Source organism: Salvelinus sp. IW2-2015, linkage group LG22 (genome assembly GCF_002910315.2).
Source record: "Salvelinus sp. IW2-2015 linkage group LG22, ASM291031v2, whole genome shotgun sequence".
In the NCBI taxonomy this organism is placed as follows: domain Eukaryota; kingdom Metazoa; phylum Chordata; class Actinopteri; order Salmoniformes; family Salmonidae; genus Salvelinus; species Salvelinus sp. IW2-2015.
This window is the reverse complement of record NC_036862.1, coordinates 9,015,920-9,146,515: the sequence shown is the minus strand read 5'-3', so window position 1 is coordinate 9,146,515 and position 130,596 is coordinate 9,015,920. Positions and strand designations below refer to the sequence as shown.

General features: G+C 42.6%; 10 protein-coding genes, 1 long non-coding RNA gene and 1 pseudogene across 17 annotated transcripts in view; 9 read left to right on the top strand and 3 right to left on the bottom strand.

The window, feature by feature from the left end:
* The first annotated feature begins 12,077 nt into the window (after positions 1 to 12,077).
* LOC111982799 (5'-3' exonuclease PLD3-like) lies at positions 12,078 to 25,434 on the top strand. 4 transcript variants are annotated; one of them, XM_024014399.2, is made up of 12 exons: positions 12,078 to 12,179; positions 16,991 to 17,088; positions 17,179 to 17,229; positions 21,568 to 21,725; positions 21,937 to 22,117; positions 22,213 to 22,330; positions 22,476 to 22,603; positions 22,896 to 23,096; positions 23,263 to 23,402; positions 23,777 to 23,942; positions 24,052 to 24,151; positions 24,317 to 25,434. In XM_024014399.2, exons 2-12 carry the CDS (start codon positions 17,062 to 17,064, stop codon positions 24,502 to 24,504), a joined length of 1,458 nt encoding a protein of 485 aa, XP_023870167.1. In that variant the 5' UTR covers positions 12,078 to 12,179; positions 16,991 to 17,061; the 3' UTR covers positions 24,505 to 25,434. The 4 variants fall into 4 exon arrangements, with proteins under 4 accessions (XP_023870167.1, XP_023870168.1, XP_023870165.1 ...); XM_024014400.2 differs by lacking the exon at positions 12,078 to 12,179 and adding an exon at positions 12,908 to 13,061; XM_024014397.2 differs by lacking the exon at positions 12,078 to 12,179 and adding an exon at positions 13,069 to 13,353.
* On the bottom strand, positions 25,428 to 28,029 carry LOC111982796 (homeodomain-interacting protein kinase 4). Its single transcript, XM_024014391.2, has 3 exons — positions 27,494 to 28,029; positions 26,010 to 27,315; positions 25,428 to 25,873 (listed from the first exon to the last, which is right to left on the bottom strand). The coding sequence occupies exons 1-3, from the start codon at positions 28,027 to 28,029 to the stop codon at positions 25,718 to 25,720; spliced, it is 1,998 nt and encodes a 665-aa protein (XP_023870159.1). The 3' UTR covers positions 25,428 to 25,717.
* Positions 28,030 to 28,546: 517 nt separating this feature from the next.
* Positions 28,547 to 32,227, top strand: LOC111982810 (uncharacterized). Its single transcript, XR_002879807.2, has 3 exons — positions 28,547 to 28,858; positions 31,160 to 31,277; positions 31,527 to 32,227. It is a non-coding gene; the product is annotated as an uncharacterized lncRNA (long non-coding RNA).
* A 5,663-nt stretch (positions 32,228 to 37,890) lies between these two features.
* LOC111949722 (neuroblast differentiation-associated protein AHNAK-like) lies at positions 37,891 to 56,170 on the top strand. The gene is given in 8 exon segments (XM_023967073.3): positions 37,891 to 38,105; positions 49,537 to 49,592; positions 49,712 to 49,819; positions 50,865 to 50,987; positions 51,419 to 51,575; positions 52,045 to 52,238; positions 52,352 to 55,441; positions 55,443 to 56,170. Coding segments are annotated over 8 exon segments (3,852 nt in total). The 5' UTR covers positions 37,891 to 38,047; the 3' UTR covers positions 55,509 to 56,170.
* Positions 56,171 to 57,279: 1,109 nt separating this feature from the next.
* On the top strand, positions 57,280 to 59,429 carry LOC111949721 (neuroblast differentiation-associated protein AHNAK-like). The gene is made up of 2 exons (XM_070434018.1): positions 57,280 to 59,042; positions 59,359 to 59,429. Exons 1-2 carry the CDS (start codon positions 57,293 to 57,295, stop codon positions 59,427 to 59,429), a joined length of 1,821 nt encoding a protein of 606 aa, XP_070290119.1. The 5' UTR covers positions 57,280 to 57,292.
* A 49-nt stretch (positions 59,430 to 59,478) lies between these two features.
* On the top strand, positions 59,479 to 60,699 carry LOC139022799 (neuroblast differentiation-associated protein AHNAK-like; annotated as a pseudogene).
* A 719-nt stretch (positions 60,700 to 61,418) lies between these two features.
* Positions 61,419 to 64,767, top strand: LOC111982795 (neuroblast differentiation-associated protein AHNAK). The gene has a single exon (XM_024014390.2). The coding sequence runs from the start codon at positions 61,641 to 61,643 to the stop codon at positions 63,885 to 63,887; it is 2,247 nt and encodes a 748-aa protein (XP_023870158.1). The 5' UTR covers positions 61,419 to 61,640; the 3' UTR covers positions 63,888 to 64,767.
* Positions 64,768 to 67,609: 2,842 nt separating this feature from the next.
* Positions 67,610 to 74,681, top strand: LOC111982791 (uncharacterized). Of its 3 annotated transcripts, none has more exons than XM_024014384.2 (6): positions 67,630 to 68,030; positions 69,024 to 71,441; positions 72,288 to 72,487; positions 72,610 to 72,734; positions 73,206 to 73,320; positions 73,613 to 74,681. In XM_024014384.2, exons 2-6 carry the CDS (start codon positions 69,248 to 69,250, stop codon positions 73,739 to 73,741), a joined length of 2,763 nt encoding a protein of 920 aa, XP_023870152.1. In that variant the 5' UTR covers positions 67,630 to 68,030; positions 69,024 to 69,247; the 3' UTR covers positions 73,742 to 74,681. The 3 variants fall into 3 exon arrangements, with proteins under 3 accessions (XP_023870153.1, XP_023870152.1, XP_023870151.1); XM_024014383.2 differs by having other exon boundaries at positions 67,630 to 68,334; XM_024014385.2 differs by lacking the exons at positions 73,206 to 73,320; positions 73,613 to 74,681 and adding an exon at positions 72,958 to 73,166 and having other exon boundaries at positions 67,610 to 68,334.
* Positions 74,682 to 75,829: 1,148 nt separating this feature from the next.
* On the top strand, positions 75,830 to 91,744 carry kcnk6 (potassium channel, subfamily K, member 6). The gene is made up of 3 exons (XM_024014382.2): positions 75,830 to 76,700; positions 87,807 to 88,202; positions 90,492 to 91,744. The coding sequence occupies exons 1-3, from the start codon at positions 76,385 to 76,387 to the stop codon at positions 90,722 to 90,724; spliced, it is 945 nt and encodes a 314-aa protein (XP_023870150.1). The 5' UTR covers positions 75,830 to 76,384; the 3' UTR covers positions 90,725 to 91,744.
* Positions 91,745 to 94,572: 2,828 nt separating this feature from the next.
* On the bottom strand, positions 94,573 to 100,972 carry LOC111982789 (SERTA domain-containing protein 3-like). 2 transcript variants are annotated; one of them, XM_024014381.2, is made up of 2 exons: positions 99,780 to 100,972; positions 94,573 to 99,590 (listed from the first exon to the last, which is right to left on the bottom strand). In XM_024014381.2, exon 2 carries the CDS (start codon positions 99,534 to 99,536, stop codon positions 98,745 to 98,747), a length of 792 nt encoding a protein of 263 aa, XP_023870149.1. In that variant the 5' UTR covers positions 99,537 to 99,590; positions 99,780 to 100,972; the 3' UTR covers positions 94,573 to 98,744. The 2 variants fall into 2 exon arrangements, with proteins under 2 accessions (XP_023870149.1, XP_023870148.1); XM_024014380.2 differs by having other exon boundaries at positions 94,573 to 99,559.
* Positions 100,973 to 101,758: 786 nt separating this feature from the next.
* Positions 101,759 to 106,245, bottom strand: LOC111982788 (flavin reductase (NADPH)). Its single transcript, XM_024014379.2, has 5 exons — positions 106,069 to 106,245; positions 103,373 to 103,534; positions 102,962 to 103,051; positions 102,724 to 102,855; positions 101,759 to 102,385 (listed from the first exon to the last, which is right to left on the bottom strand). Exons 1-5 carry the CDS (start codon positions 106,151 to 106,153, stop codon positions 102,231 to 102,233), a joined length of 624 nt encoding a protein of 207 aa, XP_023870147.1. The 5' UTR covers positions 106,154 to 106,245; the 3' UTR covers positions 101,759 to 102,230.
* A 1,557-nt stretch (positions 106,246 to 107,802) lies between these two features.
* Positions 107,803 to 130,596, top strand: part of LOC111949720 (spectrin beta chain, non-erythrocytic 4-like) — a 61,443-nt gene continuing 38,649 nt past the window's right edge. The window contains 13 exon segments of the mRNA XM_070433958.1: positions 107,803 to 108,151; positions 119,067 to 119,240; positions 119,865 to 120,016; positions 120,495 to 120,668; positions 124,495 to 124,586; positions 124,752 to 124,832; positions 124,924 to 125,039; positions 125,273 to 125,385; positions 127,258 to 127,445; positions 128,605 to 128,722; positions 128,933 to 129,091; positions 129,387 to 129,689; positions 129,940 to 130,090. Coding sequence (XP_070290059.1) covers positions 119,090 to 119,240; positions 119,865 to 120,016; positions 120,495 to 120,668; positions 124,495 to 124,586; positions 124,752 to 124,832; positions 124,924 to 125,039; positions 125,273 to 125,385; positions 127,258 to 127,445; positions 128,605 to 128,722; positions 128,933 to 129,091; positions 129,387 to 129,689; positions 129,940 to 130,090 — 1,798 coding nt within the window. The 5' untranslated portion in view covers positions 107,803 to 108,151; positions 119,067 to 119,089.

The following is a 130,596-nucleotide window of genomic DNA, read 5'->3' as shown; positions in this document are numbered from 1 at the left end:
CACACACACACACACACACACACACACACACACACACACACACACACACACAGGTATGTATGCCTCTCTGACATAATGGGAAGGCTGTCAAGATTTGTGAAGGGTGCTGTGTAACAAGACAATGGCTCAGCAGGGACCATCAGGGAGAAACAATGTGCATTGTGGGAAGGATGCCCCTAAAGATGAAGTAAATCCATTGTGACCTCAACCGCGTGACCCCCGATCTCCACATCTGGGTTACCCCAGTTTTTTTGCTGTATGTATGGGAGTTATCAATATATTTTGAACATTTTCAGACAGCGAGATGAATCATCATAAAAAAAAAATGAGTGCACTAAAATTACAAAAAGTTAACTCGAGTTAACTAATTAACTGTGACAGCCGTAGTTCGTACCAAAACTCAATTTTAAAGGCTGTGTTCCAAATAGCACCCTATTCCCTATATAGTGCACCAAATAGGGAATACRGGGCCATTTTGGGACGTACACAGAGTGCCTATGATAAAGGGAGTAGGACAAAGATAAGAGATGAGTAAAGAACAAAGTGTGACCCCCAAAAGGGGAAGACATTATTCATTCAGACTATTTCCCCTCTTCTGCATTGGAGTGGTACTGTGAGGAGTATTCAGGAGGGTCTGACTGCTCTCTGGCCATATAGAATGTGCTCTTCATTGCATTCGAACCCAGTTTACGGTTGTGAGACTGTTTCGACCGGTGAGTGTGATTTAACCACGTCATCTATAAACAGTAAACGGTAGTGAGAGTTGGAGGTTACACTAGACCAAGATGTGTGCCAAGCAAATAATAGCACAAACAATAAAGACATTATGATTACCATCACCTTTAATGATAGCAGCTCCATTCAGAGAGTACACACAGACTGTTGAAAGTGTAATTGGCAGGGTTTTATCAGTATGATTTCCATGTTATGTCCCCTTGTTATGGTGCCTTAATTAGAATACACAGGAAAGCAATCCATTAAGTGTTTGGTCTCCAATAATGTCAACTTGTGAGATCCAAAACTGAAGCAGGTAGAAGCAGGTATTGTAGCATAAATGAAACACCCTTTAACCTTTTACTGCAGTGGGCTACATCAGAGTCACACAGAGGGATTCTTGATAGTCTTGAACAAATCTACTTTGAGACAAAGGTATTCACCTCACACACATGGTTATGGGCTTAAAAAAAGAAGACACCTGTACCATGTCAGATATAGAGAAGAAATGTATTACATGTTGAGTTTGCATCGTATTACACTTTATATACATCCCATATAACAACACTGTTTGACATAGAAACAATGAATAAAAAAATGTAATAAAAAAAGTGTATTAAATATGAAATTATGAAAAATATGAATAGCATTCCACCCATGAGGCCACGAGGTCATTTGACTGCAGGACAGGGCTACGATCCATGAACTCAGTTCTGTAGATTATGTTAAACCTATGGCTCCATATTCAGACACAATTATTAATTGTACCGTAAATGACATGAGGAACTTGAAAGAAAATGCATCATTCAGTCATACAGCTCACTACTGATCCACGGACAGTTCATTTTCCTAGGCCAAATCAAAAACCGCAATGTAGTGGTTATGACCTGGCACTGGACAAAGGTCTGTAACAAAAGTTAATATAATAACAGTGGTTAATTTAATAAATGTAATAACTTTTAGATTTTTTAAATGTAATACAATTGGTTACGGACTCCTGACCAATTCTGCTATTTGGTGTGTTTTTTGCACTGATCTCAACTTTTTCCGTACATAATGTTTCCGCCATTGTTTCCTATACAGCTTCTGGATATCAGAAAGCGACCACTAACCTCGATTTGAATGAAGATTTCTACTTCAACGAGTCGGCGGCGCTGGACATACTGCTCACCCCGAACCAGGCCCTACACCCCGACACTCGGAATAGAAAGAGCGGGCACCCTGATGAAACTACGGCGGTAAATAAACCGCCTCCAACCTCTGTTCTATTGGCGAATGTACAATCACTGGAGAACAAACTGGACGAGCTCTGTTTGAGACTATCCTATCCACGGGACCTGAAGGACTGTAATATCCTATGGTTCTCGGAGTCGTGGCTGAACAAGGACATGGATAATATACATCTCGTTGGTTTTACTATGCATTGGCAGGACAGAACGGCAGCATCAGGTAAGCTCGAGGGGGGTGGTGTGTGTCTCTTTGTTAACAACAGCTGGTGCGCGATCTCTAATATTAAGGAAGTCTTTAGATTCTGTTTGTATGAGTTAGAATACCTCATGATAAGCTGTAGACCATTCTATTTACCAAGTTTTTTCATCTATATTTTCTGTAGCTGTCTATTTACCACCACTAACCGATGCTGGCACTAAGACCGCACTCTACACATTGTATAGGGCCATAAGCAAAGAAAAAAATGCTCACCCAGAGGCGGCGCTCCTAGTGGCAGGTGATTTCAATGCAGGAAAACTGCAATCTATTTTACCTAAATTGGTCGCGTAAGACTCCAACGCCATCACTAAGTTTGCCTACGACGCGACGATGGTGGTAGGCCTGATCACCTAATGACGAAGAGAGAGCCTATAGGGAGGAGGTCAGAGACCTGGCAGTGTGGTGCCACGACAAAATCCTCTCCCTCAACGTCAGCAAGACAAAGGAGCTGATTGTGGACCACAGGAAACGGAGGGCCGAGCACGCCCCCATTCACATCGACAGGGCTGTAGGGGAGCAGGTCGAGAGCTTCAARTTCCTCGGTGTCCACACAACTAAAGATCTATCATGGTCCAAACACACCAACACACTATATAAGAGGCCACAACAACACCTCTTCCCCCTCAGGAGGCTGAAAAGACTTGTCATGGGCCCTCAGATCCTAAAAAAGTTATATAGCTGCACCATTGACAGCATCTTGACTGGCTGCATCACTGCTTGGTATGGCATCTGCTTGGCATCTGACCTCAAGACGCAACAGCAGATAGTGCGTATGGCCCAGTACATCACTGGGGTCAAACTCCCTGCCATCCAAGACCTCTATACCAGGCGGTGTCAGAGGAAGGCCCTAAAAATGGTAAAAGACTCCAGCAGTTCTCTCTGCTACCGCATGTCAARCAGCACCGATGCACCAAGTCTGGAACCAACAGGACCTTAAACAGCTTCTACCCCCAAGCCATATGACTGCTAAATAGTGACTCATCGTGTTTTTATTATTACTTTTATTATTACAGGTTTTACTTTTCTATTATTTCTCTATTTTCTTTCTCTCTGCATTGTTGGGAAGGGACCATAAGTAAGCATTTCACTGTTAGTCCACACCTGTTTTTTATGAAGCATTTGACAAATACAATTTGATTTGATTATATAATGTAATAACTTGACAGTTAAAGGGGCATTCAGCAGTTGAAACAATAACAAAGCGAACTGCCACCCTTTTTTCGGTAAAAAACTCAGGGATGGGGCTAAAGAAATGTAACCACTCTCAAATGCATAGACAGAGCTATGGATTCAAGGACTGATCATCCATAATATCAAAATTATACTTCCAACCATGTTTTGAGGTTATACCATGTTTGTTTACATGTACTTTGTTGACAAAAATGTTAGTAAAACAGCGCATATTTGGGGTTCTGATGGGGTACGACAATTGAACTAACGCTTGAGGCATATATATAAGTTATAGTCTTGAAGAAACAATGAGTATATATACTTAATTTAAAAGTAACAAACTGAATGTAGCAACTGCAGAGTGCCAGTTTTAATGTAATAAAATGTTGAGCGGTTAACGTAATAACCTTTTTCCACTAAATGTAATAAGTTATTACATTAACCGATGGTTATTATATTGAGTAATAACTTTTTGGAYGAATAATGTAACAACAGTATAATAACATACCAAAATTTATGTTTTTATGTACAACTTCCCTCAATTTGATGCACATGCCTCCACCCACAGCCAATAATAACACAAACAAACTCATGCACATCATATGCACCCTTGTAGCAGTTTCGGGGCAAAGTGCCTTACTCATGGTCACCAAGGCAGTAGGAAATAGCACCTGAAAAGTGATGTAGGTGTGGTTAAACTTGTCTGAGACCTAAAGATTTGTGTAAGCTCCCTGAGCTAATGTCTACGCTTAAGCTTAGCTTGGCCTGCAGGAACTGCCAAAATAAAGGGACCGTTTTGAGTAAATTAGTCATCTGGTGGCTCTCTTATGGTGTGGAGTGCATTTTCTTGGCATCGTTTAGGTCCACTCAACCACTTAGAGGGCAAGGTAAACACCAATAAATGCACAGCCATTCTTAGGGGTCACCTTCAACCTATGGTGAAGCATTTCTATCCTGATGGGAGTGGTCTCTTCCAAGATGACAATGCCCACATCCACAGGGCACGAGTGGTCATTGAATGGTTTGATGAGCATAAAAACGATGTAAGCCATATGCCATGGCCGTCTCAGTCACCAGAGCTCGACCTAATTGAACACTTATGGGAGATTCTGAAGCGGATTCTGAGACAGCGTTTTCCACCACCATCAACCAAAACACCAAATTATGGAATTTCTCGTTTAAGATTGGTGTCGCAACCCTCCAATAGAGTTCCAGACACTTGTAGAATCTATATACGAAGGCGCATCGAAGCTGTTCTGGCTGCTCGTGGTAGCCCAACATCTTGGTGTTTCCTTTATTTTGTCAGTTACCTGTAGGTTAGAAACCAGTTTGTCCCATTGGGGGTGTGACCTAGATAGGTATCTGTGAGGAGGTGAAATGGGTGGTGGAGTGTCACATAGGTGGTTCTATAAGCCATGCTTGTGTGTTTAGAAACCTTTTTTGATACCTAAAGAGGTTAAAGTGGCAGGACAGTAACTGAACTATTGTGGCAGCAAGTAACTATTATCTTGCTGAACTATGGGGCGGCATGTAGCCTGGAGGGTAGAGGGGCTGGCCAACAACCGGATAATTGCTGGTATATAATCCTAGATGCCATCTCCTGCCATTGTGCCCTTGAGCAAGGCACAACCACATAAGTCTTCAGTTCTCACACAAGGTTACTTAACATGCAAGTTTGGTTCCCCAAACTACCAAACCACCTCTGTTATACTTTTGGACCCATCTGGGCAAAGACTGGATTCTAACCCAGGTTTCTAAATCCCAGTCTGCCACAAGGTTTCAAGCAAGGTTACTCGTCATGTAACCTACCGTAGCAGGTATAGAAAGACGCCATAGCAGAGTTCCAACCTCTGCTTTTCAGGGGCAACGGAAGTTAGGTTGAAAATACGGGCGTCGTCGCTGGTCTACTAGCCATCACCGATCCTTTTTCCTTTTCTGTTTGTTTTGTCTTTGGTTCTTTCACACCTGGTTTCATTTGCCTTMATTTCTGTGTGTATAACTACCCCTGTTGCCTGCCTAGGTTTGTGCGGGATTATTCGTGTGATGTTGCTCGTTGAGGTTGTGCCTATTTTGTTTTCACGTATTTATACTGAGTGTGTATAAATTTAGGAGCGTTGTTTTTTCCCTCCTTTCGTGAGTAACGTGTTTCTCTGTTGTCGAGGGCGTTTATTTTTGGTATTGTACCTTACCTGTATGTTTGTGGACTTGCCCATTAAATAACGCATCTCGGACATCTCTGCTCTCCTGCGCCTGACTCCTTCACCTACCTCTAAACGCAATCTTGTCACAAGCAGACCCATTCATTCTGTAAATTCTCTATTTTCTTTATAGCCCTGTCCAACTACCTCTTCGGTCTGCTGGAAAGCCCTTTCCTCTCCACTATTGATGGTGCCTGTAAAGCAGTGATGGTCTGGAATGTTTGCCGTTGATTGTTGAGTGCTAGGTCAGTCACCTGCCTGGTTGATGTGTTCTTTTAACAGCTGAAAACTCTCAAATGAACACAAGGTGAACATTCCCTCAACCTGGCCGAGAAAACTAAGAGTGAGAGTTTGGACGAGGATACATTGGGACGGCAAGGTGACATGGTGGAGGGTGAAGGATGGGGATTCCAAGCTTTTCTCCCAATTTGTCACGCACCTTATTGACAGGCCAAYGTTTGGAAATACTGGGTTTCTCCCGTTCTCCATTGACGGTTGGGGCCAAGGCACTTTCCATTTTCTTATGGACTTTAATCACATCACCAAAACAATGGAAGAGTTCAAAGCCTAACATTTAACAGTACTGGCAATATTTTCAGTTCTAAATAGAAGATTGAAATCACAAAGGAAGCACATCATTTAAGTAGCCTATCGAAGTAACTGCAATCTGCTTGGAGAGTTTAACAAAATACTAATCAACACGGTTTGTTGTGTATCAAAATGGATGAGTCAAACATTTCAATCTGTTAAAAAAAAAAACTTTTCCTATGTTAGGGGTTGGCTGCTAGCAGATTTGCAGTGTTGTGTCCAACATGAACTGATAAGGGCCTTTATATTTTTGTCAGTCCCCACACTGGCCCGGCTGCTGGCTCAGTGCCAACTGATAAGACCATCGCATACCACCTGTATTAATGATTGGTCAAGCCCGCCTTCTACTCCAGCAGTTACCAGAGAACACATGTCAGATTAGAAAAAAGTTTGACCCCTCTGTAAAATGGTAATTTTCGAACATCTACAGACAATATGATGACTGGAGCAAGGATTTCTTCTTAAATAGAACTCAACAATCATGAACAGCAACGCCTGAGACTTTCTGTTCTTACAGACGATCCAACCAAACCCAACATCAAAAGGAGTTCAACTCCAACCCCGCAGAGAAGCTGCATTGGAGTCCATAGCCTAAATCTAAAGAGGATATTCTAACAGGACAGTACACTCTAGCTCAGTTACTCAGACAGTTTTTGTTTGAAATGTAAAATTCCCACCTAATTATTAGACCTCCCTCTCATGTTTTATTTGCTAACCTATGTAGCGTCCATCCTACCTCTTCAGATTAACCTATTTCTCAAATTTCATATGGAAAGTGGTTCCAGCCCAAGACCGGCTCACTTCTACACCATGTTCCCTGTGTCTCAGTTTCGCCCCCAGTCCTGGCATTTGCACCGGGCGCTGACCCAGGGGCCGTCAGTCTGTGTGGATAAAATAAAGTGCTAGTTAATGAGTAGCCCGTGGCGCTGTGGCCTGCTGCTACACGTGTGGGGGCCAAGGACAGCGACAGATAAGGCCAGCCCAGCAGACATGGCCAGGGAGAAGAGGGAGGGAACCAACTGCAAACGGGCTTGTGTTGGTGACAATGGAAGCCACCTATTAGAAGGTATAGTTCATGTCATAATCATCCAACCATGTGATTCCTTATTCCATCTAGAGCTAATAGTTATCCCTGACTGTTGAGATATACTGTATTATGAGGGCCAGCCTGGGTGAGGTAGCCATTACTACTGGATTTTTCTGTCTGTGACCTCTGAACTCTCACCCAGTTGGCTAAATTCAGTCTACTTCCTGTTATTTCCTCATTTTTAAAGTACATTATCTAATATAATCACTGTGAATTTACACAACAAAAAGTGAACAACCGTCAATTCTCGGGTGGGCAAAACACAGAATCCCCAAAACTCTCAAAAAGCTTTACTAGAGTAGGTGTTATTACAAAGCCTTATGCAAGAGAAACAGGCACTTCACAATAAACCCTTGTAAGTCAAAGGGGTATTCGTTGTAATCTTCTATAAAGATGCTTACGCAAACACCTGTTGTCCAGGTGCCGGAAAGCTTGGAGCAACAACTATTGGGGATTTGTATTCATTTGGATCGATATTTCAGATACTCCTCTTTCCCCACCTCTTCCCGCTCACCGTCCTTGTTCGACCAGACTGGCTAATGAGTTACCTGGGATCTCTGCCCCATCCCACTCACCCCTACCTCACCTACCCCACCAGCTCCTAGTCACTCTACTCATCCCGTCCATTCCTCCCTTCCTCTCTGACCCCCACACCCCCATACCTCAGTCCATTATCTGCCAGCCTTCACCCGGGCGAACAAACTGTTCTATGTTCCCCTCTCGCTCCCCTCTCCCTTATACACGTCCCCAGGTCACCAGGTCCAAAAAAGAGAGGGCCAACAGAAAATTAACCCTATCCAGTGTAGGCTGCCAACCAGGTTATCTCTATGGCCAAAGACTACTGTCCTCTGAGAGATTGATGGCTCTACTCTATTTTCTAGCATAGGAATTGAACTTCGTTCTGGACTTTTGGATGTCACTTTGACTATAACTGATAATTGACATTTATAAAACATTGGTGTTGGGTTGTTGAAAAACTGGTACCTATATACAAAATTAAAGGCCGAAAAAAAGATTGAATATAATTTACGCTGCAGTTGTGCAAGTGTCCATCCAAGAGTGTCATTGTTATGGCCATAGCATAAGGCTAGGTGGGCCCAGAGCTTGTGTTTGAATAGGCGTGTCACCCAAGCTAATGGGTGCTAGCACTCCACCCAGTTTCACGCTCACAATGGCTACCAAGCCACAGGATTAGATCTGCACCGTTTCTTCTCCAAATCCTTAGACCGTGCAAATGGCTTTCTCAAGATCCGGGTAGCATTAACTGTGTGTGCGTGTTTGTGTGTGAGAGAGATAGAGCGAGAAAGAGAGAGAGAGTCCGGGTGGGTTGTTTATAAAGTCTCCCTTACATTGCCCTGTAGAAATGATGTGTGCACACCTTCAGAAGGAAATATAAATGTACACGGAGAGCTAACATTAATAATATGCACATCAATCTCTCCTGGCTCAAAGTAGAGGAGAGATTGGCTTCATCACTACTTGTACAGTATTTGTGAGAAGTATTGACAAATTGAATGAACCGAGCTGTCTGTTTAAACTACTAGCACACAGCTCAGACACCTATGCATACCCCACAAAGCATGTCACCAGAGGTCTCTTCACAGTCCCCAAGTCCAGAACAGACTATGGGAGACGTACAATAGTACATAGAGCCGTGACTACATGGAACTCCATTCCACATTAAGTAACTCATGCAAGCAGTAAACTCAGATTTAAAAAACAGATAAAACTACACCTTATGGAACAGTAGATATTGTGAAGAGACACACACACACACACAGGCAGAGACACACGCATACACACACACACATAATAACATATCCACTATACACACACGTATACATGTATTTTGTGTTGTAGATATGTGGTAGTAGAGTGGTGGCCTGAGGGCACACACTTAATGTATTGTGAAAAATGTTGTGAAATGTAATGTAATGTTTTTAATTGTATATAATTTGTTTTGTGACGTAATTTTTCCTTGGCAGCAGATAATTGGGATCCATATAAATAGAAAATAGTAATATTGAGTTTGAAAGGAGGACAAAAAGGTATTTTTAACAGCACACGTTACCATGGTAGAGAGAGAGGGTGTGTGTGTGTGTTTGAGAGAGAGAGAGAGAGATGGAGGGAGAGAGAGAAAGAATAGAAATAGAGCGAGAAAATAATTAATTAAAGGTTAAATAAATAAAACATGTTTTTTTAAAGAGAGAAAGCGACAGAGAGAGAGAGAGAGAGAGAGATCCTAATGATGATAAGAAAATATACCAGGTTGATGAAAAATAACAAATGAGTCAGTCAGTTTCTAAAGCCTCCCCTACATTGTCCTGTAGAAAATATTTGTTATCAAGAATGTACTGAGACAAACAATTACAGGTATGTTTGACTTGATGCGTCAAGAAAAGTGTCCTAAATTACATCAGCTACAACTTCAGGCACTGTCTGTACTCATTAACCAAAACAGGAACACTAACCAAAGGTATGAGTACTACAATGAGGCTCTGGTCAGGTGGTCACTGTGAGTCTGACATGATCTGCTGTATCACAGGCTGGCTAGGCAGTTCCAAACAGATCCAGGTGTGTTAGGCACAGATAAAAACATAATAAGTTAAACAAGAAAATGGGGAGAGAGAGGGGGAAAAGGTATAGGCTCCCTCGGCCAGGTGTGACGTCACATACAGGGAAAGGACATGCATGCAGGGGAAATTTCCCCCTACTGAGGGGAATTGCGTTAGCTTTTATAGCCTTATGCCAGCAAGTGGGGTCTGACTCACCCTGTCATAAAAAAAGTATGCGACAAGGGAAGTCTCCATGGTAACCCCCCTCCCCTCACCCATTTGCCACACTCACCTGTGCCTCTCACATTCATTAATTATCACTCAGTCTGGTGACATCACCTCTGATATTCTTGGTATTTGATGTCTGGGTTCTCCTGCCCTCTACGTATCAAACTCCATTTGACCCAATGGTTTGGAAATAAACATTAGTGAGAACTTGAATCTACACCTCAAGGGCCACAGATTGATAGTCATTCTCCTCCTACTCTGGAAAGAGAGCAAAAGTCAAGCCAAAAAGGCAAAGATGAGGACTATTTCACTGCTTATAGGTGCAACAATAGCTGCCCAGACACCAATCCTAGGCTTTTAATCACACAAAGTCAACATTGCCTTCAGAGTGTACTCGGTATGGTTTTCATGCTTTTCATTTGGCCTGGACAGTCATACTGCTCCCACAAACAAGCAAGCTAATTGAGCTAGCATGTGCAAAGAGCCTATTGTAATGGTGTACACATTGCAGAGACTACCTACATAAACCAGGTTACATGTATCACTGTGGAACCACCAAAAGGCTGGTTACACCAGCAACAAACCAGTGCAGCATGGGTGACAGGGCCTTCTCACATGTGGCCCCTCAGCTCTGGAATGCGCTACCTACAGATGTAAGGGAGGCAGCTTCAATTTATATGTAATTTTTTGTGTGACCCAACCAAATTCACACAGAAATCTGAGATATAGATCTACTTGAAAGCAAGTCACATAAGCGGTAGATCTGCTCTATGTGCGATATTTCTATGTTTAAATTCTTAAGTTTAGTTTTTGCTTACTTTCGGTTTGGTACACCAGCTACAAACAGCTGAAAATAAAGTCTTTTGGGTTATTGAAAATATATTTCACAACGGTTAGATGGTACAATGATTCTCCACACTACGCATTGCTTGTTTTGTCAGATAAACTGAAATTAGGCAAACTATTAGAAGTTTTACAACCAGGAAATGGCAAAGTGTATTTTGTATCAGTAGGTAATGGTTTGATGTATTGTGCTTGTTTTTTAATGTATAGTTGCAGAATTTTGTTTGTGTTTTGTTTTCTTCCTTATGCGCATTGAGAATGGGAAATGCACTTTATAAAATAAAAAAATGTTATTAATATTAAATTGATTGGAAACAATACACCTCAGGATTAATTTGTTACATCATTGTTCTGATTTGTAGGCTACAATTTGTTATCTGAAAATAAACATCCTTCTGGTCCTAATAGGCCTTCACTTGTGCAAGTTGTGTTATTTTAATGCCATGGGTCTGAATAACTGTACTGAAGGCCTACGAAATACATTCTTCCATCAGTAAGGAATTGGACAGGTAGGCTAAGCAGGTAAATCTCCCTTTACAACAGCAGGTGTTCGATATGGGTTAGGCTAGGCCCTAGGCTAGCCTACTTCGTAAAAAGTCTGTCTTTCTAACCTGGAGTGAGTCTGGTTTGCCGTTGGCTAAACAAATGTCAGGTCAACCCTTGAACGGGAAGTTATATCAGAATAGATAAGTATAGCTTTTGTTTCTAAGGTGGGATAATTGTCGAGGGGGGAGTCACCGGGTTTACATGAAAAGACACAGACACCTTCAAAACAGTAGGCACATTTTTTTGGTGCCCGTTTTGGTGCCAGTCTCTGGGCTGTCATTAAAAAAAATCCTAAATATTTGAATATAAGACTTTTAACATAATTTGGCATAATAAAATCTTAGATCTATTCTAAACTAATGATTAAAAACATTTTCATTCATAAGTTTGCGTTGCAGTCGAAGACATAACAAGGAATAACGCAAAGCAAGAAACAATAGGCTACATTATCAAACGTCACTTCCTTCAAATGCAAGCGATCATTATTTACTTATGCTTATTTATTTATAAATATATTTACTTTTTTATCGAACCATTCATAATTGGTCAGAGCACCATCGTGTATATGGACCATGTCCATACCTACAGAATAGTTCATAGAGAAAGTAGAATTTCTTGGCATGACGCGAGGAGTTATTTATCGTATCCTGGATGAGCGACAGTTTCAGAGGAGTTATTCACCTGATCGTATCCTGGATGAGCGACAGTTCCCGAGTGCCTCGCCCTTCAACGGCTGTTCCCTCCCTGGGGACGTAAAATAAAGTAAACAGTGTGTGTGTGCGTATGTGTGATGATGATGTAGATTGTTATTTTTTCCATTATAAGCATAAATATGCCTATTGTTTATGATCAACATGAATCTGAACAGAGTTGGGGGGCCTCTATCGGGTTTGTGACTAGGCTATGTGACAAAAATAAAAAGACCTGCGGACATGACACCTTTGTTGGAGGGACTTCACTACAAAAGGGACTTACCCATTCATTGTAGGCCTGAGCATCACCTGCTTTTGGCATCAGTCACAATATTTGTGGATTGTTACCATAATCAGTATAATAAGTTAAAATGAATAAACCCAATAGGATTTGTTATGATCTTACAGCGCCCTCAATTGGTTGTCAAACTACATGGCGAGTACAATGAGGGGCTTATGGTTTGATGTAGCCATAGAGTATGATAGAAGCCTCCAGTGGCCAAAAGGCCATCTTAGCATGAACAGCGCCATTGAAGGTCTTACACCATTTTTATTAATGCAGTCAACTAGGTGGGACTTTCAACTTCATTGGCTGATCCCTCTTGGTGACCCTGTTGGAGTCATGCCCAACTTGGTCATGAGGAGGGGTCAGCCAATCATGAAGAAGAAAATTGACTACTTCAAAATTTATATTGCCTCAATGGCGTTGCCCATCCTTACACAATACAAAAATTAGTCCTCTATCTATCTTTATGGATGTAGCCTCTGCGGAGCCTGTCGAGTCCCCGACATCGAGATGTACCGGTTTTCAGGGGAAATGGAAAGAGAGACTGTGACGCGACTTTTCCGCTTTTGGCGTTAACGTCCATCTTAACTCCTCCACATTTACTGGATTGGTTAAACCGTGCAGAAGACAACCTCGCCCGGCAGTTTTGCATCCTTGTCAAGACCAGTATGTAGGGCATATAGTTTCAGGCGTTAGATGCGATGCCTCACATATGACGTTGGGTTGGATTCTCATTGGTTGTTTAGACTTGGTCATATGACCACACGCTCGAGACGGCGTAGCCAATTTGTAAAGTATTTGCTCTGGTATTTTCTCATTCTGGCAATTGCATTTTGTTTATCTACATTTAGTTGTTAAAAACAGTAGCCTAATGTAACCGGTAAAAACATTAACGATAATTTACATTCGGTAATTTAATCCGTGAAAGATTTCACAAGGCCTGGCCGCATGATTTCAGGTATGGATATGAGTGTCTTGTTGTTTTGCTCGTTTATATAGCCTTTGATCATCTAGGCACGCTTCAAACATCGAAACCAGTGGTGGAAAAAGTACTCATTTGTCATACTTGAGTAAAAGTAAAGATACCTTAATATAAAATGACTCAAGTAAAAGTGAAAGTCACCCAGTAAAATACTACTTGAGTAAAAGTCTAAAAGTGTTTTGGTTTTAAATGTACTTAAGTATCAAAAGTAAATGGAACTTCAAAAATGTACTTAAGTATCAAAAGTAAAAGTATAAACCATTTCAAATTCAGTATATTAAGCAAACCAGACAGCACAATTATTATTATTATTATTTTTTTTTGACGGATAGCCAGGGGCACACCAACACTCAGACATAATTTACAAACGAAGCATTTGTGTTTAGTGAGTCCGCCAGATCAGAGGCATTAGGGATGACCAGGGATGTTCTCTTGATAAGTGTGTGAATTGGACCATTTTCCTGTCAAAATGTAATGAGTACTTTTGGGTGTCAGGGAAAATGTATGCAGTAAAAAGTACATTATTATCTTTATGGAATGTAGTAAAGTAAAAGTTGGCAAAAATATATTTAGTAAAGTACATATACCCCAAAAAACTACATAAGTAGTACATTAAATAATTTTTACTTAAGTATTTAATCCACTGGTTGCAACAATGTTATGGCTATAATGTAACCTCTCCAATACTCATGCAATATGATATCTACTTGATTGACAAGTTCAGCAAATAAAAACAGGAAATTGACTCATAGGCCTACACTGTGTATTCCACACAGAACACTTTCAATATGCATAGGCAATTGGTGGTTACGACGCTCAATTTACTGGCAAGGGAGAAAGAGGAACATAAACACAAAATCTGAAACAATATGGTTCATCAAGTCTTCATTTCACTATACCATGGACATGTGGAACTACGCATAACCGTGTTTGTCCATGACTTAATGCCAATTACCATGGGGCAAGCTCCAAATGTAGCCATCTTATCTTCCATAATGACATGGTCATTGAAGATAACCATTTAAGGGTAAAGTTTGAAAGAAGTAGCATTTTCTCTAATGCTGACTCACCTCATAAGCATGTTTCCTTGTATTTACCCTACAAATGTAGTTATTCTTACGAAGAGATAGACTAGGCCAGCCACAAGACATGTTTTGTGATGCTCCTTGTTGAATTTAGCACTAACAATATGCCATTTGTTTGACTAAAAGCACTTGTTATTTGTGTCTTTGAGAACCAGTCATTAGCAAAGCAAACAATGGTCAACATGATTCTATTAATGTTTTGCCTTTAAGTTCGTACAGCTTGATAGCCTATTCATAGTCACTAAAGCCCTGCCCTCAGTCGAGGCTTCCCACTCGTGACTTGCAGCTCTGAAGAAGCTAATTTAACTTCTCCTCAGAAACTGATATGTTTAAGCGTATCTAAGATGCTTCTGCTTTTCTGGAACATTTTGTCCAGAAATGGCGTATTATCTTATTGGAGTCATGAGCATAGGAAATGCGTAATACAAATTAAATGTCAAGCCACAAGATGTGCTCTGGAGTATCTCGTGCTGTTTGTCAAATGATACAGTGCATTATGAAAGTATTCAGGCCCCTTGATTTTTTCCCACATTTTGTTATGTTACAGCCTTATTCTAAAATTGATTAAATTAATTTATCTTCATCAATCTACACACAATACCCCATAATAACAAAGCAAAAACAGGTTTAGAAATTTTAGCAAATTTGTAAAAAATAATAATAAATGGAAATCACATTTTCATAAGTATTCAGACCCTTTACTCAGTACTTTGTTGAAGCAACTTTGGCAGCGGTTACAGCCTTGAGTCTTCTTGGGTATGATGCTACAAGCTTGGCACATCCTCTCAAGCTCTGTCAGGTTGGATGGGGAGCGTCGCTGTACAGCTATTTTCAGGTCTCTCCAGAGATGTTCGATTGGGTTCAAGTCAAGGCTCTGGCTGGGCCATCAAGGAAATTCAGAGACTTGTACTGAAGCCACTCCTGCGTTGTCTTGGCTGTGTGCTTAGCATTGTTGTCCTGTTGGAAGGTGAACCTTCACCCCAGTCTGAGGTCCTGAGCACTCTGGAGCAGGTTTTCATCAAGGATCTCTCTGTACTTTGCTCCGTTCATCTTTCCCTCGATCCTGACTAGTCGCACAGTCGCTGCCACTGAAAAACATCCCCACAGCATGATGCTGCATCCACCATGCTTCACTGTAGGGATGGTATTGGCCAGGTGATGAGCGGTGCCTAGTTTCCTCCAGAAGTGACGCTTGGCATTAAGGCCAAAGAGTTAAATCTTGGTTTCATCTGACCCGAGAATCTTGTTTCTCATGGTCAGAGTCCTTTAGGTGCCGTTTGGCAAACTCCAAGCGGGCTGTCATGTGCCTTTTACTGAGGAGTGTCTTCCGTCTGGCCAGGCTACCATAAAGGCCTGATTGGTGGAGTGCTGCAGAGACGGTTGTCCTTCTGGAAAGTTCTCCCATCTCCACAGAGGAACTCTAGAGCTCTGTCAGTGACCATCGGGTTCTTGGTCACCTCTCTGCCCAAGGCCCTTCTCCCCTGATTGCTCAGTTTGGCCGGGCGGCCAACTCTAGGAAGAGTCTTGGTGGTTCTAAACTTCTTCCATTTAAGAATGATGGAGGCCACTGTGTTCTTGGGGACCTTCATTGCTGCAGAAATGTTTTGGTACTCTTCCCAAATTCTGTGCTTCGACACAATCCTGTCTCAGAGCTCTAAGGACCATTCCTTCAACCTCATGGCTTGGTTTTTGCTCTGACATGCACTGTCAACTGTGGGACCTTATATAGACAGGTGTGTGCCTTTCCAAATCATGTCCAATCAATTGAATTTACCATGGGGGGGCTCCAATCAATTTGTAGAAACATTTCAAGGATGATCAATGGAAACAGGATGCACCTGAGCTCAATTTCTTGTCTCATAGCAAAGGGTCTGAATACTTACGTAAATAAGGTATTGCTGTTTTAAAACATATATAAATTAGCAGACATTTCTAAAAACCTGTTTTTGCTTTGTCGTTATGGGGTATTGTGTTTAGATACATTTTTTAAAATCCATTTTAGAATAAGACTGTAACTTAACAAAATGTGGAAAATTCGAGGGCTCTGAATACATTCCGCATGCACTGTATGTAAAGTGTGCACCATATAGGCCTGTGCATTATCTTGAACACCTGCCTGCAAACACTCCTGGCCTGTAGCTTTGACGTCAGTCATTCTTCTATAGTGTTAATGACACCTTGAACTTTCTTTATTATGAATAGGTCTTGACAGAATTGGGGGTGGGGGGGGAGGGGCAGAGGTAGTGTGGAGACGATGGTATGTCGTCGGTGGAATAACACTACTGACTGAGAGTACTGTATTCCACCATTCATTGTGATATAGGGGCTCAGTTAGTAAGGTCACTCATCAGGAACTATAGAAATACAGCTCAACATGTTTCCTGTCACTTCAACCACAAACAGCAAGGCACTTATCCCTAATTGCTCCTGTAAGTCACTCTGGATAAGAGCGTCTGCTAAATGACTAGAATGAAAAAATATAGCTTGGTCTTAAATTATTTGATGTCATTTTCTTCTGTTCTGTTTAGAGCCTTTCCGAGCTGCATTTTCTGATCAGAATCCTGAAGAACTTTGTCAAAAGAGACAATACTCTGTAACAATGATTTCTGATATTCCCTACGAGAAGGTAAGGTTTTTGTCAGTACTGTTGTCCATAAGTTTTGATGGAATTTTGTGTCTCAGTTTTCTAACTCCTTAATATCTTCTTCTGGCGCAGATGTGTAATGTGGAGTCGAGGAGAGAAGAGTCCTGCAGGAAAGCACAGATGGTATCCAATATTAATGATATTTACCAAGCAACCTAATGAAAATGGTGTAAAAAGATGATTAGTCAGTGGCCAAGGTTGTGAGTTAAAAGGGAATGTACCCTAAATACATTTTCATGTGTATTTCTAGTCAATCCACTACGTATATCATAATTTAGCATACGGTTGCATCATATCTATCGAAACACCCCGTCTGTCAAAAAGTTGCATTTAACATTTTACACTTCTATCCTACTCTTCTATGCCAGTGATTATTAGAAAGCAGCACAAATTATCTTCTGTGACCAATGTTTAATAGAGCCCTGCCTGAGCCTTACCCATGCCTGCAATGTTCAGGCCCTACCCTCCCCAGGCCAGATTGCTTCTGCCTGAAATAATAATTAACATCCATTAGCTTCTCCTCTCTCTATGTCACCCGCTCCCTGAGCACTGCTCATGATGGCTCTGCGTGTGTCTGAGTATCCATAGCAACGGCTCTGCTTAGGCTGCTCAATGATGAGACATGAGCGAGCACAGAGCATGGCTGTTAGCTGCTTTTCTTCACTCTAAACTCCGACAAAACTCAAGGAACATTATTATTTTCTGATGAGGTTGAAGCACTTATGACACCTACACATTGAACCAAGTTCAACCCACACACCGTCCATTCCACCCAGTTAGAGAGGGGAATCTTGGGAGTTGTAGGAATTGACTCAAACTGGCAATTGGGAACATCAAGACTGATCAGGACATTCAAAGCTAGATATCTACTCAGGGATAGTTTTGAAACTCAATTTTGTGTGTGAATGTGTCTACTAGGGACCACTGAAAACAACAACCACTGAATTACATGGGAAAAATAGTCCTTTAAACAGACAAACTCAAAGGGGACTCATGGTGATTTCGATCACTAATGGCGCCGGAGGAGATGGCTGCCGTTTTACGGGCTCCTGACCAATTGTGCTCTTGCGTGTGTTTTATTTTATGTTATTTGTAACTTATTTTGTACATAATGCTTCTGCCACTGTCTCTTATGACTGAAAATAACTTCTGGAAAAAAGGACAGCGATTACTCACCTCGTACTGGACAAATAGTTTTTTTTTTAATTTAACGAGTCGGAAATAAAGGATTTACTTCAGACAAGGACCAAATCCCTGTCATTCGCATGAAGAAGAGACGGGTATCGGGGACATAGGTCGGGGTGCCTTGTAAGGATCCGACGGCGAGTGGGTAATCCGCCTCTACCATCAGTCCTATTAGCCAATGTGTAATCATTGGATAATAAAATGTATGAGCTCCGATCAAGACTAACCTACCAACGAGACATTAAAAACTGTAATATCTTATGTTTCTCCCAGTCATGGCTAAACGACGACATGGATAACATACAGCTGGCTGGGTTTTCCATGTATCGGCAAGTTAGAACAGCTGCCTCCGGTAAGACAAGGGGTGGCAGTCTGTGTCTATTTGTAAATAACAGCTGGTGCACAAAATCTAATATGAAGGAAATCTCAAGGTTTTGCTCACCTGAGGTAGAGTATCTCATGATAAGTTGTAGACCACACTATTTACCAAGAGAGTTTTCATCTATATTTTTCGTAGCTGTCTATTTACCACCACAAACCGATGCTGGCACTAAGACTGCGCTCAATGAGCTGTATAAGGCCATAAGCAAAGAAGAAAATGATTGTCCAGAGGCAGAGCTCCTAGTGGCCAGAGACTTTAATACAGGCAAACTTAAATACATTTTACCTCATTTCTACCAGCATGTTACATGTGCAACCAGGTGGGAAAGAAAACTCTAGACCACCTTTACTCCACACACAGAGATGCGTACAAAGCTCGCCCTCCATTTGGCAAATCTGACCATACCTCTATCCTCCTGATACCTGCTTACAAGCAAAAACTAAAGCAGGAAGTACCAGTGACTCGCTCAATACGGAAGTGGTCAGATGAAGCAGATTCTAAGCTACAGGACTGTTTAGCTAGCACAGACTGGAATATGTTCCGGGATTCTTCTGATGGCATTGAGGAGTACACCACACCAGTCACTGGCTTCATCAATAAGTGCGACGACGTCATCCCCACAGTGACAGTACATACCCCAACTAGAAGCCATTGATTACAGGCAACATCCGCACTTAGCTAAAGGGTAGAGCTGCCGCCTTCAAGGAGCGGGACTTTAACCCGGAAGCTTATAAGAAATCCCCCTATGCCCTCCGACGAACCATAAAATTGGCAAAGTGTCAATACAGGAGTAAGATTTAATCCTACTACACCGGCTCCAACACTCGTCGGATGTGTCAGGGCTTGCAAACTATTACGAACTACAAAGGGAAGCACAGCCGCGAGCTGCCCAGTGACACGAGCCTACCAGACGAGCTAAATTACTTCTATGCTCGCTCCGAGGCAAGCAACACTGAAGCATGCATGAGAGCACCAGATGTTCCAGATGACTGTGTGATCACGCTCTCCGTAGCCGATGTGAGTAAGACCTTTAAACAGGTCAACATACACAAGGCCGCAGGGCCAGACAGATTACCAGGATGTGTACTCCGAGCATGCGCTGACCAACTGGCAAGTGTCTTCACTGACATTTTCAACCTGTGCCTGACCGAGTCTGTAATACCAACATGTTTCAAGCAGACCACCAAAGTCTCTGTGCCCAAGAACACCAAGGTAACCTGCCTAAATGACTACCAACTCGTAGCACTCATGTTTGTAGCCATGAAGTACTTTGAAAGGCTGGTCATGGCTCACATCAACACCATTATCCCAGAAATCCAAGACTCACTCCAATTTGCATACCGCCCCAACAGATCCACAGATGACGCAATCTCTTTTGCACTCCACACTGCCCTTTCTCACCTGGACAAAAGGAACACCTACGTGGGAATGCTATTCCTTGACTACAGCTCAGAGTTCAACACCAGAGTACCCTCAACGCTCATCAATAAGCTAAGGACCCTGGGACTAAAGACCTCACTCTGCAACTGGATCCTGGACTTCCTGACAGGCTTCCCCCAGGTGGTAAGGGTAGGTAACAACACATCTGCCATGCTGATCATCAACATGGGGAGAACCCCTGAGGGGTGCGTTCTCAGTCCCCTCCTGTACTCCCTATTCACCCATGAATGCATGGCCAAACATGACTCCAACAGCATCATTAAGTTTGCCGATGACACAACAGTGGTAGGCCTGATCACCGACAATGATGAGACAGCCTATAGGAAGGAGGTCAGAGACCTGGCAGTGTGGTGCCAGGATAACAACGTCTCCCACAATGTGATCAAGACAAAGGAGATGATCGTGGACTACAGGAAAAGGAGGGCCGAGCAGGCCCCCATTCTCAACGACTGCGCTGTAGTGGAGCAGGTTGAGAGCTTCAAGTTCCTTGGTGTCCACATCACCAACAAACTATCATGGTCCAAACACACCAAGGCAGTCGTGAAGAGGGCACGACAACGCCTATTCCCCCTCAGGAGATTAAAAAGATTTGGCATTGGTCCTCAGATCCTCAAAAAGTTACAGCTGCACCATCGAGAGCATCCTGACTGGTTGCATCACCGCCTAGTATGGCAACTGCTCGGCCTCTGACCGCAAGGCACTACATAGGGTAGTGCGTACGGCCCAGTACATCACTGGGGCCAAGCTTCCTGCCATCCAGGACCTCTATACCAGGTGGTGTCAGAGGAAGGCCCTAAAAATTGCCAAAGACTCCAGCCACCCTAGTCATAGACTGTTGCTCTTTGCTACCGCACAGCAAGCTGTACCGGAGCGTGAAGTCTATGTCCAAAAGGCTTCATAACAGCTTCTCGCACCAAGCCATAAGACTTCTGAACAGCTAATCAAATGGCTACCCGGACTATTTTTATTGACCCTCCCCCTCCCATTTTTACGCTGTTGCTACTCTCTCTTTATCTATGCATAGTCACTTTACCTTTACCTACATGTACATATTACCTTAATTACCTCCACGAACCTGTGCCCACGTTGACTCTGCACACGTTGACTCTGTATATACTGTTCTTTTATTGTTGCTCTTAAATATATATATATTTTTTCAAATGTATTATTTTTTAAATGTATATATATTTATTTATGTTTTACGTCATTTTATTTTAGTAAGTACTTTCTTAACGCTTATTTTTCTTAACTGCATTGTTGGTTAAGAGCTTGTAAGTAAGCATTTCACTGTAAGGTCTACTACACCTGTTGTAATTTGGTGCATGTGACAAATACAATTTTATTTGATTCTATTCAACCTCAGTTCCATAACCGTTATCTCATTCCTCTTTGGTCAGGATGGTCTGGTCAGGGTCACCTCTACATGACTATGCTCATGCCATCTCTGTGTGTAGTATTATAGGTGTCTGCTTGGTCTCACTGGGGTGGCCAGTCTGCTATTGGCTGCCGTGTTCCTCCAGACCCTGCTGCTTCCCATGGTTAACTCCTCCCCAAACAAGCCTGGCTTCAAGCTCCCACTTCCTCTCACTGACACCTGCACCGACCCCTGCAAGTGAGTGGGCCTCTGTACAATGTCTAATTTCCCACTGTTAGTGTGCTCACTGTAAACATCTTATTCTGCTCATTCATTCTCTATTATTCTGCAGCTTTAACTCATTTGTGGTTACGTGGTTAACCACCATTGTCATGTTTTGCAGAACAGGTGCTTTCATTAACTGTTCAAGGATTTAGTAAAACAATGATGCTTCCTTTTTCTCTTCCAGATTCGTTCTATTGGAGAGCATCCCAGAGGGGTTAGAGTTCAACTCTAGTGTCACCAACCCATCCATCTACCAGGCTTGGCTAAACCTGATTAGTGAGGCTCGCAGTAGCGTGGACATTGCGTCTTTCTATTGGACTCTCACCAACAAAGACACAGGCTCTCATGAGCCAACGGCGAATCAGGTGAGTGTGTTCTGTGATTGGCAGGCAATGCAATGCAGTTCTAACCTGTGGGCAGTTGTGGCTTATTTTAGTCTAAACAGTTGTTTCGTCTATAGGGTGAGGACGTCCTGAATAGGCTAGCTCTGGTGTCTGGGAAGCTCTCTGTCCGCATCGCTGTAAATACACCAACAGAGTCCCAACATCAGGAAGACCTCAATCTATTAGAAAGTTCTGGTAGGGGGTTCTCTGACCGTGCATTTATGTTTTCAATTCCGTTGAATTTGCAAAAGTTACTTTGACCCCAATCAAGCTGCTAACTACAGTAAGGAAGTATTAGTCTGTTTGCTTTTTGTGGTGATAATGGTAGCTAATTTTTTAGGTGCTGATGTAAGAGCCGTGAACATGCGGGATTTGACCACTGGAGTACTTCACACTAAGTTTTGGGTGGTGGACAAGAAGCACATCTACATTGGCAGTGCCAACATGGACTGGAGGTCCCTTACCCAGGTGAGTCTCCTCTGTCCCCTCACACTCAGCCTCACCCCCATATTATTTTTTCTTTTTTTTAAAGTTAACAATAAAAAAAAGCTGTTGTTCGAAAATGTAACTATATGAGTTCCATAAACCATTCGAAAAGTTATGCTTGTGGTTTTTTGGAGGATGTAATCATATTTCCTTGTTCTTTTAAAGTGTAAACATTATATCGCAAGTTTGCAGTGTCAGGGTATTGTCTAAAATGTACACATCAAGTGTTGGGAAAGTAGCTTTGATTAAGTCTGTCCTCTGTTGTCCTGTTTAGGTGAAGGAGCTGGGGGCTGTGGTGTACAACTGCAGCTGCTTGGCTGCAGACCTGGGGAAGATCTTCGAGGCCTACTGGTACCTTGGGCAAAAAGACACACCCATCCCGTCCCCTTGGCCCAGCAGTTTCAACACTCCTTACAATAAAGACGCACCCCTGCAGTTGCCACTCAACGGCACAGCCTCCCACGTGTATCTGACGGTAAGAATTGACTAAACGTGCACATTTTCAATAATCCAATAATTGGATCATATAATACAAATTGGACCGGTTTGTGAAGTCTGGTTAAGGAATTCTCCATGTTCCTTTTCTCTGGTCCTATGTTAGACATACTACTATACTTCATTTGACTGTGTTGTACCCTCAGAGTTCTCCACCATCTTTCTGTGCTGCCGGGAGGACCGGAGACCTGCAGTCTATTCTCAGTGTGATGGAGGACGCGCAGGAGTTTATCTATATCGCTGTCATGAACTACCTGCCCACCATGGAGTTCTCGCGACCCAAACGGTCAGCCTTCTATTTTAATGTATTAACCTCACCAAAGTTTACGATATGTATTCAGTGTATAATTAATAAAGCACACAAGGATAGAGCTCCCGAGTGGCGCAGCGGTCTAAGGCACTGCATCTCAGTGCCAGAGGCGTCACTACAGTCCCTAGTTTGAATTCAGGCTGTATCACATCCGGCCGTGATTGGGAGTCCCATAGAGCGGCGCACAATTGGCCCAGCGTCGGATGGGTTTGGCTGGGGTAGGCCGTCATTGTAAATAATAATTTGTTCTTAACTGACTTGCCTAGTTAAATAAAGATAACAATTTTCTACAAAAATAATCATTTGCCCATATGACTCTGGCCTAACCCTCTGTGTGGCGCCTTCTGCAGGTACTGGGCAGAAATTGACACTCAGATCAGACGTGTGGCATACGAGAAGCGGGTGAAGGTGCGTCTGCTCATCAGCTGTTGGGCCAGCACTTCACCTGTCATGATCCCCTTCCTGAAAGCCTTGGATTCAATGCAGAAACCCAAGGCCAAGCTGGATGTTCAGGTGGTGAGTAGGACCTCTCGCTACTCATGCACTTTACTTATCATCATTAATATGGTAAGGTCCTCCACAAGAGCAATTGTTAAATATTAAACTCTTCTTCACTGTTTTACAGAAACTCTTTGTTGTGCCAGCGAATCCCAAGCAGAAAGAAATCCCCTTTGCCAGGGTCAACCATAACAAGTACATGGTGACCGATAAGGTCGCCTACATAGGTGATTCTGCTCTCTCCTAGATAACATCATGCTACTGTATAATGCAAATCAACAATTTCTGATGTTAAAACCAGAGGTAACTTCTCAGACATCATGCGCAACCTACAAAATCAGATCCCATGCACTATAAAATGCAACGTTATTGTGTTTCCCATTGATCACCAGGTACCTCTAACTGGTCTGGAGACTATTTTGTGAACACTGCTGGATCGGCTTTGGTGGTGAACCAAACAGCTGCCCAGTCAGTGGAGCCTACGGTCCAGGCACAACTACAGGCCGTGTTCGAAAGGGACTGGGACTCCGCCTACAGCACCCCAATCCACCAGCACACCGACCTCAAAATGGTGTGTTAGATACAATACTACACTCTAGACCAGGGGTTCCCAACTCCAGTCCTGGAGTACCTCCCAATAGCACACATTTTTGTTGTAGCCTCTAGCAAATTTGGGGGGGATTCAACTCATTGTGGGCCTGATGACTAGTTGACAAGTTCAATCTGGTGTGCTTGTCTGGGGCTACAATACAAATGTCTACTGTTTGAGGTACTCGAGACTGGAGTTTGGAACCACCACTCTAGAATGTTACAGGGCCTGTGTCCTCCAAGCCAGCATGGGGAGGAATGGATTCTAATCAGCAGGTGTTTCTGGGATGATTTCTTAAATTGCAGCACCATTTTTTAATAATTGCAGGAGTAGCAGGAGATATGTACTGTAGCAGAAGATGGGTAAAACGATGCTGCCCTCTGCAGCGTCAATGGGCCTATCACATCAATGATCAAAAGACAAGCCTGTGTGTTAACAATAAGGCATTATCAACTTCAACTCTTTGGGAATAAATCCCAGTGAATCTCAGGGAGGTTGCTATATTACGTGTTGAATGTTTGGACTGATGTTTCTTGGCATGCTGGTTTGATCCTTTTATTCTTTATAATGTATGTTTGGTGTGTTGTGCCTCGTTCTTCTATGCAGCCTAGACTAGGTTTTTTAATTCAATCATTCTGAATCCTAGCTTTAAAACTAGTATGTTTCCCATAGAATTGTGCAGTAACTGATTTCGTGTGCAATTAAGTCCAGAATTTTTTTCTTCTGGAATTTGCACTGCGTGGCGTGTCTAATATGAGCAGTACAGTTGAGAATGTTATAGCAACTGTCAAAGTCCTGAAGTGTTTAAAAGCACTGCACTGTGTATTATTTGGCAAGCACTGTTACTGTACAATATTGATCACATTTTGTACACACTTCTTCCTTTGTGGTAATGCCCCTAATAAATTGAATTTAAACAGGTGTCTGTCATTTCATTTTTAGCAGTTGTATACACAAGTGTTTAGAATAAGTAAGTCTATCCTCCCTCTCTATCTTATTTCAGTACCATGAATAATGCATGCAGTCTTGCAAATTATACATGTATTTATCCACTGTGCAGTCAATACGAAACTCATAACCACAACATTTTCAGAGGGCTGTTTTAAAAAGCGGGTCTACTTGTCTATTCAGGCCTGCTTTTCATTGGCAGAGTGTCTGTTTGCTCTATTGAGGAGATCACGTTGACCCCCTCCCTCCAGGAGACTCAGTAGTGGAGGTATTGCTGCTGCGTATGGCTACAGCAGGCTGGGGGGCCGTAGCCCAGGTAGGAGGACACCTCTGGATCCGTGGTCCACGCCGGCCACCATTGGCCACAATGACAGGTGTAGCCTTCAGGTTCAAAATTGAGAAACTGGATCTCCTGTGGGAGAGTGGGACACCAAAATGGAAAATGACAAAAACGTTCCAGAATTGTAAACCCCACACCATTTATACAGTATTATGGTACTAATCTCTACTGACAATGATATTGTATCTCCAAAATGACATACTCTTACCTCCAAACCATAATCACAGGCTGCCTCCTTTGCCTCTGCCTGCTCCCTGGGCCCTGCAAGGTCCTGTTGGGTGGTGGAGTCCCTAGAAAAGAAACTGAAGCCTATGGGCTCACCTGCTTTGTCCACCTGGGGCACAGAGGTGTAGCTCAACCCGTGGGTAGGATCGGACCGCGAGGACCTGGCCACTGGCTGCCTCAGGCGCTGGCTCTCACACAGCCTGGTGATATAGGACATCATGGAGCCACTCTCTGGTTCCTCTCTGCTGGTGGAGCCTAAGTGATGACAGTCTAGCTCAGTCTCCTGGAAGGCAATGCTTTCACTTGGTTGGAGGCCAGCTTGGAGATCTGAAGGTATCACAGAGCTGGACGGATGGAAGGCACACTGGACGTCCTTGTCCGCCCATACCTCCATGGTGGTCTCCAGGCTGGCCTCATCTACAATGCATAGGCTCTCCATCAGGTCTTCAATCAGTGCTGTGGGGGACTGAGGCACACTGGGGACTGGGGTCTGCTGGGAGAGAACCCCATTGTTACCTTGTAAACCCTCTGAGGATGGTGGATAGCCCTCCCTGTGGTCATGGTGATTTTGAACCCGTGGACATGACTGGTGGGCCTCCTTCTCCCTGGGGTACAGGAACCGCTGGCCTCTCTCGGCATTCAGATGGTGAGACCTACAGCTGTCTCCCTCTGGAGCTGTATCCTGAATCAGGGCTTCACGGAGGGCCTGAGCGGACTTCTCATAGTAGCGGTGGAAGTCTGGGTACATGCGTAAGTGTTGCATGTTGATGAAAGGATGGTGTAAGGCTGCATTGGGTAGGATCCTCTGGTGGGAGTCCAAGGTTAACATCCGCTTGAGGAGCTGCACCATGCTCCGGCGGTCCTCAACTTCTGCTGCCATGTCTTCGTTGCGGAGCTCTGGGTCGTGCTCTGTGAAATCCATGGTCTCCAGCTGGTCCAGTGAGGAGAGGATGTACTTCCTCCGATCTGTCGATCCCAGCTGCTTCCACTGGGTACGGCCTTCTGTGCCTGAGGGGGGACGCCTCTTGTTGGGCTTGAGCTGCCATTTATTCTCTCCTCGACTGTTGGTGGTGAGCTTGAAGAAATTGTGAACCTTGCTGGCCATGTTGAGCAGATGGGCTTGCGGTAGTCCTTGCGTCTCGCAGATGTACCTCACTTGATCAAACTCTGAATCGCCGGGATACAGAGGCCATCCAAGGAACAACTCTGACATCACACAACCCAGGGACCACATGTCCACTTTCTCACAGAATGGAAGGCCCAGGAGAATTTCAGGAGACCTATAGAACCTGTGAGTTATTTGAAAAACAGGGTAAGAGCAAATTTAGGTACTTATTTTCTTTCCCAAATGTTTTGTTTGTGGAAGTGATCATGTTGGGTTCACACAGACACCATGCATTTGTTTTAATGATCACATTCACAAATACAAGACATCACAAAGCATGTGATGCAACATAAGCTCTCTACCTGGATTGGATGTATGGCTCCTTAACAAAATGCACTTCACTGAAAATACTTGCAGAACCAAAATCAATCAACTTTACGCTGAAAGGATGGCGACAATGATCCACGACCATTATATTTTCAGGTTTCAGATCAGCATGAATGATGGCGAGTTCCTTCAGTTTGGCTAGTGCTTTTATCATCTGACACGTGATGGTCCTGATGTTGCGGACCGCCATCGGCTTGAAAACATTCTCTTTCTGAAGCTGATACAGGTTCTTCTCCAATAGTTCAAAAACCAGGTAATGATTCGTTTGGTCACGGAAGGCCTCGTGAAATTGAACTATGTGGCTTGTCTTCAAATTATTCCGGGAAAGAGCACTTATAAGTTTTAATTCATTTTTTATCACTCGATTTCTGTGAACATCCATTTTCATAATTTTTACCGCCACTAATTCTCCGTCACTCCCTCTCCAGCATTTTGACACTTTCCCGAAGGTACCCTTTCCCACTACATCCAAAGTGTGGTAGACTTCAGTTTCAGAATATATATCTCTCATTATCTATTCTCAGCTTGCTTCCTGGTCTTTGTGGTGATTTTAATTTCAATTATAAACATATTGTCAATAGTTCTAAATCCATGGAACGTTCCCTGGGCGATGTAACAATTCTAAGCATTCTATTTCGAAAGTTTCATCAGAACTAAACTATTTGCAGAAGTTGCAATACCTTCACTTGTTAAATGACCGAGATTTTTAGAAAATCATCATTATCATCCTCATCCTCAATCATCATCGATTATATTAGTTGGCTAATACTGATAAGACTAAAAATTATAACAATATTCCTTATGATGATACATGATGAACAAATAATTATTACAGTATTATTAGTATTACATGTATTATTATTATGACAATAATGCATAGTCTAAATAAAGAAATATATTTGTTCACTGTTTTTGTTCCTGAAAAAAATGACTAGGCCTAGCGAATGCCTATATACAGTAGCCTATGCTTGTCTATATGCAAAATCCTTGAGACTACAATATAATTCTGATGTCAATGGCCTCCACCTAGCCAACCTTTTCCACATCATCAGAAGAAGGAGGGGCATCTATTATGTCAACAGTTACTTTGGGACCGGGCGAAAATTACGGTAAATAAGCCTATTTCAAAAACAGTTACTTTTGCCCTACAGTTTGTAGTTAAATATCGCAGTGGTTTATTGTTTTTCTTTTTAGGAGTGGTTGGTAGGCTATAGAATTGTGCAGCTTATGCTCTATCCACGACAATTGTCCCGTTATCTAATGATCCGGGCTTCCAAAGTTTTTACAGATTGAATTTCGAACTTCTAGATCAGCGCCAAATCAACCACCATAAAGCTGAGGTAGGAATACAAGTATTTCTGTTACAACTTTTATTTTATTGGTGATTTGGTAGCCTAAGTTTTTCACTAACCTTTTTGATCACACACACACATGTCTCAATGCGTGTGTGTTATAACGCGATTGTAGGCTTTCATATGAATGTATTAAATAATTCGAGATGTGACACTAATTTTAATTTATAAAATCCTTTTCGATTGAAACATATAGGCTACTACAGGGCTGAGTCTAAGGCAAATTATAGGATGTATGTGGTTTGCTTTGACTTCATTGTAGACTCAGCAATGCCCTGCCAAGGTGACTTTGGGGTAGCCTAACATTGGTGGACAAAACATGCGCAGAACCCGTGTTGGTGAATAGGGAACTACATGTAGTAATTTAACAACATTTTGGAAAAAAAGATAAGGGCTATATTCAATCTTATCGCAGAAGTATCGTTATATATAGCAAGCTCGATTGAAATTTAAAGGCAATGTTCATTTAGACTGCGTTCACCGTAAACACATATATCGGCTCAATCGGAAATTACCTTTAAATTTGAACCCGGATTTTACGCGAAACGGGATGAATCCAGCCCTTTCATGCCGTTGGCGGAACTCCCTTAGCCACGCCTTCGTGGGGGGTGGTAACAAGCTATCAAGTAGCTAGGTAGTGCTACATATCAACAGCCATTGTCAGCCAATCCAGTAGGGGTTGGAAGCTATGGTGAGCTTCGATTGGTCACTCACGTTGCGTTATCGCTGAAGGTTTTAATAAATTCAGCTTTCCCCGATTTTAGTCCCGTCCTGTTCAGCTCCCTCGCCCATGCTCTCAACCTTCCATTGAAAGGGAATGGCTTCCGATGTTTCACCGCGCGATGCCTCCTCCTGGTCTAAACTCACCGTTAGCGTCACTTCTTATTTATATCAACTGCTGATCAAACATGGCTAATCACTTTTAATCTCTGGAAATGCTTTCCTTGCGGGTCCAGTTTTAACACCAATATTATCTCTCAGTGGAGCAGCTAATGGGAATCTTAATACATACTAAATACTCCCAGAATCTTTTTTTCTCTCTGCATTTATCACTTTCACTTTTTTTAATGTCAAACCTCCTCCAGGTCACAACAAATCATACTTTCTTTACAAGTTCATTTAGGTTAATTTGAACCATTTCGTCATTCAGGTTACTGCCTTGGATGACTGCTCCCAGTGCCAAGAGTAGAGCATTGCAAATTATGGGCAGCTATTGTGTGCCGGACATTTTAGACCCCCAGAAAGAAAATCTGTATGTTTTTTCCTTTGCTAGTTTGATCAATTACCTAATTGGCCGTTCAGTATCTATGGATTCAGATACATTTGAATGTTAAACATTAGTTTTAGTCCGATTAGTAGAGTATATTGCAGTAGCAGTGTTTGAGCACTGGTGGGCAGCATTAATGCAGTTTCCATAGCTGTAGTGAGGTCACATGGCGTGCAGTGCTGCTTCACATTCTCATCAATCGCTCTAGGATACTAATCTCAGAGTCCTATCAGTCAGAATAAGGTATGCACTGGACTATGCCCATGATAAATGACAGTATGCACTGGACTCTGTAGTGAACACACATGTGCGTCACTCTCTATCACGATCAGATCGCAGAACAATTTCTGTAATGCCATGTCGTCAGGTGGAGAAGTATGCAAGCACAGCACAGAGTTTATTTTGGTTTCCCTGTGCCAGTGCCTCCACCCAGTGGGGAAGAGGAGGGAGGGTGGAGAGGTACTTGCCTACAGCCATGGTGGGCGATTGGTGGTGCTGTCCTCTATCAGGACAGGATGCCTCTCTGAATGTTCTGTGTTTACAGAGGAGCTGCTGCTCCGAGCACCACCCTGGAGCCGCCGCCCGCCCGCCAGCCCACCCTCCTCTCCCCTAATCACTCAGCCTACCCCCTACTTGCCTGCTCCCTGTCCCTTAGAGGGAGACAACTCTGCACTCTCCAACTTTCCCATCAAAATTGATATTGATTCTGTAGGGCTGAATACCTAACCATTGGTCTGGATGATGAAGATGTCATATGGCTTTTCCCTTTTCCTTTTCATATGGCCTGGAATGAGATCTCTATCTTAATTTATATCTAGCCATATTCAGTAACATGGCATTAAGAAACCAAGCTTGATCTCTCCTCTTGACATCAATGAATGATTGCGTGTCCCTCTCTCTGTAAAGTGTACTGAGGAGTTACTGGGCTGTAGTTTTTCACCCCATCTCTGTCTCTATTATTTTAGCTCTCGTTTGCGCTAAACTAAAGGATACTGATCCGCTCCGATCCTCTCCCTATCCAGATTCTTTAGGCTGGACCAGATGCAGACGAGGGGCATGCCTTTGCCGAGCTAGTGCCGCAGTCTGTGATGACTCCATCTGTGGTGTCTGGCTCCTCCGTGGGCAGCAGATGGCTTGAAGGTGGGTTCCTCTTCCACCGCGAGTTGGCTTCCCTCTATTCCAACCTACAGCCCAGGAACCGCATCTCTCTTCCAGTTACGTCAATTAGTTCCAGTTACACAGTTTCCAATCCACAACCTTAGACATGGTGGCTACATTTGGCCCCAGTTGATTTGGGTTGTAGCCACAATGGTTTCTTTCATTATTTGATGAACTTAGTTGTGTATTCTGCTTTGTGACTATCCAATGCCTGTTATCTCATAACTGTAGGACCAGTGGCTGGAGGATCGGCTAGCAAGCGATGGCAGACAGAAACACCATCAAAGCGAGGGATGGCATGGCACTGCAGAGGACCCGACACCAAAGCCCTGGTCTATTGACCAATCCTATCTAACACGATGACCAGCTCAATCCATTATTGAGATGAGTAGCTCAGCTAATAAAAGTCAAAACACTATTAACAATTAATCCAGTTCATAGCAGTGAAAATGTTTACATTATTTGTCATAAATAGATTGTTTTTGATCAGTTCTGGCACGTACAATATTAGTCATGATTATGGAAGTGCCAAAAGGTTAGTGCCATCAGGAATATGTATGACCCTTGGATTTGCTGCCAGGTTTATAATACACTGATTGTCACGTTCTGACCTTTATTTTCCTTTGTTTTTGTCTTTAGTTAGTATGGTCAGGGTGTGAGTTGGGGTGGGCAGTCTATGTTATGTGTTTCTATGTTGAGGTTTGTCATTTGGCCTGATATGGTTCTCAATCAGAGGCAGGTGTTTTGCATTGTCTCTGATTGGGAACCATATTAAGGTAGCCTGTTTTCACTGTTGGTTTGTAGGTGATTGTTCCTGTTCGTGCGTTCATGTGTTCTCTAGTTCAGGACTGTAGCTTCATTGGTTTTCGTTTGTTTATTGTTTTGTTCGTATTGAAGAAGTATTCTAATAAATATGGATACATACCACGCTGCGCTTTGGTCCTCCTCTCTTTCTACCGACGGAAGCCGTTACACTGATGTGGGAAATAAAGTACTGTTTTGACCCTGAACTTCTGTCCCTTGTCTCCTCGTGCTTTTGAATGATATCATCCAATTAGGATACTTCCTTTTAACCACTTCAAGTGTTATTGGATTGTCTGTTGGCAGTTATGAATGGTCAGCGGCAACACTCAGATTTGATCACATTAAGGGGAAAGTCTCATGACAGCAAATCAGGTAAGTGGTGGAGTGGACTCAAACTCACTTTGAAATTTGATACCACCAGCTGAAAGTGTCCGACCTAATCAAGTGTGGATTTAAAAACAATCTGCAATAGCCTTGTATTACTTCAAATTGATTCATTTTAGGGAGTAAAAAAAATGTTATTACAGAATATTGGTATGTTTTTTTTAACAAATGGTAATATACACAATTAGTGGATTCAGCTATTTCAGCCACACCCGTTGCTGACAGGTGTATAAAATCGAGCACACAGCCATGCAATTTTCATAGACAAATATTGGCAGTGGAATGCCCCGTACTGAAGAGCTCAGAGACTTTCAATGTGGCAGCGCCATAGGATGCCACCTTTCCAAAAGTCAGTTCGTCAAATTTCTTCCCTGCTAGAGCTGCCCCAGTCAACTGTAAGTTTAATGTGAAGTGAAAACATCTAGGAGCAACAACGGCTCAGCCGTGAAGTGGTAGGCTAAGTGGTAGCCCACACAAGCTCAACACTCACTACCAAGATCCAAACTGCTTCTTGTCAGCACAAGAACTGTTCGTCGAGAACTTCATGAAATGGGTTTCCATGGCCAAGCAGCCACACACAAGCCTAAGATCACCATGCGCAATGCCAAGCGTTGGCTGGAGTGGTGTAAACCTTGCTGCCATTGGACTCTGAAACAGTGGAAACGCGTTCTATGGAGTGATGAATCATGCTTCACCATCTGGTGAATCTGGGTTTGGCGGATGCCAGGAGAACGCTAAAGTTTGGTGGAAGAGAAATAATGGTCTGGGGCTTTTTAATGGTTCGGGCTAGGCCCCTTAGTTCCAGTGAAGGGAAAACTTAATGCTACAGCATACAATGACATTCTAGACAATTGCTGTGCTTTCAACTTTGTGGCAACAGTTTGGGGAATGCCCTTTCCTGTTTCAGCATGACAATGCCCCCATGCACAAAGCGAGGTCCATACAGAAATGGTTTGTCGAGATCGGTGTGGAAGAACTTGACTGGCCTGCATAGAGCCCTGACCTCAACCCCATCGAACACCATTGGGATGAATTGGAACGGCAACTGCGAGCCCGGCCTAATCACCCAACATCAGTGCCTGACCTCACTAATGCTCTTGTGGCTGAACGGAAGTCCCCGCAGCAATGTTCCACCATCTAGTGGAAAGCCTTCCCAGAAGAGGGGAGGCTGTATAGAAACAAAAGGGAGGACCAACTCCATATTAATGCCCATGATTTTGGAATGAGATTTCCGACGAGCAGGTGTCCACATACTTTTGATAAAATACTGTAGTTGCCCAACAAAATCTGAGCATCTCCAATCGTATGTCAGGATGTTCTATTCGGATGCTCAGCATCCTGAGTATATTATGTAACTTATAAGGTCCTGTGGGAAATGGCTCACATGATTATATTCTTCACAGCTCATTAGAAATAAAAGTACTGAGGTGTTTCCATCTGGTTGTTAGTGTCTTGAGTGGGTGTCTTTGGATGGAGAGCTGCTTTGTTTGTATTCCTGGACCCCTACTGGAGCTCTTTTCTCTCTGCCAGGGCAACTGCAGTCCTCTCAGCAAGGATGGATTAATCAGGTTTCCACCAACTTATGGTCATGGAATATTTGGAATAATGTGTGATGAATGTGCTTTTGTGCTTGTGTTTAAATGTTAAGCTCAGACTCAAAGTCTAAACCAGGGTTCCCTAACTGGCGGCCCGCGACACCTTTTTTGTCCCTCAAAAAAAACAATTCTGAACAAAAAATACAATAAATAGTATATATACAGTGCATTTGGAAAGTATTCAGACCCCTTGACTCTTCCACATTTTGTTACGTTACAGCCTTAATCTAAAAACAATTCCCTCAGCAATCTACACACAATACCCCATAATGACAAAGCAAAAACAGTTTTTTATAAATGTTTACAAATGTATATAAAAAAACACTGAAATATCACATTTACATAAGTATTCAGACCCTTTACTCAGTACTTTGTTGAAGCACCTTTGGCAGAGATTACAGACTCGAATCTCCTTTATGGTAGAGTGGCCGACAAAAGCCACTCCTCAGTAAAAGGCACATGACAGCCGCTTGGAGTTTGTCAAAAGGCACCCGAAAGACTCTCAGACCATGAGAAACAAGTTTCTCTGGTCTGATGAAACCAAGATTGAACTCTTTGGCCTAAATGCCAAGCTTCACGTCTGGAGGAAACCTGGCACCATTCCTACGATGAAGCATGGTGGTGGCAGCATCATGCTGTGGGGATGTTTTTCAGCGTCGGGGACTGGGAGACCAGGCAGGATCGAGGGAAAGATGAACTGAGCAAAGTACAGAGAGACTCTTGATGAAAACCTACTTCAGAGAAGAAAAAAAAACTTCCAACAGGACAACGACGCTAAGCACACAGCCAAAACAACGCAAGAGTGGCTTTGGGACATGTCTCTGAATGTCCCTCAGTGGCTCAGCCAGAGCCCAGACTTGAACCCGATCTAACATCTCTGGAGAGACCTGAAAATAGCTGTGCAACGACGCTCCCCATCCAACATGACAGAACTTGAGAGGATCTGCAGAGAAGAATGGGAGAAACTCCCCAAATACAGGTGTGCCAAGCTTGTAGCATCATACCCAAGAAGACTTGAGACTGTAATCGCTGCCACAGGTGCTTCAACAAGGTACTGAGTAAAGGGTCTGAATACTTACAGTACCAGTCAAAAGTTTGGAAACACCTACTCATTCCAGGGTTTTTCTTTATCTTTACTATTTTCTACATTGTAGAATAATAGTGAAGACATCAAAACTATGAAATAACACATGGAATAATGTAGTAACCAAAGAAGTGTAAAAAAAAATCTAAACATATTTTATATTTGAGATTCCTCAAAGTAGCCACCCTTTGCCTTGATGACAGCTTTGCAGACTCTTGGCATTCTCTCTACCAGCTTCATGAGGTAGTCACCTGGAATGCATTTCAATTAACAGGTGTACCTTGTTAAAAGTTCCTTCTTAATGCGTTTGAGCCAATCCGTTGTGTTGTGACAAGGAAGGGGTTGGATTACAGAAGAGAGCTCTAGTCCATATTATGGCAAGAACAGCTCAAATAAGCAAAGACAAACGACAGTCCATCATTACTGTAATGAAGGTCAGTCAATGCCGAACATTTCAAGAACTTTGAAAGTTTCTTCAAGTGCAGTCGCAAAAACCATCAAGCGCTATGACGAAATTGGCTCTCATGAGGACCGCCACAGGAAAGGAAGACCCAGAGTTAGCTCTGCTGCAGAGGATAAGTTCATTAGAAGTACCAGCCTCAGAAATTGCAGCCCAAATAAATGCTTCACAGAGTTCAAGTAATAGACAAATTTCAACATCAACTGTTCAGAGGAGACAGCGTAAATCAGGCCTTCATGGTCAAATTGCTGCAAAGAAACCACTACTAAAGGACACCAATAAGAAGAAGAGACTTGTTTGGGCCAAGAAACACGAGCAATGGACATTGCACCAGTGGAAATTTGTCCTTTGGTCTGATGAGTCCAAATTTGAGATTTTTGTTCCAACTGCTGTGTCTTTGTGAGATGCAGAGTAGGTGAACGGATGATCTCCGCATGTGTGGTTCCCACCATGAAGCATGGAGGAGGAGGTGGGATGGTGTGGGGGTGCTTTGCTGGTGACACTGTCGGTGATTGATTTAGAATTCAAGGCACACCTAACCAGCATGGCTACCACAGCATTCTGCAGCGATATGCTATCCCATCTGGTTTGCGCTTAGTGGGACTATCATTTGTTTTTCAACAGGACAATGACCCAACACACCTCCAGGCTGTGTAAGGGCTATTTGACCAAGAAGGAGAGTGATGGAGTGCTGCATCAGATGACCCGACCTCCACAATCACCCGAAATTGCCAAGAAACTGAAGATCTGCTACAACGCTGTGCACTGCTCCCTTCACAGAACAGCGCAAACTGGCTCTAACCAGAATAGAAGGAGGCGTGGGAGGCCCCAGTGCACAACTGAGCAAGAGGACAAGTCCATTAGAGTGTTTAGTTTGAGAAACAGACACCTCACAAGTCCTCAACTAGCAGCTTCATTAAATAGTGAAGAGGTGACTCTGGGATGCTGGTCTTCTAGGCAGAGTTCCTCTGTCCAGTGTCTGTGTTCTTTTGCCCATCTTAATCTTTTATTTTTATTGTCCAGTCTGAGATATGGCTTTTTCTTTGCAACTCTGCCTAGAAGACCATCAATTTCATGTTATTTTAATGGACAAAAAATGTGCTTTTCTTTCAAAAACAAGGGCATTTCTAAGTGACCCCAAACTTTTGAACGATACTGTATCGCCAGCAAAAAACACCAGCAAATCAGCTCGAAGTGATTTTATTTAGTATTCCCACGCAAAATAGAGAGATATATGTGACCATATACAAAAGTATGCAAGGTTTGAAATTATTATGTTTTAGTCAAATATTATATCTGTTTGGACTTCTTGCGGTCAATTTGCAGTCTACAAATGATTTGTGATTATTTTCGGGCCCGCTGACCATCCGCTCATGTAAACATCTGTCCACGGGTGAATCTAGTTGATGATCCTTGGTCCAAACCAAAGTAGAATAACTCAAACGGTGAATGTTGTGATGACATAGAATCAATGTGGAAAATGGATTGGATTTGAAAAAAGTCATCAACCTAAGGGAATTTAGTCTTCTTTTCACCAAGCTTTTAACCTAAATTCAATGACATTGTGCATTTTTTTGTTGATTTTACATTGAATTCACGTTAGTTGACAACTCAACCAAATATAAATTTAAAAAAGAAGTTGAACTGACGTCTGTGCCCAGTGGGTATGCTTCAGATGACTTACATGATCAACAATGTGCTCTGGTAGTACTTCATTGCATTGATAAGTACTCTCGCTTACACTTAAGTTATTACACTGTTTGGAATCAAGCTTGAAAAAGATTGTTGAGCTCTTTCCCCAAGTTCTCAAGTTGTCCCTCAGCCTCATAGCTCTGTTAGTAGTGGTAGTAGTGTGTGACTGACTGTACAGTATGATCATCTTACTACGATATCCGTTGGCCTGTTTACCACAGGCCAGGCAGGGGAATGTGTTTTTCTTTTGATTATATTGTGGCTGGTTTTGAGCTCTGTCTGACATGGTGTCCATTGACCAGTTAACACTAAGCCTGCTCACAAGGCCGTGTTGGGCCGGGGCTAAAGCCATCCCGCCACCGAACAAAAGAGCAGGGCTTTACCGAGGGGACACGCAAACTGCTGACTGTCAACTTGAGCTAATGCGGTCCCATTCTGTTCCGTCTCGGTCCTGTCGGCCTCCCTCTCTTCATCCATCCATCCATCCCTCCCTCCCTCTCTATCTATCCCTCTCTCTCTCTCTCTCTCTTTCCCAGCCTGGGACCCTCTTTCTACACGCTAGCCCAGAAACAGCCAGGTCTTCCACCAGCCTACTGACAGACAGAGTGCTAACCTTCAGATAATTATCTGTCCATCCAGTTGCACCCATCTCTCTTTTTTTGTTTGTTTGTTTTTCAGTGTGTCAAAGTGTGTTTGTGTGTGTGTGCTCTGTGGTTTTGTGTCTCTTTGGACCATGTGTGAGTGTCTGCGTGGGATATTCAGAGTCACCTGGACACCCTCTTCCAATGCAGGTCAGTAGGGATGGGGGACGAGTGATGGGATCTGCTGTTCATTAGCCTTGTTGTGGTTCCTAGTGATAGACATTGCTTTGTCGAGCTGCATTCAATAGATTCTGGAGACACAATATTGATGAGTAACAACATCATTGACTTATCTGTCTTGAATCAATCTATTGGCTAATCTAATCTAGTTTAATTGGGGAATCGTGTGTTCCAAAGTGTCTTTTATTTCACAGGAACAGTTTTTAATTAAGAAGAGACGCAGCTCAAATCAGTTCTTAGTTTAAACCATAGACTTGCTTCGATGCCATGCTACGAGGTAGCACTAGCAACCCTCCCACTCCAGTTGACCTCCCTGCTGAAACATGTCACAGACAAATTCCATCTCTCGCTCTTGTTATTTGTTAAAGAGTGGTTCCCCACCAAGTCCCTTGACTATAAATACACCTAGACGGAGGCCAGTCAAGGTGAAATGAAAGAGGATATGAGCATTGTTTAGCTGACAGTGTTGTTAAGTTAGTGTAACCTTATCTGGCAGACATTCCTGTGTTTATATGACGTCTGTGCTGGCTTATTTACTGAGATCTGTTCCTCTTTGAGTCTTCCTGAACACTTGGATGTGTTTGTCCTGGCCTGAGACAGGGATCCACAGTTGGAAGGGATCCAGTAGATATACATTTCATTCAAACTGTCTGGGTTTCTGCCCTCACAAAGTGCGGTATATATAGCTACCTTGAAGAAATGCTTTTCATCCCATCATCTACAGATGCTCGGCCTCTGTTTTTTGCAGTACGTACACGTACAGCGCACGCACACACACACACGCACGCACGCACACACACACACACACACACACACACACACACACACACACACACACACACACACACACACACACACACACACACACACACACAACACACAACAACAACACAACACACACACAACACACACCACACACACCACACACACACACACACACACACACACACACACACACACACACACTGTTAAAGACCAGACAGCCATCATGTGACCACATGTGACCAACCTCTGGAGTCACAACAACAGTCAGTCAATACTATGGGCTGCAGCTGTCCCCAGAGCACAGCCCATCCCAGATCCCAGTGGGGATGTTTTCCCCTGTAGCCCCCCGCAGCCAGCCTGCTCCAGTTTCCTGGCCCTGGCACAGCGAACCGCTGACATGAGGGGATTGCTGGGCCACTGGGACACTCTGTCCCGTGCCAAGCCAGCTGCCCACCTCACCTCACCCCCCAATGCTCCGAGCCCCCCTGTCTAAATCCTAGTTTTGTGTCAGCGGCGGAATGCAACAATGACAGCGTTAACACAATGCAAGCGGCTTGATCTCCCTGGCAGCCTTCAGTGGCAGGCTTGTGTCCCTGGCCAGGGCTCGATGGGACCACCTGTGCGGCTCACATGGGGGTCCAGCTGGCAGAATGGATGGTATTACTCCATGTCTATGCAGGCATGGTGGTTATGAACCACCACAGCACTCACTTTGACTACCTCAGCTCTGCAAGCAGGGCAGTTGATAACAGGCCATCAATACACACAGTACACTCAGTGTTAAGCTCACAACAACAGCTGCTCTCCCCAGAAGAGTCACACTTTCTCTAAATTAAGACCCCAGGCCTGTTCTTATTTTGATCTCGAGGGATAAAAATAGCCACACAACATTAGCTCCGCTATCCCAGATCTGAAGATTATTCCTTTTGTTATTCCTCCACTTTGTTTGACTCCTCAGGGAATTTAAACAATGTCACCAGCAGCCAGCCAGGCAGGTAGTTTACATGTCGCTGAAGAAGAGTGGTCTCCAGTCAATTTCTCAAATATGCAGCAGAAGAAAGCTCATGACAATCTGACTAAGTCCTGTCAAAGTTTTTGCCCCTTCCTCCTCCCCCCTATCTTGACAGTCCTGCCCCTCACCTTCCTAATATGGGGGCATCCCCTTGCCCTCGTCCAATCATTAGTCTTGTTACGTCCCACCTAGAGATGCCATGGGGCTTGTCCAGATTTCCCAACTGAGGTTTCAGTGAAGGGACAGGCTGGCTGGTAACAGGGTGATCAAGAGAGAGTGAGTGAGTGAGAGTTTGACAGAGAACAGTGTGTGATTTCAGATCTTCTACCAGGTGAATCTCTCACCTCTACCCAGGGAGGTAGCACACTGTGACAGCGGTATCAACCAGGTAGGATTAGTCTCAATCTCACTACAGTGGAATTGTCTTAGATCTGACTCATTGTGACTTCTTAGATCTGAGAGTTTGTGGACAGTACATGTGGAAGAGTGGGATTGTTTAGTTTATTTAATTTAATTTTTACAGGGACAGTGCACATTAATCAACGTTTCAGTAAAAGTGCCGGTTTTAGCCAGCTGGCTAATTTTCAACCGCAGTCCCTGGGCAGGTTATTAAAAACAATTACAATATAAACAATCATTGAACAGTGAGCACACGCAGAGCAACATAGGACAAGCAAGACATTGCATACAGACAGAACAACATAGGACAAGCAAGACGTAGCATACAGACAGAGCAACATAGAACAAAAAGCAGTTGCAGTGGGTAGGTGCGGTGGTACATGTATCTGAGGTTAGGATACTGGCAGGACTTTTTTAACCTCTTGTGTTATGGCTGTTCAACTGTTTGTACATAGTGCAGAATGAAATCAAGTTCACTGGTGGTAATATACTTTAGTCTTGTTCATGTCATATCTATTCATCTAGTTATCTGCATCGTTGTTTGAGAATGTTCTTTCCCCCCCATTATTTTATTAAAAACATTTGTCTAACTGTGTTGTGCAGCATAGACTGAAGTCTGGAGACTGCACATTGCTAGGTATTGATAACATAGCTATTATTTGTTGGATAAGTGCACAGGCCGTATAGAAGGACAAACGCCACTTGTATTGTTGATACCATACAATATGCTCAGCATGGTCGTTGTGGATTGCTGCTGTCTGCTGCTGTTCCTGCTTGCAAAGATTATTGATGAGGTAGTAGCAGCACGCGATTGTTTCAAACACAGCTGCAACCTGCCGGTCACAGGATCTGAGTGTTGCTCCCCAGCCCATTAGCTTGGTATGCCATGGCAAGTTGGGTAGAATGGTAAACCCGCTATGGTGGGCAAGACCCGCCCAGAGTTAAGGTTTGAATGACAGTAACAGGCATATAAGTATTATGTAGAAGTATCATCTAAAAGTTTTTTTCAAGTCATTTTTCCTCCCTCTGGTTCTCAGGCTAGTGACTGTTTGCCTTGGAAAAATGTGAATGTGTTGGTCATTTAAGAGATGTTAATGTGTGCGTTGGGAATCTTTTTATGTAGCTATTTAAAAACCATCTTAAGGTTTAAAAACCTTAAAAACGTTAAGGTAACATTTAAATCTATCTCAGCCAATGAATGTAACAACTTACATAGCTGCTTGTTAGAATGTTCGGTAACAACTCCTATCTGATTTTGAACTGTGTGTGTTCCCATAGCCCTCTCCTCCCTTTGATGGCATGTGTTGAATGTCTGTGTGTGTGATCCCCCTGCCATTCCTTTGAGGACTGGGGGGTCAAACGTGTTGATGGGATACCAGCACCATCCACGGGGGTGGGGGGGACAGTCTGCTCTGGAGTTATCGTCACTGCAGGGATCTGTTATGAATGTTGTTGATATACTATAGATAGATGTTTATGCCACTGCGTAGCGGAGTGTAATGCAAGCAGCTAACCCTCCCCAAATCCAGTCTGAAATAGGGAGACTGTATCTGACCCCCTACAATACTGTGGATTCAGACAAGCCAGAGCGTTATAGATATATCACAAGACTGATTTTTATGTAAATATGAGCGTTTATGGGAGTTTTTATTTACTGGGAAAGTGTAGGATACCAGGGTATAATATCACAGGAATCCTATTCTGTTTGAGCTGTAAGGTAGTGTGACAGAGTTAGTATGTGTCACGATCGTCTATGGGTGAGAGAGAGGACCAAGGCGCAGCGTGTGCAAAATACATTCTCCTTTATTTAGAGAAAGGAAAAAAACACGAAACGAACACTGATAACAAACTAAACAAAAAAACGACCGTGAAGCTAACGACGTAGGTGCATACACAAGCAACAAACGTTCAACATAGACAATTACCCACAAAACCCCAATGCCTATGACTGCCTTAAATATGGCTCTCAATCAGAGACAATGAACCACAGCTGSCTCTAATTGAGAACCAATCTAGGCAGCCATAGACATACAAACACCTAGACAAGACWCTGACCCATATACCATACAAAACCCCTAGACAATACAAAAACACATACATTCCCCATGTCACCCCCTGACCTAACTAAAATAATCAAGAAAACAAAGAATACTAAGGCCAGGGCGTGACAGTATGAATTAATGTGAATAAGAAAACTAATTATTACAGTTTCCTAGCGACAGGTTTCTTGAACAGTGGTGCGGGTCGGTAGTAGACGAGGAAGTAGCAGGGTCAAGAGGCGGTTGGGCGATTTGGAGGAAGCTGGGGAAACTCAGAAGGAAACACAGTTTGACACAGGGAAACTGCCATCAAAATACACAGATAAAAGCTGGATTTAAGATTAATGTCAGTGCTTTAAATACAGTTATTCATCACCCAACAGTGCTGTATTTGACATTATCATTGGAGAAGGAGGGTTGTTTGTGTCTTGGCCTCCTTGTTGAGTATTTATCTCACAAAATATATCAGTTTCCTGTTTATAAAGAGGCATTTCCTGTCCGCCTCAGGATGTGGCTCATTTTTCCATCTGAGCTTTCAAAGGACAAGAAGACCCTCTCTATCTCTAATCTTCAGTTCCTATAGTCCTCTTCAAAGACAGATCTCTGGATGAGGAGCCTTTATAAGTGTGACTGGCTAAAACAATCCCATATAATCCCATATTCAGTTCAATCCCATATTCAGTTCAATCTTAGTTTTGTGTAATCAGGTTGTGCATTAAATGATTCCACCTTACAATTCTGTGGAGTCTACAGACTCAGCAAAGACTCTAATGTCTGATTCATGTTCAGGGAGCACATGATGCTTTAGGAATCCAGGTTGGGTACTACTATGCTATGTCTCTCACCAGAGTCATACGACTGATTAACTCCATGTTTAGACCAGCTTCGAGTTCTTAGGAAACTATGCAGTATTTCATTTTTTTTATGTATTATTTCGTACATTGTTACCCCAGGAAATCTTAAGTCTTATTACATACAGCCAGGAAGAACTATTGGATATAAGAGCAATGTCAATTTACCAACATTACGACCAGGAATACGACTTTCCTGAAGCAGATCCTCTGTTCGGACCACGACCCAGGACAATGGATCTAATCCCAGTAGCCGACCCAAAATAACGGCACCGCAGAAGGGGCAGACGGATCGGCATCCTGGTCAGGCTTCGTAGACGTGCACATCACTCACCGCTCCCGAGTATAGTACTCGCCAACTACTCCAGTTTTCTTGACAACAAGGTAGACGAAATTCGAGCAAGAGTTCCCTTCCAGAGAGACATCAGAGACAGAAACATGGCTCTCTCGGGATATGTTGTCGGAATCGATTCATCCACCCGGCTTCTCCATGCATCGCACCGACAGAGATAAACACCTCTCTGGGAAGAGGAAGGGCGAGGGTGTATGCTTTATGATTAACAACTCATGGTGTAATCATAACAACATATAGGAACTCAAGTCCTTCTGCTCACCCGACCTAGAATTCCTTACAGTCAAATGTCGGCCATTTTACCTACCAAGAGAATTCTCATCAGTTATAGTCACAGCTGTGTACATTCCCTCTCAAGCGAACACCAAGACGGCCCTCAAGGTACTTCACTGGACTCTATGTAAACTGGAAACTATATATCCGGAGGCTACATTTATTGTAGCTGGGGATTTTAACAAAGCAAATTTGAGAACAAGGATTCCTAAATTCTATCAGCATATTGATTGCACGACACGCAGGGCTAATACTCTCAACCACTGCTACTCTAACTTCCGCGGTGCATACAAAGCCCTCCCCCGCCCTTCCTTCGGCAAATCCGACCACGACACCATCTTGCTCGTATCTTCTTATAGGCAGAAACTCAAACAGGATGTACCAGTGACTAGAACCATTCAACGCTGGTCTGACCAACCGGAAGCCACCCTTCAAGACTGTTTTGATCACGCGGACTGGAATATGTTCCGGTCAGCCTCAGAGAACAACATTGACCTATACGCTGACTCAGTGAGTGCGTTTATAAAGAAGTCACCCAATGTGACGATTAAAACCTACCCTAACCAGAAACCGTGGATGGATGGCGGCATTCGCGCAAAACTGAAAGTGCGATCCACCGCATTTAACCATGGAAAGAGGTCTGGAATTATGGCTGAACATAAACAGTGTAGTTATTCCCTCCACAAGGCAATCAAACAAGCAAAATATAGGGACAAGGTGGAGTCGCAATTCAACGGCTCTTACACGAGACGTATGTAGCAGGGTCTACAGGAAATCACGGACTACAAAAACAAAAACAGCCACGTCACGGACACCGACGTCACGTTTCCAGACAAACTAAACACCTTCTTCGTCAGCTTTGAGCATAATACAGTGCCACCGTCGCGGCTCGCAAACAAAGACTGCACCCTCCCCCTCTCCTTCTCCATGGCTGACATGAGTAAAACATTTAAACGTGTTAACCCTCACAATCCCTATCCCAGTCTGTTGTCCCCACATGCTTCAAGATGGCTAACATTGGTCCTGTACCCAAGAAGGCAAAGATAACTGAACTAAATGACTACCACCCCTTAGTCCTCACTTCTGTCATCATTGAGTGCTTCGAGAGGCTAGTCAAGGATCATATCACCGCCACCTTACCGGCCACCCTAGACCCACTTCAGTTTGCATACCGCCCCAACAGGTCCACAGATGACGCAATCGCCATCACACTGCACACTGCCCTATCCCATCTTGACAAAAATAATACCTATGTAAGAATGCTGTTCATTGACTACAGCTCAGCATTCAACACCATAGTACCCTCCAAGCGGCAACTGCACCGCCCTCAACCGCAAGGCTCTCCCGAGGGTGGTGTGGTCTGCACAACGCATCACCGGGGGCAAACTACCTGCCCTCCATGACACCTACAGCACCCAATGTCACAAGAATGTCACAAGTATTAGGTAGTTGTTGGGGAATTGTTAGATTACTTGTTAGATATTACTGCACTGTCGGAACTAGAAGCAAAAGCATTTCGCTATACTCGCATTAACAGCTGCTAACCATGTGTATGTGACCAATAACATTTGATTTGATGTATTCACAAGTCACACAGACACTGAAACCTGATTCTGTCCACATGCTGACCTATTTACAGTCCAAGGCAACTGTTAGTGAAGAATAGAATATACCACAATTAATTATAGATGTCTCTTGTTTCATAATGTACAGTTTTTAAATAGGATATTGTATCTGAGGTATATTTGTGAACCTTATAGGATAACAGTAGCACAGTTGGGTCCAAATTATTAGTTTAAAGCAGGAGTAGGCCATCATTTCGGCTCGAGGGTCACATTTCAAAATTCAGCGGAGGGCAGCGCAAATTTTTCTCTGGACCGATCTGTTCGTTAAAGCAATTTGCGGGCCAGAAAAAGCGCAGTTATTTGAAAACGTATAGTTCCATTATAATTTCTACATACTTTCTGTTTTGTGTTAGACGTTCAAACGTGTCCTGGAGTGTTTGTTTTTTTACCCCAAATAATCTGTATGGTTTAAAGTCTCTGACATTTCTGGGAATGCCAGCTATGCCGAGTAGGGCTTTCCCTTCATTGGCCTGATAAACAGGGAATTGACAACATCCAGCAGTTAAGATTGTGGAGTCTAACGTGGGTTTCTTTTGGACACAGTTGGGGGAATAGATTTTAGATTTTTTCACCACAACTCAAGCTGGCATAGGTCCCCTCTAGTAGAAGTAGTTCATCTTCGTGGGAAAGTAGAGATCAATAACTGACGAAAACAGATGGGGGTATTTGGTAACACTAAAATCTATATGTAGCAGTTTTAGGAGGTCTATTCATGAATCATAATGTGCCCCGGCATTGAACTGTTTGAATAAACAGTTTTTCAAATCCAATAGCTTTAGAATTAACTTTATCCCTGAGTTGTACACAAACTAACCACTTTTCTCTGTAAATCATGATGCTATTTGTTTTTGCACGTCAACTTATTACCGGAATATTATTGACAACAAAGGGTCCTTTCTCTTCACCCTGGGTCTCATGACACTCATTGAATTAGCACCAATCAGGTTAGCTTTCTCCACACAGCAGGTCTGTAGCTGCTAAGTGTGTGTCTTAATACTACATACTATGGCTGTACATATGGGGTAACTTGTGGTAGACTGTCAATGTGATGGTTACTGTAGATGACTCTCCAACGTTTTCAGTCCAAGGGAAATTATTATTTTTTGTAACTTTAGAGGATGCTCTTTTAGTTGCCTAGTTGCTAACCCAATTACTGTAACTTTCCAAATGATGGAGAAAACAAACACAATTTATCCTCTGCAGAATTCCATTAGTATTTGGCCATGGTGTCTAGATGACTAGCCAAATCAGTGTCCAAAGTGACTGACCTGAAAGCCCTTAGGATTCAACTGCTGAAAAATATATACAGAGCAAACAAGACACACAGCGCTTCCTATCAAAGCTATGTTTACTGTATGTGGGGACTTTTAAATATTCATAAGGTGAATATATTAGGCCCATTTCCTACTACATGGTAGTACACACGCTGTGTATTTGTTGGCACGCTGTGAGTGAAACAGCCTGGTCTACACTGCTGAAAGCATGTCCCTGAGACCTCTCTAGATCTGGTTGTTTGTTCTATTTGCTTGTAGTTCTTTGCCTTGAACAATACTCTTATTCAGAAAGACAATTCCAGTATCAAACACTACGATGGAAAAGGGTAGGTCTATGTGTTCCGTTGTGCAGAAACCTGACTTCATAACCACTCCACAGCATAGCCAAATAGAAACATATTCCAATTATAATTGAATTAGATATTGCTTAATTGGAGATTAGATAGCTCATATCACTTTCATTACTCTGGCGTTGTTGTTGTTGTTGCGCAATCCGCCAAAAACAAAGCCACACATCACAATATCCTATTCTTATCCCATTTCTAACTAGGGTCCTGACTGATACCCTGCTCAGACTGGGATCAGGCTGTTTGATGTAGGGAGAATGTTAGTGAACTGTCCTGTCCTTTCCCATTTCCTAGAAGCAAATAGCTGACCACCAAGTCAAGGTCTGTTACTTCATTACCAAATCTAATAGAGGAAAACCTAATCCTGTGAACCTGCTTGATGAATTAGGTGCAATGTCTCAATGTATAGGACCAATGCATTTAAAAAGACATTGAGAACATTGAGGATACCACATCTGACCGGCGAACATATCATGAGAACAGACGTACACAGACAGTACCGTGTCCTTCTCCAATGTTAATTCGAAACCTTTTCATTTACCACAGAACACCAATCCCATAATGCGAAATGAAACAGATGGGTTGCCAGATTGGAGGTTAGGTTGTTTTGCTGTGTTGGACTGTAGTCTGCAGGTCCCTCTAAGCTGACTGGAAGGGATCCAGTATAGATCAGTCAGTAGTAAGCCTGCAGATGTGGGTCAGAGAGAGCTGGATCTATATAAAGAAAGTGGTCTGACCTATGAGGAGCACTCACTGTGCAGTGCAGGGAGCACTCTGGGCCAGCTGCTTCTTTCACTCATACACATATTACGGTGGGGGGGGGGGGGGGGGGGGGGGGGGGGGGGGGGGGGGGGGGGGCAGAGGGGCAAGGTGTCTCTAAATAATTATAATTGAACCATTGTCAGGCACAGGAGATCGAACTTGGTATAAAACGGAGCAGTTTAATAAGTGCTCAAGAACTCAGAAAACCAAAATATACAAAATAATACAAGTGGGTACAAAACCTGCCGCACACCAGAACATATCTTGCACAAAGCTTACAAACAAACAATCACCGACAAGGACATGAGGGGGAACATAGGGTTAAATACACCACATATAATGAATGGGATTGGAACCAGATGTGATACAAGACAAGACAAAACCAAAGGAAAATGAAAAGAGGATCAACGATGGCTCGAAGGTCGGCGACTTCGACCGCCGAACGCCGCCCGAACAAGGAGAGGGACCAACTTCGGCGGAAGTCTTGACATATTCCAAATTAAACAAACCTCTGTGTCATGGTTTAAAAAATGACAATGTGAACAGTGCACTGTTTGGATGCTGGAATAATTTTAGAGTGGACAAACATGTGCAGGTAGCCTACTTTTGAAGTGATTTGTTTGACAATCAGATGAACACATGCTGAGTGGTTGTGTCCATGTGTTCATGCCACATTATAAGGTAATACAATTTGTACGCTAAATGACGTCTTTACAATTAGGCCCATCAAAAAGCTCATGTCAAGCTCATGCGCACATACAGTAGGAGGTCGCATGAAAAAAATAGAGACCTCCCCAAATGTCACGGTCTAATTTGAACTCTGCTTTACCTGGATATTATGGATACAAGCTCTAAGTATTTCATGTTTTTAAATCAGCTCAAAAGTTTGTTTAATTTAGCTATGTCGAGAAGTTACAGCCATTCAGTTATTTCTTGATACCGGTATTAACATTATACAGATCATAATAGATCAGATGCGTAACAGCCTTATTATTGCAATGTCCAGTACTCATGAAGCATACTATCCAGGGCGGGTGTCCCTGCTTTCACAACGTTTAGCCATCCTGGACAGGAGCACTCTGAATGTCTGTAATTCTTCTCGTGACCGGCTGAGATACCCGACACTCTGACACCCCCGACAGAGGCATGAGAAATACGCTGACACTGAGTACTGGATCCCCCCCTTGACAAACACACACACACACACACACGCATAAACACACATGCCAAGACTGATCAAAAAGACATCACATGAAACCAAAAGGGTAGGACATGCATGACATTGCTGGGGACCAGCAGAAAAGTCAAGTGCCTCCTGCCTATAAGTAGAGGTCTATTGAGGGGCTAGGGTGGGTGGTGCAGTGATATGCAAAACCATGGAAATAATTCCAAGAGTGCCATAGCAATGCACCGCAGCCTGGCCGGTCACTAAATCAAATGGTTGGAAATCCATGGGCATGCCGCAATACCTGCGTCAAGCGAAAAAAAACGATAAAATAGAGAAGGTATAATCTTACAGTATATGCATGTGTGTATCCATGTACTGTATCCATGACATTATGCCATGCCAATGTAGCAGTGGGGTCAAAACAGACAAAGTAAAGCCATTGATGATATCTATGTGGTGATATAGTCTTGTTGAGATGTGCCCTCTGTCTGTGCATCACACGCCAACATTGACACAATCTCCTTCTGTTTGCAGACTCTGACAGAGAATTGGAAGAAAGTCATGTATTTACCCAGGCCAGAGAACCAGCCGTGAGTAGCCACTATCTGGCTTTCACTTGTTCCAGACATGCTATTTGCCATATCTGAGGTGGTGTACTGCAGTGCTGTTGACTGACCTGTTGAACTTGGTATCTCCTCTACTGAGCCAGGTGAAAGACAAAAGGCAGTCTCCCCCTTCAGACAGGCCTCCCACCGCCCCCCACGCCAACCCTCACCACAGTGCCTCCCCAGAGGACCAGGAGAGCCCAGAGAGAGTGGTGAGTTGAGAGTGTTTGGATATCCTAACACACTCAAGCCAGGGATGGATAGGATAGGAAAGAAAAAGAGCCGAGAAAAGGGTCTTAGACACACAGTTCTGCTGTATACAAAATAGACACTGTACATTACACACTCAGCATAATACATACATTGCATGTTACCCCTGTCATGCACGTTGTACACTTCAGGAGTGCTTAGACCTGTTCATCTTACATGTAGGGATCCTATAGTGTCTGAGGGGAGGAGCTGATACTCGGAATTAAGTACATGGGAGGGGTCTAAATATAAATAAGGAAAGCAAACAATATATTGTGTGTTTATGGACATGCACTTACTGGTGTATAATATTTTCATGTCACTCGTATATCCTATAAAAAAATGTTTGAACCATTTCAGAATTGACCACAGTATTATGCATCATAATAATGTTTCCGGCATGTCCTCTAGTCCCCAACACCTGTGCATATTTTGAGGTGTGCTAACACAAGAGGTCAATTGTTGTTGCCACTGTGCCCTGCCACCTGCTGTATGAAAAAGTGCCATCTCTGCTGAGCTTGGCTAAATGAATGGTTGTTTATGTTGAGAGAAGCGACCGGGGGGATAGAATGACCTCAGCAGGTTTTGTTGTCATTGTACTTCAGTCAGTGAGGTTGGGGTCAGGGCTGCAGCTAACACAGAGTTTATGGAGTAGGTCAAAGCCTGTGTGATGAGAGAAATAATGTCTCTAATCTCATAATGAGTGTGGCTATAATGAAGGTATTCTGTCAATCCCTAATAGGTATTTTCTCTCCATATCCCAAAGCATTCATTGGCTAATTCAGTTGGCGCAAGCACACACACATACACAAAGTTCATTGGGTTTCAATCCCCTATGCTTACAAAGTTATTTACCTGCCAAATACTTGTATCTTACAGTTAACACACAATAACCTATATTGTATGTGGCCCATGCAGGATTTGAACCCATGACGGAACTATTACCATTACTATCATGGTCCAATCAACTGAGCCATCAACACAGACACAATGCTTCCTTCCGTTTAGGTTCAGAAAGAGAAACTGCATGCAGAGCTGAAACAGGTGCTGAGTCTGAAGAGAAGCCACCTGAAAGAGTCGTCTCGTTTGGCCCAAGCAGAGATGGATTCCTCAACAGAGGTCCAAGCAGTGGTAAAGAGACAAGAAACAACTAACACTCATGAAACAGTAACATTTACACAGGCCTAGAAAACGCTCAGAATCGCATGCCATTCTACTGTTTACATTTGAAGACAAGAGACTTTTATTTTATTTATTATTATTTATTTTAATGTAACCTTTATTTAACGAGGCAAGTCAGTTAAAGACAAATTCTTATTTACAATGACGGCCAACCAGGAGGCATAAGGCCTCCTGCGGGGACGGGGGCTGGGATTAACAATAAAAAATAAAATACAAATATAGGACAAAACACACATCACGACAAGAGAGATACCACAACACTACATAAAGAGAGACCCAAGACAACAAGCATGGCAGCAGCAACATGAAAACAGCATGGGAGCAACACAACATGACAATAGACTTGTGAGGAAACCCTCTCCTCTGGTGTGTCTTTACAGGAGGAGACTGCATCTGAGGTGGTGGAGGTTGTGATGGAGACAGAGGCTGAGGCCGGAGCCAGTGGCTACAGTGTCACAGGTGGAGGGGAGCGAGGCATCTTCATTAAGGACGTCCTTAAAGACTCCACTGCAGCAAAGCATCTTAGCCTCCAGCAAGGTAACTGCACGGGGAAATTAGAGTTGCATGAATATAAAGCCATGAGACACAGCTGAGGTAAAGTAGTTATGGACTAGTTTAATAGATAGAAATAGAAATTAGAATGTTAAACAGTAAACTATTCAAACATAAATTCATTCCATACTTAGAAATAACTGAAAAAAATGCAATGTTGAAATCATCTTCTTTCTCCCCATCTGTATCCCTTCCTTGTATAACTTCCATTAAGTGTACTGTGTAATTTATTGCATGTAATGTCATTGATCAATCACCTGTTCTGACGTGCATACTGTACATTATCTTGTGCAAATAAAATGTAAACATCAAAATGCCATGCCCTTTCATATCCTTCCTTTGATTGTCAAAAGCAAACCACAACTATAAGACTTCAATATTTCCCCCTGTTCTCTTTATCTCATTTGTGCTGTGTGCATATTAACTTTGGTCTGGTTGATTGGTGTCCTTGCAGGAGATCAGTTGCTCAGTGCAAGAGTCTACTTTGACAATGTGAAGTATGAGGATGCCCTGAAGATCTTGCAGTGTGCGGAGCCTTATAAAGTCTCCTTTTTCCTGAAGAGGACCATCGCCGGTGCTGATGTCACCATGCACCCTGGCGCCACTAGCTTGGAACTGAAAGGACCCAAAACCAAGATGCAGAAAATGGTACGGCTATGATAGTATTTGTAATTGCCAATTTGACATTGAGATATACAACTGGTTATTCCAGATTCATCAGGCTCATGTCCACCTAACTCATACTTGCATATCTGTTGCAGAGTGTCAAGAGCATCAAACTTTTCAAAGCGAGGAAAAAGAGGGGAGGACGTTTTGGATTGAAAAGGCTGAAGGAAAACAAGAAAGGGAGCACTGGAGCAGAGTTGGAGATGGAGGGATCACCTTCCAAGGTGGAGCTCAACCCTGTCGATGTGGAGTTTGCCTTCCCCAAGTTCAAGCTGAGGAAGGATGGGAAGGCAGAGGGAACTGAGCAGCATGGAGGAGTAGTCGCCACTGGCAGGAAGAAGAGGATGATAAGGTGTCCCAGGATGAAAGCAAAGGGTGCTGAGGCGGCTACAGGAGAAGTTGACATGACGCAACCAAAGGGACAGGCAGATGTCTCCCTGCCAGATGTGCCTGGAGCTAAAGTCAAAGTTAAAGGAAAGGGCCACAGGTTCGGAATTCATTTCCCTAAAACAAAAAAGATAACATCGGACACTGCCTTGTCTGAAGGGTCTCTGGAGCTGAAACCTCCTGATGTCAAATTCACACCACCCTCAGTGGAATTCAGTTTGCCATCTGGAAACAAGGAAGTCAACCTACAGAAACCAGAAGTGAAAGTCAAGGAGGGGTCAAAGTTTATGCACCGAGAGGTAGAGCTTTCATTAGGACTCCCCTCAGCCTGTCACTCTGATGAAATTGATGGTGAGATAAAAGCAAAAGGTTTAGCTGAAGGAGTTGAAGGGTCAACAGGAGTGTCTAGCATTAAAATGCCAGCTATTGACATCTCTGCACCCAACATCGATCTGCAGCTGGACACCCGGCGTAGAGTGCCAGACGAGATAGAGGGACCCTTTTTTAAAGGGCCAAATATATCAATGCCAAAAACTGACATCTCACTACCAAAGATTGGATCATCCGATATGGATATTGAAGGTCCAGAAAAGGGTGGAAAAATGAGCCTACCAGCTGTTGACATTTCACTGCCAAAGATGACATCAGGAGAAGCAAATGTTGATGTGGAAGGACACATTGGAAAGGGAGGCAAGTTCAAAATGCCAACTTTCGATGTTTCTCTTCCAAAATTCAAGTCTTCAGAGGAGGACATGAATATAGAGGGGCCTGAAGTCAAAGGGGAGTTCAACATGCCAAAAGTTGACCTTTTACGCCCAAAAGGTAAAGCAGGGGGTGAGGTGGACATTGAAGGATATTTAGGAAAAGGAGGTACATTTCAGATGCCCACATTTGACAATTCTCTACCAAAAATCAAGTCATCAGACAGAGAAATGAATGTAGAAGGACCTGAAGTGAAGGGTGGCAAAATTAAAATGCCCTCTATTGACATATCTCTCCCTAAAGGAAAAACAGAGGGGGAAATTAACATTGAGGGACATTCTGGAAAAGGAGGCAAGTTCAAAATGCCCTCATGTGACGTTTCTCTTCCTAAAATGAAGGGCAATGCTAGTTTAGAGGGACCTGAATTGAAAGGGGGAAAGTTTGAAATGCCCACACTTGATATTTCCCTTGCCAGAGGAAAAGCAGAGGGTGAAGTCAATATTGATTCAAATGTAGGAAAAGAAGGAAGGCTCAAAACGCCCATCATTGATATTTCTCCTCCAAAAATTAGGTCGTCAGGAACAGAAGTCGATGTAGAAGGGCCTGATGTAAAAGGAGGAAAGTTCCACATGCCACAAGTAGACATTTCACTTCCCAAAGGAAAAAGCGAAATTGACATTGAGGGAAATTCTGGAAAAAGAGGGAAGTTTCAAATGTCCACATTTGATGTCTCACTTCCAAAAATAAAGTCACCAGAGGGTGACATGAAAATAAAAGGATCTGATGTGAAAGGCAGCATATTTCATATGCCCATTATAGATTGTTCACTTCCAAAAGGAAAAACAGAAGGTGACATTAGTGTTGGAGATGCATCTAAAGGCGGAAAGTTTCACATGCCTTCACTTGATATTTCTCCTCCGAAAGTGAAGTTACCAGAGGGTAAAGCCAAAGTAAAAGGCCCTGAAATCAAAGGGGGAAAGGTTGAGATAACAAATATTGATGTTTCCCTTCCAAAAGGCATAACAGCGGGAGAAGTTGACATTGAAGGCCATGTCAGTAAAGGGGGAAAGTTTAAGATGCCCAAATTTGGCATTTCTTTCCCGAAATTTAAGTCACCAGAGGGTAAGGTCAACACAGAGGGACCTGAAGTCAAAGGAGGTACGTTTCACATGCCTACAATTGACATTTCACTACCAAAAGTAAAAGCGGAAGGTGACATCAAAGTTGAAGGAGATTCTGACATTTCCCTTCCAAAAATGAAGTCACCAGAAGCAGATATCCTTTTAGAAGGACCAGAAGTCAAAGGAGGAAAGTTTCAAATGCCAACAATTGACCTTTCCCTTCCAAAGGGAAAGGGAGGAATTGACACTGAAGTACATTCTGGAAAAGGAGGCAAGTTCCAAATGCCAGCATTTGATATATCACCAAAAATGAAGACACCAGATGGTGAAGTCAGCCTAGAAGGCCCTGAAGTCAAAGGGGGGAACATTAATATGCCAACRATGAACATTTCTCTTCCAAAAGGAAAAATGGAAGGAGAGGCTAAGGAACATGCAATCAAAGGGGACAAGTTTCAGATGCCTTCAATTGACATTTCCCTTCCAAAAATGAAGTTGCCTGAAGGTGAAGTCAAAGTAGAAGGCCCCGAAGCCAAAGGGGGAAAGATTGAAATGCCATCGACTGATATTTCACTTCCCAAAGGAAAAATGGAGGGAGAAATTGACATTGAAGGACATTCTGGAAAAGGAGGACGATTTCATATGCCTACATTCAACGTTTCCCTTCCAAAAAGGAAGTCACTAGATGAATATGTCAGTTTAGAAGGACCGGGTGTCAAAGGAGGGAAGTTTCATATGCCCACAATGGACTATTCCCTTCCCAAGGGAAAGGATGAGATTGAAACTGAAAAACATTCTGGAAAAGGAGGAAAGTTCCAAATGCCCAAGTTTGATGTATCGCTACCAAAAATGAAGCTCCCAGAGGGTGACATCAAACTAGAGGGACCGGAAGGCAAAGGCAGCAATAAATGCCTAACATTGACATTTCTTCCCAAAGGGAAAACTGAAGGAGATATGAGGTTGAGGGAGGCTGGTGGCAAAGGGGAAGTTTCACATGCCCTCAATTGACATTTCCCTTCCAAAAATGAAAGTGCCTGAAAGGTGAAGGCAAAGTAGAAGCCCCGAAGCCAAAGGTGGAAAGATTGAAATGCCAACGATTGATATTTCACTTTCAAAAGGAAAAAACAGAAGGGGAAATAGACATTGAAGACATTCTGAGAAAAAAGGAAAGTTTCACATGCCCACATTCGACATATCCTTACCAAAAATGAAGTCAAAAGATGGTGACATTAAAATTAGAGGGTCCAGAAGGAAAGGCAGTAAAATACATATGACTAACATTGACATTTCTCTTCCAGAGGTGAAGGCAGAAAGGGATATTGAGGTTGAGGGGCATGGTGGTAAAGTGAGAAAGTTTCACATCCCTCACTTGACATTTCTCTTCCAAAAATGAAGTTACCTGAGGGTGAAGTCAAAGTAGAAGACCTGAAGCCAAAGGTGGAAAGTTTGAAATTCCAACAATTGATATTTCACTTCCAAAAGGAAAAGCAGAGGGAGAAACTGACATAGGACATTCTGGAAAAGAAGGGGAAAGTTTCATACGCCCAAGTTTGATGTATCGCTACCAAAATGAAGCGCCCAGAGGGTGACAATCAAACTAGAGGGACCGGAAGGCAAAGGCAGCAAAATACATATGCCTAACATTGACATTTCTCTTCCCAAGAAGAAACTGAAAAGAGATATTGAGGTTGAGGGCATGGTTGCAAAGGGGGGAAGTTTCACATGCCCTCAATTGACATTCCCTTCCAAAATGAAGTTGCCTGAATTTGAAGTCAAAGTAACGGACCTGAAGCCAAAGGTGGAAAGTTTGAAATGCCAAGACTGATATTTTCCCACACCAAGGAAAAATGGAGAGGGAAATTGACATTGAAGGATATTCTGGTAAAGGAGGACGATTTTATGCCAACATTCAACGTTTCCCTTCCAAAAATAAAGTCCTCAGAACCAGATGCCAGTTTAGAAAGACCAGACCTCAAAGGAAAAAGTTTCATATGCCACAATTGACTTTTCCCTTCCCAAGGGAAAGAGTGAGATTGACACTGAAGGACATTCTGGATAGGAAGCAAGTTCCAAATGCCAGCATGTGATATATCACTTCCAAAAATGAAGACACCAGAAGCAAAAGTCAGCCTAGAAGGCCCTGAGGTGGAAAGGTGGAAAGTTTGAAATGCCAATGATTGATATTTCACTTTCAAAAGGAAAAACAGAAGGGGAAATAGACATTGAAGACATTCGGAGAAAAAAGGAAAGTTTCACATGCCCACATTCGACATATCCTTACCAAAAATGAAGTCCAAAAGATGTGACATTAAATTAGAGGGTCCAAAGTGAAAGGCAGTAAAATACATATGACTAACATTGACATTTCTCTTCCAGAGGTTAAGGCAGAAAGGGATATTGAGGTCGAGGGCATGGTGGTAAAGGAGAAAGTTTTCACATGCCCTCACTTGACATTTCTCTTCCAAAAAGAAGTTACCTGAGGGTGAAGTCAAAGTAGAAGGCCCCGAAGCCAAAGGTGGAAAGTTTGAAAATTCCAACAATTGATATTTCACTTCCAAAAGGAAAAGCAGAGGAAAAACTGACATAGGACATTCTGGAAAAGGAGGAAAGTTTCATACGCCCAAGTTTGATGTATCGCTACCAAAAAATGAAGCTCCCAGAGGGTGACATCAAATAGAGGACCGGAAGGAAAAGGCAGCAAAAATACATATGCCTAACATTGACATCTTTCTTCCCAAAAGGGAAAACTGAAGGAGATATTGAGGTTGAGGGCATGGTTGGCAAAAGGGGAAGTTCACATGCCCTCTCAATGACATTTCCCTTCCAAAAATGAGTTGCCTGAAGGTAAAGGTCAAAGTAGAAGGCCCCGAAGCCAAAGGTGGAAAGTTTGAAATGCCAAAGATTGATATTTCACTCCCAAAAGGAAAAGCAGAGGGAGAAACTGACATAGAAGGACATTCTGGAAAAGGAGGAAAGTTTCAAATGCCCAAGTTTGATGTGTCACTACCAAAGATGAAGCACCCAGAGGGTGATGTCAAAGAAGGCTTCGAAGTCAAAGGTGGGAAGTTTGAAATGCCCAAAATTGAAGCAGAGGGTAGGAGTGGAGTCAAGTTACCAACTGTTAAACTGCCAACGGTAGACATATCTGCACCGAAGGTTGACTTAGACTTTGGGCTGTCAAAAGCTAAAGGAGATGATAGGGAAGAGATGGAGCTACTAAAAGCAGAGGGTGGTAGGCCATACTCTGGGGCAAGTTTTGACATGCCAGATGTCTCTCTCAAAATGCCAAGATTTTCTCTCCCTAAATTTGGTAGAAAGTCTAGTGGAGATGTAAACCTAGAAGGATATGGCACAGGGGGTGATATTGATATTAGCCCCCCACAAGTGGATGGTAAGGGCAGACCAGCATCAGTGGAAATAGGCGGAGATGGACAAATAAAAGGTAAACTAAAGAAGCCCAAAATGAAAATGCCAACTTTTGGAATATCTAAGAAAGATGTATCAATAGCCAGCCCTGATGTGGAAATCAAGACAAAAAAGGGGAGAGTTGACATTCCAAATCCAGGGATCAGTGTAGAACATCCAGCAGACAAAACAAATAGAAAATATAGACTAAAATTCCCAAAGTTTAAGAAGTCATCGCCTAAAGGTAAACTACCAGAGGGAGAGATAGATGTCTCAATGGATAGTGGAATGGAAGGGAAAGGTGGCTTTCATGCACCTGATGTTACAATCAAAATGCCCAAGTTCTCCATGCCAGGGTTTGGCTCAAAGGAGACAGACTTTGACAGGAGTGGGCCCCGTGCTGAACTAGATGCCAAAGGAAAGGTCAAAATGCCATCAGTGGAGATATCCTTGCCAGCTGCCAAGACATCTGAGCAAGAAATGTTAATCCCAGATGTATCTGAGGCTGACATCAGTGGTTATGAAGGAAACCTGAAAATCCCTAAAATGCCAACTATTGATGTATCAGCCCCCCATATTGATCTTGATGTAACTCTGCCTAAAGTCAAGCATGAAACAAACATTGACGGGGAGGGAGGCAAATTTAAAATGCCAAACATCAAAATGCCTGATATAGATTTATCACGTCCAATAGGAAAAACTGGTGACATTGATGCATCCAAAGTGAAAATTGAGGGAGGGGGTGGAAGATTCAAGATGCCTGGCATTAAAATGCCAAAGGTAGACATATCACTTCCAAAAGTAAAACATGGAGAAATTGATGTATCCACGGTGGAAATTGAAGGAGAATGTGGAAAATTCAGGAAGCCACATATGGAAATGCCAAATTTTGATATATCACTTCCCAAAGGAAAAAGTGGAGGGATTGAAGGGCCAAAGATGGAAATTGAAGGAGGGGGCGGAAATTTCAAAATGCCACATCTGAAAATGCCAAATATTGATATATCACTTCCGAAAGGAAAAAGTGGAGACCTTGAAGGACCACAAATGGAAATTGAAGGAGGGGATGGGAAATGTAAGATGCCACATATGAAAATGCCAAAGGTAGACATATCACTTCCAAAAGGAAAAACTAGAGATGTTAAGGCACCTGTACTGGACTTTGAGGGAGAAGGTGGAAAATTCAACTGCCACATATGACAATGGCCAAATAATTGCTCTATATTCACTTTACCCAAAGGAAAAAGTGTGAGCACGATTGAAGGACAACAGATTCCAGTTGGAGGGGAAACAAAAACCAAAAACAAAAAATGGAAAATTCAAGATGCCACATTTGAAAATACCAAATCTGGAGACATCAGTGCACCAGAAATTGAAATGGAAGGAGCGAGGAGGAGGAACATTCAAGATGAAAAGCCAAATGTTGATATATCACTTCCAAAAGGGAAAACTGGAGAGTTGAAGACCAGACATGGAAATTGAAAGAGGAGGTAGAAAATTCAAGATGCCACATATGAAAATGCCAAATGTTGATATATCACTTCCAAAGGAAAAAGTGTAGAAATTGAAGGACCAGACATGGAAATTGAAAGAGGAGTAGAAAATTCAAGATGCCACATATGAAAATGCCAAATGTTGATAATCACTTCAAAGGAAAAAGTGTAGAAATTGAAGGACCAGACATGGAAATTGAAGGAGGGGGAGGAAAATGTAAGATGCCACATATGAAAATGCCAAATGTTTGATATATCACTTCCAAAAGGAAAAGGTGTAGAAATTGAAGGACCAGACATGGAAATTGAAGGAGGGGAGAAAATGTAAGATGCCACATGAAAATGCCAAATGTTGATATATCACTTCCAAAAGGAAAAAGTGTAGAAATTGAAGCACCAGACATGGAAATTGAAGGAGGGGAGGAAATGTAAGATGCCACATATGAGAAATGCCAAATGTTGATATATCACTTCAAAAGGAAAAACTGGAGAGATTGAAGGACCAGACATGGAAATTGAAAGAGGAGGTAGAAAATTCAAGATGCCACTATGAAAATGCCAAATGTTGATATATCACTTCCAAAGGAAAAAGTGTAGAAATTGAAGGACCAGACATGGAAATTGAAAGAGGAGGTAGAAAATTCAAGATGCCACATATGAAAATCCAAATGTTGATATATCACTTCCAAAGGAAAAAGTGTAGAAATTGAAGGACCAGACATGGAAATTGAAGGAGGGGGAGGAAAATTTAAGATGCCACATATGAAAATGCCAAATGTTGATATATCACTTCCAAAAGGAAAAGGTGTAGAAATTGAAGACCAGACATGGAAATTGAAGAGGGGAGGAAAATTTAAGATGCCATATATGAAAATGCCAAATGTTGATATATCACTTCCAAAAGAAAAACTGGAGAGATTGAGGACCAGACATGGAAATTGAAAGAGGAGGTAGAAAATTCAAGATGCCACATATGAAAATGCCAAATGTTGATATATCACTTCCAAAGGAAAAGTGTAGAAATTGAAGGACCAGACATGGAAATTGAAGGAGGGGAGGGAAAATGTAAGATGCATATATGAAAATGCCAAATGTTGATATATCACTTCCAAAGGAAAAAGGTGTCGAAATTGAAGGCAGACATGGAAATTGAAGGAGGGGGAGAAATTTAAGATGCCACATATGAAAATGCCAAATGTTGATATATCACTTCCAAAAGGAAAAGGTGTAGAAATTGAAGGACCAGACATGGAATTGAAGGAGGGGAGGAAAATTTAAGATGCCATATATGAAAATGCCAAATGTTGATATATCACTTCCAAAAGGAAAAACTGGAGAGATTGAAGGACCAGACATGGAAATTGAAAGAGGAGGTAGAAAATTCAAGATGCCACATATGAAAATGCCAAATGTTGATATATCACTTCCAAAAAAGAAAAAGTGTAGAAATTGAAGGACCAGACATGGAAATTGGAGGGGGAGGAAAATTAAGATGCCACATATGACAACACCAAATATTGGTATATCACTTCCAAAAGGAAAAACTGGTGATGTTAATGAACCTAATTTGGAAATTGAGGGAGATGGAGGAAAATTCAAGATGCCACATATGAAAATGCCAAATGTTGATATATCACCCTAAAGGACAAGTGGAGAATTTGAAGGACCAGAGATGGACATTCATGGAGAGGGAGGAAAATTCACAATGCCACATATTAAAATGCCAAATATTGGTTTATCACTTCCAAAAGGAAAAACTGGTGTTGTTCATGAACCTAATTTGGAAATTGAGGGTAATGGAGGAAAATTCAAGATGCCACATATAAAAATGCCAAAGGTAGACTTATCACTTCCGAAGGGAAAGTCGGAGAAATCAGTGCACCAGAAATGGAAATGGAAGGAGGAAAATTCAAGATCCACATATGAAAATGCCAAACATTGATATATCACTTCCAAAGGAAAAACGGAGAAATTAAAGCACCAGACATGGAAATTCAGGCAGAGGAGGAAAATTCAAAATGCCAAAGGTAGACATATCACTTCCAAAAGGAAAGTCTGGAGAAATACAGCACCAGAAATGGAAGCAAGGAGGAAAATTCGAGATGCCACATATGAAAATGCCAAAGGTAGACATATCACTTCCAAAAGGAAAAGTCTGGAGAAATTAGAGCACCAGAAATGGAAGTCGAAGGAGGAAAATTCGAGATGCCACATATGAAAATGCCAAAGGAGACATATCACTTCCGAAAGGAAAGTCTGGAGAAATTAGAGCACCAGAAATGGAAGTCGAAGGAGGAAAATTCGAGATGCCACATATGAAAATGCCAAAGGTAGACATATCACTTCCAAAAGGAAAAACTGGAGATGTTAATGCACCTGAATTTGAAATTGAAGGTGAGGGTGGAAGATATAAGATGCCAGAAATCAAACTGCCAAAGATAGATATTACATTGCCAAAGGGAAAATCTGCTGACATTGATGCTGAAATCAAACAGCCCAACGCTGAGGGAGAAGGAAAGATTAAAATGCCTTCGATTGGTTTACCAAAGTTTACAACTCCCRACCTTGATTTGGACATGAATGTTGGAAAACCCAACCATGGAGATGAGGTTCATGAGACAAGTTCAGACAAAACTGGTTCACATTCAAAGCGAGATCATAAGATGAATATCAAAATGCCAACAATAGACATAGAGTGCCCAAAAGGAAATCTGGAGCTGGATATAGGCTTCCACAAAGTTGAGGGAAAGAAAGACAGAAAAAGAATAGAGTTGCCTGACTTAGACCTTAAAACTTCTGGTACCAAAGTTAAGGGGCCAAAAGTCAAAGGCACCAAATTCAAAATTGGAATGCCAAAAATGAAGAACACTGGAGATCAAGCATTAGATGCAGCCACAAAGAAGACTGAGAAAGACAATGAAGGGGTCAGTGGTAGATTTATGATTAAGAAGACAAAGCTTGGCAAAGGTGCAGATGTGGAGGCAGATGCGGAGGCAGATGCGGAGGCAGGTGGTTCTGTGTTGCCAAACATCTTCCTCCCAGATGTGGGCTTCTCAGTATCCAAAGGAGCCAGCCAAGAGGGTGAACCTCATGGTCCAGAGATTAGTGCCAAATTGCCAAAATTCAAACTCCCTAATGTGGAGATCTCAGATCCTTCAGTAACAGGCCAAGGAGGAGCACAGATCAACAGTGGACAACAAGAAGACAAACTGGGTATCAAGTTTCAAATGCCTGTGGGGCTGAAGAGTAAACAAGGCTCTGCCGAGCCCACTGGCACAGATGCCAGCACCGAGAATGAATTCACATTACCTCATCTTGGAATCAAATCCCCCAAAATACCAGATATAGACTTTGATATTGGAGCATCTCAAACTGGGGACCATGGGGCAGATACAAGTACAAGACAAAAAATCAAAATACCCAAGTTCGGGGTGGCTTTACCTGCTATTTCTTCACCTGAAGCTAGAGTACATTTGAAGGACCCAGAGGTTGAAGGCCCTAAAATGCCCAAAGTTAAAAAAGCTGTATTTGTTCTGGTGAATCCCCAAACAGACCACTCCACTATGTCCACCAGTGTAGAGTCTGGAGAGGCAAACATCAAAATGCCAAAGATCAAAATGAAGCCATCGTTTGGAATGTCAGGATCCAAGGAAAACAGTGCTGCTTGGAGCATTGAAGGAGATGTGGGTGGAGATGACAAGTCAAAGGGAGCAAAGCTAAAAATGCCCAAAGTTACCTTCTCTCCAGGCAAAACAGGTTCATTTGATGTAACCCTAAAAGGTGAGGGGTCTAGTTCCAGCCTCAATGGTGAGAAAGATCCAACATTCCAGAATGGATCCAAGGAGGATAAAGCTAAATTAGGGAAGCTCAAGCTTCCAAAGATAGAGTTCTCCTCACCATATTCAAAAATAGGCAGTGGAGAAGAGGACCTTGAAATGAGTGCTAAGCTTGTCAATGAGTCCTCAGGAACAGACAGAGAAACCAAGGGGACGAAAGTGAAATCAGGCAACATTTCCTTCCCGGGATTTAAGAAGAAGACAGCAAAAGGAGAGGAGGAAACTCAAGACAATGTGGTGTCCTCATCGGCCAGGACAGAAATGCTAGATCGAGATAGTTCAGAATCACAAACGCCCATGGTCTCCATTGGCTTTGTACCAGGGAAGTCTAGGGGGCAGGCAGAGGCAGAGAGCAGCAAAAAGGAGATGGTAGAAGGAGAGCAGTCGACCTGGTTCAAGGCCCCCAAATTCAACCTGAAACACCACTCAACAGGAATCCTTCACATTACACCAGAAGGTTCTCCCCAGGGCAGCAGATCCTCGCTCCAGTGCCAGGGTTTAGATGAAACTGCTGGTACCTTCCGGCTCCAGATGCCAAGCATGCGGTTCTCCACCCAGGAGGTGTCTGAGGAGAATGTTACCACAACAAAGAAGGGAACAGTAACCGTGGTGACAAAGACAACAAAACATACGGTAACAGAGTCAAGAACTGGTCAAACCCACACATCGCTATCCCATTGTAATTACTGAAGTCCGAAGAGATGTGAGAGTAATATATTTTTCCTCTGTCCTGTTGTGACCACTGTTTTTGTAACTGTTCCTCCGCATTTTTTTTCTATTTTAGTCTTTATCATATTTGATCGTTTTACTGGTTTAAATCTGAATATAAATTAATGATGTATTGTTGTTCATATATTTTTGGGGGCAAAAATAACACACATTTTAATATCCAAAAGGAAATGTAATTTTTCAACGCCTTCCCATTTTATTTACCGACATTTACTTGGGCATGATTGTAGAATTAGACTGACAAAGAACACAAACCAATTTATCAAAAGCAATTTGTATGTAAATACAAAAACCTGTAATTATTTTCATATTACCGATGATAGGAATAGTAACAAGGACATTAGTGATTTGTGTTAATGTATCTGAGACTTGAGGATGGTGTGAGATTTGTGGTTTAATTATTTACTTTCTTAAGCTTGTTTTTTCTTTCTGATATATTAAGATTTTTGCAATTATACCATACATTGAAATGTAAGATTAAAGGCTTCTACAGTGCAATACATTTCAACACTCTCTATGAGAATCAAGATAAGTAGACGAAACCTAAAATAATAGGAAACTATCATCTGATATGAAGGTTAATGATTTAAAGAAACAGAACACGTACTCTCTTTAATTGAAATATTTCAAAACCTCTTGGACAAAACAATGTTTCAATGTCTCCATTGAGACAGTTTATTGTTCCTTTTCTTTTTTGGTGAGTTAGAAAGTAGAAATTCAATGTGTGTGCTAAACTGCATTGGAAGAGTCTCAGCAATCTGTCAAACAAGTTTACAAGTTTTCATTAACCAGATTTAACACCTGTTGGAGCAAATAACCATATAGAAATAACCATATAGAATGGTACATGACAAGGAGAGAACATGTTCATGACCAGATAACACAGTATTTATATGTATAGAGAGATTTTTACAAATACCTTTGTGATTAGCATGTTTTCAGTGCATATGGCTTCACAATAAGCAGTTTTCAAAGCAAAGTGTTATTAAGTGCCATTATAAATAATGTTGTTAAGAGATCATATTATTAATAAACCTTAATATTCCGAAGAAAGAAAAAAAAGTTGTATTGTCTTCCATTTTATTGTCTTTCTAGGCGAACAGCGCCCTCTCCTGTCAAATACAGCAGACAATTTGAACGTACTTCAACGCCCTGTCACACAATAGTCACGGGCCTTTTATCAATTAGATTTGCTCACCTCCTCAGTCCTCTCTTGCCTCCTTTTGAAAAAGGTCAAAGTTAATTGAGGAGAGTCAGCGAGGAGAGTTAACATGGATAGAAATGTGCTTGCTTGAATTGAGAAGGTCCTTCTCCACCAGCCTGGTTTCATAGACTAGACGTAACATAGAAAAAGAAAAAAACGGGACACTTAAATTAATATGATCTGTTACATTTGGTATGGTTAAATAATACAGAAGGTTACTTAACTCAAAAATGAGGGAGGGAGGTCGTATAACATGAACGTCTAGCAACCGAAAAACAACTTTTGGATTTTAGCAACTTTGCAACTACTTACCACTTTTTTAGCTACTTTGTAACTACTTAGTATGTTAGCTAACCCTTCCCCTAAACCTAACCCTAACTGTCTTGTTTTGCACACTTTGTATGAAAATACTAAATGCAGGGTGACAGGATCTTTATAAAACGTATCTCCTTCTGCGGTGCGGACGTGATACGACCGACCGTTCAGTGTCAGCAGACTGGATGACGACTGCTGGTTTCCAGTAGCCATGCTCCTGGATTCTGATTGACTCTCCATCGTGCAGTGGTGGCAGTGGTCTTGCTGACCTGTCATAGTACCCCTTTTCTGTTGCTGTCTCTGTGCACATTTTGCATGCACTTCCTTGTACTGTAGCTGATGCCCAGTGGAGGCTGCTTGAAGGGAGGACGGCTCATAATAATGTCTGGAACTGAACGAATGAAACAGCATCAAACACATGGAAACCATATGTTTGATTTATTTGATACCATTCCACTCGTTCTGCTACAGCCATTAACATGAGCCCGTCCTCCCCAATTAAGGTGCCACCAACCGCCTGTGCTGACGACCTCGGGCTGCAGCTGCTGGTTGGTGTTGGGAAGGATTGAGCGAAGTCTGCTGCTCATCAATGCTGGGCTGGTGACTTGAATTTGTCAAATGGAGTGTTACGGTACTCAAGAAGACTGAGGTAGCGGTCTCTCTTGTCTGCTTTTGCTTTGTCTATGAGTGATTTAGCAATCTAATCAGATTTTTCAGCAAGGCTTTAAGGGTAATGTGGGCTTGTGGTGATGTGTATGAATTCCCATGCGTTTGAGAAGGATTCAAACTCCTTTGAATTTGTAACAGGGGTCATTGTCAAATATTACAGTCTCTACGATGCCATGACTGGCAAAAGCTGCTTTCAGTTTGTGGATCACAGCTGTGGATGTGGTGCTGTGAAGATTGTTGAGTTCAAAGTCCTCATTGTTCCAGGTAAACAGGACAGTTGCCACGACCTGCCAGGGTCTGTCTGGGATACGGTGAGGTATCATGGGCTCTTTGGTGTTTGAGGGACGTCATTGAAGACAGGTTGGGCATTTTCCAACAATGTCCTCTATTTGTTTGCACATTCCAGGCCAAAACAAAATATCCCGTGGTCTCTGTTTGCACTTTTCCATGCCCATGTGTCCAGCATGGATCTTCACCAACATCTCTTCTCTGAGAGTGGCAGGAATTAGGATTTTCTCTCTCTTGAAAACAATTCCATTGATCTGTGACAGTTCATCACAATGGTTCCAGAACTGTAAGATGCTCTGAGGGAATTTTCTCCTCTCAGGCCATCCATCCTGTATGACTTTCCTCAGCTGTGTGAGTTGTATGTCCTTTTCTGTTTCTGCTCGGATCTCCTTCAGTTTTGTGTCACTAACAGGTAAGTTCCTGTACATAGCGTGCATCTACATGTCCATGCCTTCACTGAGGCTGCTGTCCTTGTAGGTAAGAAACTTCTACAGGCATGCTACAGGCATGTCTTTGCCTGGACTGTGAATGATTATGTAGTCGTACTTGAAGGATCATTCTCTGTAGCCTTGGTGGGGCTGCTGCTAGCAGTTTCCTCGTGATTGAGGGTTTGGGGTTTGTGGTTGGATTTGTGGTCAGATTCCACAATGGCTTGTCATCCATAGACATACTAATGGAAACACTTACGTCTGAGGTTGGGTGGTTCAAAGGCAATTAAATATTTTGTCTTGCCCATTCACCCTCTGAATGGCACACATACACAATCCATGTCTCAATTGTCTCAAGACTTAACCCGTCTCCTCCCCTTCAGCTACACTGATTGAAGTGGATTTAACAAGTGACAACAATAAGGGATCATAGATTTGACCTGGATTCACCTGGTTGTCTATGTCATGGAATGAGCTGGTGTTCATAATGTTTTGTACACTCAGTGGCCTACTTATCCCAAAACATCATTTTGAAATCAATTTTTCATTTAACTAGGCAAGTCAGTTAAGAACAAATTCTTATGTACGGCTTACCCTGGCCAAACTCGGACAGCACTGGGCCAATTTTGCACTGCCTTATGTGACTCCCAATCACAGCCAGATGGGATTCAGCCTGGATTTGAACCAGGGACTGTAGGAACCAGGGACCTCTTGCACTGAGATGCAGTGCCTTAGACCACTGCACCACTGTGGAGCCCATATGGCACATTAGTCATTAGTGCATAGGCATACATTATAATGCAGTACCATGTGCTTATGTACAATCATATTCTAGTCTAGTCTACACAATAGGTGTAATTGTAACCATCGTCACCTGTCGCTATTGTGTCTACTCGATTGTATGCCGCGTTCAAGTGCTAATCGGTACAAGGAAACTCGGATATTTCCAACCTCCTAACTGGTTGAAACGCAGCACGTGTATAACTACCTTCAGTTAGATAGTCGAACTTTTCCGAGTTTACGGTTTGCTAACTGGTTATAGGGATACATGATACTACATTAGTATCGACTAGCACGTGAACGCAGCACACCTCAAGAGTGGGCTACAGCGATGATGCTTAGGCTACGAGTGTGAGTGGGATGTAGGTATCTTGCCGCCGACATTCTGGTTGCTGGACGCACGTACTGTAGGCTACTGCGGTAAGGACGCAGCTTCTGGCTGGCTTGAATAAGCTGATCAAAGAGACTCACAGGAAATGTTGATTTCATTTTTAAAACAGTCTTTTGACTTCGATGCAGGCAGAGTGAACCTTTTCCACCTCTAAATGAATTATAGTAGATTATATAAACCCTCGTCGGCCGATGTTCAGGGAGTCGTGTTCGTGGGAGACGCATAAAATGATCCTACAAGACCGATCAAATGAAGGTTAAGGTTTAGCAAACAACACGCAACGGCAATTACACGTCTGGCAACCTCTAGCTCTGAGAATCTGAGTATGATAAGGTAAGACAAGCAAGGAAGGATGATGATAATATTGAGTTGTGGTGGCTATATTAACAGCGTCCTTTTAAAATAAAAAACATTGCGACTGTTTTGGATACCCTGATGATTTGTATTGTCTATAGCCACCGTCCTTATTAAATATTCATACTGGTAGGCTTTAAAGCAATTGATACATGTTGAATGGTTGTTTGCGCAGCGTAGCCGATTAAAACTCGGGTTCCGGGCTAATCATACATGCATCACCTATATAGCCTACTGTGCCCTATCAACCACGGCCTATATGAATAACATTGTTTGTTTGGTCAAGAATCTCTACTTCATAATATATCATGATAATGTCCACTATAACTATACCGTTTATGTTAACAAATGTAAGCTCTTTGTGGTTTAAAAATGAGGCTCTCTAAAATATATATATTTTAACTTGAGCACATAAAATACGACATTTGATTGAGCCCCAAAACACCAATCAAAATAGGTAGTAGATCGCTACATGGTTCACACACAGTGCCAGCCATTCAATCTCTCTTGTGGGCTCTTGCAGATATTGATTTGTAGCTTCATTTGACTTTGAGAGTCTTTGTACAGTAACGTCCCTTCCAAAACATGAAATGAGGTATTGCATAAATGTCTTCAATGATATATCTCTGATCAAATGTTTGTTTCTCCTCCTATGTTGTTTTATGTAGTCTGAACTGGCGTTACATGCCTGACAACCCTTGACAGAAATACTCTGAAGCTGTGTATCTGGATGGAGAACAATGTTGACAGCACTGTCACTGAATATTACTCCCGAAATACACAGCGCGTCATTACTTTGAGTGTCCGTTCTTCAGTCGTTGAAGCCTCCTTGGTACATAGAAGTTTGAAGATTGCACAATAGCTAATATTTAATCATCTGAAGGCTGCAACAATGATCCAGCAGAACAATAACAACAACTACCCATGCCTGGAGATGTCTGGCTCCCCCAAGGAGGTGCTGCAGAAGTGCCAAAGAAGCTATCTTCCCTTCACAGGACGCTTGGAGCTTGGGGACATGCCCTTAGTCAAGGGCCTTAGGGCCTGGGCTGCGTGCTCCAAGAACCGCAGGAGGGCAGCACCTCCCCCCAGGTCCCAAGGAACGTGCCCCAGGCCTGCAGATGTCTACCCATTGGGACAGTGGGGCAGGCTGGGTTATGGTCTGGGGCTACCGCTGGACTCCAACTATGCCTCCAACCCCAGACAGACAGGCCTGGGGGCACTGGTGACTGTGGCAACATTGAAGGCCTCTGAGGGAGGTGGTCAGACTCAGACACGTTGTCTGTTCCTCAAGACGGAGGGTGGAAGGTGCCTCTACTCCACGGGCAGCCCAAGGCCCTGCACTCAAGGTCCGGCCCCTCAGTCCCCCTCCACGCTGATGGGCAGTTGGCTGAGGGATAAAGTGGGAGGGGTCAGGGACTCCTCCACGGTTGGGAAAATGGGGGTGCGGGATATGGGAGGGGCCTCAGAGTTGTACCAGGTCAAATCGAGGTCAGCCCGGAGGTGGAGGACATCCTGCAAGCCTGTGGTTCCCATCCAGGGGAGAATACTCCAGAGCACGGAGGATTCTGGCGAGTGCACCCTGGAAGGGAGCCAGGAAAGCAGGGACAAAGGGGAGTTTCCCACAACTGGTCAGGACACTCTGAGTGGAAAACAAGACCGAGGGAATACTAGAAGCCCCAAATGCAGTCACGCTCAGACCAAGACCTGCATCCAGTGTCACGGGCGTAGAGGAGGGCAGGGGAGTAGTGGGGGTCAGAGGGAAGCTGCCTCTGTATGTGAGCAGGATCAGTCGAGCTGCGGTGTGGAGGGGATTAAGGAGAAGGAGGAGGGGAAAGTGCAGGATGGCACTGGCCTCACCCGGTCAAAGCCCTGTGACTCCTCCCTGCCTCCAGACAATGCTGACCCAGAAAACTGCAGCAGTGACATCGGGGACCGGGGAAAGCCAGACAGCCCACGCGCACAGGAAGGGCTGCATCCTGAAACCTCCCTCAACAAGGAGCACTTCCAGGACAAACTATGCGATGCAGACATCCATACTGGAGGCAAGGATGTGGCCAGTGGTATCATGAGACATGTGGAAGACTTTGATGGCATGGTGGGTGCTGTGATTGGGTTTGTGGATCATATCAAGTCCGCAGAGTGTGATTCTGAGAGTCTAGGGGGGAACGGGGGGATAGCTGAGGGGGAGCTGCCCAACAGGTGGATCGATGTTCAAACCTCAGAGAGACACTGCTGCTCTGAGAGAGGCTGCCTCAAAGCCTGCTCCATTCAACTACCCAGCCCAGCAGGGGGCAGCATTTCAACTGCTACTGATGAGACTGGCTATGGTCAGATAAATCAGGAAAGTAAATCAGATAGTCAATACAATAAGCTTTGTGTGAAATGTCTGCCAGAAGAAAAATATCCTGTGGCAGTGGATAAAGAGGTATTACAGAAATCTGTGCATGGCCTCTGTGAGGGAGAGGAGGGGATCCAGTCAACAGCATCAGAAATTAGGGAACTCTGTGGGGAGCATGAAGAGATACTGCCTGAGGTCAGGAGCACAGACGATGAGGCCAGGCTGGTAGGGGGAGACATCACATCCCAGAGAACTGAGCGAGGGCCTCACTGGGCAACGGAGGAGCATGAGTCCGAGGAGACATGTAGGACGGAAGAGAGGTGTTTTTCAGATTTACCAGCTACCCTGACTGAGGCCGTAGGAGGAGGGGGGTGGAGGGAGGCAGGGACTGGGCAGTTTAATTCCCTTTTACGAGCCTCTGCTGCTGCTGGCCCTGCTACCTCTGTCACACACTCGCCGCCTAATCCGGCCTCCTCAGGAGCCATGGCAACAGGCCTCCCTGCTCCAAATGGGGGGCAGACAGACGCTGGAGGTGGGGCTCTGGTGCCTCTGCTACGGAGCCCAGGGGAGCAGGAGTGGAAGAGGGCCTGGGACGAGAGCAAGGTGGCCGCCGACGGGGGGTTCCTGGATGGGGGGCCGGAAGCGGAGGATGACTTTGGGCTTTTCATGCAGGCAGAGGAGCAGCCGCCCTGGGACGACCGCTTCACTGCATCACCCCTAGTGCCTTCTGGGAAAAGTGAGAGTGTTGGTAAGTCCCTAGCTTACCGCACCTCAGAAATGTGCTTTGAGCCATGTTAAAGACATCCAGACACAACACACACGCAACAGAAACTTCTAATGACTATCACATGCTCCAGTTAGATTATGCAAATGTAACAGAGGCAGCAGTAATGTGAACAGTAGTGGTAACTCTCTTTGTTGTGTAGACGCGGGCATGTAGACGTGTTGATCCCGTTACTAATCAGTTAGTCAGGACTGACCTGGATTCTTGAGGGCCCTCTCCCCAAACTCATGTGAAGGTATTAATTATTTAAAGCGCTGCCGGGAATGTAGTGCTAGTGCTGTCGGCTTTGAGATGTAAGCCGTCTTAGCCTCAGGACATGGGGCTCCATGTTTAAAGAGACAGAGACCCAGGCAGGCAGCTCCTCCGGGATTTGGACCACGCAGGGTGACAGCCCATCCATCCAAACGTTCCATCCCCATGTAACCTCAAAGACAAAACTCCTAATCATTAGTGTCTAATAGCAATATAAAAAGTATAATAGTTGTTGTCAGGTAAAGCAGTGGCACTTGCATGGGCTTTTAACCAAGGTGTATAAATCAGGTGTTTAATTAATGACACTCCACAAAGTTTCAAAAACAGGTTATAGAAAAGAAAAACAGGTCCGCTACCAGAACAAAGTACTTTATTTGTTGCCCATTCAGGTCATTTGAATGAGGACGGTATGCGAACTAGCTGTCTATTTGGAGCATACACCAAGTCCCTGCACTTTAAGGTCAACTCAGTGCATGGAATACAGATCATATAGAATCAATAGAAACTAGCTAGTGTCTAACGATACATTTCTGATGCCCTCTTAATGTTCCCATGCAGCACTTGAAAACCATTCCATCACCAACGAGTCTACCCATTGGACCTCAGGTTGGACAGACAGCTCATTCCAACAATCGGAGGATGCCTGGACAGCCTTCCCAAAGGATTCAGAGGGAGAGGAGCAAGACACAAGAGGACAGTGGTGGCCCACAAATGCTGTGGAGAAGACAAGGGGCAGATTCTCTGCCAAGCAAAATGTGGTAGGCCTTTAAATCTTTCCTCAGAAGTGACTACAAAAGTCCAGGAGTCAACTTCTTGCATTTTCCTATATCTCCAGGAGAACATGGGACTGAAATAATCTTTCATTATTTCCATCTTTCAGAACAATGTGTTTGTGGAGTCCTTCCCGTCACTGTCTACTCCCCTGTATGATCGTGATGCTGTTCCCATGCTCAGCAAGCTCCTCAGAAGCATCTTGGATCATGAAAGCTCTGCAGAGGATCATGGGTAAGTGGGTCAAGAGACCACAATGATATTTTATTCAAATCCAGCTCTGGGAATGATTTGGAAGTTTGATCCTGTATTAGCAGAAACTCCGACTCATATTTCTCCTCAGCTCGGATGTTAAGTCCGTTAGAAGCATAATCTGGAATCTTTACAGTTCTACAATTCATGAAATCGGAATGATAAGGAGCATTCTGAGATGGCTGTTATATATATTGCCATCTAGTGGAAGAAATGATGACCTTCAAGATAACACCAGAGATAGCGTGAAATGTCACCACCACCCAACAACGACCCTGCTGTTTGAACCCACAACTAGAGATAAGCTGCATATCAGACAATATTTCATGCACTGAATCGGTATTGGTTGAATGATAGATTCACCATGATTTAATAGGCTGTGGAGTTATTCATAACTGTGGCGTGTGCTTCTTCCATTCATTTACTTTGCATGTCTTTGTTTTGTCCTTGTAGCTTACTTGATGGGTTCCATGACCTGAACAAGATGTTTGGCTTGAAATATAAGAGGGCAAATGCTGTTTCCCGTGAACGGCTTCTACAGTCGCTACATTTGGGCCAGTGTAACACGGTGCGTATTTACATCTGTAGTCGGTGTAATGCATGGTTAAATGGGATAATAGGCCTACTCTGTTTCCTGTTATGGGGCAGAAATGATCCAGCCTCAACTTAAAAAGCTATACTGTCACCATGACAAATGCTACAGCATGTTCAATCAAACTGAATGTATAATGGGTCATTCGTCATAGTATGACATGGTCATTTGACTGTTATCTGCACTGGCGCTCGGATAACAAGAAAATTAGATCACGATAACAGTTCATGTAAATTTTAGAAGAGTCATCATTTGTTCACCTCTGCAGGAAAATATGACTGGGCACCGAGCAGCCAACTACAGTCCCTCTCTTGGCCTCCCCTCGTCCAGTCAGCATGCACAGGCCTGTGGGAAGGGACGGTTATCTTATGATGTCAACAAGAACATAATGGAATAACCAAGATTTCAACGTTCCCTGACTGTCAACAACACATTGTCTTTACTACGCCCTTCTATGCCGAATCACTAATGGGTCTCGGTCTTCATCTCCATGGGGAGAAATAACAAAACATTTCACAAGATTCAGAACTGAGGATGATCTCTCCTTGGACTGACTGGACCGGCTGACTATATGGTGACCCTTGATAATGCCCTGTTTTGCTTTACATTCCCTGGAATTGGATCAATAGATGCATACCTGTGACAAATTGGACAAAATGAAGCACAAATTATTATTTTTGTCTCACAGATATTCCTAAAATACATGCAAATGTTTACATTCTTATTCATCTAATTCTTAGGGACTCTGAAATGTTAAAGTAATTTATGTTTGTCAGGAGAAGTGGATGTCTATACCCCTACCCCCCCTTCGTTCACTCCCACCCTCTTTCCCACACACACGGACTTGGACACAAACACACACTATCCTCTCCCATCATGTGGTCTGGCTCAACTGTGCCAGTGACAACTCTGGAGCAGAATATATACTGTTGTTTTAGCTAACATTGGAGCTCACGTGGATCACAGCTCCTTTTCTTATTATCTCAGTAAATAATGACCATGTTTACTGAAATGATTACCTTTTAAATTGGGATGTTTCTGGCTGTCAGMATTACGTTGTTTTGTGCTGGCAAAGAGAAAGTGTTATTTTACCAGTACAAGTTTGTTTTAGATCACACACGCAATCATGTCATATTAAGATTCTATTTTTGGGGGGGAAAACCCTGGGCAACTCAGTAGGCCTACAGAAAATGTATTTGATGTTTGTCATTTGTACATAATTCCAAGGAAAAAGACAGATTTTCTGAGTTGTTCAAACTGATAAAAAAAAAATAGATTGTCAACTTGTTAATTGATGTAATAAAATTACACGGTGATTGCTGTTTTCCATCCTCAAAGCTTTTGCTAATGTTATTACTGTATCATTTCTAGAATTACCTAAACGGTCATCTTATTTGGGTGTCTGACACAATACTCACTATAAACCAAAACGGCAACAAAATAGTACTCTACAGGCTACATGTGTCAGTCAATTAGAATGGTGTACCGGCGCTAGAATAAAGTATCACGGGTCAAAGGGAAACCACACTGGCAAATCAACACTTACAAGTGACATACTTTGAATTAGCACACCATTACCACTGGCAAGACTGCAAAGTAAGCCTTCAAGTCATTACCCTGAGACTGCTAATGATGAAAACTAACAGAGCAATGCTATTCTCAGTTTATGCCCACTCTAACCTTATGGACAAGTATGTCCCCTACCAGAATGGCATATTTGTGACTTCTCCAATGATGATGACAGGTAAGGGGAGGTCATGGACTAGATGCTGGTCAGGCCCGGATTACCGAACGGGCACGTGCCCCGGGGCCCCTAACCGCCAGTGGGCCCCCAACCGACTGGAGGAAATTTGCATTAAAACTGCACAATTTTCTCTCAGCCTCATGGCAAAATGTGAAGAATAGCATGAGATGAGCTATAAAACAGCACATTTTTCTCTTTGTCCCATGGCACAATATGTAGAATTGCAGGAAATTTGCTTTAAAACTGCAAAATGACCTCTCAGCCTCATGATCAAATGTGTACAATAGCATTATAAAACTGCACATTTTTTCTCTCTGCCCCATGGCAAAATGTGTTGAAATGCAGAAAGTTAGCTGTTTTCCTAAAAGAACATCTGTTTTGCGGGCACCGGGGTTTCAAATACAATAGTCCAGGGCTGTCTGTGGTGCTGAATTGGTTAACAGGAACTTGCTGAGTCAGAGGCTCTGTTTTCACCAGATAATGTGGCATTGATTGTGTTATTGTGAAAATATGTGAGTGGTCTTAGATTACCTTTTGGCACGCTATCAAATAAAGTCAACAGGGCGTTTGCCTAATCCGCACTGTGCACATTGCCCTGCTATAGTTCAGTGCATGGTTGGCAAGAAGAAAAACATATCCTGGTGTTGCTGTTTTCTTCAGCATGTGATCCGATGGCTCCCCTAATCACATGTATTAGTTTCACATAAAAGCTCAAGGTGAAGCAATCTCTGTCTGCAATAACTATATGAAGCCATTATGGACATATGAAACTAGGAGGGTGAGGTGATATGCTCTAGTTCATTTCTGGTCCTTTGGCCTCACTTTAGTGAGCACAAACCTGAGACTGACTGGATAATTTAGTCTATAGCTTCACCTAGGGATTGTTGGAGCCTTTTCCCTATCCGATTTTGAAAACCCCAAAGAGAACCCTTGGTGAAAAGGGGAATAAAGGGGGAAGAAAATTAATTGTGTTGTAGCCCTCCTCACTGTTTCTGGATCAGGTCTTGGTCTATTTTCTGGGGCTTATTCAGAAGATTAAAACGTTGATATCGTTGCAGATAGAAATACAACGTAAAAGACCAAGAACATGCGGTTATCATTAGGAACAGCAGGGAGCAGTGTATTCTCAAAATGTTTATCTGCAGAGTTCTAGGCGTTTGAACACACCCCTGTCAAACTTGTACCAGTGGGGTGGAGGACAGCCTTAACTTAAAACTTGAGGAGACGACGGGGCCACGGAAGTAGGCTACAAAGTAACAGTTTGGCGGATGACATTGCAAGCGGAAAACGGGGGAAATGTCTTCGGGGTACAAATCTTGGATACTGCTTACAGGTTTTATACTATTCTATGTTGCTTATCTGTTGCTTGGAGCGCTCGTTTTCTCCACCATCGAACGGCCGGTGGAGAACCAACTGAAAAGTGACATACAAGTCCTGAAAGAAGAGTTTCTCAACCAAAGTTGCGTCAATGCAACATCACTTGAAAACTTTTTGGAGAAAGTTTTACAAGCCAATAAGTATGGAATATCTATCCTTCCGAATTCTTCTGCGAGTTCAAATTGGGACATGGCTTCCTCTTTGTTCTTTGCCAACACTTTAGTAACGACAGTCGGTAAGTAAATAGCCTATACTTGTCTTTGTTAGGCCTACATCGTTTCAGTTTTGTTTCGGTTGGTCCATATAAGACAAATCCATATAGACAATTCTAAACCATTTAAGTGCTAATATTGCAAGATACTCAAGGAAACACTTATTGTTTACAGATTACAATTGCAGTTCCAACTGGGCATTTTTTTGTATTCCGTGACCAAAACATGCCACGCATCAATGGGACCTTGTGATTTTCAGGTAGCCTTGCCCCAGTATCAGTGCGTTAATAAGGAACGGACCCCTTTTTTTTTTTTTTTTTTCGCCTGAAATGACATACCCAAATCTAACTGCCTGTAGCTCAGGACCTGAAGCAAGGATATGCATATTCGTGATACCATTTTAAAGGAAACATGTTGAAGTTTGTGGAAATGTGAAATTAATCTAGCAGACTAACACATTAGATATGGTAAAAGATAATACAAAGAAAAAAACATGCGTTTTACTCTTTTTACCATCTTTGAAATGCAAGAGGCCATAATGTATTATCCCAGCCCAGGCACAATTTAGGGTTTGGCCACTAGATGGCAGCAGTGTATGTGCACAGTTTTAGACTGATCCAATGAATCATTGCATATCTGTTCAGAATGTTGTATCAAGACTGTCCAAATGTGCCTAATTGGTTTATTAATACGTTTTCAATTTCATAATTGTGTGCACTCCTCAAAAAATAGCATGGTATTCTTTCACTGTAATAGCTACTGTAAATTGGACCGTGCAGTTAGATTAACAAGAATTTAATTTTTGTTACTTACAACCTCATGCTAATCACATCAGCCTACGTTAGTTCAACTGTCCCTCGAGGGGACACCGATCCCGTAGAGAAGGGGTGGGCAATTCCAGTCCTCGAGGGCCTGATTGGTGTCAAAGTTTTGCACGAGCTAACACACCTGACTCCAATAATCACCTAATCATGATCTTCAGTTCAGAATGCAATTTGATTAATCAGCTGTGTTTGCCAGGGATGGATAAAAAGTGTGACACCAAGCAGGCCCTCGGACTGGAGTTGCCCACCCCTGCCGTAGAGGTTAGTTATTAGAGCAGGGATGGGCAACTGGCGGCCCTCCTTTTTGAAGACCCTCAGATCAATTTCCACTGACTCATTCAGGGTCTCAACTTACTGTTGCAAGTTAGAATAGTTGACTGACTACACTAAACAAGGTACAATTTCCAAATGTGGTTGTGCATCAGCAGTTTGACTCAGTCACTGATATAGTGAATCAATTAGCCCAGGTCAGCTAACATCTTTTAGATAGCTAAATTAGTTTAGCGGCTAGCTATCTAAAAGATGTTATCATGGTTGAATTACTGGCCGTGGGGCCCCCGTTGATTTTGTAAGTTAGTCTCACTCAGACATAATTTCTCTCCACACTATGACTAGTGTAGAATTGCAGGAAATTAACTGTAAAACAGCTAATTTGACGCTCCACCCCATGCCGAAATGAGTAGAATTGCATGAAATTAACTCTAAAATGTAAAAAAATCTCTGTCAAGGGGGGAGTCACTAAGATGTTTTGCGAGCAATGTGTGGGGGATATGGATGTGGGTGAGCATCTACGGCCTCATGATGAGTTCAGATTTAAGTGCTTTTGAACGGGGTATGGTAGTAGGTGCCAGGCGCACCGGTTTGTGTGAAGAACTGCAATGCTGCTGGGTTTTTCCACACAAGTTTCCTGTGTGTATCAAGAATGGTCCACCACCCAAAGGACATCCAGCCAACTTGACACAACTGGGAAGCATTGGAGTCAACATGGGCCAACATCCCTGTGGAATGGTGTTCCTAATAAAGTTTTTGAGAGGAATGGGAGATTTAACTTCCGTGTCAAGGTTAGGCTTTTTTCGGGAGAGGCTTTATTACTGCCACTTTTAGTGAGCTTGGTATACAGCCGGATGATAGGGAGACGTTTATTATGTTCAACATAGGAGTGCCAAGCACAGGAAGTAGCTCTTTCAGTAGTTTAGTTGGAATAGGGTCCAGTAGACAGCTGGAATGTTTCTAGGCCATGACTGTATTTGGTTACCGTGTCGAGATACAGGATATTTTCTTTTTTTTAAACTAGTGTCTCCATTAATCTGAGGTCCTGGCAGTTCTGTGCAGACTCGGTGCAACTACATTTTGGAGAAATATGCATACACTAAGAGGAGTCCGTCATTTTGTTTTCTAAGGATCATGATGTTGTCCTCGAAGTTCACTTGGGGGGAAGGTACAGATATTTACAGGCTATACATTGCCTTGCATTCCTATTATTTGACCATTTATCTGTAGTTTTTGGGTAGATGCCCGTGCAGTGGAGCTCATATGATATTGAGTTGCAATGATATTTGTTTTCATAGCCAGCTAACACGTTTCCTGTTGTTGTCCTATTTCTACCAAAGCAATTCATTTTCGAAACTGTCCTAGTGGGAACGAAGCAGCTAACATCTGTAGTTTGCCTGTCAGGCAAGAAAATGAGAGTTAGAGGCAACATTGTGCTTCGCTCACAACGCTGTCACATGATCATCTCCCTCCCTCCCTACAAAGACAAGCAGCTAACTTTGTTTGCCCATCAAAATAGATGAGGAATTATTCTAAACCTGTTTAGCTAAATTGCACATAGTGTCATCTTTTAATATTTTATTTTCTACATCCTAAATAAATAAACAGTGGTTGATGTGTTGAATTTATAAACTTGTGCCACATACTTTGACTTCTTACCATCTATGGAAAGTCATCTGACTATGGGTCTTGAAGTGTGTGTACCCTGTATAGCCTTTATGGTTATAATCTGACCCATCTATGAACATATTCATGAATGTCTTTTTGTGTACTCTCTCCTGTCTGATTATCCATCAGTCTGACACACTGTACATATGCACTAGAGGTCGACCGATTAATCGGAATGGCCGATTTTTAATTAGGGCCGATTTCAAGTTTTCATAACAATCGGAAATCGGTATTTTTGGACACCGATTGTATCTTTTTGTTATTTTTTTGACACCTTTTTTTAACTAAGGACGTCAGTTAAGAACACATTCTTATTTTCAATGACGGCCTAGGAACGGTGGGTTAACTGCCTTGTTCAGGGGCAGAACGACAGATTTTTACCTTGTCAGCTAGGGGATTCGTTTTTGCAACCTTCCGGTTTCTAGTCCAACGCTCTAACCACCTGCCTTACATTGCACTCCACGAGGAGCCTGCGTAATGTTAACTTTTTGGTCCAGCAGATCCATGTCCAGATAAAGCATCTGGGGTGAAAAAGTTGAGTGAGGACAAAACTAAGATGTTGGTAAACTTGTTAAATACAGAGTTGGATTAAATGGTTATTAAAAGCGAAAAGTTTGGCAGGTAGTCAAGTAGAAACAAACAGCACAGCAACAGATCTACGGACGACACAATCTCCATTGCATTGCACACTGCCTTATCCCACCTGGACAAGAGGAATACCTACGTGAGAATGCTGTTGATCGACTACAGCTCAGCCTTCAACACCATAGTGGTAGGTAACACCTCTGCCACGCAGATCCTCAACACCGCAGACCCTCAACATGGGGGGGGGTCCTGTTGACCCATGGAGTGGCCACTCACGTCTCCAACTCAATCATCAAGTTTGCTGACGACACAACGTTGTTGGCCTACAGGGAGGAGATGAGTGCCTTGGTGGAATGGTGCCAGGGAAATAACCTCTCCCTCAACATAAACAAATTGAAGGAGCTGATCGTGAACAACAGGAGACCGGAGAGAGGGCACACCCCCATCCACATCGACGGGGCCACAGTGGAGAGGCGCAAAAGCTTCATCGACGTGCACATCACTGACTACCTGATAGTCCCTTCACACAGACGGCGCAACAGTGCCTCTTCAATCTCTGGAGGATGATTCAATGTGTCTTGGCCCCTAAGACCCTCATGGACTTCTACAGATGAACCATTGAGAGCATCCTGTCAGGCTGTATCACCACCTGGTACTGCAATTGCACCGCCCGCAACCGCAGGACTCTCCAGAGGGTGGTGCGGTCAGCCCAATGCATCATCGGGGGCACACTGCCTGCCCTCTAAGACATCTACCCTAAAGGGAGAGCATACTACACAAGGAAATTCTCAAAGCTGCTAATGAGAACCTTGATGACCTTGTACCTAGCCGGTGGGGATTCCGGTGGGGTGCCCCCACCCAGGCAGTGGCCGTGCTGGCAACACTAGCTGCAGTAACCCATGGGGAGGGGGTCACACTCGGACATTCAGAGAGGGGGTATATTATTGTGACCCTAGTGGCACAAAATCAAAGTCGGACTGCATGGAGATGCTTGGGAATATGGTCAATACGGGTGACCGTATTGTGGGTGTTTCAGGGAAAAGGTGTACATTTGACCTCCATCATCTAGGATGTGACAATGGTGAATAAAATCTCTAAATTTCTGCCTATTTTTTGCGCGGTCTTGCAGGCCTTCTCTTGCAGCTGCAACTGCAAGTGCATTTGTAAATCAAAGATCTATCTTGAGTTGGGCTCTGGGTTGGTGCAATTGTTGAGAAAGTGAGCTTATGGTTGTGTGGGGGTATGGGTTGAGTGTGTGTGGGTGTATGTGTGTATCCCACAACTGTTGCGAAGGAGTAAAAGATGTTAGGGACAATAGAGGATGATCCACAGCTATATATAATACAAATGGAGGTGAGGGCGATGGAAATGCATTTGGCAGTTAATCTACTTCAATTCGGTAAATGGCACTGTGTGCTCTTTTCAAAGGATGGATCCCAGTCGGTTATGGGCTATGGGATACAGGGGGTCGAGGGTGGTCTGCCGGGCTTTGGGATGACAACCCAACTCGGGATGAGGAGGGCTTTTAGCGGGTGGAATAGTAGGGACCAATTGGAGGTTTACTTAGTAGAAATGCAAATATCATGGTACCGCTTTATGGACACTCAATCATCATGTTACTTTTTAATGGTACGTTTACAAACATATATTTTGATAAAAAGAATTGAAAGTTGTGTCTCATTATGATAGGTGGTGAAATGAGTATAGCCAGTTACAATTGTAATGGCCTAGCAGATAATAAGAAAAGACAATCAGTATTTACCTGGCTAAAAGAGAAGGAATATAATATCTATTGTTTACAGGAAACCCATTCAACAGTTTTAGATGAAGTTTTGTGGAAAAAGAACTGGGGGGGCGAAATATACTTCTCCCATGGGCAAAGAAATTCAAAAGGGGTGATGGTTTTAATTAACAATAATTTTGATCCAAATGTGCAAATTGTCCAAACAGATCCTCAAGGTAGATGGGTTATTTTAAATATGTTATTGGACAATAAACAGATATGGCTTATTAACCTATACGGTCCGAATAATGATGATACAAGCTTCTTTGAAAATATATATAAGAATTTATCAACTCTACAAGCAACACTAGACTCTATTATTATGGTGGGAGATTTTAATACGGTCTTAAATACCTCTATGGACCGGAAAGGAAATCACACTACAAACTATCACCCTCAGGCATTTAAGGAAATCATGGATGTCATGGATATATTGGAATTAGTGGATATATGGAGACTTAAATACCCTGACCTAGTGAGATATACATGGCGGAGGCTTAATCAAGCTAGTCGTCTTGATTACTTTCTTATACCATTCTCTCTGGCACCAAAAGTTAAAAAAAGTGTTGATAGGGGACAGAATGCGGTCGGATCATCACATAATTGGCATATATATTACTCTTACAGAATTTCCACGTGGGCGAGGATATTGGAAATTTAATCAAAGCCTACTAGAATGTAAATTGTTTAGAACTAGGACAGAAGAATTTATAACTGACTTTTTCAGACATAACATAGGTACAGCAGATCCCCTTATTGTATGGGACACTTTTAAATGTGCCTTTTAGAGGCAATGCAATTCAGTACTCATCTATAAAACAAAAGCAATTTAGATCAAAAGAGGCCATATTAACAAAGGAAATTGAAGGACTAACAGTACAGTTAGATAGCAATAAAAACGGTACTATAGAGGCACGGAATAAGTTAGAGGAAAAACAAAAATAAATGGAGGAACTTGTTCAAGAAAGATCCAGTGTAAGATATTATAAAAATAAAGCGAACTGGATGGAATATGGGGGAAAATGCACCAAATTCTTTTTCAATCTTCAATATAGAAATGCTACCATTTTTTTATTTTATTATTAAAACCTGTTACAAATGATGGAGTCACGCATGATTCACCAAATGATATTTTGAAAGAGGAAGTAAAGTACTTTAAGAATATGTTTTAATTTCAGGCTCCTCCATCTCCACTAACTGAAACTAATTGTATGGATTTTTTYCCTAATAATAATGTAAAATTAACATCTGTACAGAAAGWCTCAYRTGAAGGCCAAATTACAGAGGAGGAWCTGCTTGATGCAATTGGGGCCTTTAAGGATGGGAAAACTCCAGGGCTGGATGGCATACCAGTGGAAGTATACAAAACTTTTTTTTGATATACTCAAGGGACCATTTATTAGCTTGTTTTAACGACTCCTATATAAATGGTAGATTATCAGACACGCAACAAGAAGGTCTGATATCATTATTACTGAAACAGGACCCAAGTGGTATATATAAAGATCCAGTCCATTAAAAAAATTGGAGACCTCTTACACTTCAGTGTTGTGATGCAAAAATCCTAGCAAAATGCTTGGCACATAGAATTAAAAAAGTATTGTTAGATATTATTCATCCTAATCAGACAGGTTTTTTACATGGACGATACATTGGAGATAATATAAGACAAGTACTGGAAACAATAGAATACTATGAAATATTGGGGACACCAGGCCTGGTTTTCATAGCTGATTTTGAAAAGGCTTTTGATAAAGTACGACTGGAGTTTATATATAAATGCCTAGAACATTTCAATTTTGGGGAATCTCTTATAAAATGGGTTAAGGTTATGTATAGTAACCCTAGGTGTAAAATTGTAAATAATGGCTACATCTCAGAAAGTTTTAAACTATCTAGAGGAGTAAAACAAGGTTGTCCACTATCGGCATATCTATTTATTATTGCCATCGACATGTTAGCTGCTAAGATTAGATCAAACAATAATATTAAGAGATTAGAAATCCGTGGCTTAAAAACGAAGGTGTCATTGTACGCTGATGATTCATGTTTTCTTTTAAAACCACAATTAGAGTCTCTCCACGGCCTCTTAGAGGATCTAGATATTTTTGCTATCCTCTCTGGATTAAAACCAACCATCGGATCACTAAAAAATGCACATTTTACATTACCATGTAGTTTACCAATTAAATGGTCTGACGGAGATGTGGACATACTCGGTATACAAATCCCAAAAGAAAGAAATAATCTCACTCCAATACATTTTTATAGAAAGTTAGCAAAAATAGATAAGATCTTGCTACCATGGAAAGCAAAATACCTGTCTATTTGTGGAAAAAATCACCCTGATTAACTCTTTAGTTATATCACAGTTTACCTATTTGCTTATGATTTTGCCTACACCTAGTGACCTGCTTTTTAAATTATATGAACAAAAAATGTTCAATTTTATTTGGAACGGCAAGCCAGATAAAATGAAAAGGGCCTATTTATATAACGAATATGAATTCGGTGGGCAGAAATTATTAAATATTAAAGCATTAGACCTCTCACTAAAGGCATCAGTCATACAAAAGTTATACTTAAATCCAAACTGGTTCTCTAGTCAATTGGTACGAATGTCTCATCCTATATTCAGGAAGGGCCTTTTTCCCTTTATTCAGATTACACTTGCTCACTTTCGGTTGTTTGAAAAGGAAATAATCTCCAAAATATCTTTATTTTTTAAACAAGCCTTAGAAAGTTGGTTGCAATTTCAGTTTAATCCACCTGAAAGGACGGAACAAATAGTACAACAAATATTGTGGTTAAATTCAAATATACTAATTGATAAAAAAGCTATATTTATCGAAGAAAAAAATTAAATAGAAAAAAGGTATAATTTTTGTGAATGATATCATAAATAGGACTGGTGGAGTTACGTCACACATGCAGCTAACACAGACATATGGAAATGTCTGCTCTACCCAAAATTACAACCAAGTAATTGCAGCATTACCACAAAAATGGAAGAGGCAAGTAGAAGGGGAAAAAAGTAAGGAACTTGTATGTCTGCCCTGTATTAAAGAACATAAATGGTTAAAGAAAAGTGTGATAAATAAAAACATATACCAATTTCATTTAAGGACCAAAAAACTGACAGCTGTGCCATATAAATTGCAAAATAGTTGGGAAGAGATTTTTCGATGTACCCATTCCATGGCACATGGTTTATGAATTGATACGCAAAACAACGCCAGATTCAAAACTTCGAATTTTTCAATTTAAATTACTATACAAAATTCTTGCAACTAATAGAATGTTATATATATGGGGGATACAATCTTCCCAGCTCTGCAGATTCTGCTGTGAGGAGGCAAAGTCATTAGATCATTTATTTTGGTATTGTCCATATGTAGCTCGTTTTTGGTCACAGGTCCAGGAATGGCTGAAGAATTGCAACATTTGTCTAGAACTAACGCTACAGATAGCAATACTGGGTGATTTGAAAAGCCATAGTCAATCAATCAATAATATAATAATTATTTTAGCAAAAAATATATTTTTTATTTACAATCTGTAGAAGCTATGAGAATAGGAAGGTTAAATTATTTTGTGAAACAGCACAGTTGAAAAATCTATGGCAAATAGAAATCCGAAATGGATGATGTTGAGAGATAGATGGGAGGGGTTGAATGGAGCTGAAGGGTGGGACTAATAACAAGATAAACAATGTAAAGCATACGGGATCTGTAAAATGGATATAGGTTCGGAACTTTTGTGAAATAGCAYAGTTACAAATAGAAATCAAACTGGATGGACATCAGAAATAGAGGAAGGACTAAGAACAAACAAGAGAGAACTATTGTAAAGTAGACTGTGTCTGTAAAATGTGTATAAAATGTATAAATTGAAGGTAAAAGCAGAAGTGTTTATTAGTTTACTCCAATTGGGGGATCGGCGTTAGGGTTTGCGGGGAATAATAATAAAGGTATATTCTTTAAAAAAAGTATGTATGTCTATATAGTTATGTGTATGTATATATGTGTATATGTATGCATGCGTGTATGGATATATATATTTACCAAAAAAATATGGGGGATTGGAAATGATGCAGACAATTACATTGGAAGCAACATTCTTTCCGCAATATTAAGCTGATCCACCCCTGATACACCAGCACCTGGTGTATCAGGAAGGCCGAGACTATCATCAAGAACCCGAGCCACGGCCCGCTACCATCTATAAGGCAGAGACAGTACAGGTGCATCAACGCTGGGACTGAGAGGAGCTGGTTATCAGTCTATCTCCAGGCCATCAGACTGTTAGTCACCACAAGCCGGCCTCTGCCCAGTACCCTGCCCTGAACCTCAGACACTGTCACTAGCCGGCTACCACCCGGTACTCTACCGTGTTCCTTAGAGACTGCTGCCCTATGTACAGAATCATTGAACACTGGTCACTTTAGTAATGTTTACATACTGTTTTACCAACTTCATATGTGTATATACTGTATTCTAGTCATGGCTCATCCTATATAACTACTGCTATACACACTTTGAATGAATCTGGTCTAGATCCGTATAGATTGCATTAGGATTAGTGTTATTTGGTTTGTTAATTGGGTTTGTTCCGACATTTCTTGATAGTGAGGAGCTAGTAACATTTCCCTGCAACCGCTATAACATCTGCTAAACTGTGTACGTGACCAACCAACTTTGATTTGTATTGTGACCGTGTTCGCTTTGTCTCTGGACATTATTTGGCTATGGTATTGTATTACCTAGGCATTCCTTTATCCCAGGGCTGTTTAACTTTTTTCTTTCCATCAATTGAGCTGTTTTTGCTCTCGTTTTTAGTTAGGTCAAATCTAATTAAAATGCAGCAAATGCTATTTTAAAATGCGCTTTTCCCTGTTCATACAGGGCCATCTGCAGAAGGATAGGGTTGTTGTGTAAAATTTTGTTCAGCAATATGTAGTATTGAAAAGCAAGCGACGCTCCCTTTCATCAACCTTATTTTGATTTATTGTCACATGTGAGTTCCTTTGTGTGTAGTGGTCTGCATGCTATATTAGGCTAAATATGAGTTCCCCTCTTACTCTCCAGGAGACTAACATAACTTGAGTATCTCATTAAATGAACACAGAGTTTGACCTGACAGGGCAGTTCTAACCTGAAGTAGTTTTTTAATTTTTATTACAAATCAAATAAAAGTTTATTTGAGGATGGTGCTTGAGACCTCTTTGGCATTGTGTTGTGACAAAACTGCACATTTTTAGAATGGCCTTTGGCACAATGTGCACCTGTGTAATGATCATGCTGTTTATTCAGCTTCTTGATATGTCATACCTGTCAGGTGGATAGATTGTCTTGGCAAAGGAGAAATGCTCACTAACAGGGATGTAAACAAATTTGTGCACAACATTTTAGAGAAATAAGCTTTTTGTTTGTGTGAAATTTCCGGCATCTTTTATTTCAGGTCATGAAACATGGGACCAACACTTTTACATGTTGCGTTTTTTTTAATGTATGTGGACACCCCTTCAAATTAGTGGATTCAGATATTTCAGCCACCTTTGCTGACGGGTGTATAAAACCAAGAACACAGCCATGCAATTTCCATAGACAAACATTGGCAGTAGAATGGCCTTACTGAAGAGCTCAGTGACTTTTAAAGTGGCACCGTCATAGGATGCCACCTTTCCAACAAGTCAGTTCGTCAAACTTCTTCAGGTTGTTAGTGATGTGCATGCCGAGGACCCTCTCCACAGCAGCCCGGTCTGGATGGGGGCGTGCTCACTCTCCTGCTGTCTCCTGTAGTCCACGATTAGCTCGTTTTTGTTGAGTGAGAGGACTTTCTAGAATGTCTCTTTTTTTGGTTGGAAAAGGGAGGCAGCTTAGCTTATTAGTCAAATGCTATTGTGCTGTGTTTGCTTGTATGGGATCCTAATAACTTCTATACACTTGCTCTTGCTCTTTTTTTCTCTCTCTCTCATACTTTCTCTCCACCCTCCCCAGGATATGGGCACACTACGCCCCTGTCGGACACGGGCAAAGCCTTCTCCATCTTCTACGCCCTGCTGGGAGTGCCCTTCACCATGCTGGTGCTCACCGCCTGCGTCCAGAGGCTCATGCACCCGGTGACCTACGGGCCCATCAGCATGTGCCGCCAGAGGCTCGGCCTGGACCCACTCGCCGCCACTGCCGTCCACTTTGCCATCCTGCTGCTGCTGGTGGTGCTGGGCTTCTTCGTGGTACCCGCCGTGGTTTTCAGCCACATCGAGGACACCTGGTCCTTCCTGGACGCCATATACTTCTGCTTCATCACGCTGTGTACCATCGGCCTGGGCGACTACGTGCCCGGCGAGAAGCCCGGACAGAAGTTCAGGTCGCTCTATAAGATCTCTGTGATGGGTGAGTCATGAACTAGTCTGTGTTTGATAACAGGGCGTGGCACACTGACACTGCTCAGACTGATGTCATATCAATTCTGTGATACTCATTACTCATTCAACTTAAATATTGGTGTTCATGATGTCGTGTTAGAATTGTTTGCCTTGAAGTCTCTTTCCTATGACTAGAAAACCAGGAAATAATAGTGTGAACAGTGACGGAATGATTGGGTGGAGTTTGCATCATTGTTTTAAGCACATAGGAATAAGTGGACTTGACAGTTTTGACCATGTGCAGACACTTGAGTGAAGTGGGAGATGCTCGGCCCAACCACCTCTCCAGCACTGAGATAGCTAGACCCTCTGGTGGAATATGGTCCTTTGTCTCAATGAGACCGCAGAAACGTTCACATCTCGGATGTGAGAAATGTCGCCTTCTGGGTGCTTTTTTTAAGAACTACTAAATACTGTTTCGTTTTAGCTTTTTAAATGTGCTTATTATTGTAAGATATATTTGAAATATTCCTAATTTGAAGATGAGAGAGGAAAGGACGCCTCTGCTCTACATTGTGCTCAATGTCTAGACTTCTTATGGGCCAAATGTCAGGAGATATTAGTTCAGAATGATGACTTGGCGTGACTTTCCCGATTTTTAACCTGGCTCAGCTGATGAAAGAAAATGTATGCATTCCTTATCCCTGTGTTGACCATAGGCATGAAATTCTGATACTGCATATATGTAATAGGGTTTATCGTTTTGAGTATATTTGTAGAAGTCTGAGGAGGCCCTCTTGTGGTTTTCAGGAGGAAACTAAACGGTGTCGCGCCACTGCCCCCTCCATGTATCTCACAATGTCTGTGATTTGGTTGGTATACTGCATGTGTGAGTTTGAATTGGGCTTCTTGTTTTGGGAAGAGTGCAATGTGTGGTGTGATTGCTCTCATCTTAAGGACATGTTGCAGTAGGTGGTGTGGTATCGTTAACTCCCATCTACCACACTTGTACTGGGAGGGATTTCATATTGTCACATGATATTTTATCAGAGTCATGCTCTTAGTTTAAGGTATAATTGAATTACTCTTTTATTCTCTCTCAAAATAACCTCACTGTTTAGAGCCTAGTGGTGTTTGTTATACTGCCATTGTGGTGGCTGGCTCTGTGGCGTTGTCTCGGGGTCTGCACGCGCGTTGTGCTTCAATACGCAACTTGTTGCCTTGTTTTAGGGCACTGTGTTTTGGTTGATCATGTCACATGACCTGGATTTAAACTTTTATTTAAAGCTTGTTCATCACACTTTCCACTTTAGATTTTTTTTTTTTACGTCATATGGTCCAGCACCATCCTCAGATGATTGATGAGAATTACACCCAAAATTAAAGCAAAGGTTCAAATCTATGTCATCTGACATGATCAACCAAAACCCAAACTATGTAGGCCAGATCCTCCTGATTGGTTGTTCTCGTTTCCTAGGAGGATTAGCAACTACTAGGAAATAGGTTGTTTTGCCCATATTGGAATACACTTTTCCTGTCAATACCCTACAAAGCCTCCCGAGTGGTGCAGCGGTCTAAAGCACCGTATCCCAGTGCTAGAGGCATCACTACAGACCCGGGCTCGATCCCAGGCTGTGTCGCAGCCGGCCACGACCGGGAGACCCATGAGGCGGCGCACAATTGGCCCAGCGTCGTCCAGGTTAGGGGAGGGTTTGGCTGACCAGGTTGTCCTTGTCCCATCGCTCTCTAACGACTCCTTGTGGCGGGCCGGGCGCATGCACTCTGACTTCGGTCACCAGTTGTACGGTGTTTCCTCCGACACATTGGTGCGGCTGGCTTCCTGGTTAAGCGAGCATTGTGTCAAGAAGCAGTGCGGCTTGGCAGGGTCGTGTTTTAGAGGACGCATTGCTCTCGACCTTCGCCTCTCCCAAGTCCGTATGGGAGTTGCAGCGATGGGACAAGACAGTAACTACCAATTTGGATATCTCGAAATTGGGGAGAAAAACGGGTAAAAAGTACATATATATATACCCCACAACATGGCATGACAGAATTTAAGTCACAAGGGAGGTGTAAGTCTACTCTGCTTATTGACCTGCACTGAAACAAATGAACCCTGATTTGGCATAAAAGCATAACTGTATCGTGAGGAAGCCTGTTGAATAGTTGGCCGCCTTGTCCATCAGGAATGCACCACGAGCACACCAGTGTGGTGAGTTTGTGCTTTGTGAGACAAGTGACTTATGTCCATGTATAATGCGTCTTCCCACAGCTCAAGGAGCTGTTGAATTAATGTTGTACTCTCTGTCCTCTGCAGTGTACCTGTTTCTAGGGCTGATGATGATGTACCTGGTCCTGCGTGCCTTCCACCGGATGGCCGACCTGCATGGCCTGACTTCTTTCTTCCAGCTCCCCCACTGTGACGAGGATACAGAGGAGGATAAGGAGCCAATTATCGAGGCCGGCCCTGAGGACCAGCATGAGGCAGAGGCCTCGGCCAAGCCCCTGGATCCAGCCTCCCAGACCTCCTATAACACCATCAACCGATAAGGACTCACTTCACTCTGGACCGTTCTCCTTTACATCAGTCAGGTCAAACAGCTAAACAGTCACTGTTTTACAGCAACACAGGGGATGAGTTGACAACCTGACCATACATAGGCACCAAAGACTATCGTTACTGCTGTGAGGCAACTCACGGCTCAGGTCAGACCTTCCTGCTACGACAGCTCAACTGAACCAAAAAGAAACAGAACTCTACAGATGCCCTAGTGCACCCAGTTAACAATTGGCAAGGGTTGTTCGTCAAGGTGGGAGAAGGTTGTTGTTCCATAACCTGTAGAGAACACTTCTGGTTGGGACTGATGAGGATTATTTGTCACTTTTTGATGTTGTTTCAGACCAAAATATATATAGGTTTATCATATACCGATATTTTCTTGTGGATGTATTTTCATGTACCTTTTTGTGGTTTTAGGTCAGGGTTGATCAAGGAAAGTCATACAGAAATATCGGATGTTTCAAAATTAAACAAACTCATTATAGTGGCCATCTTTGAAAGACTTTGTTGCCCCTCCCCAGTAATTAAGTGAAAAGCCATTGCTTGAGACTTTGTCTTGAGTCATATGATGGAGCACATTCCCAGGACCCCCCCATGGCTTTGTTTTTGCCTGTTGAATAACATGATCGTGTGTTTCAAATACATTAAGTATATCATCTGAAGGTTAACAAATTTAGGGAATAAAAGGATTGGGGGAAAAAAACATGTATCTGTGTTCTGACGTGTAGTTGTCTAGAGTTAAATATTAGGATTTTCTGTCATTGTGAAAGTATGTACTTTAGCATGTATGAAGTTTGTCCATCTTGAACAATGTAGCAACTGACAATGTAATAACAGCCAATAATGTAATAGCTTTTTAATTTATAATTTAATAAATGCTGATAATGTAGATTGCTAAAGTTTTTGTGCATAATGTAATTATTACATGATGCATTGATTATCACATTGAAGTGGGTAACTTATGAATGTAATAATTTTAACCAATGTAATAACAAAATTACTCAACTAAATTCACTCTTGCTTTTTCATTAATATCAAGTGTCATGCTTCAGTAATAGTGGACCTCACGCCACACCACACCACATTCCTGAATCCTTATTTGATATTACTAAAGGTATGTAATTGGCCAGTTCATTAAACCAGGGGACTAATGTTGGAAGGCCCATACTCCTGTTTCCCAGCAGACATAAATGGGGAGGTCGTGGCATTTGAATTCCAACACACTTAGATATGACAACAGTTTGGGACTGTATTATCTGTTATATCTACACAAGACCAGAACATACAGTTGAAGTCGGAAGTTTACATACACCTTAGCCAACTACGTTTAAACTCAGTTTTTCACAATTCCTGACATTTAATCCTAGTAAAAATCACTGTCTTAGGTCAGTTAGAATCACCACTTTATTTTAAGAATGTGAAATGTCATAATAGTAGTGATTTATTTCAGCTTTTATTTCTTTCATCACATTCCCAGTGGGTCAGAAGTTTACATACACTCAATTAGTATTTGGTGGCATTGCCTTTAAATTGTTTAACTTCAGTCAAATGTTTCGGGTAGCCTTCCACAAGCTTCCCACAATAAGTTGGGTGAATTTTGGCCCATTCCTCCTGACAGAGCTGGTGTAACTGTCAGGTTTGTAGGCCTCTTTGCTCGCACAAGCTTTTTCAGTTCTGCCCACAAATGTTCTATGGGACTGAGGTCAGGGCTTTGTGATGGCCACTCCAATACCTTGACTTTGTTGTCCTTAAACCATTTTGCCACAAGTTTGGAAGTATGCTTGGGGTCATTGTCCATTTGGAAGACCCCTTTGTGACAAAGCTTTAACTTCCTGACTGATGTCTTGATGTTGCTTCAATATATCCACATAATTTTCCATCATGATGCCATCTATTTTGACGTGCACCAGGCCCTCCTGCAGCAAAGGACCCCCACAACATGATGCTGCCACCCCCGTGCTTCACGATTGGGATGGTGTTCTTCGGCTTGCAAGCCTCCCCCTTTTTCCTCCAAACATAACGATGGTCATTATGGCCAAACAGTTCTATTTTTGTTTCATCAGACCAGAGGATATTTCAACCAAAAAGTTTGATCTTTGTCCCCATGTGCAGTTGCAAACCGTAGTCTGGCTTTTTTATGGCGGTTTTGGAGCAGTGGCTTCTTCCTTGCTGAGCGGCCTTTCAGGTTATGTCAGTATAGGACTTGTTTTACTGTGGGTATAGATACTTTTGTACCTGTTTCCTCCAGCATCTTCAAGGTCCTTCGCTGTTCTGGGATTGATTTGCACTTTTCGCACCAAAGTACGTTCATCTCTAGGAAACAGAACGCATCTCCTTCCTGAGCGGTATGACGGCTACGTGGTCCCATGGTGTTTATACTTGCATACTATTGTTTGTAAATATGAACGTGGTACCTTCGGGCATTTGGAAATTGCTCCCAAGAATGAACCAGACTTGTGGAGGTCTACTATTTTTTTTTCTGAGGTCTAGGCTGATTTCTTTGGATTTTCACATGATGTCAAGCAAAGAGGCACTGAGTTTGAAGGTAGGCCCTGAAATACATCAACAGATACACCTCCAATTGACTCAGGCTAATTGACATCATTTATCAGAAGCTTCTAAAGCCATGACATTTTCTGGAATTTTCCAAGCTGTTTAAAGGCAGTCAACTTAGTGTATGTAAACTTCTGGCCCACTGGAATTGTGATACAGTGAAATAATCTGTAAACAATTGTTGGAAAAATTACTTGTGTCATGCACAAAGTAGATGTCCTAACCGACTTGCCAAAACTATAGTTTGTTAACAAGAAATTTGTGGAGTGGTTGAAAACCGAGTTTGAATGATTCCAACCTACGTGTATGTAAAGTTCCAACTTCAACTGTATGTAAAATGGAGCCATAAAGGCAACTTTGTATTAAAATATTTCTTGTATTGGTTTACCTGAAAAAGAAAAGGTGCAACACTTCCATATGTGAGGCTCATGATGATTGTAAAGGCAGATAATTGAAAGTAGTGGAAAAAACATGGATTTTGGCCTTGGACCAATGGGTTAAGGGTGGGGTGAGTGAGTGAGTGAGCGTCTGACATGAGTCTGGTTCCATCTCCATCTTAATGGGTCTGGTTTAATCTCTAAAGCAAAGTAGCCTGGTCTATCCTGGGATAAGGAGTAAAAATCATGTTGAATATTTTTGTGATAATTACAATTTGTCTAATCGCATGACTGAAAGGTGTCTTCAAATTGAGCAGTTTTTTCCCCTCTCTGACGACACTGGATGTTTGCAAGGTCAAAATGGAAGTGCAATAGTAACCCCCCCCTTGTAAGTCTGTTGTGGCAATGGATGCAAATGCAACGTGTTTCTTAATATGTATGCCATTAAAGAGTTATTTTAGGTTATTACATTATTGGTTTAAGTTATTACACTATTGATGTCTGGAGCGTGATGTCACGAACTCTGCTGGTCGGTTACTACGTAGCAACCTGGCGGTGCCGAAAGCCAATTACGATCTCCAGAATGGCCAAACCACTTTTTTTTTTAGACGTCCGTTTTGGCCTCAAATTAGTTTATGATCAAGTTCAATCCCCATGGGGAATTATTTGAAAGTTCGCTCCAAATTGAGCTATTTAATTAAATAGTGATCCATTCTGACTACTACACTGAACAAAAATGTAAACGTAATGTGTTGGTCCCATATTTCAAAATAAAAGATCCCAGAAATGTTCCATATGCACAAAAAGCTTATTTCTCTCAAATGTTGTGCACAAATTTGTTTACATACCTTTTTATTTAACTAGGCAAGTCAGTTAATGAATTCTTATTTACAATGAAGGCCTACCAATAAGCAAAAGGCCTCCTGTCTGGATGGGGGCTGGGATTAAAAATATAGGACAAAACACACATCAGGACAAGAGAGACACCACAACACTACATACAGAGAGACCTAAGACAACACAGCATGGCAGCAACAACACAACTACACAAACATGTTACAAACATTGTTGGGCACAGACAACAGCACAAAGGGCAAAAAAGTAGACAATACATCACACGAAACAGCCACACGTTAGTGAACATTTCTCCTTTGCCAAAATAATCAATCCACACACAAGGTGTGGCATAACAACAAGCTGATTAAACAGTGATAATTACACAGGTGCACCTTGTGATGGGAACAATAAAAGGCTACTAAAATGTGCAGTTTTGTCACACAACACAATGCCAAAGATGTCTCAAGTTTTGAGGGAGCGTGCAATTGGCATGCTGACAGCAGGAATGTCCACCAGAGCGTTTGCCAAAGAATGTAATGTTCATGTATCCACCATAACACGCTTCCAATGTCGTTTTAGAGAATTTGGCAGTACGTCCAACCGGCCTCAAAACCGCAGACCATGTGTATGGCGTCGTGTAGGCAAGAGGTTTGCTGATGTCAATGTGAACAGAGTGCCCTATGGTGGCGGTGGGGTTATGGTATGGACAGGCATAATCTACAAAAAACAAACACAATTGCATTTTATCGATGGCAAATTGAATGCACAGAGATACCGTGATGAGATCCTGAGGTCCATTGTCGTGCCATTGATCCGCTGCCATCACCATGTTTCAGCATGATAATACACGGCCCCGTGTCGCAAGGATCTGTACACAATATCTGGAAGCTGCAAATGTCCCAGTTCATCCATGGCCTGCATACACACCGGACATGTCACTCATTGAGCATGTTTGGGTTGCTCTGGATCGACGTGTACAACAGCGTGTTACAGTTCCCTTCAACATCCAGCATCTTATCACAGCTCTTGAAGAGGAGTGGGACAGCATTCCACAGGCCACAATCAACAGCCTGATCAACTATGCAAAAAAAGATGTGTCGTGCTACATAAAGCAAATGGTGGTCACACCAGATACTCACTGGTTTTCTGATACACGCACCTACTTTAAAAAAAAAGGTATCTGTGACCAGCAGATGCATGTCTTTATTCCCAGTCATGTGAAATCCATAGATTAAATTAATTACAATTAATGTATTTCATATCTTGGAAAATATTTGTAATATTGTTGACGAAATTCATGCTAATGTTGGCTTTAGCCAACATAGTGATAGATTTCCTTATATGAACTGTAATTCAGTACAAATCTTTGAAATTGTTGCATGCTGCGTTTATATTTTTGTTCAGTTCAGTATACATTGTCATCGCACAGGACCACGTGCTAACACAGACCAATCACGGTCCGGCAGGCTACGAGGAAGCTTGCACCCTCATGCCATAGACGTTAAAAAGAACAATTCACCCAAAACCACTAATTCCTTTAATTTAGTGTTAAATAACACTAACACGTAAGAACAATATTTTTTGGTGAACAAATGTTTCATTCTGGCATTATACGGTTGGTAGCAACATGGAAAATCGTTCTGGAAATCTGTTGCAGCTCAAGTTGACTACAAAATCCACAATGCAATGCTCGCTCTTTGGGCTGGCTACACATAATACCAGACAATATTAGCATGTAAAGTAGCTAGTTAGCTGTAAGATCGCCTAAACAAACTGCACTAGCAATTTAGGCGTCTACAATCTCACCATATTCAACCTGCAGATCGATTTGCAAGGGCAGATATACTTTTGAGGAGATGGGAACCGTTGCCCATGCCACGTCAATGGGCCGCGCGGTGAATGCTGGGCTATTATAGGACAAGGAGTGAATGGGAGTCAGTTGGGCGCTAGCTCAAAAAGCCAACATTAGCATGAATTTCGTCAACAATATTACAAATATTTTCCAAGATATGAGATACTTAACTTGCTATCTGTAATATTGTATAGCTTTGGAATCGACATTAAGTACTTTCGAGGAAAATAGGCATGTTTCTCGACTCATACCCTGACTTTGAGAAGGGATTGCGTGACAATTAATTTAGCAACCGCGTGACGCAGCCTGACAACGTGAAAGCGATTGGTCAACAGTCTGCTGGGTAGGGCGTTATACGTTTCTCCATTCATTACCCAATGGGATTCCATATCCTTCCTCTGGGCAAGTTTGAAATTAAAATACTTGCTGCTTAATGAGCCTTCAGGAGTTTTCCATGGGAATACTTGGATGACGTCAGCGCTATCACTATCTACTAATTTTAATGTTACGCTACGCGTTCAGTATATATATGAATTATTAGCATTTATTACATTATACATGCAAAAGTTATTACATTAGCAGCGATTACATTATGGGCAGTTATTACATTATCAGTTACTACATACGTATGACATTTTCACATGCACCTTAACAATTCAACAGCACAATTTCACCAGCATTTGCATCGTTGCGAGGCACTTGCATTGTTCTGACAATGTCCACTTGGGGTCAGAACGGTACGTTGAGTATTTTCTCTGGCTGCTTGCTAGTGTTCTGCAGTAGGATCCCCACCGAAGGTGTGAATCTACTGTACTGTAGCGCAGTTGAGACAAGTGTCATTGTTTGAAAGGATTGGCACAAACCCATTTAATTTTAGAATGTATAAAAAAATATTAACATTGTGTTTGCATAAATTTGACAGTGCACTTACATGTCTTTCATTGTAAAATGGCAGCATAATTTGCTTTTTCAGGGCATTGAGACAAAATGCATTATATAAACAAGAATATAAAAAATATAAACTGCCATTGTGTAACATATAGATCACATATTTAGCTGAACATTTAAATAGTAATTTTCTATAAATAACTAATCCTTTGAACCATTTCTGACCCTGGTTAGACATTTTCTAAAAATGCCACACAATAGACCTTAATAAAACCCTTAATGATGAAACTGCCACTTCTGTTTTGGTTGTAGTAATATCCCAGTTACTGCAAGCAAACACTATTTTTCCCCTTAGACATCATTGCACGCACGACAGAACCAATTTGAGGAATTCCTCTATATTACCTCCAGCTGTTATAACCGGATATTGCACTACTGGTAAGCACCATGACATTTCACAGCCAGTAACTCGGGTTAAGGTAATATTTGTATTTCCTAATGGCTAAAGCTGGCTGTAAGTTAGTGGCACAGCTCAATATGTAGCCTAATTATGCATACTGGTTAGGCAAGTTAAAACTACTACCACAAAATATACTGACCAATACAATACAGTATTATTGTAGTTCAGTTGTACTTTTGTGATAATGAAGGATGTGAGAATGTGTTCAATATTAACCCTCTACTTACTGGAGTAAGACCAGTGAAGGGGATGTCTTCAAAGATGACATTTCCCCTCAGGTTAATGTTTTTACACATAAAAAAAATGGTAATCTACCTTCAATTAAATAGATGCCTGAAGCAATCCTACCTACCCACTAATTCATTTCTTAGACATCAGTCTGAACTGCTTTGCTATTAGTAACATCTTACAATATAATCTCTTGATATAGCTAGGCATAAGGAATACTAGAAAAAGTAGGGTAATCTCTCATTCAGCTTTTTCTTCTTTTGTATAAAAATAGCACATTTCACTCATTAAACCATGTGATCAACTGGACAGAGTGAACACTCAATTTCAATGTCTTGTTCTCTTTTTTTTTTACCCCCTTTTTCGTGGTATCCAATTGTTAGTAGTTACTGTCTTGTCTCATCGCTACAACTCCCGCACGAAGGTCGAGAGCCATGCGTCCTCCGAAACACAACCCAACCAAGCCGCACTGCTTCTTAACACAGCGCGCACCAATGTGTCGGAGGAAACACCATACACCTAGCAACCTGGTCAGCGTGCACTGCTCCCGGCCCGCCACAGGAGTCACTAGTGCGCGATGAGACAAGGATATCCCTGCCGGCCAAACCCTCCCTAACCCGGACGCTAGGCCAATTGTGCGCCGCCCCATGGGCCTCCCGGTCGCGGCCGGCTGCGACAGAGCCTGTGCTCGAACCCTGAGTCACTGGTAGCACAGCTAGCACTGCGATGCAGTGCCTTAGACCACTGCGCCACCCGGGAGGCCCCTAATGTCTTGTTCTCTTTATAATGTCCTAATTTCCTCAAAGTTCTGGTGATCAAGACTCTACCAGTATTTCCATGATGTGCTCCAGCTCATTCAGGTCCCTGAAGCTCTGGTTGAGAGAGAAGAGAGAGGGTGAAGTGGACGGAACGGAGGACAGAGAGGGTAAGTACTTAAGCAGCTCGTCACTGGCTGCAGCAGAGAGTGCTCGGACCCCCATCTCCTTGTCAAACACCGATGTGTCGATGTCATGGAAAAGTTCATCTAGTTTCACATCCTGCAGGTAGCTGGAACACATGACCTCCTCCACGCTACCAAAAGCCACCCCCTCTGAGGTTCTACACCCCTCAGAGCTCCGTTTGAGCCCCAGGTCTCCAGGTAGGTTCTCAATGGACCTGAAAGGTGTCCTCTGAGGTGCCTGAGGACCTAGCCCTCCATCAACGGTCAAGTCTAGTTCTTTCAGAATGGAGGAGACAGCACCTGACAGGGAGAAGTCACTCTCTGAGGACATCCAGACATCCTCCTTGTCCTCGACACCTGAGGCACTGTTTACAACACCCAGACCAGACTCCCTGTGGGTGCAGGGTTTAGATGGGACCATGGGTGGCACTGGTCCTGCCAGGTTAACTAACCCATATGTAGGCTTGTTTTCTAGGTGTATATGCCGCAGGGTGTTGGCTATCAACACGGAGCGGCGCAAACTAGGCTCCATCAGCTCCTGCCCGCGGTGGTACTTGACAAGGGTGATGCCAAGCACTGACTGCCGCTGGCTCTCCCAAGTGCCGCTACGCATGCCCCCCACCACATCATCGACTTTGCGCTTCTGTCCCTTGGATATCATCATCATCCTCCTCGACCTAACGTAGTTAGCTAGATGGAGAACACAAAACTTGATAAGAATCTTTAGAGATCCCATCAAGACACGTTACATGGTGAGTTGACTGCAGTGTGGGAATATAATAACTAGCTAGCAATATAGCTAGTAGCTATCTAACGTAAGTTAGCTAGCTAATTTAGCAAGCTAGCTACTACATTACTAGCGTTTTCTCCACTTCCTACTTTGTCGCAATTTGGCAAAACAACAACAAACCTGTCGTGTGCAACTGTTCACCTGTCTTCAGTTATCTTTTCGATATACAAAAGTAATGAATGATGTTAGGTCCAAATATGTCTTATTTGTTTGCCTAGCTCACCGGCTCGGTACAAAACCCACCGGCAAACTAAAAAGTAAACTCGTTCCCGCCCGAGATTTAAGTTTCACCAGAGAAGAAGAGGCGAAGCGAGAAGTTTCACTCTTGCCAAAATCTGACCAAACAGACCCGGCCGGGGTTTGATAAGTCAATGAGGGAAGTGAAAAAATATTTCTTAGTTCTTAATTTTCTCGAAATCTAAAAACACCTAGATTCGAGCCGATGTCTTAAGTAGTTGAACATATTCTTACTCCAACCTCGTGAAAGTGACAAACTGAAACGTTTTAATTTTCGTCAAAAGACAACATTATATCGAAGGAGTGCCTGTGATTTGACGTTAGACCCGATGACGTTTTGTATTTCAATAAAAAAAACATGAGTTTATGATAAGCAAGCGATTTTCTTTGGGTTAACAATAGGCTAGGCTATTTTGACAAAGCCAGCTATGGACTGTCACGAGCTACATTGCCCAAAAAGTTACTGAATGCTTTGCATACCCATGCTACTGTGATATTAGGCTACGCAAGTTATTATATGCCAACTTGTTTGTCTCTATATTCAAACAGAAAGCTTCCAATATGTCTCATTCGCCAAATTAGAAATTCAAACTCGTCAGAATTGCAGTAGATAAAGGACTGTTGTTTACAGTGGGGTAGTCCCAGCAGTCTTTTAGCTTTTGTTTGAAGTGTTCACATCAGTGATGCCAACTCCTCAGTAAGGAAAGTAGCTATTGGCTGTCCTAAAAGTCGCTAGAAGTCGCTAAATAACGTCATCGCCTAATTTGTATAATAGGCCATGTGCATGTAATTGTGATGGACGCTGTAGGAGAGAGGAATAACGTCATGGGAGAGACATAAAGTGAGTAAAAAACACCCTAAATATGTTTAGAACTACCAATGAACTTTCTTCTGTCGATTCTTGGTTTTTTTTATGTCACAATTCCAACCCTCCTCCTTTATCCGGGCTTGGGACCGGCAAAAGTGACCCAAAAGAGACATTGGCAGAGTTACTTATTTTTTTATTTAATTTTTCTTAATTTGGTTTGGTTTTTAACCTTATGGTCCACTTAGGAGCCTACAACAAGTAAAACATAAACTTTTTTAACTCTTTTTTTTTTTTTTTTTAAATGTATACAATCTACATTAACAATCTAAATTGACCAACAAGAGGCAATAGAAAAAACTGTCAATGGCAATGTGAGAAAATTATGGTAACTAGTCTGGCTCTAGTTCAGGTTAATATATATATTTTTTTATGTAAGCGAGGGCGGGATCAGCCAGCGGCGGCTTCCCGCATGCGCGATTCAATTGCAGTCTGGACGCGGAGGGGTGAGCATCGCCTGCTCTGACTGCAGCTGGGAGGGACTGCTGCGTGAGGACTGGGCCGCCTGTGAGTGCTTTGGGACGGGGGTGGGGCCCACGGCAGCACCCGCTGCTCGTTGAGAAGAATAAGAACGATACGTGCTTTCACGTCAGAGTCTACAAAAGTCTCCAATAACATCGGAAAAAGTTGCTAGATTTGTCGCTAGCCACTTTTTTGAAAATGTGTCGCTAGAGCGGTCTGAATACTCGCTAAATATAGCGACAAAGTTGTTAAGTTGGCAACACTGGTTCACATAGGGGTTTGTGTATGTGACACTTCTAGAGATGGGGAATAGTGACCCTGTATGTGAGTGTACTACTGCCTCTGCTAAGAAGCCTTTAAGACTTTCATGGCACAGGTCAGGTGCTAGTTCACCTATAACCACAGACTTTGGTTCATGCTCAATTTCAGCTGTTCACCCTCAATAGCTACATAGTGCCAGCAAATACCTCTGATAAACATTGTTGACATGTTTTTTTAGAGAATGTGACACAAAGACTGCCACCTCACAACTACGTTGTATTAAAAAACTCTTTATTTCAAAAGCTAGTTATAAAATTCTGACACAGCACACGATCAGGCTAGAAGTAGGCCTTGGCTATAAATAGCACATAGGCCTAATTGATGACTCACTTTGCACTCATACATACTCAGTCAACATTCAATTGCTGTTGGGTTAAAAAAATATACAAAATAAAAGTAAGATAGATATTTGAACAATATTGGCTATGTAGTTAATTAAAAAGTCTGCACAAAGTATGAGACCCACACACAACTACAAAGATTATTAACATATTACATTTTTCATACATTATAATATCCAAGATAAACAAAATAGTTACAAAACATTAGCAAAAGCCAAAGCTGCCATTTCTTTCAAGCAAGAAAGATTGGCCTGTCGAAATAAGATCTAAGTTGCGGTGTCTGAAAGGCCAGCTGTGGTAAGTGGTTTATGGAAACGGAAAAGGGAGGGCTCTGTCTTGTTCGGGTTAACTGTATTCCCCGCAAACCCCAACGGTCTTCCTGTCCCAGTCAGAGATGGACAAGCACTTGACGAAGAAGTGTCCCAGGTCATATTTGGAAATGACCCGCCCTTTCAGCATGTTCTCTGTCACTGTGTACTTCTCAGTCAAAGGGAGATTATCTGTTGGGAATAGCATTTATATTTAGCAGTGCAATATAAGGCACCTGATATTATTACATATTCAGATAATTTTTACTCAATATGTTTGTAATGTTTAATATCACTTGAATAACACTAATCGGTCCAGTACATACCCACTGGGCACACACTTTGAATCAATGTTGTTTCCATGTAATTTCAATTAAATTACATTGAACCAACATTGAATAGACGTTTCATTTGCTCAGTGGGTAGTGTGTGAGGAGGGATGATCGGCCTATCATGTCATCACTGGAACCACTTACAGTATAGTAGTACAGTACTACATTTCTACTGATTGGGGAAGGGCGACAACTAACCGTCGATGTGAGGGGGCATGACAGCCACAAAGTCCAGCCCTGACTCCTTCAGCACCATGTACATCCTATCATGGTCCTCTGTGACCGACAGCAGCCTGGGTGGCACTTTAGACCGGTCCCATAGGAGGAAGGCTTTGAAAAGAGACGGGGGGACAATATAAGGATAGGGTTTCTTTATGGTAGTTTATTGGAAGTTGGAAAGATGCTGTGACCCTGACTGTCCAAGATTCCTCTGTACCTGACATGCAGCCAACTACTTTGCGGATCCCCCGAGCTTTCATGGCGTCTAAGATGTTTCTGGTTCCTTCTGACATCATTGTTGTGGGACCTGTGGATTGCAACTGAAACATGAACATACTGACCATTATCCTGGCCTAAGCATTAAAATGTGTAGGCCTAGTGCAGCAACCCCTAGTGCAGTTAGTCACTGCAACTCACCCTGAACATGATTACAAAACATATTTAACTCATAACAGAAAACATGTTTTAATGAGACTCCTGAACACTTCCATTTTGATTTGCACCTCAAGATATATTTCAGCTTGTATAACATATCTGTTATAACTTGGTTTTATTCAGACAACTTAACATATGTTTTTACTAACTTAAAATTCCTATAGCCTACTAATGAAGGTTTGCCTAAACTTACCGAGGTCACTCCTGGTGCCCAAAATGATGATAACAGCATCCTGACCCTCCATGGTCTTCTTCACATCCTCCTTATTGAGGACATCTCCCACCACCACCCTGCAGGCGTTGTGTTCTACAGGCAGCCTGGCAGGGTCTCTCACCAGCACTGTCACATTGTAACCTGTAGACAATGATGAACAAAGAAGCATTATGAATTTATTGACTCATCCTATCATCTACCAATGATCATAGGCGGAAATCCCAGGGGGGACGGGGGGGACACGACCCCCCCATCCTGGGAAAAATATGATTTGTCCCCCCCAATATATCACTGTAAACATAACTATGTAATTTCAATAATATTAATAATACGCAATGAAAGCACTTGTGCTGATTATAGACACTTAATAGCGCGTTTTTAAGTTTCACAAGATTGCGACCCCCCCGCCCTTTGCCCCACAATGATTTGATCCACTGCCAGTTCTTTAGCTTGCAAGGTAATAGAGGGTTCGTATCTACTGTCCGAAAGGCACTCAGTGTACGTACTGTCTCTTATACACATCTAGATGTGTATAAGAGACAGCTATCAAGCTAGCTAGTACCTATTCCATTTATGTGGCGTCGTCAAAGATGGAATATTTGCTATCGTGAGTTTATTCCAAGATTAGCATGCAGCTGTAGTGCTTCAAAGTCCCCGTGATAAGGTTAGCGATAAACTGAAGTCCAAACTGAACAGAACTACACTCTCTTATACCATTGTCTTAAATATATTAAATGGTCTCGTTGCAAAAGCAAAATTGTCGCTAGTGAATATATATTTTTTTTTCACCTTTAACCAGGTAGCAAAGATTATAGCAAACACCACAGAAACGGAATTGGTGCTCGCTAGCTTTGCAAATTCAGCTATTGTTGGAAGCCTGCCAATATGAAACAAACTAGGTTAAAATTTCAAAACGTTGCAGCATGTGTTGTGTAAATGTGTGTGTGTGCAGCTAGACCGGTCWGCCAGCCAGCCAGCCAGCCAGGTAGAAAAATGTCAGAAAAAAGACGGACATCAGAGTATTTTTCAGGACACCAAAACGCAAAGTAAGAACTCTAGTAGCCTAATATCTCAAAGACCAGTTGATAAAATGTTCATAAGAAAGAAGTGAAATGCTAATGGAATGTTTCACAATGATGTCATTAGGCAGAGCAGGCAACAGATGGCACACAGACAGCAGAGCTGTGGACAGATAGGCAGGGACAGACTTGCAGAGACAGGGAGTCTCAGGTAAGTTTGTTGAGTCTTTGTTTGGCAACATTATGAAAGGTTCTCCATTTTTTTTACTTGTAAAATAGGGACATAATTGGAAAATGCCATGGATACCCCAGCTCTCAACTTAAACTGGTGACTAAACTAAGATTTGTTTAAGGCAATGGTATTGCTGTTGTGATTAATTGTGTAGTTTTGGGTACCGGTAGTTAGGAGTACAGCAAACACCTTATTTCTTTTCTAAGAGACAGACTGAGTCAGTGAGGGTGGTGAAAGGGAAAGAGCCAAGGAGAGAGACTTCAGAGGACAGTGTCACAGCCACGGCAGGACCAGGTGTCACCCTTGTTGCCAGCAGCACAAGTATAGGGGACAGTGGCACAGCATCGTCCAGTTACCTCAGTGATGACACAGAACCATATCAGCCACACCCACAATTTATAGAACCGCAAACTCTTGCAAACAGAGTGTTGACGTTTCAAGAGAGAGGAACACTGCACTGATAAGGAACACTGCTATAACTATTATTATTATTAGTATTATAATGATTTAAACAAGTTGGGACAACCCTTCAGTTAACTACTGTACCTAACAATGATCCAGTAGTAGTGATTATGGTCCCTCAATATACATTTAACATATTACAACATAGTCTATGTGTTACAGCACTACTTTTGGTGTCCCCCTCAGGAATTGCTCCTGAGAAAATGTCATGTAATTGTCCCCTCCAAGGTTGATATCAGATTTTCGCCCCTGCCAATGATCCATAGGTATTTCAGTCTGATGGGAATATGAAGATGAGAGGAATATGTAATGTAGGCAATTAGTTCATTTTTGATGAATGGATCTCAATTCTAGAGCATGGCTGTGGGTCGAATTGATTAGGCCAGCCCAGTGTTCTGGATAAGCACGATAAGCGGACAGCGGACTTCATCGCGTATCTGCCGCGCACTGCAATGCACTCATCCCAATCATCAGTCAGCAGAACACTAAAACGACTTGTATGACTCAACACTTTTGTCGCGTGATCTCAGAGCAAGGAAACGAACACCCTTGTTAATAATCAAATAAGCCAAATTATATCTGCTTTTTTAGCACTTTTGCTATTATTTTTAAACTATGTAATTAATAGCACGGAATAGAACAAATCAGATTGGAATAGAATAGAAAATAAAAACACAAATAGAATAAAATATAATAACTTTTTTTCAACCCAGAGGAAGGCTGTGGCAAATTACACTTCCAATTACACTAGTATAGAATATGCTAATGACAGATGTCTGCTGTCCTATAGCATTGCATAGGAAATCAGATGAATCACGTTCAGCATAGTTTAGGAACAAGGCAGAACACTCCGATCACTTTTGGACCAGGCTACACAGCAATTTATATATGAGGGATTGTGTAAATAACCTATAATCTCTCACAATAATGAGTAAATTATGTAATTTAGAAACGTTGCCTACCCGCTGCAACAGCCAGTGGTAATGTCACCAGTCCGGTCATTCCCGTGGTCCCAAATATTGCAACATTCTTGATCGATTCTGACATAATAACAGATTGCGAAATTATCACTGGTCACGGAAGAACGTTACAACTTCTTACTTTGTGGATCGCGTGAAACAATGTATCCGAAAACATACACGCAGAATGAACCTCTTTGAAACTTTGAGAAACGCCCCTTTTAGATAACCAAAAAAGGCTCACTTCCGCAACAGACTCCTCCCAGCCCCACCAATGAAAGGAAAACGCACACAGTCACAGCAGGGCCGTAATTGTGCAGGATATATATTCCTTTTTAGAGAATTTCAACTAATGTATTCTGTTTTTCTCTGTTTGGAGATCTAAAGATATGAAAGGATGGCAGTTCCAAAAATCTGCCAAGAGACCTAATTGCAGGAATGTCCAAGCTACCTCTTGCCGAATCACCTTCATTACACTTCAACCTCCTCCACCACGCGACAGCCATCCGGTTATGGCACCAAGGTGACTGACTGGGATTCGAACCGTCTCCTGTGATCCACATTGTGAGCCCAAAGAATGTAGTAGCCCACTGATCTAAAGCCTGCAGCCATTAGTTCGGGGAGGTGCTATTGTAATGGATTTAAGAACGTGCCGTAGACTCACTCAACAGCTACTGCAGCTTGGCATTTCGCCGATGGAGCTATCCAATTGCTACCTTTTGTTTAGTTCAAATAGTTGGTACTGTTGTCAAGAAGGGCGGTCGTGTGTTGCGAAGCAGAGGATCACTGGCTCGAGCCCAGTATTGGGACAGGGACAGTGGCCGAAGCTAAATGGTTGGCAGCACACTGACATCACACATCTTCAGGTCTCTGGCAAGGTTATGTGCATGTGGTTCACATAGTCTCGCTCGTCGGACTCATGGGGATACACGATACAGTGAATGGGGGAAGAGACGGTTCAGAGAACCACCTCCGTTAAATAGCATAGGCCCACTTTTCCGTCATAGATACATGCCAGAAGATGCTCCCTGTATGAAATGCTCTTCATTAGGTGACATTAATGTAATTTATCAGCGAGGAGAGAACAATTACTGTAGGTTGAAGTACATACATTTTGACGTCACTTCAGGTACACAGCTTTTATTTAGTTATCCATAGACGTTTCATGGGTGTGCTTTTTAAAAATGAATATTGTTTTTTTAATTCAGATTTTTCAGGGGGTGCTGCAACATCCTCAGCCCTCATACTTCCCGCTGTAATGTAGTTATCAACGTTATTATCCGTTTATAAACCATTTATAAACCAGTAATACAGTGAGTTTATGTGGATGTACTTTTAATAATATGCCTACTTGCCAATAATTTCACTTGTTTTAAGGTACTTCCCAGTATGACATGAACTAACCTCCAATAGTTGCAAACTACATGTTCTCAAATGAAAAATGTCCACGGGGAATAGAAGGGGGGCATCAAACACATTCAAACACTTTCATAGAGATAGGAAAATCATTCGAGTGCATCTCTATTTCTATCTGATAAAACCCTAGACACCATTTATAACGGGTAAAGTATTACTGGAATTCATTGATGTTGCGTGTGTGCGCCCCCCCCCCCCCCCCCCCCCGCATTTAATTTCTCTCTCTCTTTCTATCTCTCGCTATACGGAGGGGGTTCTCGCGCGAAACTAATGCCGAAATCTCTCTAGCAGTATCACGACTGGAGGGAGAGGGAGCGCGTAGGCTATCAAGTGGACAGTGTATCCGAGCCCACCGGCTTGGATTATTTGATCAAGCATTTTAGCCTGGCTGCAAGACACCTTTCATGGCAGTCGCGTGGTCCCACTAGCCACGGCCGGGAACTGACATGTAATTAGCGCATTATCTGCCTTTATTAGCCAGATGTCTTCATACTGATCCCACAGTTCGATTGAGGATATAGGCTACTTGACTACTATGCCGGCGAAGAAACACCGCGTCGCGAGGCTCTGTTCATAATTTGCTCACTGGTTCATTGATACTGGTACCACATCGACTGATTTTACGTCTATTTCGGTGAAAAACAGACTCATATCTGAAATTGAGGTTAAGGTAAGGTCGTTGTAGCATAGGCTGCATGTCTATCTATATATAAAAAAATATATAAAAAACATTTCAAATATCATTGAGCATGAACAATCCGAGGTGCCCGTGTTCGTGGGAGATGCAGCAACACCGGCCTGCATTGGCTAAGGCTACTGCAGTGATTCAATAGGGCCGTATTATATGCTGTTTTATTTTGCTGGGTATTAGGCATTTGCTTTTGTTTAGATCACTTGTGTTTGCCGAACATAGTATTTAGGCTACTATTTGTACACAGGCTTTGAATAGCAAATATGGACAGGTTAGGATCGGCCTTATACAATGTTTAATTATTTAGTATTGGTCCACGCATGTTCCTGATGATTCAACGCACATAAGTGTATGACACTTTTAGAACATTCATTGCGTGTCACAATGGAGCCTTATTCTTGAAGGAAGTAACCTAAGAGGGCATTAAATAACATGCTTGTACATACAGTAGTCTCTAGCCTTATGGAGCTTAGGCTACGTTATTTGACCGCAACTACATGAACTAAAAGTAGTCCAAATTGAAATGCTATTTTATCCAACAGCAGATTAGCCATATGACAATTATAGCATAGACTATGTCATTTTAACGCAGCCACTTCCTTGCTTAAAAGTGTTAATCCAAAGAAAAGATCCATGCACTTCATATGGGATGGTGCAGGGGACGGTGATCATAGCCTAAGTGCGGTATGGACCTAGGAGACGGCGGTGGTAGGGATGCAGGTCATACAGTATGTGTCATTTTAAGGTTAAAAGCGATTGCACAATAGGGAGTTAAGCAGCTTGACAACATGCCAATATTCCATAACCAAATATCTGCCATTTATATCCTCTTTTGCCCTGGCTTCTTACACACAGGCATGCGCACAACTGCGTCGACACTGTAGTAGCCCAACTCACCATCAACTTGGATAGGCACCACTAGGCACTACTATTAATGATAGCCTAATCATGCAGGTTTGAAATGAGAAATCTTGATCTAATGTGAGGAGCGTTTGTGTGGATCAAGCCTAAATTCTGTTCACTGAACTATAGCTTTTTTTTGTTGACCGTAGGGCTGGACGTAACCTGTTCTACGGATGTCAGTGTTATTAATGTTGGTCACACACAGCTGTTTAAATTGTGAAATGACTGGAGCGATCGGTTGCAACACAGTCAGAGTCGTGCTATGACGTCACGCTACTACCGCTGGCGCTGTCCACTGTACTGATCTGTCATGCGACGCAAAAATGTCAAATTCAGACTCTTCAGCAAAGTTTGTGGGCAAAGGCAAAAGGGATGTCAATAGCCACTTTATTCTGAATGCAAATGAGAATTTATGGTTTAACGTTAGTATATTTTGACATCCAGTCTTATAGGACAATGTTGCATGACTTTTAAAATAATCGTTTGACAAGGCCTGCTGTCGTAGTAGGCCTATGCGAGCTATTCAAACTGACACTACATGCTACATTTTCCTATGGCGAGACAATGATTGATACACACCATTGATATTTACAGATCATTTTTAAAATCTGCATAGACAATAGGTCTACTTCTGGAAATGTGACGCTGTATGACGTCTGATAGACTTAAGTGAAGTTGATTCAGATACAGTCAGAGGCTTACACGAACGGGTGTTTTTTGTGTGTGCGTTATGGGTCTTCTGTCCCTTGAACACAGCAGATTATAAGACCCATTGTCTTTACATTTAAACACAATAAAAGGACTGGGTCTCTACTTATACTACGGAAGTGTGCATTCAGAAAATAACCTAGCCATATAGCCAATACTCGCAGTGTTCTCAATTGTATGCAAATTGACAGTAATATTGTGTGGAGAGTAAAAGTCAAGGTAAAAATGTCCACTGATACACCAATCTTTGTAAAAGATGCATGAAAAGCTGAATGAAAAAGGAGGGGGGGCCAGTAAGATGAGGGACCAGTCCCCAGCCTGAGGGGGACAGAATTAAAGGTCCTCAATTCTGTGGTGTGTAATGTGGTGTGGCATCTGTCTATGCTCAGGGGAACTTCTTCCTCTCTTCTGTTCTATCCTCCTCATTCCATAGTGTCTTAGTTTCTTTAGCCCCCTAACTCCTTACACAGTGAAAAGAGTTTGGGGTCAGGGTGTCACTCTCGTATCAGTTGGTAGAGCATGGCGCTTGCAACGACAGGGTTGCGGGTTCGATTCCCACAAGGGACCAGTATGAAAAAGTAACAAAATGTATGCACTCACTACTGTAAGTCGCTCTGGATAAGAGCATCTGCTAAATTACTTAAATGTAAATGTATCTATTCCTGAAACTGAAATGCTAAAAAAAACAAAAAAAACGCTTCACTTTGATGATTGTCAAGACGTGTTCATTTGATCGTGTACTGAAGGTGGATTTTCAGGAAGGGAAATATGTTGACTTGGAATACTTAGCAACACTACATTTAGGTTTTAAAATGTTCTGTATCTTTTGCAGTATCAATGCTTTGCAAAGGGGGGACACATGTAATCAAGACTCATGACATATTTCTGCAAAGAGGGGCTACTCATCATAGAAACAACACAATCAGATTAGAATTTAAATACAGCAGAAAGAGATCCCTAAAATAATTCTGCATCTCCATACATCTTCAATAAAGGGCAGTTTGTGCCACCGCAGTGGTTTCCATAGCTCCTCAAAGGACCTCTGCTTCTCTCAGACAGGAAGTAGGAAGTGAGAAGGTCACAGGCAGAGTGCTACTGGAGCAGCTGGCTTGTTGCCTGGGAAATCTTTTTTTCATTGAGGAGGTTGAGGAGGTGATGTGAATTACTGTACCAGAGCCATTCTTTCCGGAAGCATGTTTTGGGCAGTGGGAAAAGGGGATGGGTGTGGGAATACAGCCCGAGTCCTACTCCATGCCGGCAGGCTGGAGATTTATAGTTGTAGCCGGGTGACACGGTGTAGCCAAAGAGCAATAATAATGTTGAGTGCTTTGGAGGAGAATGCTGAACAAGAGCCAGAAACAAACTGGCGAAAAACAAAGATGGCCGATCTAAATTGTGCATATGTCACTATAGAGTATTGCAGTATCTACAACTGATTTGAGCTGTAAAGGGCAGAGGCAGTCTGTAAAGAACAGAAGCAGCAGAACTCAGCGACACAGAAAATGATCAGGGCCAGACTAACCCATAGAGAGAATCCTGAATGTATGTTCAGACTCTTGTGGTCTGAACTGTGGCCACAGCATGACTTCTCCCGCCCTTTAGTATGCACAAGGTGTAGCAAGAAACAGTAAGGACTCCGTGTTTACTAAACTTCAATGGTTACACCTTGCCTGCCATGGTGGTTGTGTTGTCAAAGGTGCAGTCGACTGTCTCTGACCTTCTCCCAGCACCAGAGGGATCAAAGAGCTTAGGCATGTTGCCTTGTCGTGTCTCTTCTGGAGGTGTCATGGACATGTATTGAACCCTGTGTCATCCCTTTTTTGCCTGTCAATCTGTTATTGCTTCATTTTAGTCGGATCATCATTGGATTCTCTGTTGAGGGCAAGCCTGATCACCACGCTAGCTGTTACCCAGCTAGATGTAGGTTATGTAGGCTGCTGTTGTTAATGGCAGAAACAGTCTGGCCACCCCGGATAGTGAATTGTCCCCGTAGAAGCAGAAGCATATGTGAGCTGGATTATTGCTGGAGAGCAACAGTGTTGTTGTTTCAGTGCAGAGCGTCTTGGATATGTGAGAGGGGCCTCTGGCACGCTGAGACACTGACAGCTGTGTTTGTTTACCAGGAAGAACCACATCACGTCAGTCAGTGGGATCCTTAAGCTAAAAGACTGTCTTATTAGAGGGACACCAGGTGGTAGGTCTAGGAAAGGCCTGCTGGGGCGACCAAAGGCTAGCAACAGCACAGGCCAATTCGTTTGACACATATGACAGTGTGACAGTTCGGATGGAGCCTTAATGCATTGGTGACCATTGTGGCTGTGTGGTGGCCTACCATCAGTGTGACATCCTTCACTATACAGTACATGACCATGGCATTTTAATGTGCGTGTGGTCCCTTGAAAACCATGTGTGTAGTGCGTTATTTTGTGCAACACATGTGGGGTCTTTCTGTATAAAGGTGATGTATGTTGTTCAGTAAGTATGTGACCTACCACCCGCTTTCATGGCTCAATGGGCTAGTAGTATCTGGTAGTATGTGATTGTAGGACACACCAGCTTCTTGAGCGGTCATGGAGATGTACTGCTGACGCCTCCGGGTGCAGTCTCTGGAGTTACTGTAGGAGGCGCTCTGGGTATCCAGGGAACATTCTGGTGGGGAATGAGACAACCAACTGGAACGCGTTGAGCTGTGACACATCAGACTCATGCTTCACCACACCCTCCTCTGCGTCTCCCGCACACACACATGCCCGCACACACACACACAACACACAACACACACAACACACACCACACACACACACACACACACACACACACACACACACACACACACACACACACACACACACACACACACACACACACACACACACACACATACAAATGATCCACATCTGGAGAGGAGGGGGCTGTGGTGTGATTGTTACAGTACTGTAGCTCTCTCTAAATCTGAATTTCACTGAGCATAGAATTTAGGCCTGACTGAATTTCACTGAGCATTGAATTTAGGACTAACTGAATATCACTGAGCATTGCATTGATCCTTTGACATGATCTGAACAGATTTGACCATGTAGAAAGATGTGTAAGTATGATGTCAGTATGATCTCAGTATGCTCTCAGTATGCTCTCAGTATGCTCTCAGTTGGATTTCAGTATGCCTCAGTATGATTTCAGTATGATTCAGTATGATCTCAGTATGCTCTCAGTATGATCTCAGTATGCTCTCAGTATGATCTCAGTAGGATTTCAGTATGATCTCAGATGGCTCTCAGTATGCTCTCAGTAGGATTTCAGTAGGATCTCAGTATGCTCTCAGTAGGATTTCAGTATGATCTCAGTATGCTCGCAGTATGATTTCAGTATGATCTCCTGTATGATCTCAGTATGCTCTCAGCATGATCTCAGTATGCTCTCAGTAATGATCTCTCAGTATGATCTCTCAGTATGAATCTTCAGTATGCTCTCAGTATGATCTCAGTATGCTCTCAGTATGATCTCAGTATGATATCAGTATGATCTCAGTATGCTCTCAGTATGCTCTCAGTAGGATCTCAGTATGCTTTCAGTATGATTTCAGTATGATCTCAGTATGCTCTCAGTATGATTTCAGTATGCTCTCAGTATGATATCAGTATGATCTCAGTATGCTCTCAGTATGCTCTCAGTATGATCTCAGTATGATCTCTGTATGATCTCTGTATGATATGTATTTACTGTACATTTCCAATTGATTCCTGAAATGTAATATGTTTTATTTATTGATGACCTCGTTCCTGGAATTGAGAATACTCTCCTGATGGGTGTGCTGCGTTTATATTTTCCAGAATGTCTGGGCTCATCATTCTAGAGAAGCGGATAGTGGAGGTCCCTCTGAGGCTCTTTTGACATTTTCTTTTGTATGTCTCACTTGGCTGCTTAGTTGCCCAATATTTGTTGCCATTTCTTTCTGACTCAACCTTTATTTCTTGCTGTATTAGATGGTTGTGAATGGTTGTGTACAACAACACTTGCAATAGGAAATAGAGAGTGAGAGAGAGAGATATAAGTACACTCCAGTGTGCGAATTATGGGGGGCCAAGGGGGGCTCAGCCCCCGGAATGAGACATGAGCTGCCCGAAATACAACAAAAGTTGTATTTGAACCATTATCCTGTTTGTTTAAAACGAAATGTTGTACTGCTACAGTGGCAAATATGAAAATAAAAGCTTAGGTTCATTCATCACATTCATCTCTCTACTCTGCCTGTCTCCCTCTCTCTCTGTCTGTCTTGAGCTTTCGCTAACTACCTTGCAACATTGTTTTGACTGGGTCAAGCCCACTAGCGAACTTGTAACATTATCAACTAGTTCCAGCCTGCTAGTGAACCTGCACCATTGTTTCAACTGTATACTAAGTATTAGTTTCTGTGTCCTGCTTCTGAAACGCAGAGGTCTATAGTCTGCCCTGTAGATAATCATGGCATTCTGCAATAAATGGTTGGCCGATAGGGTATTGGCAAAAAGGCAGTTTTGGTCCTGCCTCTTCTGGATCCTCTGGTAACCTATTGAAAACAGTACAACAATAATATAGCAAATTAAGAATTGTCATGTATGCCTTTAATTTTCATGACAAAACAAAGTAGCCTAACACACCTGTGGAAGTGTGTCGTTTTCAGGGTACAACTCCAGCTCCAACTGACATGTTGAATACCATGTGCCTTATTTTCTATATTTTATTTAGGGGTAAGGGGGTGGGCTCTAGATGATTCTATCATCCAATCAGGGCAGTATGTACATACAGTACCAGTCAAAGTTTAGACACACCTACTCATTCAAGTGTTTTTCTTTATTATTGCTATTTTGTACATTCTAGAATAATAGCGAAGAGATCCAAAATATGAAATAACACATATGGAATCATGTAGTAACCAAAAAAGTGTTAAACAAATTAAAATATATTTTATATTTGAGATTCTGCAAAGTAGCCACCCTTTGCCTTGATGACAGCTTTGCACACTCTTGGCATGCTCTCAACCAGCTTCATGAGGTAGTCACCTGGAATGCATTTCAATTAACAGGTGTGCTTAATTAAAAGTTAATTTGTGGAATTTCTTTCCTTCTTAATGCGCCAATCAGTTGTGTTGTGACAAGGTAGGGGTGGTATACAGAAGATAGCCCTATTTGGTAAAAGACCACGTCCATATTATGGCAAGAACAGCTCAAATAAGCAAAGAGAAACAACAGTCCATCATTACTTTAAGAAATGAAGGTCAGTCAATCTGGAACATTTCAAGAACTTTGAAAGTTTCTTCAAGTGCAGTCGCAAAAACCATCAAGTGCTATGATGAAACTGGCTCTCATGAGGACCGCCACAGGAATGGAAGACCCAGAGTTACCTCTGCTGCAGAGGATAAGTTCATTAGAGTTAACTGCACCTCAGATTGCAGCCCAAATAAATACTTCACAAAGTTCAAGTAACAGACACATCTCAACATCAACTGTTCAGAGGAGACTGCGTGATCAGGCCTTCATGGTCGAATTGCTGCAAATAAACCACTACTAAAGGACACGAATAAGAAGAAGAGACTTGCTTGGGCCAAGAAACATGAGAAATGGACATTAGACCAGTGGAAATCTGTACTTTGGTCTGATGAGTCCAAATTTGAGATTTACGGTTCCAACCGCTGTGTCTTGTGTGACGCAGAGTAGTTGAACGGATGATCTCCCCATGTGTGGTTCCCACTGTGAAGCATGGAGGAGGAGGTGTGATGGTGTGGGGGTGCTTTGCTGGTGACACTGTCGTTGATTTATTTAGAATTCAAGGCACACTTAACCAGCATGGCTACCACAAATTCTGCAGTGATACGCCATCCCATCTGGTTTGCACTTAGTGGAACTATCATTTGTTTTTCAACAGGACAATGACTCAACACACCTCCAGGCTGTGTAAGGGCTATTTGATCAAGAAGGAGAGTGATGGAGTGCTGCATCAGATGACCTGGCCTCTACAATCACCCGACCTCAACCCAATTGAGATGGTTTGGGATGAGTTGGACCGCAGAGTGAAGGAAAAGCAGCCAACAAGTGCTCAGCATATGTGGGAACTCCTTAAAGACTGTTGCATTCCAGGTTCAGCTTTTTGAGAGAATGCCAAGAGTGTGCAAACCTGTCATCAAGGCAAAGGGTGGCTACTTTGAAGAATCTAAAATATCAAATATATTTTGATTTGTTTAACACTTCATTGGTTACTACATGATTCCACATGTGTTATTTCATAGTTTTGATGCTTTCAGTATTATTGTACAATGTAGAAAATAGTAAAAATTAAGAAAAACCCTTGACGGAGTAGGCGTGTATTGTATATTCAAATGTATATCCCCATGCCCACACATTTGGACTGAGCATTTCAGTGGCCCAAGGAGGCTGAGGGAAATAAATTAAGAAAAATATTGTGATCATTGGAAAATAAAATTAAAAGACTGCATGGGGTCCTGAATTCAGGCAAGAAGAGTGTAGGCCTACTAATGACAATCGCCAAATGTCGTTACTCTTTTTGGTGTTTTGTAACAGATGTCTCTTTCCATTCATTAAATGGCGGGTACACAGTACAATGTTTGGATGCTGGAATTATTTTGGAGTGGACGAACATGTGCAGGTAGCTTACTTTTTGAAGTGATTTGTTTGACAATCAGAAGAAAACATGATTGGTTGTGTTCATGCCCCCTTAAAAGTTAATATATGTTTACCGTGAACCATATCAGATCTCAGCAAAAAACGTATTTTCATTCATCTGAGTTTCATTTATCTGCATGTCCAGCCCTTATATCCAGCCTCACAATGAAGTGTTTTACCATTTTCTTTTCAGTACAACAAATAGAACACAAAACAATTTGACATAAACAGTTGCATTCATGTGTTTTACTGAATTTTATTAGAGCAATGCAAAAACCTGATAAAAATGTATTTATATGACTGTAAGTACAGAAATAGTTTGCTCACTGGGAAATTAATATCCAACTAGTCAGTGACAACTGTGTGGAGTTTGGAGTTTGTGACAGCAACTACAGTGCCTACGAAAAGTATTCAGACCCCTTGACCTTTTCCACATTTTGTTACATTACAGCCTTATTCTAAAATGTATTTTAAAAAACAATTTCCCTCATCAATCTATACAGAATACCCCATAATGACAAAGTGCAAACAGGTTTTTAGAAGTTTTTGCAAATCTTTTAAACCTAAAAAACAGAAATACCTTATGTACATATGTATTCAGACCCTTTGCTATGAAACTCAAAATTGAGCTCAGGTGCAACCTGTTTCCATTGATCATCCTTGATGTTGCTACAACTTGATTGGAGTCCACCTGTGGTATATTCAATTGTTTTGACATGATTTGGAAAGGCGCACACCTGTCTGTATAAGGTCCCACAGTTGACAATGCATGTCAGATCAAAAACCAAGCCATGAGGTCGAAGGAATTGTCCGTAGAGCTCCGAGACAGGATTATGTCGAGGCACATTTGCATAAATTTCTAAAAAACTGTTTTTGCTTTTTCATTATGCTATATTGTGTGTAGATTGACGAGAAATGATATTTTTTTTTTAATCGATTTTAGAATAAGGCTTTAACGTAACAACGTGGAAAAAGTCAAGGGATCTGAATACTTTCTGAATGCACTGTATGTGAGCTTATTACAGTATTGACACTATGTCCTGGGATTTCCAATGATCTTCGATGAAGCGGAACCCCTTACCTTCTAACGACTTTTGTGTAGCTAGTGAGCGTCATAGAGCAAAACATGTTACCTGTCCTTCTTCGTGAGAGTCTCAGCTTTTCATAGATATCTTTTCATAGATAGCTCAAACTATTCGAACTCTACAGACTTTTTTGTTTGTTTAAAGGACCGCTTTAGCTCAGCCCATATTAATCACACAGACCTTTTTTAAACACGTTTTTAAAAAGGGTTAGAAGTCCAAAATGTGCCGGCGATACAGGGGGACTCATTGGGTTAAAATACATGTCTTTACTATAGGTCATATTAAGCCCATAAAATAGGAAGTCCTGTGGAAAAAAATAGAGACCCCCCCCAAATGTTACGGTATAAGTCACACTCTGCCCTGATCCCAAGCCTTACAGTTTCAGAAACACAGCTTCATATTGAATGATAATCGTATTTCCGTAATCCTCAGAAAATGTGATTTACATAAGTCTAGAATATTTAAACCTTTTTCATTTGTGAGAGTACTGATCATGTATTTAGTGTTTACTCCCGCTTTTCACATCTTGAGTGCTTTCTCAGAGCAGGGGGCAACTGAGCAGGAAATACATATTTATTTTGTATTTTATTTTGTGTTGTCTTATCTGCCAAGATGTCAAAGTGTAATATTTTTTTCTATTTTGGTCCATTTAGTCTTTCACTGATGTGTGGTGTTTTGTATTGTATTGTATTGTATGATCTATCTAGCCCATACAGGTAGGGTTTGTTTTATCTGGGGACCCATCATTAAACTGTATGGTTTTGGTGTTGAATGCTGAAAGGGAAATGTGGGGGATGGGAGGAGAACAGAGGAGGGGAATCAGGGGTTGAGGATTGGGGGAGGGGGATTTTTTAAAATATTTGTGCTTTGTGAGTTGCCTCAAGGACATTAGCTGGTATTGTAACAGAAAAGAGTTCAACCTCAATCAGTCTCCCACTGCACACTTACGCTTGAACATGTCCATATTCATACTGACATGAGTGTAACATGACAAAGAGCCAGAGGGATGGGGGATAAGGGCAGTAGCTCTCTGGTTAATATATTCTACTGTTACCTGACGGCACTGTTACCTCATCCCACTTGATGTGAAAGAGACGCAATATGAACCGGTTGTTTCGATAAAGTCATTTTTTATAAGACGTGATCGGCGAAGAACAGTGTGCCAAACTCCCTCTGTTATGTATTTTATGCAAATGAATGAGTTGCGAATGAGAAATGATCATTAACATTAGCAAATGGGTTTGATTCAAAGCGTAAGTGATCACTTATGCCTCTGTTTTCAGAAGTCGTAGATATCTATGGCTGTTCATAGCCCTCCCTGGATTACTAACTATCTGGTGTGGACTGGAGCTCTATCAAAACACGCATGCACTTTGCCCTTAAAGACAAATTGTTGTGATTCAGATTTTCTGCATGGTGTTTGAGATGATGTATTTACCTTCGTACAGTATAATTTCTTTCTATGGGGGTGATAAAGGGTGCATGAAGTGTGATCCGCATCCTAAATGTACTCTACCTAACTCTCCTACTGTGTGTCTGTAGAGTTGTTCAGGGAAATAGGCGCGATGGCCAATGCCTCCACAGACCTGGACAACGCGGAGGCCCAGCGCCAGCTCAACAACAACAATACCCGTCTGGCCAGCAGCTCGGGACACTGGGAAACCGAGGTCACCAGCTCCAAACTGTTTGAGTGTTCCCGCATCAAGGCCTTGGCAGGTGGGTGGATAGAGAGACTATACTGGACTAGAGGAACAAGAGCACCTTCACCTGCTTCAGTCGCAGCTCCATCACTTACAAAACACACAAGCTTCGTAGACCTTCCAGTATACCTGATGGATGTTTAAAGTTGTGGAAGGACTTGATTGATGATCTATCATACAGGGGGCTACTGACAAGGAGGTATGGTTTATATATCAGAGCCAGTGTTGTAGTTCTTGAGTCCAGGACTCGGACTTGGACTCGGACTGGACCAGTAGTGACTGGGGACACGACTCAGATGAGAGATTTAGTAACTACATCACTGATCAGAGCTCTATCCTGATGAACTACAGATGTAGGATCTTAATTTGATTACTCTTTTGTTGCAGAGAATTCAAGTTTTGTTGCAGTGTGTTCAAGGTTTAAAAACTATTCTAAAGTTAGGAATATCCATTTCCACCAAAATGGCAGACTTGATTTGCCCTAACATAAAATGGATCAACCCCTACAAAAATGTCCATTCAATTCCACATAATAATTCACATTTCCTGTTGCTGCAGGTTTATTTTCTTGCTGTAGCAAACTGTTTTTTATTAATATCCTACATCTGTAAGCCTTGTGTTTATTTCATTTCTCCTGCAGAAGAGAGAGATGCTGTCCAGAAGAAGACCTTCACTAAGTGGGTGAACTCCCACCTGGCCAGAGTGTCCTGTCGGATTGCTGACCTCTACAACGACCTCCGGGACGGCTACATGCTCACAAGGCTGCTGGAGGTCCTGTCTGGGGAGATGCTGGTTGGTCAACCCATTCTCTGGTTCACAACCTCGGTCTACCTTTAAGTCAGTAGATGCTAGGAGAACAAGCACAAACTATTCAACAAAGAGCTCTGCATTGTAGTTATTTTTGTTACAAATATTATTCAGTCATGTCTAAATGTTTCATGAATGTTGTCAGCACTGCAGCTATATGTCATGTGTGATTGTATGAGAATAGTAGTCAGCATAATGTGGTTTGACAATTGGATGGGAACAGCATTTGCACGCTTTCTTTGCCATTGCGTTTTTTAATGAGAAAAACATTGTCTTACTGTAAAGGCATTGAGATCAAAGCAGTATTTCCCCTGTAATTCCCCTGCAGATTGCTTTGACCATTCAAGCATTACTCCTCTCACCATTCCACTCTTATGCTTTCTCTCATTCCCTCTACCTCCTTACCTCGCTGTTCTCTCCCCCTTCTCTCCCTCCTTCCCTCCCCCATCCCTCCCTCCCCTAGCCGAGGCCCACGCGGGGTCGCATGCGGATCCACTGCCTGGAGAACGTGGACAAGGCCCTGCAGTTCCTCAAGGAGCAGAGGGTCCACCTGGAGAACGTCGGCTCTCACGACATCGTCGACGGCAACCACCGCCTCACCCTTGGCCTCATCTGGACCATCATCCTTCGCTTCCAGGTAGTGACCTTGCCCACCCGTCCTGGTGCCTGGTGTTGTCTGTCTCTGTCGTTTCTGTTGTGGTTGTATTTACATTTCCTTTATTTTGTCATGCAGCCAACTCCTGTGAGGCCGTACCTGTCCCCTGTTGGGATTGTCCTTAAGACCTGCTGCTAGCTTAACCTCTGCTGAGGTATTTTGGGCATCCAGTTCCTGCAGGCCTGTGTGTGTCTCATGTTGGGGACGGTATGTTCTAGTGCTGTGTAGCTCTATTCCGTCTTTGTCCCTGTGGGGTACTTTTGAACTCAGTCAGCATGTGGATGATGACCCTCATGTGGGTGTGCACCGTTGTTTCTACAAACTCCTGTTTCTGACTGGTACATGTTCTACGGTGTGACGTCATAGACAATCTGCCCCAAGAGTCAGGAATAGTCTGATGAACCAGCGCTTCAAACTTGGACTTCTTTAGCCAATACAAAATGACCGGCGCATACGCATTAGCTTAATCTCTCACAAAGTACTTTACTCAGTAGGTCACTCCCATTGAATTCTATGGGCACTCCCACTAAGGCAGTGGTCCCCAAACTTTATTTGTCCCGTGACCCCATTTTGATATTTCCAAAAATGTGCGACCCCACCATGTAAAAAAAGGGATGTGATCAATTGCCAATGTTTCCTTTTTTTAACTGGGGCTATGACAGTCTATTACAAATTAGTCTGACAATAAAGTACAGTTTGAAGTGACTGAAAACCATCAGAAAGGTATTGGGATGTTCAGAAGATCATCAGGAAATAATTTTGTATGATCTTACGTGTAGAAAAGAACATCATCACTGATTTAGTGCCTGATCTTGTCCACTCTGTTCTAAAGAGTCCTGCCCGGCTTGTGGGCTTGAACGGTTCAGAAGATAGAGCCACAAGAAAACAGGAACCGCTATGTTTACTACAACTGCATCTACCAGCTACCAGAGGTTACTGACGTGCGGTTATGGAACCCCTACCTGTCCCAGACCTGCTGTTTTCAACTCTTAATTATCGGCTATGAAAAGCCAACTGACATTTATTCCTGATTATTATTTGACCATGCTTGTCATTTAAGAACATTTTGAACATCTTGGCCATGTTCTGTTATAATATCCACCCGGCACAGCCAGAAGAGGACTGGCCACCCCTCATAGCCTGGTTCCTCTCTAGGTTTCTTCCTAGGTTTTGGCCTTTCTAGGGAGTTTTTCCTAGCCACCGTGCTTCTACACCTGCATTGCTTGCTGTTTGGGGTTTTAGGCTGGGTTTCTGTACAGCACTTCGAGATATTAGCTGATGTACGAAGGGCTATATAAAATAAACTTGATTGATGATTGATTGACGTAACCCCGGTTCTAGGAGCATTTAAAAACAAACGATTTCAGAGTTGCTCTCGCAACCCCTAGTTTGAGAAACGCTGCACTAATGCCAACTTTGAATCGTTGATATCCCAGGCTGTGTGCAATAGCCTGGGGGGGGGACGTTATAATACACCTCCTTCAAACACAAGAACAAAGTCTTATCGTACATTTTGTCACTCTTTTTCACCAGTCTTTGAGCTAAGGTGAACCCATCGAAGAAAGAGACAGATTTAGCACTGTTGGATAAAGGTATCCACCTCTGGTGTCCCAGCGGTAAACAGAAGTAGGCCATAATTCTGTGTATATTATTGTCATGATTTTGACACAACAGACATGCTGGTTTCAGCACTGTCTTAATCTAGGAGAGAAAGGGCAGAAATCAGAGGGATTTGTCAGAGGGATTTACGAGCAAAGCTTGAATGTCACTCTTGTCCTGATCGTAGTTGGATCTCAAACAGGGACATACTGTCTGACATCCGCCTCAGAGACATACTGTACACATACAATGGGCACAAGGCCATACAGGACGCGATACCACAGACAAGTGACAGGCATGTACTGTAAGAAGCGCAAAATCATTTGGCTTTTGTTGTCGCCTCAGGACGGACAGTGGTGGTCTCAGCATAAACGCATGTCTTGCATTATTCAAATCAGCGTTACTCTGTATGTATGATTCAGGGACGTAGGCTAGTGGTGCCTACGGCGGCATGAGGAGAGGCTAGCATGGCATAGCTTATCGCTCTGCCTTCTAACAGTGATTATGGGTTGGCTGGGGCACTTTTGGCCGGCATCCCATTCTACTGCACTGACTGTGGAGCCAGCGAGTCGATGGCCTCTTCAATTTTGCTAGCAGTGAAAGAGGAGAAGCGCGTTATTGGAAACGGATTTGTGCTGTAGGGAGCAAGGGGTGGGGCTCCGGGCAGGGCAAGATGCGGTCAGGGCCTATCCTCCTCCCCACCCTTCCCTCCTTCTCTCTCTGCCACTCCTACTTCCTTCTCGGTCACCGATTCTGCAACCGTTTGGGGTTGTCTTGTCACTCTCCCCTCACGCTCCTCGTTTAGTTTACTACGTCTCTCCTCCCTTTCTGTCTCCCTCTCTCTTTCTTTCTCCCTCTCTTCCACCCCTCCCCTACCCTTGGACTGTTTCAGTTTACTTTGCCCAGTCAGCATGTAAGACCTAGCCACTGCAGCAGGCAGCAGACACAGCGAGAGAAAGGGGGGAAAAGAGGACTCCAGGAGGTAAATGATCTCCAGGAGGTAAATGATCTCCAGGAGGTAAATAATCTCCAGGAGGTAATTGATCTCCAGGAGCCGATTTCAAGAATCTAACAAACACTTGACACCTCCATTATATTTAGGAACTTAACGATTCCTTTCTAGTTGCTTCGCTCAGTGTCGTTGTGTTTGTGCTACTTAATTGTGACCTGCGTGGTGTATGCCTCTCTGTCACTGCCAGACGGTTTGTTTTTCTCAGGAATCTTGTTTATTGTTGGATGATATGCACTGCGATCAAGGGTATTTCAAATCTGCCTGATCTGAAATATGAGCAGGACATTTTAGAGATGGAATGTCCTCATTGGCTCTTGTAAAAAGTCAGTTTGGTTCTGGGCAGCAGTTTATTTGAACAATAGTTGTTCAATTAGACAATGACTAGTCCTTCTCTTTATACATACCGGTAGTGTTATTCTATCATAATTTAATCACAAATAACCGTTCCCTGTAGGTGGAGACTAAACTGTGCATGCAGTATAGTCCTATAAACCTCCAGTTGCTTTCCAGTGTGAGTGAGCATGTACAGTATGGGAGCGGATGAAGTGTGATTGGTTGATATGGGTGGTCCAGCAGATTCTAGGGTGTCAACCCTCCCATTAACATGTATCATGTCAGGGTGACATGATTGGGCCAATGGCTGTCATAGATGATGAGGGCGCACAGTGATGTTGTCATGATTCTGTGGCCTTCCTCCCAACATGACAGGCACATGTCTGTGTGCGAGTTAGTGATGAGACATGCAATGCAGTTGTGTGACTATTGGGGTGTATTCATTACGTCTTGCAACGGAAACCGTCTACCATTTAAGAAGCAAACGGAAGCAAACAGAGTAAATGGAACGAAATGGGGAGGGAGGGACCTACCTGAATTTGTCCAATAGAAACTAACTCTTGTTTTCATTGCAAAATGTTTTGTGTTAAGAGTAAACGTTTTTTTTTGCAAAACATTTTGAAACAGGCCAAAGTGTTTGCAATGGAATCGGCATAATGAATACACTCCTGGTGTGGCTGTTGAAAGGCACTGGGTTTTGGGTTCAGTGTGTTTGAAACTTACCAGCAACATGGGTGTGTTTCCTAACTGTTTTCTTCTCAACCTCGTAGTAATCTGGTGATTTTACTGAACTGAGGACAGTTTTGAGGCTGATTTCCTTGACCGTGGTTGTTTGTCTTCTGCTCTCCTTCCCTGTGTATACAGATCCAGGGGATTAAGATCGAGTGTGACGACAACAGGGAGACGCGATCGGCAAAGGATGCCCTACTACTCTGGTGCCAGATGAAAACCGCTGGGTGAGTGTCTTAATTGAACCAAAAGCCAAAATTGAACGTCAACCTTTGTTGACAGGGTGTTGACAGTTGTTTTACTGCTATTGTTACATGCAATGTCTTTAGTTAGATAGGATATATGCATTGGACCAATGGTTGTGAGTGTGTTCTGTGTCAACTGTCCCACAGGTACTCTGAGGTCAACATCCAGAACTTCACCACATGCTGGAGAGATGGTCTCGCCTTCAACGCTCTCATTCACCGACACAGGTCAGCATTGGCTAAACAAGCAAGTCTTGCTTTAAAATATGTATTTATGTGACCATGTAGAAAGTGAACTAAGTGACCTACTTTACTACAGGCCTGATTTGATTGAGTTCCATAAGCTGATCCGGTCCAATGCCACACACAACCTCCAGCAAGCCTTCAACATTGCTGAGCAGAACCTAGGGCTCACCAAACTCCTGGACCCTGAAGGTAAGACTGCACGGAGAATTGAAATAGCAGCTCGACAACCTCCTCAGCAATTCATGGACATTTGGTGACACATATCTCAAACGTGCAAACCTTCGCAGACCTTCAGCTACAGCGACCATAGTTTCTGTTTTACATGACCTGAAATGATTTCATGTGAAGGCGTGATTGTTATATATTGTATGTGTGTGCTGTAAGTGTTTGTGTATTGTTGTCCTTCCTGTGTGACTCTGCAGACGTGAATACGGAGAACCCAGATGAGAAGTCGATAATAACCTATGTTGTGTCCTACTACCATTACTTCTCCAAGATGAAAGCCCTTCGAGTAGAGGGCAAGAGAGTGGGAAAGGTAGGAGAATGCCGACACACTATTTAACCCTGGATCCTACTGTACGTGGCAGAACAATTGTCATTGGAACCTGTGTAAATATCTCCTACAGTATACAGTGATATACAGTGTATATACAGTGATATGTACTGTATGTTTTGAACCCATGAGTAACGTGATCAATATGTACAGTGCATTCGGGAAAGTATTCAGACCCCTTGACTTTTTCCACATTTTGTTACGTTACAGCCTTATTCTAAAATGGATTAAATAAATCACATTCCTCAGCAAACTACACACAATATCCCACAATGACAAAGCGAAAACAGAAATACCTTATTTACATAAGTATTCAGACCCTTTGCTATGAGACTCGAAATTGAGCTCAGGTGCATCCTGTTTCCATTGATCATCCTTGAGATGTTTCTACAACTTTATTGGGGTCCACCTGTGGTAAATTCAATTCATTGGACATGATTTGGAAAGGTACACACCTATCTATATAAGGTCCCACAGTTGATAGTGCATGTCAGAGCAAAAAACAATCTATGAGGACGAAAGAATTGTCCGTAGAGCTCCGAGACAGGATTGTGTCGAGGCACAGATCTGGGGAAGGGTACCAAAATATGTCTGCAGCATTGAAGGACCCCAAAAACACAGTGGCCTCCATCATCCTTAAATGGAAGAAATTTGGAAACTTCCTAGAGCTAGCCGCCTGGCCAAACTGAGCAATCAGGGGAGAAGGGCCTTGGTCAGGGAAGTGACCAAGAACCCGATGGTCACTCTGACAGAGCTCTTGGGTTCTTCTGTGGAGATGGGAGAAACTTCCAGAAGGACAACCATCTCTGCAGCACTCCACCAATCAAGCCTTTATGGTAGAGTGGCCAGACGGAAGCCACTCCTCAGTAAAAGGCACATGAAATGTGCTTGGGGTTTGCCAAAAGGCACATAAAGACTCTCAGACCATAAGATTGTCTGGTCTAATGAAACCAAGATTGAACTCTTTGGCCTGAATGCCAAGCGTCACATCTGGAGGAAACCTGGCACCATCCCTATGGTGAAGCATGGTGGTGGCAGCATCATGCTGTGGGATGTTTTTCAGCGGCTAGGACTTGGAGAATAGTCAGGATCGAAGTAAAGATGAATGGAGCAAAGTACAGAGAGATCCTTGATGAAAACTTGCTCCAGAGCGCACAGGACATCAGACTGGGGTAAAGATTCACCTTCCAACAGGACAATAACCCTAAGCACACAGCCAAGACAACGCAGGAGTAGCTTCCGGACAAGTCTCCGAATGTCCTTGAGTGGTCCAGCCACAGACTGGACTTGAACCCGATCGAACATCTCTGGAGAGACTTAAAAATAGCTGTGCAGTGACGCTCCCCATCCAACCTGACAGAACTTGAGAGGATCTGCAGAGAAGAATGGGAGAAACTCCCCAATTACAGGTGTGCCAATCTTGTAGCATCATACCCAAGAAGTCTCGAGGCTGTAATCACTGCCAAAGGTGCTTTAACAAAGTACTGAGTAAAGGGTCTGAATACTTATGTAAATGAAATATTTCCGTTTTTAATTTTTAATAAATTAGCAAACATCCTATTTTTGCTTTGACATTATGGGATATTGTGTGTAGATTGATGAGGGGGAGGAAAACGATTGAATCAATTTTAGAATAAGGCTGTAACCTAACAAAATGTGGAAAAATTCAAGGGGTCTGAATACTTTCCGAAGGCACTGTATATCATACTGTATGTTTTGCTCACATCAGTGTAGTTGTGTAGGTCAAAACAAACTGATAACGATTCAATCTATTATCAATCCACTATCAAAAGTTATGAATTAAATCACTCCTACGTAAAATCCATCCATGCTAAATGTTTACGTGTTATACAGGTGTTGGACAATGCCATTGACGGTCAGAAGATGATCGATCGATATGAGGCTCTGGCCTCGGAGCTCCTGGAGTGGATCGAGAAGACCATAGGCATCATCAGCAACCAGAAGTTTGCCAACTCCTTAACGGGTGTCCAGCAGCAGCTTCAAGCCTTCACCACCTACTGCACCATCGAGAAGCCCATCAAGTAAGTCAACACTGTGCAAATGACACATAATAGCACCAATTACGTTTTATATCTACTGTATAGTGGTCCCGTTCATACAACAGAAGGTTTCAAACTTCAAACTTTTGTTTTATACAAATATCACTAAACAATTTTTGGATGCTTTAGTTTTAGGACAGGATTTAGGTTGAGTCAATAGTTTCACCCTTTTATAGTTTTAAAGTTCTTATCGGTTGATGTTATTTTCTCAGTGAATGCCCCCAGACAAATGCTTTTGATTCATCTGATTCTCATTTGATGTGTGCTATATGACATAACTGTTGCGGTATTCAACAAAAAAAACTACACATTGATGGGTGTGGGCACAATAGTATCAGCATGAGGCCCTAAGCTGGCATGTCTGGCATAATTAAGCACCCAGTTAGCCGTGCCATGTGACTCATGCCCTATTTGACCAAAAGGGACTGGATCTAAGTGATGTGACACCCAAATGTGTCTCCAGACCCTTTCACTCTGTGGCTAGAAGATAGACATCTCCTCTGGTGACTAGTATCTCTGAGGCCTTACCCGGCTTCTCACCCAGCCTAGTTGCCCTGGCAGCCCTCGATGGCCAGAGGTGGTCACCTATCATATAACTCTGGAATCTGCTCAGTGATGACCACTTATTAGTTTTGAATTAGGTTACAACTAGACAGTGTGTGGAGCTAGGTCACATGTAGTAATGAAGGCCTTTGCTGTGAAGGTCAAGCCTGCAGGAAATGTCACGGATAATCTATTGATGAGTTGCGTAATTCATAGGACTGGCACAATGATTGTGTAAGCGACGACTATGGATGTAGACCGTCATGAAAACCGTCAGAAGCGTTTATTTTTTGTGTGGAACAAACAGCTGACTGAAGACAGGGCGGCCGGGCATTCGTGCAGTATTCAAACGATTATAACGGTGATCGTGGTCATTTGGCTGACCAATAATCGTCATCCAAAATTCCATGACCGTCACTACCCTAGTAACTTAGTAATAGGAAAAAATACAGGTCTGTCATCACTTCTGAGCAGATGGTTATTTGAAGTTACAGGATCTAGGATATGACACCTGTGATTTTAGGTTTCAAACGGAGCCAACCTTGTGCAAAGTACTGTGTCTCAGGATGTTTGTGAAACACACTTTGTCTTGTGCTAGGTTCCAGGAGAAGGGGAACCTGGAGGTGCTCCTCTTTACTATCCAAAGCAAGCTCAGAGCTAACAACCAGAAACCATACGTGCCTCATGAAGGGAAACTCATCTCTGATATTAATAAGGTAATGAATACTGGTATAAGTGGGAATAAGGAGTGTCTCAAATGCCTGAGCAGATAATACAACAACTGGACAGGTCTTGGCAAATATAAAATCCTTCTTTATCAATATCAGGTTCTTTAAAATGTAGCAAATCCGTGCAAATTACTCCTCTTTATGTTTGTTACCATGCTGCATTATGGGTACATTTCCCTCTGTTTTTCATTTGGCTAGGCGTGGGAGAGGCTGGAGAAGGCGGAGCACGAGAGAGGCGTGGCACTACGGCAGGAGCTGATTCGCCAGGAGAAGCTGGAGTTGCTGGCCCAGCGGTTTGACCACAAGACCACCATGAGACAGGCGTGGCTCAACGAGAACCAGCGCCTCGTGTCTCAGGTAGGGACCACAGGGCCGAAGTGACTAATGTCTCTAACATATCACACAGGGGCCATATCATCACAGTTATATAGCAATAGTCTTACAGCTGTGGATTGAGAATGAAATGTCTTTAGAATGTCTTTTTTAGAACAAATGGCAAAGTATTGTATAACATGAATTACTTTTAAATATACATTGGTATATTTAGATGTATTTTCCTATGACTGCATTGCTCTGACTGGGTAAACCCTTACACTATCACCTGCCTGTAGTTAAGTGATCCTCTGCCTGACTGAATGTCCTGTCCCACCAGGATAACTTTGGCTACGACCTGCCAGCGGTGGAGGCCGCCATGAAGAAGCACGAGGCCATTGAGGCAGACATCTCGTCGTACGAGGAGCGCATCGGGGTGGTGGTGGAGCTGGCCGGGGAGATGGAGACGGAGGGCTACTACGACATCCGGCGCATCTCGGCCCGCAAGGAGAACATCCTGGGCCAGTGGAGCCTGCTGAAGGAGCTGGTGGTGGGGAGGAAGGCCCGGTTGGAGAAGAACCTGGCCCTGCAGAAGACCTTCCAGGACATGGTCTACATGATCGACTGGATGGAGGACATGCAGGTGAGACAAGTATTGTGTCATGCTTTTGACGTTACATGAACGCTATACTGTCTCTAAGTTGTGTCGACTCAACAGCATAGACTGTGGGTTGTCATTTGTGTACACATGAAATGGTAATGTGGAGATACAGTACATGAAAAAACAGTGAGAAACCCTTGAGAAATTGACTTTGACGTTTCAGTACAGGCAGCATGGTCAGTGGAAGCACTGCTGAGTGTCAGGAAGGTGACCAAGCTCCCTCTCACCACAGGTCCAGCTCCTTTCCAAAGACTTCGGCAAGCATCTGCTGGAGGTGGACGACCTGCTGCAGAAACACAGCCTCCAGGAAGCTGACATCACAGTGCAGGCAGAGAGGGTGCAGACCCTTAACACAGCCGCTCTCAAATTCACCACCATTGAAGGTAAGACATCAGATGGCTATGTTCAGAGATCATCTTCAGTGAGAAGTGGAATGTGCTTTCATAACAACTTGGTGATTTTGAGGGAGGAAAATATTTGGATACGATAGGATTAGAAATACTGGCTGTTGCTGTTATGTCTCCCATGGTCCCGTAAAAAAGCACAGTTAACAAAAAAAGGAGTGTTTTGTATTAAGAGTGTGTAGGAGTACAGTTTACTGTACATTGAGTGGTGAAGATGACCATGGCACTTCCTGAGAGACCCACAAGAGGGCAAGCATGACTTTCCACAACTTATTTTCTGAAGATCCATTTACAATACAGAAGTGAATTAATTTAGTTATTTCAATTTTGTGGATATTACATAGTTATTTTGTAAAACTTTACGCCCGTTTTACATCCAGTAGTAGTGTTTTGTTTACATGCAAAGTTAATTGAGTCTTTGGATACAGTCCCCCATAGACATCACTAATAAAGACATGTATATTGAGTGCTGTCCCCTGTTCCCT

Excerpts from the sequence above, each read along its gene's own strand:
- LOC111982799 (XM_024014397.2), top strand. Across the intron at positions 17,089-17,178 it reads CTGATATTCCCTACGAGAAG|ATGTGTAATGTGGAGTCGAG; the intron begins GTAAGGTTTTTG and ends CTTCTGGCGCAG. Across the intron at positions 22,604-22,895 it reads ACTGGAGGTCCCTTACCCAG|GTGAAGGAGCTGGGGGCTGT; the intron begins GTGAGTCTCCTC and ends TGTCCTGTTTAG.
- LOC111982796 (XM_024014391.2), bottom strand. The coding sequence starts at position 28,029 with ATGAGAGATATATATTCTGAAACTGAAGTCTACCACACTTTGGATGTA. Across the intron at positions 27,316-27,493 it reads GAGCCATACATCCAATCCAG|GTTCTATAGGTCTCCTGAAA; the intron begins GTAGAGAGCTTA and ends AATAACTCACAG. Across the intron at positions 25,874-26,009 it reads CCTGTGATTATGGTTTGGAG|GAGATCCAGTTTCTCAATTT; the intron begins GTAAGAGTATGT and ends ACTCTCCCACAG.
- LOC111949721 (XM_070434018.1), top strand. The coding sequence starts at position 57,293 with ATGAGTTGCCTGAAGGTAAAGGTCAAAGTAGAAGGCCCCGAAGCCAAA. Across the intron at positions 59,043-59,358 it reads ACTGGACTTTGAGGGAGAAG|GTAGAAAATTCAAGATGCCA; the intron begins GTGGAAAATTCA and ends TTGAAAGAGGAG.
- LOC111982791 (XM_024014384.2), top strand. The coding sequence starts at position 69,248 with ATGATCCAGCAGAACAATAACAACAACTACCCATGCCTGGAGATGTCT. Across the intron at positions 72,735-73,205 it reads AGCTCTGCAGAGGATCATGG|CTTACTTGATGGGTTCCATG; the intron begins GTAAGTGGGTCA and ends TTGTCCTTGTAG. Across the intron at positions 73,321-73,612 it reads ATTTGGGCCAGTGTAACACG|GAAAATATGACTGGGCACCG; the intron begins GTGCGTATTTAC and ends TCACCTCTGCAG.
- kcnk6 (XM_024014382.2), top strand. The coding sequence starts at position 76,385 with ATGTCTTCGGGGTACAAATCTTGGATACTGCTTACAGGTTTTATACTA. Across the intron at positions 76,701-87,806 it reads CACTTTAGTAACGACAGTCG|GATATGGGCACACTACGCCC; the intron begins GTAAGTAAATAG and ends CACCCTCCCCAG. Across the intron at positions 88,203-90,491 it reads CTATAAGATCTCTGTGATGG|TGTACCTGTTTCTAGGGCTG; the intron begins GTGAGTCATGAA and ends TGTCCTCTGCAG.
- LOC111982789 (XM_024014381.2), bottom strand. The coding sequence starts at position 99,536 with ATGATGATGATATCCAAGGGACAGAAGCGCAAAGTCGATGATGTGGTG.
- LOC111982788 (XM_024014379.2), bottom strand. The coding sequence starts at position 106,153 with ATGTCAGAATCGATCAAGAATGTTGCAATATTTGGGACCACGGGAATG. Across the intron at positions 103,535-106,068 it reads ACCACTGGCTGTTGCAGCGG|GTTACAATGTGACAGTGCTG; the intron begins GTAGGCAACGTT and ends CATTGTCTACAG. Across the intron at positions 103,052-103,372 it reads GGGCACCAGGAGTGACCTCG|GTCCCACAACAATGATGTCA; the intron begins GTAAGTTTAGGC and ends TGCAATCCACAG.